Source organism: Aplidium turbinatum, chromosome 5, assembly GCF_918807975.1.
Source record: "Aplidium turbinatum chromosome 5, kaAplTurb1.1, whole genome shotgun sequence".
Taxonomy (NCBI): domain Eukaryota; kingdom Metazoa; phylum Chordata; class Ascidiacea; order Aplousobranchia; family Polyclinidae; genus Aplidium; species Aplidium turbinatum.
In genome coordinates this window covers 17,780,507-17,924,685 of record NC_137476.1, presented here as the reverse complement: position 1 = coordinate 17,924,685, position 144,179 = coordinate 17,780,507, and the positions used below count along the sequence as shown (strand labels likewise).

Below are 144,179 nucleotides of genomic sequence, written 5' to 3'. Positions count from 1 at the left end.
TTCGAAATTTACTCCAATAACTCTAGAATTAAAACAGTCAAAGTATTTAATGACCTCACAATTGCTTCTAAATAGGCTAATATCTTTCAATGATATTTCAACATAAAAAATGTTCGGTATTGAGTTGTGGCTAAAAATCGCACTTTCGCCTTTTTCCTGTTTAAATAAATTCCTTTAAATTTTCGAAATTTGCTCCAATAACTGTAGAATTAAAACAATTAAAATATTTAATGACCTCACAATTGCTTCTAAACAATATCTTTCAATGATATTTCAACATAAAAAAATGTTCGGTATTGAGTTGTGGCTAAAAATCGCACTTCCGCCTTTTTCCTGTTTAAATAAATTCCTTTAAATTTTCGAAATTTACTCAAATAACTGTGGAATTAAAACAATTAAAATATTTAATAACCTCACAATTGCTTCTAAACAATATCTTTCAATGATATTTCAACATAAGAAAATGTTTGGTATTGAGTTATAGCTAAAAATAGCATTTCCGCCTTTTTCGTGTTTCAATGAATTCTCTTTTAACTTTCGAAATTTACTCCAATAACTCTAGAATTAAAACAGTCAAAGTATTTAATGACCTCACAATTGCTTCTAAATAATATCTTTCAATGATATTTCAACATAAAAAAATGTTCGGTATTGAGTTGTGGCTAAAAATCGCACTTCCGCCTTTTTCCTGTTTAAATAAATTTCTTTAAATTTTCGAAATTTGCTCCAATAACTGTGGAATTAAAACAATTAAAATATTTAATGACCTCACAATTGCTTCTAAACAATATCTTTCAATGATATTTCAACAAACTAAAATGTTCGGTATTGAGTTGTGGCTAAAAATCGCACTTCCGCCTTTTTCCTGTTTCAATGAATTCCTTTGAATTTGTAAAATTTACTCAAATAACCGTGGAATTAAAACAGTCAAAGTATTCAATGACCTCACAATTGCTTCTAAACAATTTTTTTCAATGATATTTCAACATAAAAGTAGGTTCAGTGGTGAGTTGTTGTTAAAAATCGCATTTCCGCCTTTTTCCGGTTTAAACAAATTCCTTTAAATTTTCGAAATTTACTCCAACAACCGTGGAATTAAAACAGTCAAAGTATTTAATGACCTGTCTGCCCTGTCTAAGTACCAAAGGATCAGCCAACAGTCTCAATATTATATTAGAAATCGATTTCATGAGAGGCCGCAGCCCTCACATCGTCAGTCTATAGCAGTGGTTCCCAACCTTTTAGATCTTGCGGCACCCTATCAAAGAGATAAATAGTCGGCGGCACCCTGGCACAACTGGATCAATTATATGAGGTTTCTGTATTTCAAATAACTGTATAAAATAACACAGAAGTGATTACCGATACAGTATTTTCTATGTCGGCAAGCCCGGCGGCAAACATATCACAAATTCTTCTACAAATGGTATTATTTGACAAGGGAATCTTTTTTTATTTCTTCCTCGGCCTTATTTCCGAGCATTGTTTTCACAATTGCACTGCATGCAGGAAGGATAATGCTCTCCGCTTCGGTGTGAGGCTTTGAGTTTTTAGCAATAGTTTCTGCTACTAAATAACTGGCCTCGAACTTTGGTAGATATATACTGTAGGCCTACTTCGAAAATTTGCGTAAACGCCTGGCTTTGCTGTTTTCTCTCAAGACTCTCTCAAAATGTATTCGAGGTTTATAAGAAAGATGTCCATGTTTTTTTAGTGAAGTGTCTGTTCAATTTTCTTGGCACCATGGCTTCGTTTGACAATTTTTGTTTACATGTAAGACACTCTGGTAGAGGTTGTGCTTATGGTCACCATATCAAGTAAAGCCTATAATCAAATAACTGTCACAGAAGACCAAAGACCAGTCTTTTTTGCTTTCTTTTTGCTTGTACTTCCTACTCCTACATCATGATCGACATCAATCAATCAATCAATCAATCAATCAATCAATGTTTTATTTGTCAGTAACAGGAACATAGGTACATGTTTGAAATATGCAATATACACAGTACAAAAGTTACACAGGTTCCCATACCGACAGGGAGACAACGAGACGACCATACGGTCTACTAGTCAATTGCCACCCTACGGAAATTACGATTTTGCCATTTAAAATAAGCTTACAAGAGAAAAATAATAATTGAAACGTTCCCGCGCTTCAATAACAGCATATGCACAAAAAAAAACAAAACATATTGATGATAACGTAGGCCAAAACACAAAATTCCATGAAGCAAGCAGAGAATAATAAAGTTTTCGAAGCAACTGACAAGTTGGTTTCCATAACATATCACTTACGATGCACTGTAGCTTTGTAAAATTAACGTTTTGATCTCTTTTTTGAAACAATGAAATGATAAGTTTTTTAGCCTACTTGGAACCTCTGACCAGAGCATTGGTCCCAATACCTGCATGGACTTCTTGCCAAATTCTGTGTTTGATCTGTTTATAAAATAATTGTTGCCTGTTTGATATCTTGTGTTATGCTGATGAATAGATGAAGCATTTGTAAATAAATCACAATACGTAGACATCAACATGATCGACTTTCTTTTCTGTGTAATAAATTTCTCCATCATAAGTAAGTTATAAAGAACAAATTAATTATAACTTAGCCTTTTCTCGATTAGCTATGTATCGTGCTTGCATTTGCAGGTATCCCCATGCAAAAGTTTTCAATTTTATTTCGCAAACAATCCTGTTCTTAGGTTCGCAAACAATCTTGCTATTTTATAATCCTGCTGGGTCACACAATCCGATAATCCATCACTGCAATTTGATTTTGTGCGCCTTGAAACGTAAAATAAAATCATGAAACAGGGCAATAATGATGCGTTTCAAACGTTTTAATGGAAAGAACAGCAACGAGTCAAAATCTCTTTCAAGTTGTTTTTCCTGGGCGAGAAAACAAAGGCTTACCGCGGATTAGACTTTAAATAAATTGCGCACTTAGCGAGTTAAAGTTAAAATAAAGAATGGGCCCCAGTATTGCAATATCTCGCGGCACCCTTGAGTATTGCAATTGGCACCCCAGGGTGCCGCGGCACCCCGGTTGGGAACCACTGGTCTATAGTATGAAACAAGTTACGGTTCGTGCAAAGATAACAAAAATATACGCACTATGACGTAATAAGAATAAAACAAAGGCGTGAATGCCACGGGAATGCATAGTAGTGGAGTCAACACTATAGGTCAAAAGTAAATAAATAATTGGTAGAAAATAGACGAATTATTTCACTGCAGGTAAAATCATGGATTGAATATTGATGGTGGCTTTGATCTTGTGAAGCCATTTGTCCTCACAAGCATCAAGCCGGTCTAAACTAGGTTGTTCAAGAAAAGTAACACTGAAACAGTTGGACAGAGGCGGCTTATTGCTCAGATCATGGAAATTGGCGAAATGCTTAAGTAAAGCTGCACTGTCATTATTTTTAGAGAGGTCAAATTTATTCCAGATATTACGATGGCCTGTCCAACGAACAGAAAATTTATTCACAGTTTGGCCGACGTACTGTTCCTTACATACGTTACAAGTTGCTACATAAATACCATAGTTACTACAATCTAATTGTTGCTTGAGTTTAAAAACTTTATGGGGGGTGTTCAAAACATTAGTAGCCTATGTTGGATCATTGAAATATTGTGTGAGCCGAAATTCCCACAAAAGGGCGCAGTGTCGGCAGGGTCTAGAAGACCCGCATAGTTCCGACTGTACTGTATCTTTCGACAACTTTTTATAATTGGTCAGCTTATTACCAATGGTTTTAGGTCTGGCATACGTAACCATGGCATTCGGTTTTAATTGTTTTTCTTTTTCTGTAAGTTTCAACAATTTGGGGAATGCTGTAGCTAATGCAATGCGGTTCTTTTTATTATTTTCAAGTTTTTTGGTGTTGAATCTATCTTTCCAGTTCGAAGCAAGTGCAATTACATCGGATGTCATGTCTTCAGGGAAGTCGGATCTGAGTGCTCTATCTTTTAGACGCTGAAGGCTAGATAGGAAGTCCTCGTCGCATTCGTTCAGATGGCGTAGCCGCAAGGCTTCGCTGCAAACGATTGACTTGAAAGTCGTCAATGGATGATGCGAGGTGCCATTGATGAAGCAGCGATCTAGCGCAGTACTTTTGACAAAATCTTTTGTCACAAACTTGAACTTTGTATTATGACTGATGCAATGGTTGACATCCAGAAATTCCACTGTGTCTGAGTCTTGCGTAGTGTCGGTTTGCCGGAATGTAAGATCTAAATCAAATTTTGCGAAGCTTTCTCTCAGTGCGGATTTGATTGAGTTTGTAGTAGTTGTACCAATTGATATCCAAATAATGTCATCGATGAATCTTTTAAATACACAAGCTTCTTGCAGGATAGTTTTTGAAGCTTGAAGGATGTAATGTACGGTGATGTTCGCCAGGGAAACGCAATGATTGTCACCTGTGACAATCCCATCAATTTGGGTGAAGAAGTTTTCCCCATACTGGGTTACAACATTATTCATGCAAAATTCATTTAACTGAATAATTGTTTTTCTAGCTTCTGCAGGATAGGTAGTCTGCGTTGCAAGTGCGTTTTTCAAGGCTTCATTGACTACACTGCGTTTAAGTGACGGGTACAGCGCTTTGACATCTGCTGCGACAATGTAGAGTGTTGACGTTTTTAAACAATCTTCAATGGTGCCTACTGTTTTGGTTTGCCAAGCCATCAGTTCTTTTATGTAGTGTTTACTGTCTCGGCAGTATTCGTTCGGTTGTGTTTGACAAAATGTTTTACTGATTGGTCCTAAAAGTTCTTCCAGAAAGGCGGTGGCACGTGACGTTGTAATCATACCTGCGGATTGGAGTAACCGGACAGGGATATCTTGGATGGAGATAGTGGATAGTTTATTCGGTTCAATTTTGTGTGTCTTGAAAAGTAGATAACAATAGGCAGTAGGCTACAATTGTTTCGGAAATGTTTGGCTTGTAGTCCAGTGGCTCTGTGGTAGAAAGACCCTCTCAGTTTGAGACCAGTCGTGTGGAATAATACCTTATCATCAATTACACCAGTCTTATGCAAAGAGGTAAGAGCTTCCTCGCAGTAGCGCCGAATGCTGTCCATGTGTTTATCAATGGTATTCGAATTGAAAGGGAGGTTTTCGAACTGTTGCAGTTGGTTTTGCAAAATTTGGTCGTAATTCTTGTAACCTATTATTATCACTTTTCCATCTTTGTCTGACTTGCAAATAACGATTTTTTTTGTCATTTGTGAGTTCCCTTAATCTAGCGAGGCTTTTGCGAAGATCAGCGGGTAGGTTGTTGCTCTTCAGGTATGATTTTCTAACTTCAGAACCAAGGTTTCGAATTTTGCTGAATGTCATGTTTACGTATGCTTTCGTTTCAGGGTCGAGTTGATTGTTGTCTGGTCTTGACGATTTAGGAATTTTGAGTTTTTTTGGGAGATAAGGTGCGCTTTCCTCCGATTCATCCTGCTGGAATACTGCCTTCCTTTCTATTCTCCTAACGTGTTGATAAGCGTTATGCCATTCTGAATTTTCAACTGACTCTGTCCAGTTGGGCGTTGGGGCAAAATTTAATCCTTTCATTAATAGGCCTAACAACTTATCGCTTTTCTCCAGGGAAATAGAGGATTTGTTCAAAATCATAGCTTCCGCTCTTTCCAGTTTTTTCTGTAGGGCTCTCTGTTTGTGGCGTTTTTTGTATCTTTTCTTGTCCTTGTTATTCTTAACAGCTTTTTTGTGATTATGATCTAGGTTAGGCCTGTTCAAGGATATCCTAGTATCCTTCTGTTTTTGAAACAACCAGTTGAACTTGTTTATGAAGTTATGTTTGATTTTACGACGTTTTTGAAAAATTTGGTCTCTCTGAAGGTTGGTTAATGAATTCCACATACTTTTGTTACCTATTGCTTGCTTTTTTAGCTTCGAAATATCAGTGCTTAATCTGCGACTCTGCTGGTCTAACAAAAGATCGAAATCCATTCCTTTGTGGTGGTTGGATGGTAGAAGTACTTTGAATTTTAAACAACGATTAAGGAAGACTAATTTTTCTCTTACCTTAGCGCACAGGACGCAACTTGTAAAGCTCTGCTGAGTATAGCCAGGGAACCCCTTTCCTTTGCTAGAATGTCTTTGAAGTTCTCTAGTAGTAAACTGATGGAGGAGATCTGCCTGACTATCTGAGCTGCTATTATGCTGCGACGATCCTTTGTCCATTACTACTTGGTCTGTCTGCACTGTCTAAGTACCAAAGGATCAGCCAACAGTCTCAATATTATATTAGAAATCGATTTCATGAGAGGCCGCAGCCCTCACATCGTAAGTCTATAGTATGAAACAAGTTTACGGTTCGTGCAAAGAAAACAAAAATATACGCACTATGACGTAATAAGAATAAAAGAACTTTTAGGACCAATCAGTAAAACATTTTGTCAAACACAACCGAACGAATACTGCCGAGACAGTAAACACCACATAAAAGAACTGATGGCTTGGCAAACCAAAACAGTAGGCACTATTGAAGATTGTTTAAAAACGTCAACACTCTACATTGTCGCAGCAGATGTCAAAGCGCTGTATCCGTCACTTAAACGCAGTGTATTCAATGAAGCCTTGAAAAACGCACTTGCAACGCAGACTACCTATCCTGCAGAAGCTAGAAAAACAATTATTCAGTTAAATGAATTTTGCATGAATAATGTTGTAACCCAGTATGGGGAAAACTTCTTCACCCAAATTGATGGGATTGTCACAGTGACAATCATTGCGTTTCCCTGGCGAACATCACCGTACATTACATCCTTCAAGCTTCAAAAACTATCCTGCAAGAAGCTTGTGTATTTAAAAGATTCATCGATGACATTATTTGGATATCAATTGGTACAACTACTACAAACTCAATCAAATCCGCACTGAGAGAAAGCTTCGCAAAATTTGATTTAGATCTTACATTCCGGCAAACCGACACTACGCAAGACTCAGACACAGTGGAATTTCTGGATGTCAACCATTGCATCAGTCATAATACAAAGTTCAAGTTTGTGACAAAAGATTTTGTCAAAAGTACTGCGCTAGATCGCTGCTTCATCAATGGCACCTCGCATCATCCATTGACGACTTTCAAGTCAATCGTTTGCAGCGAAGCCTTGCGGCTACGCCATCTGAACGAATGCGACGAGGACTTCCTATCTAGCCTTCAGCGTCTAAAAGATAGAGCACTCAGATCCGACTTCCCTGAAGACATGACATCCGATGTAATTGCACTTGCTTCGAACTGGAAAGATAGATTCAACACCAAAAAACTTGAAAATAATAAAAAGAACCGCATTGCATTAGCTACAGCATTCCCCAAATTGTTGAAACTTACAGAAAAAGAAAAACAATTAAAACCGAATGCCATGGTTACGTATGCCAGACCTAAAACCATTGGTAATAAGCTGACCAATTATAAAAAGTTGTCGAAAGATACAGTACAGTCGGAACTATGCGGGTCTTCTAGACCCTGCCGACACTGCGCCCTTTTGTGGGAATTTCGGCTCACACAATATTTCAATGATCCAACATAGGCTACTAATGTTTTGAACACCCCCCATAAAGTTTTTAAACTCAAGCAACAATTAGATTGTAGTAACTATGGTATTTATGTAGCAACTTGTAACGTATGTAAGGAACAGTACGTCGGCCAAACTGTGAATAAATTTTCTGTTCGTTGGACAGGCCATCGTAATATCTGGAATAAATTTGACCTCTCTAAAAATAATGACAGTGCAGCTTTACTTAAGCATTTCGCCAATTTCCATGATCTGAGCAATAAGCCGCCTCTGTCCAACTGTTTCAGTGTTACTTTTCTTGAACAACCTAGTTTAGACCGGCTTGATGCTTGTGAGGACAAATGGCTTCACAAGATCAAAGCCACCATCAATATTCAATCCATGATTTTACCTGCAGTGAAATAATTCGTCTATTTTCTACCAATTATTTATTTACTTTTGACCTATAGTGTTGACTCCACTACTATGCATTCCCGTGGCATTCACGCCTTTGTTTTATTCTTATTACGTCATAGTGCGTATATTTTTGTTATCTTTGCACGAACCGTAACTTGTTTCATACTATAGACCAGTGGTTCCCAACCTTTTTTGGTGTCGGGGCCGAATTTCAAACTTCAGAGTGCGTATGGAGCCGCATGAAAACACTCAAGTAATTATAACGAAAATTTTAAAGCATGAAAGCATGTACCAACGAATAGCGACACTAACAAGAAAAATATCACAAATCAATTTAATGTCCAATTTGGCATTGGCTTTGAGCCAAGTTTGTCAAAGCGAGGCGCAATTGCAGAGGATGCAGTAGCTGCTTGAGGTGCTCATCGGTCAACCGATTGCGATATTTATTTTTGATTCTGATCATTTTGCTAAAAAGTGCTTCATATGCGTAAGTTGATCCAAATACAGAGGCATTTTTCTGGGCATTGGTTTTCAAGTTGGGATACTTTCCCTCTGGAACTCGACTCCAAAATTCAAGTAGCAACTCCAATTGTAAATTATCAGGAGCAGTGGCCACATTAACTGCAATAGGATTTGATTTATAATTTCACATGTCGTATCCCCTGCTTTGGTACTTCGTACCCCCAAACGGTACACGTACCCCTGGTTAAGAACCCCTGGTGTAAGATGTAAAATGAAAAGTTCACTGACAGTCCAACCTCTACGACACAACGACAATGCACAGTTTGTAAACAATTTTGACTTCGTAAACTACTTTGACAAGTCAAAAAATAATCGCCTTAATTATTATAAATAGATTTTTTATATGTTTTGTGGGATTTTCAGGGGTCAATGAGAGCCGCAAGAAGGCTAGCTTGGAGCCGCATGCGGCTCTAAGAGCCGCGGTTGGGAATCACTGCTATAGACTGACGATGCTCGGAGGGCTGCGGCCTCTCATGAAATCGATTTCTAATATAATATTGAGACTGTTGGCTGATCCTTTGGTACTTAGACAGGGCAGACAGGTCATTAATTACTTTGACTGTTTTAATTCCACGGTTGTTGGAGTAAATTTCGAAAATTTAAAGGAATTTGTTTAAACCGGAAAAAGGCGGAAATGCGATTTTTAACAACAACTCACCACTGAACCTACTTTTATGTTGAAATATCATTGAAAAATATTGTTTAGAAGCAATTGTGAGGTTATTCAATACTTTGACTGTTTTAATTCCACGGTTATTTGAGTAAATTTTACAAATTCAAAGCAATTCATTGAAACAGGAAAAAGGCGGAAGTGCGATTTTTAGCCACAACTCAATACCGAACATTTTATTTTGTTGAAATATCATTGAAAGATATTGTTTAGAAGCAATTGTGAGGTCATTAAATATTTTAATTGTTTTAATTCCACAGTTATTGGAGCAAATTTCGAAAATTTAAAGAAATTTATTTAAACAGGAAAAAGGCGGAAGTGCGATTTTTAGCCACAACTCAATACCGAACATTTTTTTATGTTGAAATATCATTGAAAGATATTATTTAAAAGCAATTGTGAGGTCATTAAATACTTTGACTGTTTTAATTCTAGAGTTATTGGAGTGAATTTCGAAAGTTAAAAGAGAATTCATTGAAACACGAAAAAGGCGGAAATGCTATTTTTAGCTATAACGCAATACCAAACATTTTCTTATGTTGAAATATCATTGAAAGATATTGTTTAGAAGCAATTGTGAGGTTATTAAATATTTTAATTGTTTTAATTCCACAGTTATTGGAGTAAATTTCGAAAATTTAAAGGAATTTATTTAAACAGGAAAAAGGCGGAAGTGCGATTTTTAGCCACAACTCAATACCGAACATTTTTTTATGTTGAAATATCATTGAAAGATATTGTTTAGAAGCAATTGTGAGGTCATTAAATATTTTAATTGTTTTAATTCTACAGTTATTGGAGCAAATTTCGAAAATTTAAAGGAATTTATTTAAACAGGAAAAAGGCGAAAGTGCGATTTTTAGCCACAACTCAATACCGAACATTTTTTATGTTGAAATATCATTGAAAGATATTAGCCTATTTAGAAGCAATTGTGAGGTCATTAAATACTTTGACTGTTTTAATTCTAGAGTTATTGGAGTAAATTTCGAAAGTTAAAAGAGAATTCATTGAAACAGGAAAAAGGCGGAAATGCGATTTTTAGCTATAACTCAATACCAAACATTTTCTTATGTTGAAATATCATTGAAAGATATTGTTTAGAAGCAATTGTGAGGTTATTAAATATTTTAATTGTTTTAATTCTACAGTTATTGGAGTAAATTTCGAAAATTTAAAGGAATTTATTTAAACAGGAAAAAGGCGGAAGTGCGATTTTTAGCCACAACGCAATACCGAACATTTTTTTATGTTGAAATATCATTGAAAGATATTGTTTAGAAGCAATTGTGAGGTTATTAAATATTTTAATTGTTTTAATTCCACAGTTATTGGAGTAAATTTCGAAAATTTAAAGAAATTTATTTACACAGGAAAAAGGCGGAAGTGCGATTTTTAGCCACAACTCAATACCGAACATTTCTTTATGTTGAAATATCATTGAAAGATATTATTTAGAAGCAATTGTGAGGTCATTAAATACTTTGATTGTTTTAATTCAACGGTTATTTGAGTAAATTTTAGAAATTCAAAGCAATTCATTGAAACAGGAAAAAGGCGGAAGTGCGATTTTTAGCCACAACGCAATACCGAACATTTTTTTATGTTGAAATATCATTGAAAGATATTGTTTAGAAGCAATTGTGAGGTTATTAAATATTTTAATTGTTTTAATTCCACAGTTATTGGAGTGAATTTCGAAAATTTAAAGAAATTTATTTACACAGGAAAAAGGCGGAAGTGCGATTTTTAGCCACAACGCAATACCGAACATTTTTTTATGTTGAAATATCATTGAAAGATATTATTTAGAAGCAATTGTGAGGTCATTAAATACTTTGATTGTTTTATTTCTAGAGTTATTGGAGTAAATTTCGAAAGTTTAAAGAGAATTCATTAAAACAGGAAAAAGGCGGAAATGCGATTTTTAGCCACAACTCAATACCGAACATTTTCTTATGTTAAAATATCATTGAAAGATATTGTTTAGAAGCAATTGTGAGGTCATTAAATACTTTGACTGTTTTAATTCAACGGTTATTTGAGTAAATTTTAGAAATTCAAAGCAATTCATTGAAACAGGAAAAAGGCGGAAGTGCGATTTTTAGCCACAACTCAATACCGAACATTTTCTTTTGTTGAAATATCATTGAAAGATATTGTTTAGAAGCAATTGTGAGGTTATTAAATATTTTAATTGTTTTAATTCCACAGTTATTGGAGTAAATTTTACAAATTGAAAGGAATTTATTTAAACAGGAAAAAGGCGGAAGTGCGATTTTTAGCCACAACTCAATACCGAACATTTTTTTATGTTGAAATATCGTTGAAAGATATTATTTAGAGCAATTGTGAGGTCATTAAATACTTTGACTGTTTTAATTCTAGAGTTATTGGAGTAAATTTCGAAAGTTTAAAGAGAATTCATTGAAACAGGAAAAAGGCGGAAGTGCGATTTTTAGCCACAACTCAATACCGAACATTTTCTTATGTTGAAATATCATTGAAAGATATTGTTTAGAAGCAATTGTGAGGTCATTAAATACTTTGACTGTTTTAATTCCACAGTTATTTGAGTAAATTTTAGAAATTCAAAGGAATCCATTGAAATAGGAAAAAGGCGGAAATGCGATTTTTAGCCACAACTCAATACCGAACATTTTCTTACGTTGAATTATCATTGAAAATATTATTTAGAAGCAATTGTGATGCTATTAAATATTTTAATTGTTTTAATTCCACAGTTATTGGAGTAAATTTCGAATATTTGAAGGAATTCTTTAATAGGCCTATAGGAAAGATGCGAAATTGCGAATTTTAGCCACAAGTCAACAGTGAAGTATTTCTTATGTTGAAATATCATTGAAAGATATTGTTTGAAAGCAATTGTGAGGTGATTAAATTGTTTGATTCTGGTAATACCATAATTATTATTAAAAGTATGATTTGGAAGCAATTGTGACGTCAATGATAGCTTTGGTTGTTTTAATTGTATTTTATTTAAAGTGCGGTATTGTTTCCAAATTTGAGCGGAGAGAAAATGCATAATTACATTTCTTTTCTTTGTGGCAGTTCGATTCAATTTTTTTTTATACTGTTGACGCAAGCATGCACTAAATGCAATGGTGAAAAGACAAATTTGGCATGTGCAGTGTTACAGTGTACAGTACAAAAGAATGGTTGTCATAGCCAGAGAGAAGATATTTTATAAAGTTGAAACGATAGTAAAGTACAAGTAGAGTTAAACAACGATTTTAATTTATTATGACAAAACAACACTTCCAAATGCGTCACATTAGGCAAGTTTTTGAGTAAGCAATAAACTCAACCAAATAAAAATATGTATACAATTATGAAATCTCATATATTTGCTTTTTGTCATAAAGTATATTCACAAAATTGTCATTGAGGACTGCATTTGAAATATTGCACCATCCTTTTTATTTTTTAGAAGCAAAATGCAATTGTTGCAACATTTCATTCTTTCATGATAAAGTTGTCGCTATGTTAAACAATATGGACGCCAAGATCGTACTTCCGCCTTTTCTACATCGGCATTAAATCGCTACTTCTGCGGACAATACGCCATTCCACGCCCGGCTTATTTCCGCCTTCCGCATTTCCGCCTTTTAGTGTTGTCCGACCAAAACTTTTGGAAAAACCGGTTTCGTTTACAAAATATTCCTTACATTCTAAACACACACAAAAACTTGTCATTAGGAACTTCTTCCTTTTGTGTCACACTGCGTAGCCCAGGAACTACGGTCACCTGCAAAAGTTAAGTTTTATTTATCGTCTGCAGCCCGGTTTTTAGAGAACCACTGATTAGTGAACTCACCTAACCATGGTTTAAGGGATTAAGTACTGATTCTCGAATGTCTGACTACCAAATATAAATTGCGTTAATATTACCTTTCAAGTTTCAACATCTCACAAATGTTGATCGCAAAGGCATTGCTTTAAACGTATTTATATCAAAACTAACCATAACCAACAAAGCAGAGTTTTTGATATCTTTTTACTGATAAAAATAAGACATCAACACTAAACAAATAACATATATAATCAAAAAGGTTTTAAAAAAAATGCACTCGATAAATAAAACGCCAAGAAATAAAAAAAAAAAAATTAAAAAAAATACCATCTGGCAATCTTGTGGTTTGCGAGGTTTGCTACGTTTGCTACGGTAGGTTTGCGAGGTTTGCTACGTTTGCTAGGTTTGCGAGGTTTGCTAGGTTTGCTACATTTAAAGACAGCCGTCTGGTTGACAGTCACTATACTGATCTGATATTCCTGCGCTCAATCGCTCATGGTTCGCTTCTTGCTCATGTCACACTAGTGGTAGAGTGAAAGAAAACCTATTGTTACATTAAGACCTTAGCTGATACAAAGCGACATTTAATATAATATAACTTATCAAACAGTTTTTTGTCAATTGTGAAATGGTATTGACACTAAAAACTTCACCTGTCCCAGATGGCAATTTAGATATTGATAGAAGCTACGTTTCTCCTTGATATGAAGCTAATACAGCAAGGCAGTCGACACTTTTTTTCGAAGTGTCTTACTGTCTATGAACAAGCGCCACTCTTGAGCTCTATATTGTGGTACCGGTACTTCCATTTTCAGCAGAAGCTCTTTGATGTCTTTGCAGTAAACAAATTCATCTTGTTGGCAAAAATATGGAAGCAATTCTTTTTCTCTAGCACGGTAAAATGTTATGGAAGCTCCGATTCCAAATATAAAATATATAAATGTTTTTTTGCGTTTATATCAGTTTGATGATTTTGAACATAACACCATTTGGTTTTACGTCAACGATATGTTCGAGTGGCAGCTGTCTTTGCTGACCTTTTGATCTTTTGCTGCCATCCTTGTTGCGTAAATTATTCTTTTTTTATTGTGTTGTGTATATACATTTTTGTTTATTTGCCAGCAGAAAAAATAATTAAGCTGAACTTACTCAGCCTTGTGTTTTATGTCATGTTAGACCTGTCCAAAATTGTAAAGTTTTCAAATTTTTTGCCTCTCACATTGTTTTACCACCGTCATTCTGGCAGAATAGTTTTTCCGCTTTCCGCCTAAAAAAGTTATCCGTGAATAAGTGCGAGGCATAAAATGCGACCAGACATACATTCGAAATATCTTAAATAAAACTATGATCCGCAACACGTGCCACTTAAATTTTACATGCATCGGATTCAGTATTAAATTACCTTTCCAGGGATGTGCACCAATAGGTGCGCATATGGAAGGAACTCCTAGCAGAACGCTTCAAAGATGGAGGACATAATTACAATAAACATTAAAAAATACGATTTTTGCATAATAGACACCTCTTCAAACATCTTGGAATAAAACTATAATCCGCAACACGTGCCACTTAAATTTTACATGCATCGGATTCAGTATTAAATTAACTTTCCAGGGATGTGCACCAATAGGTGCGCATATGGAAGGAACTCCTAGCAGAACGCTTCAAAGATGGAAAATATATTTACGATAAACATTAAAATAATACGATTTTTGCATAATTGACACCACTCAAACATCTTGGAATAAAACTATAATCCGCAACACGTGCCACTTAAATTTTACATGCATCGGATTCAGTATTAAATTACCTTTCCAGGGATGTGCACCAATAGGTGCGCATATGGAAGGAACTCCTAGCAGAACGCTTCAAAGATGGAAAATATATTTACGATAAACATTAAAATAATACGATTTTTGCATAACTGACACCTCTTCAAACATCTTGGAATAAAACTATAATCCGCAACACGTGCCACTTAAATTTTACATGCATCGGATTCAGTATTAAATTACCTTTCCAGGGATGTGCACCAATAGGTGCGCATATGGAAGGAACTCCTAGCAGAACGCTTCAAAGATGGAGGATATATTTACGATAAACATTAAAATAATACGATTTTTGCATAATTGACACCAGCACTCAAACATCTTGGAATAAAACTATAATCCGCAACACGTGCCACTTAAATTTTACATGCATCGGATTCAGTATTAAATTACCTTTCCAGGGATGTGCACCAATAGGTGCGCATATGGAAGGAACTCCTAGCAGAACGCTTCAAAGATGGAAAATATATTTACGATAAACATTAAAATAATACGATTTTTGCATAATTGACACCACTCAAACATCTTGGAATAAAACTATAATCCGCAACACGTGCCACTTAAATTTTACATGCATCGGATTCAGTATTAAATTACCTTTCCAGGGATGTGCACCAATAGGTGCGCATATGGAAGGAACTCCTAGCAGAACGCTTCAAAGATGGAGGATATATTTACGATAAACATTAAAATAATACGATTTTTGCATAACTGACACCTCTTCAAACATCTTGGAATAAAACTATAATCCGCAACACGTGCCACTTAAATTTTACATGCATCGGATTCAGTATTAAATTACCTTTCCAGGGATGTGCACCAATAGGTGCGCATATGGAAGGAACTCCTAGCAGAACGCTTCAAAGATGGAGGATATATTTACGATAAACATTAAAATAATACGATTTTTGCATAATTGACACCACTCAAACATCTTGGAATAAAACTATAATCCGCAACACGTGCCACTTAAATTTTACATGCATCGGATTCAGTATTAAATTACCTTTCCAGGGATGTGCACCAATAGGTGCGCATATGGAAGGAACTCCTAGCAGAACGCTTCAAAGATGGAGGATATATTTACGATAAACATTAAAATAATACGATTTTTGCATAATTGACACCTCTTCAAACATCTTGAAATAAAACTATAATCCGCAACACGTGCCACTTAAATTTTACATGCATCGGATTCAGTATTAAATTACCTTTCCAGGGATGTGCACCAATAGGTGCGCATATGGAAGGAACTCCTAGCAGAACGCTTCAAAGATGGAGGATATATTTACGATAAACATTAAAATAATACGATTTTTGCATAATTGACACCTCTTCAAACATCTTGGAATAAAACTATAATCCGCAACACGTGCCACTTAAATTTTACATGCATCAGATTCAGTATTAAATTACCTTTCCAGGGATGTGCACCAATAGGTGCGCATATGGAAGGAACTCCTAGCAGAACGCTTCAAAGATGGAGGATATATTTACGATAAACATTAAAATAATACGATTTTTGCATAATTGACACCACTCAAATATCTTGGAATAAAACTATAATCCGCAACACGTGCCACTTAAATTTTACATGCATCGGATTCAGTATTAAATTACCTTTCCAGGGATGTGCACCAATAGGTGCGCATATGGAAGGAACTCCTAGCAGAACGCTTCAAAGATGGAGGATATATTTACGATAAACATTAAAATAATACGATTTTTGCATAATTGACACCTCTTCAAACATCTTGAAATAAAACTATAATCCGCAACACGTGCCACTTAAATTTTACATGCATCGGATTCAGTATTAAATTACCTTTCCAGGGATGTGCACCAATAGGTGCGCATATGGAAGGAACTCCTAGCAGAACGCTTCAAAGATGGAGGATATAGGCTATTTACGATAAACATTAAAATAATACGATTTTTGCATAATAGACACCTCTTCAAACATCTTGGAATAAAACTATAATCCGCAACACGTGCCACTTAAATTTTACATGCATCGGATTCAGTATTAAATTACCTTTCCAGGGATGTGCACCAATAGGTGCGCATATGGAAGGAACTCCTAGCAGAACGCTTCAAAATGGAAAATATATTTACGATAAACATTAAAATAATACGATTTTTGCATAATTGACACCACTCAAACATCTTGGAATAAAACTATAATCCGCAACACGTGCCACTTAAATTTTACATGCATCGGATTCAGTATTAAATTACCTTTCCAGGGATGTGCACCAATAGGTGCGCATATGGAAGGAACTCCTAGCAGAACGCTTCAAAGATGGAGAATATATTTACGATAAACATTAAAATAATACGATTTTTGCATAACTGACACCTCTTCAAACATCTTGGAATAAAACTATAATCCGCAACACGTGCCACTTAAATTTTACATGCATCGGATTCAGTATTAAATTACCTTTCCAGGGATGTGCACCAATAGGTGCGCATATGGAAGGAACTCCTAGCAGAACGCTTCAAAGATGGAGGATATATTTACGATAAACATTAAAATAATACGATTTTTGCATAATTGACACCACTCAAACATCTTGGAATAAAACTATAATCCGCAACACGTGCCACTTAAATTTTACATGCATCGGATTCAGTATTAAATTACCTTTCCAGGGATGTGCACCAATAGGTGCGCATATGGAAGGAACTCCTAGCAGAACGCTTCAAAGATGGAGGATATATTTACGATAAACATTAAAATAATACGATTTTTGCATAATTGACACCTCTTCAAACATCTTGAAATAAAACTATAATCCGCAACACGTGCCACTTAAATTTTACATGCATCGGATTCAGTATTAAATTACCTTTCCAGGGATGTGCACCAATAGGTGCGCATATGGAAGGAACTCCTAGCAGAACGCTTCAAAGATGGAGGATATATTTACGATAAACATTAAAATAATACGATTTTTGCATAATTGACACCTCTTCAAACATCTTGGAATAAAACTATAATCCGCAACACGTGCCACTTAAATTTTACATGCATCAGATTCAGTATTAAATTACCTTTCCAGGGATGTGCACCAATAGGTGCGCATATGGAAGGAACTCCTAGCAGAACGCTTCAAAGATGGAGGATATATTTACGATAAACATTAAAATAATACGATTTTTGCATAATTGACACCTCTTCAAACATCTTGGAATAAAACTATAATCCGCAACACGTGCCACTTAAATTTTACATGCATCAGATTCAGTATTAAATTACCTTTCCAGGGATGTGCACCAATAGGTGCGCATATGGAAGGAACTCCTAGCAGAACGCTTCAAAGATGGAGGATATATTTACGATAAACATTAAAATAATACGATTTTTGCATAATTGACACCACTCAAACATCTTGGAATAAAACTATAATCCGCAACACGTGCCACTTAAATTTTACATGCATCGGATTCAGTATTAAATTACCTTTCCAGGGATGTGCACCAATAGGTGCGCATATGGAAGGAACTCCTAGCAGAACGCTTCAAAGATGGAAAATATATTTACGATAAACATTAAAATAATACGATTTTTGCATAATTGACACCACTCAAACATCTTGGAATAAAACTATAATCCGCAACACGTGCCACTTAAATTTTACATGCATCGGATTCAGTATTAAATTACCTTTCCAGGGATGTGCACCAATAGGTGCGCATATGGAAGGAACTCCTAGCAGAACGCTTCAAAGATGGAGGATATATTTACGATAAACATTAAAATAATACGATTTTTGCATAACTGACACCTCTTCAAACATCTTGGAATAAAACTATAATCCGCAACACGTGCCACTTAAATTTTACATGCATCGGATTCAGTATTAAATTACCTTTCCAGGGATGTGCACCAATAGGTGCGCATATGAAAGGAACTCCTAGCAGAACGCTTCAAAGATGGAGGATATATTTACGATAAACATTAAAATAATACGATTTTTGCATAATTGACACCACTCAAACATCTTGGAATAAAACTATAATCCGCAACACGTGCCACTTAAATTTTACATGCATCGGATTCAGTATTAAATTACCTTTCCAGGGATGTGCACCAATAGGTGCGCATATGGAAGGAACTCCTAGAAGAACGCTTCAAAGATGGAGGATATATTTACGATAAACATTAAAATAATACGATTTTTGCATAATTGACACCTCTTCAAACATCTTGGAATAAAACTATAATCCGCAACACGTGCCACTTAAATTTTACATGCATCGGATTCAGTATTAAATTACCTTTCCAGGGATGTGCACCAATAGGTGCGCATATGGAAGGAACTCCTAGCAGAACGCTTCAAAAATGGAGGATATATTTACGATAAACATTAAAATAATACGATTTTTGCATAATAGACACCTCTTCAAACATCTTAGAATAAAACTATAATCCGCAGCACGTGCCACTTAAATTTTACATGCATCGGATTCAGTATTAAATTACCTTTCCAGGGATGTGCACCAATAGGTGCGCATATGGAAGGAACTCCTAGCAGAACGCTTCAAAGATGGAGGATATATTTACGATAAACATTAAAATAATACGATTTTTGCATAATTGACACCACTCAAACATCTTGGAATAAAACTATAATCCGCAACACGTGCCACTTAAATTTTACATGCATCGGATTCAGTATTAAATTACCTTTCCAGGGATGTGCACCAATAGGTGCGCATATGGAAGGAACTCCTAGCAGAACGCTTCAAAGATGGAAAATATATTTACGATAAACATTAAAATAATACGATTTTTGCATAATTGACACCACTCAAACATCTTGGAATAAAACTATAATCCGCAACACGTGCCACTTAAATTTTACATGCATCGGATTCAGTATTAAATTACCTTTCCAGGGATGTGCACCAATAGGTGCGCATATGGAAGGAACTCCTAGCAGAACGCTTCAAAGATGGAGGATATATTTACGATAAACATTAAAATAATACGATTTTTGCATAACTGACACCTCTTCAAACATCTTGGAATAAAACTATAATCCGCAACACGTGCCACTTAAATTTTACATGCATCAGATTCAGTATTAAATTACCTTTCCAGGGATGTGCACCAATAGGTGCGCATATGGAAGGAACTCCTAGCAGAACGCTTCAAAGATGGAGGATATATTTACGATAAACATTAAAATAATACGATTTTTGCATAATTGACACCACTCAAACATCTTGGAATAAAACTATAATCCGCAACACGTGCCACTTAAATTTTACATGCATCGGATTCAGTATTAAATTGCCTTTCCAGGGATGTGCACCAATAGGTGCGCATATGGAAGGAACTCCTAGAAGAACGCTTCAAAGATGGAGGATATATTTACGATAAACATTAAAATAATACGATTTTTGCATAATTGACACCTCTTCAAACATCTTGGAATAAAACTATAATCCGCAACACGTGCCACTTAAATTTTACATGCATCGGATTCAGTATTAAATTACCTTTCCAGGGATGTGCACCAATAGGTGCGCATATGGAAGGAACTCCTAGCAGAACGCTTCAAAGATGGAGGATATATTTACGATAAACATTAAAATAATACGATTTTTGCATAATAGACACCTCTTCAAACATCTTAGAATAAAACTATAATCCGCAACACGTGCCACTTAAATTTTACATGCATCGGATTCAGTATTAAATTACCTTTCCAGGGATGTGCACCAATAGGTGCGCATATGGAAGGAACTCCTAGCAGAACGCTTCAAAGATGGAGGATATATTTACGATAAACATTAAAATAATACGATTTTTGCATAATTGACACCACTCAAACATCTTGGAATAAAACTATAATCCGCAGCACGTGCCACTTAAATTTTACATGCATCGGATTCAGTATTAAATTACCTTTCCAGGGATGTGCACCAATAGGTGCGCATATGGAAGGAACTCCTAGCAGAACGCTTCAAAGATGGAGGATATATTTACGATAAACATTAAAATAATACGATTTTTGCATAATTGACACCTCTTCAAACATCTTGAAATAAAACTATAATCCGCAACACGTGCCACTTAAATTTTACATGCATCGGATTCAGTATTAAATTACCTTTCCAGGGATGTGCACCAATAGGTGCGCATATGGAAGGAACTCCTAGCAGAACGCTTCAAAGATGGAGGATATATTTACGATAAACATTAAAATAATACGATTTTTGCATAATAGACACTTCTTCAAACATCTTGGAATAAAACTATAATCCGCAACACGTGCCACTTAAATTTTACATGCATCGGATTCAGTATTAAATTACCTTTCCAGGGATGTGCACCAATAGGTGCGCATATGGAAGGAACTCCTAGCAGAACGCTTCAAAGATGGAGGATATATTTACGATAAACATTAAAATAATACGATTTTTGCATAACTGACACCTCTTCAAACATCTTGGAATAAAACTATAATCCGCAACACGTGCCACTTAAATTTTACATGCATCGGATTCAGTATTAAATTACCTTTCCAGGGATGTGCACCAATAGGTGCGCATATGGAAGGAACTCCTAGCAGAACGCTTCAAAGATGGAAGATATATTTACGATAAACATTAAAATAATACGATTTTTGCATAATTGACACCAGCACTCAAACATCTTGGAATAAAACTATAATCCGCAACACGTGCCACTTAAATTTTACATGCATCGGATTCAGTATTAAATTACCTTTCCAGGGATGTGCACCAATAGGTGCGCATATGGAAGGAACTCCTAGCAGAACGCTTCAAAGATGGAGGATATATTTACGATAAACATTAAAATAATACGATTTTTGCATAACTGACACCTCTTCAAACATCTTGGAATAAAACTATAATCCGCAACACGTGCCACTTAAATTTTACATGCATCGGATTCAGTATTAAATTACCTTTCCAGGGATGTGCACCAATAGGTGCGCATATGGAAGGAACTCCTAGCAGAACGCTTCAAAGATGGAGGATATATTTACGATAAACATTAAAATAATACGATTTTTGCATAATAGACACCTCTTCAAACATCTTGGAATAAAACTATAATCCGCAACACGTGCCACTTAAATTTTACATGCATCGGATTCAGTATTAAATTACCTTTCCAGGGATGTGCACCAATAGGTGCGCATATGGAAGGAACTCCTAGCAGAACGCTTCAAAGATGGAGAATATATTTACGATAAACATTAAAATAATACGATTTTTGCATAATTGACACCACTCAAACATCTTGGAATAAAACTATAATCCGCAACACGTGCCACTTAAATTTTACATGCATCGGATTCAGTATTAAATTACCTTTCCAGGGGTGTGCACCAATAGGTGGGCATTTGGTAGGAACTCCCAGCAGAACGCTTCAAAGTTGGAGGATATTTTTGCGATATTCAAGAAAATAATACGACTTTTGCATAATTGACACTTTTCTAAACATTTTCGAATAGAACTATTATCGGTGTAACATACAAGGTTTTCCTACCGCGCCATTGAGGCAACCTCTTGCGGTCGCTAGGTTTTTTGTTGAGGCAGGACCTATCGCCAGTAGCCCTATTCTACCTGCCTGGAGTGAATCTGACAGAACAATGACGACATCCATAGATATGTGACAACTAATTGTGTCAGGATTTACATTAAACTAGATGTTGTCGAGGTTGTATGCAAGTGTACTTTCTACCAATGATCCCACATCGCTCTCATTTGCACAGCATTCACCTGCTAAACTACAATCGACAATTAGCGCAACTTGTACAAACATTGCATGTGACATCACAAAGCCACAACAATACCAGGGAGCCACAGATTTGTGACCACGACAACAATACAAGATTTGTGACCACGAAACATCATACAGAGTATGATGAAAAATTGCCCTTGATTAATGATGTAACAAAAGCAAACGTGGTTCCAAATTCTTATTAGCAACAATGATTTTAGCTAATTAATTATGTGAAAACAGATAAAAATGAATATGAGAAATAGCTCGCGGCATCCCAGAGTAGGCTGTTGTAAATGGCACTCAGGTTGAGAACCACTAAATTAGACAATGGAGAATTAGTTGGAGCGAAGTTTTTTGGTAGATCTGTAGGCTATTCATAACAGTGGGTTAAGTTTGGTGCAAAAATAGTAATTCTCGAAATAAGTTAGTTAATCAGCACAATTGCTAAATTGGTGAATAATAACATATTTCGAGAATTACTATTTTTACACCAAACTTAACTCGCTGTTGTTACATGGAACCCTTATTGTTTAAAAGTTGAGTACATAGGCTAGGCCTACCTCTTAAAAGTTTCAATTTGCATAGCCTAACAACCAAAGGCTACTAAAACGTGTAAATGTTGATAAACAAGTTTGCCGATCTAAAATGCAGAACTAAGTCTGTGACGCGATAAAGACACAAATAATAATGATAACTAGACATGTTGGCGTAACATGGTGACTACAGAAATTGAGAGCACAAGACAACGCTTTCAGATTAGTTTACTGAATTATCATTAACATCAGTTAAATGCAAAAATAGTAAATGTTTTTAACTCATGTGTCACAAATAGTCTCCTCACCACTCTTGTTTGAAATTTCTATAAATGTGTTTGTGTCTATTCACGCTTTGTATCGTTTACGCTTTTAGTTTGTACGTAAAAATACATGTATCCGCAATCTTGTATTGTTTTTACCATATCACTGTATGAAACCGATCGAATTAATTTGTCATCAAATTTCCAAACCGCATTGTATTTTTCGATGCAATAGCAGATATAATGGCCATTCTCCTTTTCCTCACCTAAATGTGCAATGACACTTACGAGTTTATAGTTATATTCAAGCCCGTGTGCATCTTTAAGAGTTAAATTTTTGTCTGCTTTGACTTGTCTTTTGGATTTGCGCAGGCCAGTATTTCTAGCTAAACACAAAACTAGAGCTTTGGGTAAACGTAAAAATTTTGTATTTGTGGTATGAATCACCATTTTGCAATTATTACAAAGTGAGAGTTCTTTACTATTGAGAAACGTTTTAATATAAAGCGATAAAAAATTATCCTCCTGAATAGAATCATACATTGGTAACATCAGTAAGACTTCTTCGCTTCTTTTCTCATCAAGCCTACTTTTTGTGCCACAAGAAATGCACTGATGAAATGTGACGTATTTCGATATCGATGACACGTCACAGTGCTTCAATAGCAATGGTAATGATGACTCGGCAAAAAACTCTGCTGGATCATATTGACGTCCCAACGGAAATGTATTTTTAATATCATTCAAAGCATTTTTAATTTGTTTTTCCTCTACAGTCGCATTACCAACAAGATTACGTAATAACAGAAACATATTTTTGTCCAGTGTTTCAATATGTTCGTCGTTTTCATAATGCAACATTGGCACATCACATGCTGCTATTACACATTTAAGTGCTTGTAATACAGCATTAAACCAGCAAGAGTTTCCTACGTTCATCAAGCCCAGTGGTAAATTGGCATTACATTTGAATGCATTTATTAAATCAGAATGAACATTTATAGCATTTGAAACAATATAATAAATCATCCAATGTCGATAAGATGTGAAAAAATTAAGATCCATTTCTGAATGTTGAGATTTCAGATCCCTGTCGCTGCAAAGAATATCAGCAGTTATGCAAACTGCCACCCCACAAGTATTACTGTCCGGTTGCATCACGATATGTTTAGAACTTACACTGTAATTCCCTGTGTATAACTGATTAGTTACCAAGAAATCTACTAGGAAATCTGCACCATCATGTAGAAACTTTGAAAAGGCTGTACTCATTTCTTTATTCGAAGAATCGTAACAATGTATGAATTCATTTTGGGTGGAAAAGTGTAACAAACGAAAGTGGCCATTGCACAAGAAAGGAAGGAGAACGACCGGTAGCAATTTTTCCTCAGTTTTTGTCATCGCTGTTTTGAAAAATTTCACGGACTTTATTGGGGATTTTTGCAAAATCTTCCCTGTGGAGTCGCAATCTAAAACCCCTATGGCGTTTCGGTTTCTTGGTTCACTGGCTTTTAGTAAAAAGTAGGCGTCTACGAGACGTTTGCTTAACCATCCAACTGCAGACGAATTTTGGTAATGCTTGGCAAGTTCGTTCGTAATTTTACTGCAAGGATTGTTACATGCTGTGAGTAAATCTAGCCAAGATACTTCGTGGTTTTTATCAATTACAACGGCGGTATCCGACAAACAGTTACAATTTATTGCCAAACCGTTCCATACCCAAGTTGAAAATTCAGCCATATATTCAAAATCTTTGGCTGTTGCTGTCCAAAAGTCACGAATCTTTGCATAATTGCATTTCGAGTGGGAAAAAGCAGTCGCATTGCACATAGAAACTGTGGGTGCGGACTCGCTAACAGCATTGACATATCGAATATGTTTTTTAGATTCATTTGTAGTATAAAATCCATCTGAACGTCGTTTTTTTGGCTTTCTAAATTTTGAAACTACCAAGTTAGTGCGATGTTTCGAATGTTTACTTGAAGCTTGATCAGCATACGTTTTGGCCGAAATGTAACTTTTTCCGTAACCCTGGTGAATATAATGAGCAGAAAATATTTTTTCACTCATTCTCATTTGGTTTTCGTACTCTTCTACAAAATGATCGATACCTACAACACGTTTTCCTTTTAAATAAATTTGTTTCAAATCCCAAAAATGCTGCTCGATGATACCTTGTGTTAAATTATCCCGAGAAATATTTTTAAGTTTGGATGAGATGACTTGCTTAAACCAAAAGGAATACTGGGAGTAAGCCTGATAATTTGGCCGTTCATGTGACGAATGCCGGGACAAATTTCCAAGAACTAGCTGCGAAGTGGTACAAATTCTACTCAGAATAATTAGAATAAGTTTTAAACAAAACTTCTTATCCATGTAAACATTTTCGTGCTGTAACTTTGCATGAGAAGGATCATTGAGGTGATCCAAAAAGTCAGAAGAATTTAGAAACGCCATAAGTCGGTTGTGGTAGCGTAAGTAAAATGGAGAATTTAATTCTTGTTTTTGGTCGTCACGCATACTGGTATGAAAATAGTCGTTGAGTTCGTCTTTTTCGTTTTCTTCTATTTCGTTTGTTACGTTTGACAAAAGTTCTGAAAATGTAAAGCCTTGATGCAGTCTGTTAAAATGATAGTCAACTTTGGAAGACGTTCTCTCGCAGTTGGTTACCCAAATAATACTTTCCATTATTTCATCTAATTCAGACAGGGTTGTACATGCAAATAACAAAGAAATCCAATGCATAACTGTTAATGTGTGTTTCTTAGGTTTGTAATCTTTTTTAACCATAATTTTAGCTGCACGCATGGCGTGACTCAAACAATTATGAACGAAAGTTTTTTCCAAGTCGTATTTTGTCGCCTCTCCTGAAACTACACGCCAGCATCTGTTGTAATAACTTAACCTTGTTTCATTACACATCGCACTTAGTACAGCATTCCACATAGCCTTTGATCCGTCAATCATCATTAACGCTGGTTTTTTTACCTTTCCACAAATTTGTACAGTGTCTATTAGAAATTTACCTAAAAAACTCCGTATGCTTTCAGAATCGTGATTCGTTGCAATGTTTGTTGCCACTGGGAGCGCTGGACCTCCTACGTAGGGGCTTCTGACTAAAAGCGAATAAATTTGAAAATCTTTTTCACCTTCCTGCCTTTTAACTATGCTTCCTGTCGCATCAAAATATATTATATCTACAGGGCATAAATCTCGATAAAGTTTCACTTGTGCATTGGAATACAATATAACGCCAGGGGGATATGTAGTTATGCGTCTTATAAAGATTCTTTTTTTTTTCAAACTCATACTTCAAGCGATTGATGTTATACATCCAATTTTTCGAGTATCTGTTGCAAAGCTTACCTTCACTTTTTATATTTCTCAAAACAGACGAGGCAGGAGCAAAATTGTATGCACCGTGATATAGTTCATTTTCAGTTAAGTCATCCACCAACTTTCTGCCAACTTCGCTGGGATGTTTGCATTGTAATTTCTCCATGAGTAATTTACGCTGCTTCCCCGCAACCGGCCTACGTTTTACGCAATGCATTTCATGATTACGTTTCCCCATCACATTTACAACAACTTCAACTTTATCAACATATGAAAAAATACGTACATCCCCTTTTACTGAGCATCCACAACAACCCGAGTGCTTGCAATACACGTTGGCATGACCATTGTAAAATTTTGAATCACCGTTACTTAAGGACTCAACCGCTGCTGGTTCTACCAAATAATTATTTCTAAAACAAAAAACACAACTGTCATAAATTTTTCTAAGTTGTTTGCATATAACATCGCGATACAGACTGGAGGAAAATCGATGCTTGGTGCGATTGAGGGTCATCTCTTTCCATTCATCCAACGTAAGGAAAAACGACTTATTAGTCACATCAACATATTCACAACGTCGTTCACGCTTTTGTGATATAGGTTCGGCAAAGTTTCCTAACTCATTCAATGTTTCATCGGAAATTGAAGGTATCTGGTTGTCATAGCGTCTATGAGCACCATCCGTTTCGTCATTTTTAGTTTCTGCGTCATCATTGTCAGTTTTTGCGTCATCAGTGTCGGTTTTTGCGTCATCGATGTCGTTTTTTGCTCCCTCAATTTCGTTTTTTGCATCATCATTGTCAGTTTTTGCGTCATCAGTGTCGGTTTTTACGTCAATAATGTTGTTTTTTGTCAGTTCAGTTGCATTCTTTGCATTATCAATGTCAGTTTTTCCACCAAGAATTTTGTTTTTTTTATCATCAATTTTGATTTTTAGTTCAGAAACTTTTTTTTTTTGGTCATAAACTTCGGCTTTTGGCTGATACGTTTTGTTTGTTTTCGCCTTGTTCATATCAACTTTTGTGTCGTTGATTTTTGTTTCGAAAAAGGTTATTTCAGCTTTTCCGTTGTGAGTTGCGGCTTTTCCCAAACTTTTGTCACAGCGAGATGTGTTTATATCTAGGCCTATCATATTATCAGACAATGATAAATCATCAACATGAGTCAAAGAAAGATATTTAGCATCTTTATTAATGAAACTTGATTTCTGCTGAAATGGTGATGGTGAAATGTTTAAAGCCTCAATGGACTTTGTGTTTACTTGAAGAGTTTTGTGACAAAATACCGAATTTGACGAATGCATCACTACGTTTACACCCTCACATACAAGGCGACTACCAACGCGGTCCCATTGTTTTTCGGTGAGCGTTGATGCCAGATTGTTTAGGGGGAATATGCAGCGAGGGTGAAACCACTTTAAGCAAGTTTCACAGCAAACGTAGAACGATCCATCGTTAGGTTCATTACACACACAATACATTGAAGTCTCTTCGTGATTTTCTGTTGATAATAACTTTTCACTGTCGCAGTTGAAGACATCATTAGCTTCATTTTCAATATCAGCGTTGTTGTATTGAATAGCCTTGCATGATTTTTCATTTTCTGAAGTTAATGTAGGCCTGCTGGGTTGATATGTCAAGTCACCTTCCATTTTTTGTTGTTTACACGCAAGATATAAACGTTTTACAGTTTTTCTGAAAAAGGAATCAAGACGCCACCTATGCATAATTTTTCTCACTTTAGAACGAACAGAGGACGATAAGCGACGGTTTGACTTTAACATTGCTGTGACGCAAGAATGAGGAAGGTGTTTACCACGAGGAAAGTTTTTCAAATGTTTACTGATGGAATTTGCTAAGTCATAAGCTAATTTTGAAGAAGCAAGTTTTGATGTAGAAACGGAAGTTGTTTTAAAACGATTTATTAAGTCTTTGTTTTTCCAACAGAAAGCCGACAAAGATTTTTTTCGTTTGGAAGCAGTACTTTTTGCAAGAAAAGTGGAGAAAAGCAAAAAATCTATAAGGTTTGATTTGTTTTTCAAAGATGGCAAATTGTGTTTGGCTAAGTACATGCCTATTTCTTTTGCTTTTTTAGTACTGACTCACAATGGCCACCTCCTACTTTCATTGCAAACATGTCACTAGTAACTTTCAACGTGGTGAGCTGATCTTGGCAAATGTCATCACCATCAACAAAATCTTTTAGTGAGGAAAACCGATTTCTTGAAATGCATTGCGTTAACGATTGAGCGTCAGTGGTAGGCTTAAATTTAAAACTCTTTCTAGGGACATGCCAATCATCATTGGTTTTAGTCAAGCTGGTGCAACCTGCACCCACGCTCAAAATACTAAGCGTAGCTGTGGTTGATTTTGATGGATGCTTCACTACGCCACAACTCAATCGACTCGATTTTGCAGCAGGCCTCACCACACCAGAGCTGTCACCGCTCGAACCTCCAAGATGTTTGAAGAGGTGTCTATTATGCAAAAATCGTATTATTTTAATGTTTATCGTAAATATATCCTCCATCTTTGAAGCGTTCTTCTAGGAGTTCCTTCCATATGCGCACCTATTGGTGCACATCCCTGGAAAGGTAATTTAATACTGAATCCGATGCATGTAAAATTTAAGTGGCACGTTTTGCTGATTATAGATTTATTCCAAGATGTTTGAAGAGGTGTCAATTATGCAAAAATCGTATTATTTTAATGTTTATCGTAAATATATCCTCCATCTTTGAAGCGTTCTGCTAGGAGTTCCTTCCATATGCGCACCTATTGGTGCACATTCCTGGAAAGGTAATTTAATACTGAATCCGATGCATGTAAAATTTAAGTGGCACGTGTTGCGGATTATAGTTTTATTCCAAGATGTTTGAGTGGTGTCAATTATGCAAAAATCGTATTATTTTAATGTTTATCGTAAATATATCCTCCATCTTTGAAGCGTTCTGCTAGGAGTTCCTTCCATATGCGTACCTATTGGTGCACATCCCTGGAAAGGTAATTTAATACTGAATCCGATGCATGTAAAATTTAAGTGGCACGTGTTGCGGATTATAGCTTTATTCCAAGATGTTTGAAGAGGTGTCTATTATGCAAAAATCGTATTATTTTAATGTTTATCGTAAATATATCCTCTATCTTTGAAGCGTTCTTCTAGGAGTTCCTTCCATATGCGCACCTATTGGTGCACATCCCTGGAAAGGTAATTTAATACTGAATCCGATGCATGTAAAATTTAAGTGGCACGTGTTGCGGATTATAGTTTTATTCCAAGATGTTTGAAGAGGTGTCTATTATGCAAAAATCGTATTATTTTAATGTTTATTGTAAATATATCCTCCATCTTTGAAGCGTTCTGCTAGGAGTTCCTTCCATATGCGCACCTATTGGTGCACATCCCTGGAAAGGTAATTTAATACTGAATCCGATGCATGTAAAATTTAAGTGGCACGTGTTGCGGATTATAGTTTTATTCCAAGATGTTTGAAGAGGTGTCAGTTATGCAAAAATCGTATTATTTTAATGTTTATCGTAAATATATCCTCCAACTTTGAAGCGTTCTGCTAGGAGTTCCTTCCATATGCGCACCTATTGGTGCACATCCCTGGAAAGGTAATTTAATACTAAATCCGATGCATGTAAAATTTAAGTGGCACGTGTTGCGGATTATAGTTTTATTCCAAGATGTTTGAGTGGTGTCTATTATGCAAAAATCGTATTATTTTAATGTTTATCGTAAATATATCCTCCAACTTTGATGCATTCTGCTAAAAGTTCCTTCCATATGCGCACCTATTGGTGCACATCCCTGGAAAGGTAATTTAATACTGAATCCGATGCATGTAAAATTTAAGTGGCACGTGTTGCTGATTATAGTTTTATTCCAAGATGTTTGAAGAGGTGTCAATTATGCAAAAATCGTATTATTTTAATGTTTATCGTAAATATATCCTCCATCTTTGAAGCGTTCTGCTAGGAGTTCCTTCCATATGCGCACCTATTGGTGCACATCCCTGGAAAGGTAATTTAATACTGAATCCGATGCATGTAAAATTTAAGTGGCACGTGTTGCGGATTATAGTTTTATTCCAAGATGTTTGAAGAGGTGTCAATTATGCAAAAATCGTATTATTTTAATGTTTATCGTAAATATATCCTCCATCTTTGAAGCGTTCTGCTAGGAGTTCCTTCCATATGCGCACCTATTGGTGCACATCCCTGGAAAGGTAATTTAATACTGAATCCGATGCATGTAAAATTTAAGTGGCACGTGTTGCGGATTATAGTTTTATTCCAAGATGTTTGAAGAGGTGTCAATTATGCAAAAATCGTATTATTTTAATGTTTATCGTAAATATATCCTCCATCTTTGAAGCGTTCTGCTAGGAGTTCCTTCCATATGCGCACCTATTGGTGCACATCCCTGGAAAGGTAATTTAATACTGAATCCGATGCATGTAAAATTTAAGTGGCACGTGTTGCGGATTATAGTTTTATTCCAAGATGTTTGAAGAGGTGTCTATTATGCAAAAATCGTATTATTTTAATGTTTATCGTAAATATATCCTCCATCTTTGAAGCGTTCTGCTAGGAGTTCCTTCCATATGCGCACCTATTGGTGCACATCCCTGGAAAGTTAATTTAATACTGAATCCGATGCATGTAAAATTTAAGTGGCACGTGTTGCGGATTATAGCTTTATTCCAAGATGTTTGAAGAGGTGTCTATTATGCAAAAATCGTATTATTTTAATGTTTATCGTAAATATATCCTCTATCTTTGAAGCGTTCTTCTAGGAGTTCCTTCCATATGCGCACCTATTGGTGCACATCCCTGGAAAGGTAAGTTAATACTGAATCCGATGCATGTAAAATTTAAGTGGCACGTGTTGCGGATTATAGTTTTATTCCAAGATGTTTGAAGAGGTGTCAATTATGCAAAAATTGTATTATTTTAATGTTTATCGTAAATATATCCTCCATCTTTGAAGCGTTCTGCTAGGAGTTCCTTCCATATGCGCACCTATTGGTGCACATCCCTGGAAAGGTAAGTTAATACTGAATCCGATGCATGTAAAATTTAAGTGGCACGTGTTGCGGATTATAGTTTTATTTCAAGATGTTTGAGTGGTGTCAATTATGCAAAAATCGTATTATTTTAATGTTTGTCGTAAATATATCCTCCATCTTTGAAGCGTTCTGCTAGGAGTTCCTTCCATATGCGCACCTATTGGTGCACATCCCTGGAAAGGTAATTTAATACTGAATCCGATGCATGTAAAATTTAAGTGGCACGTGTTGCGGATTATAGTTTTATTCCAAGATGTTTGAAGAGGTGTCTATTATGCAAAAATCGTATTATTTTAATGTTTATCGTAAATATATTTTCCATCTTTGAAGCGTTCTGCTAGGAGTTCCTTCCATATGCGCACCTATTGGTGCACATCCCTGGAAAGGTAATTTAATACTGAATCCGATGCATGTAAAATTTAAGTGGCACGTGTTGCGGATTATAGTTTTATTCCAAGATGTTTGAAGAGGTGTCTATTATGCAAAAATCGTATTATTTTAATGTTTATCGTAAATATATCCTCTATCTTTGAAGTGTTCTGCTAGGAGTTCCTTCCATATGCGCACCTATTGGTGCACATCCCTGGAAAGGTAAATTAATACTGAATCCGATGCATGTAAAATTTAAGTGGCACGTGTTGCGGATTATAGTTTTATTCCAAGATGTTTGAAGAAGTGTTAATTATGCAAAAATCGTATTATTTTAATGTTTATCGTAAATATATCCTCCATCTTTGAAGCGTTCTGCTAGGAGTTCCTTCCATATGCGCACCTATTGGTGCACATCCCTGGAAAGGTAATTTAATACTGAATCCGATGCATGTAAAATTTAAGTGGCACGTGTTGCGGATTATAGTTTTATTTCAAGATGTTTGAGTGGTGTCAATTATGCAAAAATCGTATTATTTTAATGTTTGTCGTAAATATATCCTCCATCTTTGAAGCGTTCTGCTAGGAGTTCCTTCCATATGCGCACCTATTGGTGCACATCCCTGGAAAGGTAATTTAATACTGAATCCGATGCATGTAAAATTTAAGTGGCACGTGTTGCGGATTATAGTTTTATTGCAAGATGTTTGAAGAGGTGTCTATTATGCAAAAATCGTATTATTTTAATGTTTATCGTAAATATATTTTCCATCTTTGAAGCGTTCTGCTAGGAGTTCCTTCCATATGCGCACCTATTGGTGCACATCCCTGGAAAGGTAATTTAATACTGAATCCGATGCATGTAAAATTTAAGTGGCACGTGTTGCGGATTATAGTTTTATTCCAAGATGTTTGAAGAGGTGTCTATTATGCAAAAATCGTATTATTTTAATGTTTATCGTAAATATATCCTCTATCTTTGAAGTGTTCTGCTAGGAGTTCCTTCCATATGCGCACCTATTGGTGCACATCCCTGGAAAGGTAAATTAATACTGAATCCGATGCATGTAAAATTTAAGTGGCACGTGTTGCGGATTATAGTTTTATTCCAAGATGTTTGAAGGAGTGTTAATTATGCAAAAATCGTATTATTTTAATGTTTATCGTAAATATATCCTCCATCTTTGAAGCGTTCTGCTAGGAGTTCCTTCCATATGCGCACCTATTGGTGCACATCCCTGGAAAGGTAATTTAATACTGAATCCGATGCATGTAAAATTTAAGTGGCACGTGTTGCGGATTATAGTTTTATTCCAAGATGTTTGAAGAGGTGTCAATTATGCAAAAATCGTATTATTTTAATGTTTATCGTAAATATATCCTCCATCTTTGAAGCGTTCTGCTAGGAGTTCCTTCCATATGCGCACCTATTGGTGCACATCCCTGGAAAGGTAATTTAATACTGAATCCGATGCATGTAAAATTTAAGTGGCACGTGTTGCGGATCATAGTTTTATTTAAGATATTTCGAATGTATGTCTGGTCGCATTTTATGCCTCGCACTTATTCACGGATAACTTTTTTAGGCGGAAAGCGGAAAAACTATTCTGCCAGAATGACGGTGGTATTGTTTTTTATGGTTTACTTTTGATCATGCGAAATCCGAAAATGACCACCATTTTGCTCTCAGATGATGGGATAAGCTTACCCTGCCTCACTACACTTATAATAAGTCAGGTAACAATTCCATTTTATATTGAAAAATGTAAACTTGCAAGGTGTAGTGGTATCCACCTTGAACTCTGATCGTTGCGCAAAATAAAAATAACTAACAAACTGTTATTGAAGAATTTATGTTGTTGTGGTTGTGGAAGTTCTCATGTTTTGGTTTGCAGAGTTAGAGCTACATTTAAAAAAAATCTAGTTTGTCTTGCATGATCAAGAACTTGATGTTATCAAAATTGGAATTGAACATTGAAATCTCGTTGAAGAGGAAGTTGTTTCAAACATGTCTCTATCACCAGTATGCATTCTTAGGTGAGTAGAATTAAGACTTTGCGAACTGTGGTATTCTTGATTCCTTTCATTTTTCTTTTATTTTGAATCAACTTTAATGGAATAGTTAATTAAATCATCCTACAACAGTGACAATGGGTATTACACCTAGTTATTTAGAGGTTTGTAGTACCGTACCATTGTGCACAGACCTAGTAGTGCCCATTACCTCAGAAGCATAGTCATTTCACCATAAAGTTGCTGTTTCTTTTGTTAACTCTTCAACAACAAACAAAAGCTTGGATTAAAAGCCTTGTAACTCATCGCTTTCTTCGTCAACTTGTATAAAAATTATATACTATAGTTTATGTGTGTATTGACAACCATTTTTTTCAATGACCGCTGAAGATCGTATTTGTTAACCTTTTGCGGTCAACAGGCGAGTCTGGCTCGCCTTCGGAAAATTAAAATTGCCGATTTAGTCGTAAGGGGAGTATAGCTCGCCTTTTCCTAAAATTCCACTTTGCACACTCGTCAGGCGACTGTTTCTTGCCAAACATAAATTTTCGGCAAACAAGCATAGTTGCTATGAAAATATGTTGCTATTACTTCTCATAGAGCAGTGCTTCTCAACCTTTATTTGTAGTGACCCAAATATTAGGGTTAAATTAATAGCGAAGTATTGACACGTTACAAGAGGGTGCCCCATTGAATTAAAAAAAAATTCAATTTATGAATCACCCTAATGCGCATCCATTCCAAATCCTTTGCAATTTCAGGAATGATCAAATTTTTGTATCAATGAACCCAAATCCCTTTCTATGACAAGCTGGACATCGTCGAAGCCTTAACTCCGTATGTTCCAGTAACTAATTCAAAACAGTAAATGATGCTATTTCCTGGGACACGATCTTTATGTTTGGTGTGGTTTTTGAAGCAATTAATTGTTACAATTCCCTAATGTAGTGTGTAGGCTGTTGTGTACACTTCATCCAAACTGCGTGTGGCAAAATCGTCTAGTGAAACCTGCGGCGTAGTTTGAATAGTGGAAATTACGAAAACTAAAGTAGTGGTAGGCAGTTTTAACTTTGCTCAAGAGACATTATCTTTTATTACCGGTACCACATCTTACTGCGACCCAGCCAAATGAAACGGCGACCCAATTTTGGGTCGCGACCCAGGGGTTGAGAAGCACTGTCTTAGAGGATCAAAGCATGCAAAATAAAAGTAGTTGCGGTTGGTCAGTCAAGCAAATCTAGCAAATTTATTATATTTTTTGCAATTGACGTATGAATATGGCTAGACACATTTCGACAGAGGATGATGTATTGGACTTATTTTCTTCAAGTACTGATGAAACAGCTTCCAGTGAAGAGGAAGAGATGGAGTTTGAAGCTGATTCAGTAGAAGATTTAGATGAAAGGTCTGATGAATGGCAAAGTTCTGATGAAGACGATATGGACGTTAGTAATGTAACTAACCGTTCTGCAAGTGTTGCTGATGTCAATGTTTCCAGCACTACTAACGGTGTTTGGGAACCATATCCATCGACTGACAGTAACTTTCAAAAGTTTCCGTTCAATGTCAGCAATCCAGGCATCAGGCTTCCTACTAGTGAGCAGTATGAAGACGAGATTAGTTTTTTTCAATTGTTTTTTTCTGATGATATTATCAATGAATTTGTTCAGGAAACAAACAGATATGCAGATGAAAAAATTCAATCTGCTTCACCACTGAGCAAACGTTCTATTTGGAAATCTTGGAAAAACACAACGTTGGAGGAAAAGAAAGCATTTTTAGGAGTTGTGATAAATATGGGTTTGAATGATAGATGTGAGATGAAAGAGTATTTTTCAAAAAAGTGGATAGACAGAATGCCGTTTTTTGTAGATGTATTTTCCCGTCAACGCTTTTTCCAAATTTATTGAGTGCTGCACATACAACACCAGTTGGCCAAGGATTTCACGGGACAAGGTTCAAAATCTGGTCAACCAAATAAACCTCAAATGCTGTGAATACTTTGTGCCAGATGAACATGAAAGCACAATTGGATTCAAGGGGCGAGTCCTATGGAAATGCTTCAACCCCAACAAGCCTACAAAATGGGGACTCAGGGTATACTATACGCCATGTCTGACAGCACTTCTGCTTATATTGTGGCATTTGTTCCTTATTATGGCAAATACACAACAGATGGTTTGGTTAGGCCTGACTTGCCTTTCACCAGTAGAATTGTGTTAGAATTGTGCAACATGCTATCTTCTTCTGCGAGTGGATCAGGATACCACATATTTACAGACCGCTTCTACACAAGTCCAACTTTATGTGAAGAGCTGAGGAAAATGTCTTTTCATCTCACTGGAACTGTCATGGCAAACAGAAAAGGTATGCCTACTGATTTTTCCAAAAAGAAAAGCAAACCAAAACTGCATGAAGTTGTAGCACTGAGAAAAAATCACAACGTAATGGCTCTACAATGGAAGGACAAACGTGTGGTAACAATGTTATCATCTGTATATAATACAGAATGTGAAACGAATCTTGGGCAATGAAAATTCAACAACAATTTCAAAATCGGTGGTAATTTCACAGTACACAAAATATATGGGTGGAGTGGACACTGGACAGAGCCGATCACTACTGTGGCAGTTATGCATTTCTGAGAAAATCAGCGAAGTGGTGGCGTAATATGTTTTTTTTGGTTACTTGAGGTGGGTATTGTCAATAGCTTTTTATTGTACAACATCAACAGGGAACAGCAAGGTTTGAATGCTGCAAGACATAAGACTTTCCGTAAAAACCTTGTTACACAGCTGGTAGGAAGTGTCCGCAACAAAAATTCAAGAAGACACGGAAAGCATTGTGACGAGCAGAAAACTGAACGATTGTCGGGGCGGCATTTTATTGCGAAAATTCCCAATGGAATTGAGCAAAGGATTGTGCAGTGATAGGAAGACGAAACGAATTCAGACCATCTATCACTGCGAGACATGTTCAAGACAACCTGGGTTACATTCAGAAAAATGCTTCAAAAAATATCACACAGAAAAAAATACAAATAAGTAACTTTGAAACCAATAAATGCTATTTGAATAAGAAACTGAAGAAGCTGTTTTTATTGTGGTAAAAACTTGATCAATAAATTACAGAAGTCTCCGAACCTGGCTCATGTCATTTGCTTACAGTTATTATCATTATGTACTTTTGTACTTCAAATATGCAATAATCGAGTTATTTTAATTCTATTTGAATAAGAAACTAAAGAAGCCGTTTTTATTGTGGTGAAAATTTGATCAATAAATTACACAAGTCTCCGAACCTGGCTCATATCATTTGCTTACAATCATTATGTACTTTTGTACCTCAAATTTGCAATAATCGAGTTATTTGAATTCTATTTGAATAAGAAACTGAAGAAGTCGTTTTTATTGTGGTGAAAACTTGATCAATAAATTACACAAGTCTCCGAACCTGGCTCATATCATTTGCTTACAAGCATTATGTACTTTTGTACCTCAAATATACAATAATCGAGTTATTTGAATTCTATTTGAATAAGAAACTGAAGAAGCCGTTTTTATTGTGGTGAAAGCTTGATCAATTAATTACGCAAGTCTCTAAACCTGGCTCATATAATTTGCTTACAATCATTACCGTATGTACTTTTATATATATATATACTTCAAATATTGCAATAATCGAGTTATTTGCTAGTTATTTCGAAAACGACTAACAAACGCACATAGGGAAATTTGCAGACGACCGCAAAGGGTTAACTTAAACAGTCAGCCACTCAGCCTACTCATTTTTTATTATAAAGATATTTTCATATTCTTAAGCATGTAATAATTTGATGGTATTGTTGTGTGAATGAAAATTACAATAGTGATTTTGTGATTGCTGTTTTAATTTCAAAATGCATCCGAACACCACTGTTATTGTGGCAAAATAATGCTGCGCAATCCGCCTAATAATACAATTCATAAAAAACGAGCGGTATGTATATAAATAATGCGATGACAGAAAGAACATGCAGTAATGCAGATCATGATAAAAGCACTCCTCATTAACACATTTATTTTTATGCCATTTGAAAGTTGGGATGCCAAATCAAAAAACAAGTCACATAGTTAGCGTAAAAAGATAAAGCTTGCACAATGCACAAGTTGTGATAACATTATTGATAAAAAAACTGTTAATTTTTTTTCTGTTAAAGTATTTTCATTTGCAAAATTGTGAAGGGGACGCAATTACCTCTATGGTCGCAAATTCGCACATCGACATTATAGTTCATCGGTAGTGACACTATATTCCATATGGCCTTGGTTCGACATAGGTCAGAAACACTTTTTTTTTGTCAAGGTAGATTTAAGTTTACTTAGTGGCTATTCTTACCATATAGGCTATTGTAAATACTGTATAGCCTCTAATTCTTCTGTTCACACAAGCTTGGCACATTCATACAAGCGGCTTTTTTGATCTGTATTTCTGAACGTCCAGTCGGAAACTAGGCTGTTTTCTAGATGTGAAAAACTTTCGTAACAAGTATCCAACAGAATCATTTTAACAGAGCAATATTGTTAATTGGCTCAATGAGCTATAAGCCTGCCGTATGAGCCAGGCTCATACAGCAAAATACAAACTGGCATAAACGTTGACAACTAAAAGTAGCCTAGGTTATTTCATCTAGATAAAAGAAATCCACTGTGTCGAATATCGCGAAATGTGTGTGGCAAAACGTTTGATGCCAGGCGTTTGACCTTCAAAGCATTTTTCCGCAGTGTTCAAAGTGGCGGCGCAGACACCTTGGGAATTTCTCGCGTGAAGTGTTGCTTTTAGGCCTTGCCTTGAAGTACCTGTCGCAAGGAAATTTACATAAGCTGGCACTCTTATAATTGCATCACTTGATGCTCTCCCCGCCAATTGTTCCTCGACCTGACTTGACGTCCTCCATCATTTTTTTTTTCTGTAAGTCACGGCGTTTGTCGAATACTGACAGTGCCTGTCGAGTGTCGAGCAGCATTGCCACAAAAAAGGGTAAAAATCACAGCCCTGACTATGTGTACTGCATGCGTAAAACTAATCATTTCAAGCAGCAGTTCTAATAAATTCAGTTTGCGACCTCGTTGTCAATGTAAACAAGACAGTAAGCTTAATCAAAGACTATTTTAATTGAGTAAAATAGCGTTATGGTTATGACATCATCACCTTTCTCGCCCAAGGTTTTTTGAAAAATCGGCTCCTATGACAGCATCAGTCGCAGCCACCTAATATCGTGTTTGAAAACGATGAAGTATACTTGCAACAGTAGTTAGCCTGACCAGCAACTGCAGAATTTGCAGTTCAGAATTGTGGGATTTTAAAACAACCTCACCCAAAATAATGACGATATGACTTTGCAAATTATCTTTGTTCTTTTATAAAAGCTTGCGGTTCAGGTCTTCCAAATATAAAACTTGAAAATACTTTTTAAAATCCAGAAATCATGAAACTTCTAGTCGGTAGGATCTATAGAGAAAATTAGAAAAAAACGTGAAATTAATAAAATAAATAAAATGTTGAAATGTGCAAGGGGTTCTGTAGTTTCTATGGACGAGTCGCCACTGGCTACTACATGTATTTCAAATGTGTATGCCTATTTTTCTTTTTGTTGAACTAGCTTGTGCTTAGGATGCATGATACCAAGATGTCCAGCATAACCCAATAACTTTTTGCAGTATTATAATGCTTTCGTATTATGATTAATTGATTAAACTTCTTTGCTCATTTTCAGGAAAGTCTACCATGTCATTTCAGACAAAACTGTTTTGACAATGAGTGGTAAAAGTTTGGCATATGGGATGCTTGGTGTTGGATTGTACACTTTTACCATTTCCAGCACACCGATTGTTGCTTTAATGGTTTTCATAGTTTATCTTGCAACTGGGGGCTACAATCCAACTGATATTTTTTTGAGGACTGTAGTTCGAGATTTAAGGTAAATTTTAGGCTAATATTACCATATGTGTGCAATTGTAGGGTTTGCTACCATTGGGAGAATCCGATTCGGAAAAATCCCTATTGGGATACAGCCTTTTTCAGACAAAGCCCTTTTCGAAGAATTGTAAAATCACAGCTCGGCATATGTATATTGATAGGAATTATATAATATAGGTACTAGGTAGCTTACAATAGACAAAATGAATGATCGCCCCATACGCGCCGACTTCCGGGGGGGCCGAGGGCGGCGCCCCCCGTAAATTTATGGTTGAGGGGTAACAAAAATGGCTAATTACAAGTGGTGTTTCAAAAATAAAATACTTAGCTAAAGAGATTTACATCATTTAAACGGACTTAAAGAATGTCAAAGGCGAAAAGCAGCCTACGTTGCTCTTGCCCGCAAAATAGCAGCTGATCGCATGGCTTTCTCTGGAACATGAATTACTACTGAGATGAGCACGCTCACAGTCACACACTGCTTATCTTCCCGCTCATGAGGAGCAACTTCAAAGTCAAAACGCGTGGTACCGAAAAAGCGAATGCGAGGTTGAATGTTTATTCTCATTTCACGAGTTATCCAAACGTCTGTTAGTTTTTTGTGACTTCAAACATGAAATCGGTTTTAACAAACTTATCGAGTTGAACTTGAAACTACGACACAACGAACAATTAAGTGACTAGACCTTAAAGAAAAAATGCATTTTTAAAAACTGTCATCCGTGTTTTGCTTCAATAAGCACTGTATTGATGTATTGTATAAAATTATTAAAATGTACACATTTCATACACTCATCAATATACAGTTATACACTCTTGCACTACCTATTCGATAAAAGGCTATCGATAAAAAACAAAAGAGAAAACACTTCGCCGTTGTTAACGCATTGAAGGTAAGTAATTAGCGAAACGAGGTTAATCAAACTGGTAACCGGTTTCCACTCTGCTTGAGATCATGATTTTTTTTAGTTATATTTCGAAACCTTGAATGTCTTGATCGTTGTTATTCACTCGCACGAAAAGGAAATGAATCGGTTTGTTTTCCAGCTGTTCTAATTACGAGCTAATATCAAAATTTTTAGGACTACAGTAGGTGTACTGCATGCGTAAAACTAATCGTTTCAAGCAGCGGTTCTAATAAATTCGGTTGCGACCTAGGTGTCAATATAAACAAGACAGTAAGCTTAATCAAAGACTATTTTAATTGAGTGAAATAGCGTTATGGTTATGACGTCATCACCTTTCTCGCCCCCCAAGGTTTTTTGAAAAGTCGGCGCCTATGGATCGCCCAATTTAAAAGTTAGTTTTAACAATCTTGCTTTCTGTTGCTTAACATTAAGATTAAGGTGTTTTTATAGCTTACCTGGTAATAATAATTAATCAGTCATAATTTCCAAATGGACGCATCAACTGTTATTTTTTGTTTGTTTTGCTATTTGACATCGATTGAATCATCTCCGTTGTTTTTGATTAAAGGCCTACTCAATAAAAATTTCAAACAGGAACTAAGCATTAAAATGCGTAAACTGAACATTCAAGAATACAATTCAAGAAAAATTACCGAAAAAAAAATGTTTTCAATGGCGCTGGCAAGGCCCAAAGTCCAATGTTTCGTTTATTTTCACTTTTTTCAAAATAGCCAAAAGTGCAAACACTGCTCGAGAATACGTCACAAAAGACAGTGTCAATAACAAAAGCCACATTACCACATCTGATGTTTTGATGTTGAAATCTGATGTTTTGATGCACATACATACATAGCCTACAAGGCAATTCCAAATGTGACTAACGGGACATTTTGACTGCTTTTGGATGTAATTAAGAAATATGATATGATGTAAAAACATGAAACCTATGAGATTAATTATCAGTGACTTGGACCTAAATTTTGCACTATTTGAGAAATTCATGAACTTTTTACTTTTTTCAAAAATCTAAAGTTTGTTGTGAGTAACGGGACAAGGAACAAATCTTAAAAATTGGTGCTGTGAATGCAAATTCAAAAGTCTGCTCATTGACAGCACACTCTATTGAAATGCCAGTATTGTGTAAACAAATTTGTAAAACTGAAATGAGTCTTGCACCCCAGGTGAATCACAGAAACATTTCAATGGGTGCCAGTACTTTGGGGCACCACTGCTAAGCTACTTCAATGAAATAATGTACAATATAAATGATTTCTCTTTTTTTCCCTTAAATACTTTTTCTCCATTAATTACAACATTGATGCAATCTTTCACTCCTGGTGATTGTCTTGAGATGTCATCACACTGATAGAAATTACTTAGCCTATATGATACATATCTATTTTGTCTAATTCTGTTAGTTTTCTCTTCTTTGGGTTGGTTATTTTGAGTGCAAAGGTTTTTTTGGTCATTTCTTCCCAGGCAAGTTTTCGAACAACTGCACGCCTTTTGCTTGGGTTATATGGTAGATTTCTTTTCGCACGTGTTACAGCTTTACCGTAGCTTGATCTGCTCCTGAAGGCAGAGTCTGAGGGAGACACTGTAACAGTTAGGGAGGAAGAAGGAGCAGCTGAGTCAGAAGTCTTCTTCTGTCCTTCTCGGTGTAGAGATTTTCTCCGTCGCTCATACATACATTGTTTTTGCTTCAACAACCTTATTTTTTTCAATGTTTGACATTTTTTGTATAACTTCATGTTGTTTTGCCCTAAACTTTTTCATTTTTTTTTCTGTTGCTTCAAGTAGTTTTCATAGGTTCCCTTATCTTTCATTTTTTGAATCTGTTTTCTTTTTCTTTCAGCAGCAGATTTGGCCATCTTTATTACTGCTCCTGTCTTTTCCATGTTTTTAGATGCCTCTAAAGCTTTTCATAAAATTAATCATCACACTTTGTTTAAAAAAATAATTGAAAGAAGAGTGCCTATGCAATTTGTCCGTTTGTTACAGTATTGGTACAGTCATCAAACTATGCGTGTAAAATGGGGTGGCCACCTCTCTCAGCCTTTTCATGTTTTAAATGGGGTGAGGCAGGGTGGGATTTTGAGTCCACACCTCTTTGCCCTTTATGTTGATGATCTATCCAAAAAGCTTAACATGTCTAAAGTGGGTTGCTATGTAGGGAATGCATTGGTAAATCACATTATGTTTGCTGATGACCTTTGCTGCTTTTGTCCTAGCCTTGTTGGTTTATGTAAATTTATTGAAATCTGCCAAGACTTTGCTAAGCAACATGACATTACATTTAACTGTAGAAAATCCTTTGGGGTGTTATTTAAGCCCAAACATTTCGATCTGTCTGCTTCCCCAAAAATTATTGTTGACCAAGAACCGATCGAGTTTGTTGAAAATATTAGGTATTTAGGTGTGTATATCACGTCCTCATTATCAGATGACAAGGACATACCGGTACTGCGACAAGTTAAATCTCTTTATTGTACTGTAAGCAAATTAAAAAATAAATATAGCAAATGTTCACGAAGAGTAAAAAATGTGTTGCTTTGCTCTTACTGTACATCTCTTTATGCTTGTCAACTTTGGCACAATTATCGCTGTTCTACGATCAATCGGATTAGAAGTGCCTACAATGACTCATTTCGTATTCTACACAATATGCCTCGCTTCACTAGTGCATGTGAATGTAAAGTTAATGCAAATGTTATAAGTTTTGATGCTCTATTGCGGAAAACAGTTTATGCCTTTGTGCAACGTTGTTACAAATCTCTCAATTCTCTTATCATAGCATTAATGTCCTCAGACGCTTTTTATAAAACGACATTTTTTAAGCACTACAATGATTTGTTGCACATGTCATCCAAGTGACTCCTTATGTCTTGTCTTTTTGTGTTTTGGTTTTAATATGGACAACCTTGTCTGATACAAATAAATAATAATTACAAATTATTTATCATTAACAACAGATCAGGCTTTTTGAATAGTTATTAGTGTCAGTGAAAAGACAAAATCTAAAAAACAATTTTTCACCACAACATACCAAACTTTTAGTTTATTGATATAGTGAGGTAGATAACCCTGAAAATACTTCATTTGGTGACACAAGCATGAAAATTGGCACACATGTACTCTGGACCATGCAGACTTCAAAAGTTTAATTAACCAAACGAAAATTCAAAATGGCGGCCCGTGACGTCAAAATTCAAAATGGCCGCCATGCAGTCCTGGACCGACATAGGAAAGTTGGTTTATGAAAGCAATGTAGATGTGTCTCATTTCTTACTACCTTGAAAATGTTACTTTTAAGACAATATGAATGATTTAAGATGGTATTCAACAAAAACAAGTGCGTATAACGTACTATGGACAGAGAAAGGGTTTCACAAATTTGACAGTCAGGTGTGCAGAATAGTCTAAGCTTTGATACTTCCACCCAAACAGACTTAAAATACTTTCTTAAAGACAATTCATGTAGCCTACAGTCAACATTTCTGTTATCAGTTATTACTACTGAGTAGCCTAGGTAAATCATGTTCATGACAATGATTCACATGTAAATAATATCTATTCATAGTCACAAGGACAGGAACATAGTGAAGTGCATGGTAAATTTGCATTTTTACATTTAGAGCTTTTGCATTCTTTTTTACAATTGCATCGTCTTAGTTTTTTACATGCTTCGGCTACGGGGTCTTTACTTGTCCACATAATGTCCCATGTTCCCCCATCTCCAGATTTCCACCCCCAGTTTCTACTTGGAGATGGCAATTCTGGACTCCTTTCAAGAGCTCGTCCCCAAATGTGTCCGGCCTGATATGCTGCCCGAAGTGCATCCAATTTCAGCGCATCTTCTGTTGGTGGAATATTATTAGCCTATATTGTTTATTTTTTAGTGTAAACAAAGTCATTCTTGCACTGTCTACCTTATCATCAGTGCTACTTTTATCATAAAGATATATCGTGAATTTTTGAAGGATCGCAAAATCTTCTGCATTTATTTCCTCTGGACACTGACTGAGCTTCTGAAATGTTGGCGTCACATCTGGATACACTGACCACGTTGCAAAGAACGACTTCTCCCCTTTCCTTTCATGCCTGAACAAGTCACAGCCACTAATGGCATGAAAGAACAACAGCCCTTTGCATTTCTGTGGACCCAGGACAGAAAATATCTGATGAATAGGAATCCATCTTCTTTTGTTTTCTCTCCCGAAAGATATCCAGAGTTCGTGAAGTCCATCCTTGCTCAAGTTTTCAAACAAGCCAATTCCAATAACGACCACATCAATGTCATTAGCCAGGATGGCTGCTTTTTGTATAGTTTCAGTTTCATACTTGAGACCATGATGAAGATGAACAAACATTTTGGTATCGGCTTCTTCTTGGTTTGAGCTCAAATTGACTAAAGCGGAATTGTCATTATTAGTAACAGCTTTTTCAGTCTTGGAAGCGTAAACGATATCATCCTGTGGCATGAATTCTTGGATGGAATCAGCTAAGAATGGATAAAGTTTTTTTTTTTGTCTGTATTTTTCAAAAAGTTTGGCCAGTTCTTTGGGACTCTCCCATCTCGAGTAACTCTCCGCCTGCTACCATTACCCCTCTTTATGCGAGCATGAGATTTGATGCTTCCGTCCTTGTACAAACACAACATCCGTTCGTTTGTGCTTTCTGGCATATGGCTTAATTTTCTCCACGAAGTCCATCTGGGCATAATCTCCAAACGTATGATGTTTTGGTGTAGTAGAGTGCACTAAACATGCTCCATCTATCACCATCATGTCTACATCGTCCAGTAAAGCAGACTGTGCAGGTACCACTTTCTCTAGGCAACCCATTAAATCTGATTTCTGTGTTTGGTAAAGATCACCTCCTAAACTTAAAGCTGCTGGGAATCGTTGGTTTTCATGGCTAAAAAATTCAGGCAGATCAACTTGTCGGATCTGGCATGAAATAAAGAGCTTTGAAAAAAGGCTGCAGTCACCCTTCAATGTGCTCTGATTCCCTTTTCGTGTTGTCTTTTTTGAGTTAAACAGTGTGAATTTGTTCCGAGCAATTGGTGAGTAGAATTTGTCTAATTCTGATGTGAAGTTTTCCAATTGATTTTTACCTTTTGTATCATAGTCTTAAGCATAACTGTTACCTTTTGCTCCATGACATTTTTCGTATTAAGAATATGCAGATCTGAAGTTGACTCCTCAAGATAGGGATTGCCCATCTCTTCAATGGTTCGGGTGAGAGAAATGACGTCTTTGAGAAATGCTTTCTGTGCTGATGGTGTTGCTTCATGATGATTTAGGGATACTTTCTCTAGACTTTTAGAAACACATTCATATTCCTGTATAATTCTACAGACTTCAGGGCCTGCTACCGTCCATCGTAGCAAGGCTGATTCGTGTTCTGTGATTTCAATTATCCCTCCATCTCCTTTCATAATAGTATTATTCTGTTTATGGGCTTGGTCAATAGCAATCGCAGAATATTCTCTGTTAGTCTTCTGAACCACAAACTTCCCTTTCATGAACTGCTCATAAACATCAGGAAATTTATCTTTCAATGACAACATGTCAAGTAGGTGTATGGTCAGCCACCTTGAGTAGTAAGTTCTGTCACCACTAAAGAATTTTGGAAGGAGGATTGCCAGAGCCTCCTTGTATCCTGGACAATTTCTTTCCCGGAGAGTGCCCACAAAACCCAGCAATGAGAGTTCCAGATTGAATGCAGTGTACCAGTAGTTGAACATTGGAAAATCATCCGCTTTCCTGGAGCACCATTCTTTGAATTCCACCTCATTGTAAATCCAGCCTGGTGTCTCCACTTCTTTCGCAGAACGCATCAATGCATACAAACTACACGCTGTGAATTGGTGGATACGTCTAGTATTTGCTACATTGGATGCAGAAATGAAAGATTCTGCTGTACCTGATGATGCTACCTTGGCTTCTTCAAGAGCAGTTGTCCAGCCACTACCTTTCAGAAATGTACCTAATAGTTTTAATGCAGCCATTTCAATGTGAAGACCACCCATGGTGATGACCAAGTTGCCGTATTCATCAGGCCAATACCATTGCACTTGTTTAGATAGTGCAAAAAAGAGGTTGGTCAGCTGTAATGACTGGTGTTTGAGACGGATTAAGATTAGTTTGCTGGACTTGATCCATAACATGCTTTATTGTAGACACACTGTCTGCTTTATCTCTCAAAAGTGGTGAAATGCACAAAAAGCTGACGTCGAATTTGTGATTTTTTATCTGTGAGGCATTGAATGCGGACCACGTTGCTTGCACCTTGTCATCATATTCTTCAGTGAGAAGTACGTGGTCTAGCCAGTTGAACTGTCTGTCAATCAGGAATAGAGATGGGCTAGGTATTTTCTGTATGTCATACGCAGGTGGAAGTGGCTGTTCAGCAAAAAATGCAGGTTTGGCAACCGTGTACGAGTCAGGCAAATCTGGTATCTTCTTTACACTTCGGAAAACTTCCAGTTTGTTCTGTGGTATTCCACCAATCTGGCTTTGAAAATGTGAAATGCTTGTTCCGTGGAATGAGCTTGTTGCTGTTGTCGCCGAAGGATTATGGTCAATGTTGTCAACTGCCGACACAGTAAAAGTATCAAACTTAAGCTTTGGAGGGCAAACAACACTTATCTTTACAAATCTGTTGACTGTTGCTTCTCCGAGTTGGGTTGAGATCTCTAAACGTCTGTCATAGCTGATACTGAGTTCATTCTTAAAGAGTGTATCAATAAGTTATCTCTTTCGTGTTTTAGAATACACTGACAATCCGAGGAAAACAGGAAAGGCAGGCTCTCTGTTCTTTGTATGTCTGTGGCACATTCCATCTGCATTGTAAGTTGAAAAACAGTTGAATTGTATGAGCTGTACTATTGCAACATCGGCTTTTGAAGTCCCATTTTCCATATGTGACTTGATGCCTGCTCCATGTGAAATACTGGATACAAATTGTGCAACCTCAGGCGGTAGCCGCGGTACACATGATTCCATGTACTCAGCATCAAAATTTCCATTAAAGCTGGAATTACAGTCTAACATTGATCTACGCAATATCAGATTATATATTTTACTACAATCAGATTTTACTACAAATACCACCTCTGTTTGCTCGAAAAATTTACTCTGGTGACTTTCGAGTTGGACCCCTACTTCTGTCTCTTTTTAAATACACTGAATTTGAGGGTAAACAGTAACGAGGGATTTAGCTGAGGCTATCATTTTTTAAGTAACATATGACCACCCTTTTTTCGCTAAAAACACTAAAAAACGTTTTTTTCCCCGTTTTTGTGAAGATTTTTAATTAGAGGTACAATCTGAAATCATAAACACTGGCTAAAAATGTCACAAAAAACATTTTCAAGATAGTAAGAGATGAAAAACACCTAAATTGCTCTCATAAAACAACTTTCCTACGTCGGTCCAAGACCGGAATGGCTGCCATTTTGAATTTTGACGTCACGGGCCGCCGCTTTGAATTTTCGTTTGGTTAAACTTTTGAAATCTACATGGTCTAAGGTACATATGTGCCAATTTTCATGCTTGTGTCACCAAATGAAGTATTTTACGAGAAATCTAAAGTTATCTGCTTAATCTATCTGCACTGTCTAAGTATCAAAGGATCGGTCAACAGTCTGAATATTTTAATAGAAATCGATTTCATGAGAGGCCGCAGCCCTCACATCGTCAGTCTAGAATGAAACAAGTTACGGTTCGTGCAAAGAAAACAAAAATATACGCACTATGACGTAATAAGAATAAAACAAAGGCGTGAATGCCACGGGAATGTGCATAGTAGTGGAGTCAACACTAGGTCAAAAGTGAATAAATAATTGGTAGAAAATAGACAAATTATTTCACTGCAGGTAAAATCATGGATTGAATGTTAATGGTGGCTTTGATCTTGTGAAGCCATTTGTCTTCACAAGCGTCAAGGCGGTCTAAACTAGGTTGTTCAAGAAAAGTAACACTGAAACAGTTGGACAGAAGCGGTTTATTGCTCAGATCATGGAAATTGGCGAAATGCTTAAGTAAAGCTGCACTGTCATTATTTTTAGAGAGGTCAAATTTATTCCAGATATTACGGTGGCCTGTCCAACGAACGGAAAATTTATTCACAGTTTGGCCGACGTACTGTTCTTTACATACGTTACAGGTTGCTACGTAAATACCATAGTTACTACAATCTAATTGTTGCTTGAGTTTAAAAACTTTATGGGGGGTGTTCAAAACATTAGTGTGTTGGATCATAGAAATGTTATGTGTGCCGAAATTCCCACAAAGGGCGCAGTGTCGGCAGGGTCTAGAAGACCCGCATAGTTCCGACTGTACTGTATCCTTCGACAACTTTTTATAATTGGTCAGCTGATTTCCAATGGTTTTAGGTCTGGTATACGTAACCATGGCATTCGGTTTTAATTGTTTTTCTTTTTCTGTAAGCTTCAACAATTTGGGGAATGCTGTAGCTAATGCAATGCGGTATATCTGCTTAACTAATAATAATCATACAAAAGATGGTTGTGGTTGTCTATTTTCAAGCTCTACCAGTGCATGATTAATTATCTAGCACACTCCCCAAGCTCTTAAAAGGTGTATTTTTATGAGCAATCTTTATGAGCATGTGGTAGACTTGAGGAAGCATTAGAGGATGAAATAGTGTGTCTGTTTGCCACTTGGACAGCCAGAGCAATTATAATTCAATATGTATACATTATACAAGTAATTTATTATTATCTGTATAAACAAGCTATGTATACATTCGTTTTTGTTTTGTTAAAGGACTAGCATGAACAATAACTTGCATTTCATATTACAAAGCTTCCTTAAATCAAAAAAAGAATTGGTATTACCAATTTGGTACCATTGGACCAGCACCCGCTAAATTCCATATACAGTAGGTAAGCAGCCCTATGTTTCATAACCATACAGAAAATGAGATAAAACATCAACATTGTCATGAAATAAAAGTGTCTTTCAACATCATATAAATATATACCCAAATTGTATTAACCACTTCCCATCGGCATTCGCGCGCGTTAGGGTGGCCAAAAAAAATTGAAATTTTTTATTTTTGTTTGCACACCCTCTCATTTGAGGAGGATTCATGAAAAAATGACAGTGTGAAAATTTGAAGTGAATCCGACAAGAGGAAGTGCTCTCCTACCGACCTCAAAGTTTGGTTTTATTGGCATAATCCGTCAAAATTCCTTGAATATGTGACGTAATTCTTTTTTGATTTATCTACATTGCAGTTGCAGCATTTTTGTTTTAACCATTGTTTTACTCTGAATTTATGATACAATAAGTGTTTCCACATGCAGAAAAACATAAATAATGCACAAAATAGATCACATTAACAAGCGTTTGGTATGAAATTAAATGCACTAAACTTTAGCGAAAACCGCATAAAAGTACGTTCACTAGTCACGATCGCAACGCTTTAGGTGACAACACATTGCCCAGAAATTGCAAGAGAAATGTTTGTAAAGAGTCAAGCCATTGGTTGACTTTATTGCACTTGTTGGAAGCAGCTTTCTGTGGTGTTCAACCACTTGATAGAGAAGCTGGCGCTGTTATTCATTTTTTGTAAGAACTTCATTGAAGTCAGTAGCTAATTTGACTGCCCAGTGCCCGCTCTGCACAATAGGCTTTGAGATGACGCCAAACTTTGCAGGCTTCTTTATAATCATCACAATCACGCCATGTGTCGACAGAAGCAGTGACTCGAAAAGGTTAAGGGAATGCTGTGTTACAAACTGTGCCAAAGAGAGACGTTGAAACTTGACAATTTTGTTTGGGGCAACACGATGATCGACGAACATCTTCGGGAAATGGGTCTTTCTTAAGAGCATTAACGATTGCTTTCTTTTCATCATCTGTGTTATTATCATTGAATAAAGGTAGTGCAGCAAGATCCTTACTGATGTACCACAAGCGCAACCTCAACTTTTTTCTGCCACTTGAGAAATTGCATTGTCAAACTCTTTATAATCCTCTGTGAGCTGTAACATTGCTAGGTCATTTGTAGGGGCAGATATTGATGAAGGTGCTGCAAACCAAAAAGTGGCATAGATGGTAGTAGTTAATATTACTTCATCTGCAACTGTACTGCACGCAAGTGGCAGTGTAATCTTATTGATCTTCATCTCGTAGTAGAGACGGCGAAGAACCACACCCCATACAGGCAGCTGACATGGCCCCTCAAGACAGTCAACAAATGGACACCCACTCTCTAGTGTTGACTCTCTTGAGGGGCCATGTCAGCTGCCTGTATGGGGTGTGGTTTTTCACCACCTCTACTACGAGATGAAGATCAATAAGGTTACACTGCCACTTGCTTGCAGTGCAGTTCTTGTGGGTGAAAGCTAATATCGCTACCACTGCAAGAACTCACGTTGTTACCAAACTAAAACATATCCATCAAGAGCATATAGGAAAATCAAAGCACAAAGGGAGGCGAAATTCAGCTTCCTAGCTGACCTCAGAAGCTGACTTCACCCAGAGCTTAAGTGCATTATTTGATATTGCATATGCTAACTGGGAATGCCGCACAACAATACCAGAAGACTGCCAGTTTTTGATAGACCAATGTGGTGCATGACAGATACTGATGACAACAGAGGACCCAATGCATTGCAAAGCTGCTGCAAAGTATAAAAAGCGCAAAGATGATGAACAGAGACGCAACAGAAATCGCATTGATCCAGTACCATCAAGTGCTGCTTCTTTCTCATCTGAAAATGATCAGCAGATGATGAACATTCTTCCAGTGACCCACTATTTGCACCACAAATCCAAATAACAGCAAAACAAAAAAAAACTCAGTAGGAGCAGCCATTACCAAAACACTGCATTATTGATAATCCACTGTTTAATGCAGCACTGAACAGAACTATAACATCAAGTCGTCAAGCAATGATGATCATCACTCCTGATCTTGCTGCAGCTGGAATTGATATAAATGAATTGACAATGTCACATTCCTCTGTCATGAATGCTCAAAACACCTCACGTGAAAGCCTGGCAGCTGCAGTGCGGAAAAAGTTTAAACCAACAGTTCCACTTGTTGCTCATTTTCATGGTACCATTTGACTAATGCCACTGGCACAAAGCGCGACTCTTTGGCCATTGTAGTTTCTGGTATGCATGTTGAAATACTGCTTGGCATTCCAAAGCTGCCTATTGGAACGGGATCACTAATGGGCCAAAAAGTAGTGGAATTCATACACGAGTTGTAGCAGAGCATTTAGCTGCACTTTGTTTTGACACAACATCAAGCAATATGAGAATCCACACTGGAGCTATCACTGTCGTGCAGCAGGCATTTAATTGAAGGCTGCTACTTCTTGCATGCCGTCGTCTCAAAGCCGTCAATGATTGTGCAGAGCGGGCACTGGGCAGTCAAATTAGCTACTCACTTCAATGAAGTCCTTACGGAAAATAAACAGCAGCGCCAGCTCCTCTGTCAGGTGGTCGAGCACCACAGAAAGCTGCTTCCAACAAGTGCAAGTAAAAGCCAACATGCCAACAGCTCCATTAAATAAAATCAATGGCTTGACTTTTTACAAACGTTTCGTTTGCTTTTTCTGGGCAATGTGTTGTCACCTGAAGCATTGCGATCGTGACTGGTGAACGTACTTTTATGCGGTTTTCGCTAAAGTTTAGTGCATTTAATTTCATACCAAACGCTTGTTAATGTGATCTATTTTGTGCATTATTTATGTTTTTCTGCATGTGGAAACACTTATTGTATCATAAATTCAGAGTAAAACAATGGTTAAAACAAAAATGCTGCAACTGCAATGTATATAAGTCAAAAAAGAATTACGTCACATATTCAAGGAATTTTGACGAATTATGCCAATAAAACCAAACTTTGAGGTCGGTGGGAGAGCACTTCCTCTTGTCGGATTCACTTCAAATTTTCACAGTGTGATTTTTTCATGAATCCTCTTCAAATGAGAGGGTGTGCAAACAAAAATAAAAAATTTCAATTTTTTTTGGCCACCCTAGCGCGCGTGATCGTGACGCGGTAAACGGCATTTTTTTCTTTATTTTCTCGCGTTTCTGCATTTTGACTGTCTTGTACAAGAAGTAGTGTCTTGTATAAAAGCAAACCTTGTCAGTGATTGACATTTAATTTTGCATCAAAATAAAAAAAAAACTTTGTAAAATGAATGCAGCAGTGGTGTCTGGTATAAAAGCAAACATTTTCAGTGATTGACATTTGATTTTACATCGAAATAAACGAACACTTTCAAAAATAAAAACAGCAGTGTTGTCTTGTATAAAGGCGAACATTGACAGTGATTGACATTTGATTTTACATCGAAATAAACGAACACTTGGAAAAATAAAAGCCAAAAATGTCCGTCTTCAACTCTGAGGCGGTCAGGGGTGGGAAAAGATCTTTTTCGGCCAGGGTTTAGGTGCTCTGGAATTTCTGCTGATTCCAACATCTCAAGGGCTAGCATGACTTTGAAGTTTGGCAAAGTCAATCGTCCGTGCTCTTGATGGAGCATTTTGAATAGCAGAAATGAATTCACCAATGCTATGTCCACTACATAAAAAAACAACTTTTTGTACCACCTTGTGTGCTTTCTTACAGAGCGGCAGGTTGCTGAAAGCTGATCTGAACGATCAACTCCCCCCTTCCTTTGATTGTACGAAATCACACAAGTGGGTTTTTTGATGGGATTTCCATTGAGGTTGGTTTTACTTGTTGGACATAGTTCTGATGAATGCCATGTAGAGCATCTTTACGTCCTTCCACACCTAGGGCCGGATTTAGCTGATGGGGGGCCCGGAGCACTTTTAGATCGGCGGGCCCCATACAAAATTTTTTTTTGCACCAACGCAGCGAAAAACCACCTCTACCTCTGCAGTAGCATTAATCTAGCACTGCACAGCATTTTGCACAAACTTCAAAGACTGAAAGGAAAACAAGAACAACACAAAACCACATTTTTTCCTCGTCGAAGAGCCCTTCAAAAGAGGGGCCCGGGGCACCTGTACCCTCTGCCCCCCCTAAATCCGCACCTGTCCACACCATTGCCATCACACCATTTGCTGTCTTGAACATGTGCAGGTGCCATCCAGGTGCAGGTGCCCCGGGCTCCCCTTTTAAAAGGCCCCCAGACGTGAAAAAATGTGATTTTGTGGTATATTTTTTTCTTTCAGCCTTTGAAGTTTCTGCAAAATGCTGTGTAGTGCAGTGCAGTGCTGGATTAATGCTACTGTAGACGTAGAGATAGTTTTTAATATTTTTTGCAAGGGGGGGCCCCCCCGATCTAAAAGTGCCCCGGGCCCTCTATCAGACTAAACCCGCCCCTGTGGAAAAATACTTTGGTTTACAACAAAAGATTTGCGTTGCCACCTCTACAGCTAACCAAACCACTGGAATACCTTCAAGTCGCTCATGCGAACAGCAAATCTGCTGAGTCTGCTGAAACAGTAGGCTACAGTAGCTCAGAAAGCTTACGTCACAGGCAAATTTCTCACAAACAAAATTCCGCTATAACATTGATTTATTACAGCTGAATCATTGCCTCAAGATAACAGAACCATTAGGTGATTCCCCTTTCAACTGCTAGCAAAGGACGGCAAAAACAGACTACCGCTGTCAAACCAAGAAAAATCTGTCGGCAGTTGCCGACGTCCGATGAATTGGCACGGAAAAAACTGTCGGCTGTAGCCGACCGCCGAGCGGAAGTGGTTAAAATAGATACTTTCTTATGGCATGAGATTTTGTTACTAACCGGACATATTGTGACTAACGGGACAGCGTGATTAACGGGACAAAACGTTTTTTTACTAAAATATAGATACACAGTTAATTTTCTTTAAATTGTAAAAGATGTCTGTACAGTACTGTTGGAGTCTTTAATTAACCTGGAGTATGGCATTTGAGGGATTAGACAATTTGGTAAGAAAAAATGTTTTGTGAAAATATGTGACCAACGAGACATTGTCCTCCGGTCTGCTTTAAATTGTCAAAAACAAACCATAAAACTATTTTTACATAACTTCACATAATGTTAATCTTTAGAAAAACAGTAATTTTGTTCAGAAAACTAATCGGATCACAAATATATGTTGTTCTATGCCAATTGAGGGTTATTTGAAATTTTACTTAAAATATAAACTTTTTTTGTTTCTTCAAGGTACCTCAGTAGATGCACCAAAAACACATATTTTCCAAGGTTAAAACTTGTAAAAACTTTTTTCATGGAAGTTCAAGGTGTCCATTACAAGTTAAAACCTTTCAGTGTTCTATTTTTTTATTTTATTACTGGTTTATTATTTTATATTTATTATTACCACTGGAGTACATTTAACGTGGAATTGCCCTACAGTCAAATCGCCTGTAGTAACAATTATTGTGAGATCAGCTGATTGCTAGTCTCTAGTGACGCAGACTGTACAGTCGCATACTTCGCTGCTCAAGCCCAATCTCGTTTTGAAAGCTCTGACAAAAGCACGTGCGCAATGGTGGTCAGACTGCAATGGGGCAAAATTTTATGGAAAATCGTTTTATGGTAGCATGTTAAACAGAAAGAACGTGGAAAATCGCCAAGTCAGGTTTTTTCTTTAGTATCCCTTTAACTTGTTAACCTAGGGATTGGAATTTTCTAATAGTTGAGGTTTCGAATATATTCTAAGTTTGCATACATACGGCGACGCAGGATACATGTCAATTTTATGTGAGCAAATATTTTAATTCAATACAGACGAAATCGGTTAATAGTATACCGCTTAAACATATCAATCGTTTATTTGAATCAAAACCTGAAATCCCAAACCAAATCCAATCTAATGTTAAGTAAAAACATCGGTTAAGCGTATACCACTTAAAAGTCGTATAAAAGCATCAGGATTTGCTTCACGTTTGCATACTTCATTTATTTAATCGTATAATTGTACCCGTTAGCGAAAAGACAATGTCTCTTTTTTGCTTCGCATAATTGTCTGCAATGTTCAAACGCGAAATGAAGCAAAGGTGAGACAGACGCAAGCGATCAAAACAAAGACAAGTGTCTGTAATCCCAGGCCATAATCTTATGTGTTAGACAGCGCACTGCAAACAACCAATTTTCGCACAGCTGGGCTTCATTAAAACAGAAGAGCAGAAAAAAGGATTAATCACACTTCCCAATAATGAAATGCTTTTGATGTCATTCGTTGGCGACTGGCCTTCCAAGGAATGGACGCCGACAAGTTATTTCAGCTTGAGAGGGAAGCATGTCCAAAAGTTTAAACCAGAAAACTTTGGAGAATTTTTTTAAAATTGCTGAATAAAAGTAGCCTACTGTTGTGAAATGCAGTGCGTAATTTCATTTGTGCGGTTTCGTTCAGTTGAAGAACATTGCAAATTAATTATTTTACCAGACAGCGCAAAAGACTTTAAAAAAAACCTACGTGATTTCAAAACAAACAATAAATGTGAGCCGTGTTTTTCTACCATACCTCTATTTTTGTAGGCCACATTCCTTTTTCAAAACCACACAACTGTTAGGCTAAAAATAGCACGCTTGAATCAAAAACTTCAACGGTCAAAGTTTGCGTTGTGACGTCACAGAGATCGATGAGATGAAAACAAGTCCAATTTGATCGTACAAGCTCTTCCCAGTCAGAAAAGCTGGTCTTTTTTAAATTGATTCAACATCTGCAGACGATAAATCAATGTAAAAAGAACCAGTTTAGCTGGCTGGAACATAGGCATAGTGTTATGTAACAGAAAACTAGTAAACTCTTTAAAGTTTAACCAGAAATGTAAACAGTTGTAGGAAGTAGCAGTTGTAATGTGTGTTGCAGCCTAGACACCACAGACGTCTGCTCAACAATAACGTCGTTCACGACCAAGGCTGCGATTTTTTCTTTCTTGTCGAAAAACCAAAAAGTCTGCGTTTGTTTGTCGAATAGTAATATGACGTCACAATAGTCAGATTATAAGCGTTTGGCCGCGAATTACCGCACAAGTTGTGTGGTATCAGAGTCACAAACTTAAGTTTTTAATCGCACGCTGGTTGAGCTGTTGTAAACACGAAACTGAGGATCGCAAAAGAAAAAATCCCTTAGACTGTACCCCTAGCATAACCTACTGCGAGAATTTTTCCTTTAGCATCTCTTCAGTCTCGTTTAGTACGTAAATGGTTAGGCACGTACCAGCACGCAAACACAGTTAGGAGCTAAATGTGCAAGTTACGAAGAAACACAGCGAAGATATAATACCGTAGAGAAAAATGAACTGCAGATAAAAGAAAACGAAACAATACTACAATAATACGAAACAACGGCGCAAGCCTCAAAGCAGCCGTCGGCCATCGCTGCTAAGTAGTGCTTGAATGACCGCCAGTGCTACCTTTGTTTGTTTGTTATCTTTATCCTGCATTGCGAGAAAGCGGACTTGAGCGGTATGCATCGGTATACGCCTGACCCACGCTGCAGCCGACGGCAATGTCTGTTTCCGGTCGTCTACTCTACTTATGACTTATGTTTGGTACTACCCATTACTAGAAATCGATCACTGGGTAGAGGCAATTATCGTAAAGTTTCTTGCCCAGAGAAACAACAGCAAGTGCGGGAGGCTGGAGTCGAACATGCAGGCTTTCGACTGCGAGCCTACCGCGCTAACCACTCGGCCACTGCTGCCGCCGGCCACTGCTACCTCCTCAGTCGGCCAACTTGGCCGCCGATTTCTTCTAGCTAATTATTTAACTTTGCAATAGAATAATCGTGGATTAACTGTCAAAAATATCTAGTATCAAAGAGTGACGTAAAATTAGGTCAGAGCGTCATAATCACCACTATTGTATTCAGCGATATCTAGAGAAGGGGATATGAAGGCTCGCAGCGATTGCCTTATTCTCATGACACTACCAGGGCGGTAGTTTGTAGTGCTTTAAACATGTGGTTCTTTTTAAAATCGTAGAAAGTTTTGTAGTGCAGCTGGTACAATGAGCTACAGAGGACAGTTAGCAAATGTTACGTAGAGCATAGTTAAAGAATACTTGTTTACAAACACAGTTGAAAAGTTACCAGTAAGCTGTTTTTTTTTAACAAAGCCTTTGCAGCAGGCTGGATGTAACGGAAGTATATGGGTAGTTGAATTAACAAGCAACCATGAGCATGCTGTGAATATCCAGGCCTGATTCTAATAGCGCAATTCAAGTTATCATAACAAGATTTATTAAACTACTATCGGTGCCAATTGTCATTTTACGATAAACGCAGATTAATTACGATAAACAAAAGCCCTTCTATTGTCAGGCGTAATAAAAGCCTTCGTATCCCCTAGTTTAGATATCCCTGATTGTATTGTGCGGAAATATTTGCTATTGTATAGAAAATATCCAGCTGCGACTGTAATTCCCGGCGTTTACTTTAACAAAGTGTTTATCTGAAGTGCTAATTTTCATCGGCTGGCAATATTGTCGTTTTTATGTAGATTCAGTGTTGTCGGACATAGAATCGTTGAGGAGAACTGTTTCTGCTGTGTGTTAGTGACTTCACACCCTAAATGGTGGCATCATAACGGTATAAATGCCATGATCAGGTTTTATGAAAGGCGGTATGCAGTTGAAATAATTTAGTGTCATTAGATAGTCCGGCCGGCAATACCGGATTACAATTTCGATAATTTATTGCGTGGTACAACGATTTTATAGCAGGACGTCGTTCAGACTTCAACAACGCTAAGTGATCATTTTAGCATTGTAGCAAGTTTAATTCTATTTACTTGTGCTATTGTTATTTGTATTTTGGCCTCCAAGCACACAGATTTGGCCGCCGAGAAGAAGCTCCCTGTAGGTCACGATTAGGGTGGATCAAAAAAAACGAATTTTTAGGTTCAGCTTAGTGCATCTGCCAAAAGATGCAGTTTGGGCTATCTTTTACATTGGTACTTGAAAAAACATTTTTTGACCCCGTTTGACCCCTATCCAAGAGCTCTCTAGTGACCGCCGAGGCAAAATTCCTTAAATTTGCTATAATTTTTTTTCTAGTGGGTGCAGGCTTGTGGTTTTGGTGTCTAACCCCACTAAATCAAGTCTTGGGAAGTCATTTCTGCAGTCTAAATTCATCTATGGGCTAGCAAAATGACATCAGAGCCTTTATTCAGCAAAAATGCTTGAAAAAGTTGGAAATTTAGTGTGTTTTTTTAAAAAGGGCAAAGAAAAACAAATTCATAAATAATGCTTCCAAAGGTATAGCTATTTATACACTGAAGCAAACATATAAAAGCAAACAATTATCGTATGAAGTTAATTGCAAAAATGCTGCCTTTAATTTGTGCATTCAATTATCCATAGCATTACAGTAATGGACACAAAATGCATGACAACGGGTTCAGGCGAAGTCAGTAGCCGTATATGTTAGTGTTTTGTTGAGGAGCTTATATCAAATCCTGCAGACATATCTTTCTTAAAAGGAATGATGACAGACAGGACAGCCACAATAGCCGGATTTGACTCTATTTCATTCGAACGAGTCAGAAGAAAAGAAAGTAGGCTTTTTACCGTAGTGCAGAAAAACGACAACAGTACTCTAAAAAAGAAACGCAAAAACTGCTTCTACTGTAGCTCTTAAGATAAGGAACTTCTCTGGTCAGGTTGTTTATATCACATCGGTGAAATCGTTGTGTCACATATCTTTGAAGATTTAAAGCTAGAGGTTTCAAAATAACCAGAAAGGAGCATCTTCATGAGACTCCGCAAGAACTGGGATCCTATTCCACAGTGGCCAACTGTTAAGTACACTGGATATCAACAGCTTTTTAATAACAACACATGATATCATTCAGAACCTCAAAGATGACGTTGCTCAACTTGCAAGTGCAAAATACGCAAATACAAGTTCATTTGAGGCAACTATAAATAACTTATGAACTTGTGCATTGCTTATATCAGTCCTGGTCTACAAAATGTGAAATTCTACCGTTCTGGGGCCACACACAAGGCCAGATGGATGGCCAAATTGATTCATTCCTATCAATTGGTGCTACTGGAAAATCAAATAGCTAAGTTACCTAAGGGAACTATCACATCAGTTTCACAAGTGGCTAAACTGAAAGATCTCATGAATTTTATTTCACTCGTCTACTGTATATATTGGTTTCGTTGTAGTGTTGCTGTAGATGCTCTTTGGAACTGTTTGACTATGTACAAGAACATTCTCAGATATGGAGCAGTGCATAAGTTGATATCAGATGCTGCTGAACGTAGCTTCAAACGTCAATTTTGGTACCTCTCTGCTGAGATGGTACCACTGGACTGGCACTGCTCAGCTCTGAAGTTCAGGAAGAGGAAAACATCAGATGGCTGATGAACTTATACATGTAAAACCTAGAGATCCTGTTTTTACACCAGCAGATCGGTTTGGCATTGGCTAGCTACAGGAAACCACGTTTTCCATCAGAAATCAATCTGGAATCAAAACTGACAGATTTTATCACAAAGGACTCTCGGTTCTTTTTCTCTGTTTTAGAGATAAATGATGATTTTCTTCCTTTATCAGTAGAGAAATGGTCTGAATCAGAGTCGTACCAGAAAGCTGTTTACAATGTGGCTGAACATGGAGTTAAACTGAGCACCGATTATTATCTACATAGTGCCAGAAACGAGGAACACTATCAAAACACTTTACAAATAGCCTAGTGGAAGCTAACTGAAAAGACACACCTAATTTGAGAAAGAGAAAAAACTAATATCCTCTTGCACAGATTAGACTAGTCGATCACATTGCCTTCTGTGACAAAATGTGTTAGGGTTATTGTATACATACAGATTCAATACCAGGCTTTCATGTAGCAAACTTACTAGCCTATTGGTAACTTTCTATGTGTATTTGATCTATTTCCAGTGCGAAGTTAGAATTTTAGACCACTTCCGCTCACTGGAGTTGTATTTTTAGCTATTCCAACGCGTAAAAAATGTGAATTCACAGACAACTCGTATAGACAAGCATATTCTTTTAATTCTCTGTACGATAGTTAGTGGAACAGGCAAAAGTTTTATGCATATTATTTTGTTGAAACATACAAATTCTGCTGAGAAGCGTGAAAATACTGGTAATTCAATATTTACATAATGGCAAACCTAAAATTTTGAATGGGATGGTGGCCCACATAAACGTGCCCCAATTCTACTGATTTTTGGACCAGCAAAGATTCTTGATTAGTGGAACAACCTCACAAATCTACAAGTCAACAGTACAAAAAAAGTAAAAAACAAGGGGGGTTGTGTGCACAGTTGCACACTACCCAGGATATGTTCAATGGGATGCTTATTCAGAAGCCAAATGCAAGTTTTGCCTCTATTAAACATCATATAAACTCGATTAAGTTAAGTGTGATTAGATATTTACAAACATTGAAATAAACAATATCTAAAGCTGTAATAAATGCAATAGTTAAGTTTACACTATCAAATAAATATATATGCAACATGCAGCTGCACTAACATATGCTTCTGTAGTCTATTGAACCTCATATCACCTCAACCACCTTGTTGTACTAGAGGCCAGTTTGCACACAAATGGTCACATCCTAGTGTGTTTTACCTAGGTTACACTTTTTTTAGTAATTCATCCATAAAACTGCCCGAAATATCTAAAAATGCTGGTTTCTTTCCCATAAAATGCCTTTTTTAGAGCAAAAATGTCATTATGCAATTTTGGCTGCCCATGCATCATTTTAGACTGCAGAAGTGACTTCCTAAGACTTGATTTAGTGGGGTTAGACACCAAAATCATTAGCCTACACCCACTAGAAAAAAAATTATAGCCAATTTAAGGAATTTTGGCTCGGCGGCCACTAGAGCGCTCTTGGATAGGGGTCAAACGGGGTCAAAAAATGTTTTTTCAAGTACCAATGTAAAAGATAGCCCAAACTGCATCTTTTGGCAGATGCACTAAGCTAAACTCAAAAATTCGTTTTTTTTGATCCACCCTAGTCACGATGCCTGCCGGAAAAGAAGACGAGTTTTAAGACCTGCAGCGAGTGCAGCGTAATGTTACAGCGTTTAAGGTGTGCCGAGATGGCAAACAAGCCCCTTCGTACAACATTGCAACTTCAGACACAGGTCTTTCGATTGTTGGTGGTACTTCAACATGAGAGGTCGTTTCAACTTCCTGATGAGCTTAATCATCTAGTGAAGCCGTGCTATCGCCAGGCCCTGACCTTATATTTGCAGGCATAGGCGCCTAGGGCGTGGGGGCCAGGCCCCCACGCATATTTCTGTGTGGGGGCAACTTTTTATGCTGCATTGATACATAAAACAATAGATGAACTAGCGATCGTCAGCAGGAAAACATTTTTAAATGCAAACCGCAACAGCTTTGCGATAAATAATCACTAGAGCGAGTAGCGATGCTACAATCCCACCCCAGACAAAAAAATCTGTCATTTTTACATTGATTTAACGTCTGCAGACGTTGAATCAATGTAAAAATAACTGATTTTGTGCCTGAGACATAGCAAAAATCTACCATTTTGCGTCGATTCAATGTCATCAAATGTTGAATGCACCCAAAAACAACATAATTTGCTAAGTTGACGCAGCGTGCGTTCAGCTTAATGCGCTTGCAAACAGACTCGATGTCGCTTACGAAAGTCGAGACCTCTGCAGAGAATTGTCGCGGCAGTGAATCGCTTGCTGTGAAAATGAACTTGAAGTCTCGGCCCGAGGTAACCACTAACCACGGCGAGCTATAAAAGAGGGCGCCATGCCACTAACCAACGTAACAAGGGCTGGTACAAACGCATTGCGCACACGCGGCATAATCAACACAACAACGGACTCGCGCAAACTGCATGGCGGCTGGCGCACACATGACCGTTGCCATAGAAACCCGATCAAAGGCAGGGAATATGCGCATTTTTTGTTTCATCTGCAACACGAAAACGGGCGTTATTACAACATATTGAAACTTGAAAGCAGGTCAGCAGCTGGTCAGCGATAAGTTGCGATATTGTAGTGAAAAGGGAGCAATGTCAAGTCGAAAACTTAATCAAACGTCTCTCCGTAACTATTTTTCAAGGGCTGTTTACGGATGTCAGAAACTTTTAAATTTATTCAAGGTGACGTGCTGTTGAATTGATGTAAACATGAATGATTTTACTTTCAACAAGTATATTTTCAAGCGTATCATCAAGTTAGTATTTTCATTCCATTTACAGTACACCTTTTAGTAAACCTTTTCGTCTTTTGTTTCATGCTAATAAATCTAGGTCGTTGCTAAACTTTATGCTGTGCTTAGCTTAAAGAGTCGCAGTCCATCAACCGCTAGCCAACGCAGACGCATAGCATGTGTTTTAGTCGAGTTTTGTTTATAATAATTAACGGTAGGTCCAACGTAGCAAAAACTCCGAGTGTGGCAATAAAAGCAATCCTAGTGTGACGACATACTGTAATTACGTCATCCATCTGCGTGACATTTCGCTGAATTTACGTTGCTGCTGATGAAACACGCTTTCGCCCCCCACGGCCAAAAAAATAGTTAGGCGCCTATGTTTGCAGGTAGTAGCTCATCGACCGAACCGCTTGTGCAAACTCACAAACGTTATCACTGTCTCGTCGAGAAAAGAATGTATTGATGCGTTGTTCCTTATGTATGTAGGGATTTGCTAACTCTACAGCCCCAGTGTAGGGTTCTGCCTAACTTAGTCCCCAGCGTAGGGTTTGGCTGTCTAATTGTCGTAAATTTTGTTAATAAAAATAAAAAGGATAATTTAAAAGAATATAGAGAGACTCTAAGTCTCTAATTAAAAAATGATAATTTAGGCTTCTGGCTGTCTAGACTAGGGGTATGACTTCCTACAAAAAACAAACGAATTAAATAGGATTAAACATTTTTTATTAATCAGTGTTAGAAATTTGCTATTTGGGAATTGAAAAATATCTCTAATCAATATAATTTATTGCGACCGGTGTCAGAAGAGCGACATTCCCCAGTCATGAATTTAACCTTCTTGTTCTAAAGTTCAGTCCGTTCTCTTTGCAAGTCTATTTTCGAATGTCTGTCTTTTTCAATTCCCCGCTTACTTCAAAATATACCGGTAGACCCTTTTCATCAATAATAGCTATCGTAAGAATCAAGGGAAAAGCTATACCGGTTTCATAGTTATGTCGCATTAGAAATACAGATGTGTTGAGCTAAATTCTGTGTGAGTGGCGTTTGTTAACAGGAAGCTTGACTTATGTTCTGTGAGAACGTTAGGTTTTGAATTTGCAGCATTGAAATGCATTTTGCAATAATGATAAATTTCGGTCAAATGATAAAATATAAATTTGTTAGTTAAAAACATGGTACATGTTACATGTACTTAAACGGGCTTATCTATAAAATTTTATTGTTGAAAAGTGAAAACGTTGTAGGCGCATTTTATCAAGCATGCTTTTGCTTACCACTATTAAATTGAACATGTTAAAAATTGAGAATGCTTTGCGACGTTAGGCTACGAAACGCTATGAGCCTGAAGTTTACCTGCTTTATTGTGTGCTTCTGCGATTATTGTCTCCTGTATCAATCACCTGCTTTAAGTTATATAATGGAAAGAAAATCTTAAATTTGTTTTCGTCATCATGCACTGGCTGCATGTTAAATCCATCATTGTTAAATCTTTCAAAGGATGGCATCTCGCCTGGTGCGAGACAAATTTCCTGCAGATGTCCAGACTTCCCAGCCAGCAAACTTGTTTATACATACATGTCATGCATTGTGATTCAACGTCTGCAGACGTTGAATCAATGTAAAAATGACGGGTTTTGCTAGCTGGGTTGTGTGTATTTGTGAATGTGCAAAATCGCCCATTACGTAATCACAGAAACTCTTTTAGTGTATTGAAGGAAGTCGAGTTGCAAGTTGGTTGCAACCGTGTTTATCTGTCTACTATTCTTTATTCATATTGCAAAACATTTCTGCAATCTTGGAACAACAAGTGCATAAGTCAGACATAAATACAAACTTGCAAACACGTTGACAACTAAAAGTAGCCTTCTTCGGTTATTTTATCTATAAAAGAAACTCGTGTCAAATAGCATGAAACGTGTGTGGCGAAATGTGTGATGGCAGGCGTTAGAACTTCGACCAAAGTATTTTCCCGCAGTGTTCAAAACGTTCTGGAATAGAACTCCTTTCCATAAATATAGTGGTTTTTTCATCTGTATTTCTGAACCGTGACGTGACAATTTATCGAACGACAGTTCATCGAACGACAGTTCATCGAACGACAGTTCATCGAAAGACAGTTCATCGAACGACAATTCATCGAACGACCATTCATCGAAACGACAGTTCATCGAAACGACTGTTCATCGAAAGACGAAGCACATATGCAATGGGGTTGTGGTTGTGGTTAGGGGTTGTGGTTAGTGGTTAGTGGTTAGGGTTAGGGTTAGGGGTTAAGGTTTAGGTTAGGGGTTAGGTTTTCGATTAACTGTCGATCGATAAATTGTCTTTCCCGTTTGATTAACTGTCGTTTTGATAAACTGTCGTTTGATTAATTGTCGTTCGATAAACTGTCGTTTTGATAAACTGTCGTTCGATAAACTGTCGTTCGATAAACTGTCGTTCGATAAACTGTTGTTCGGTAAACTGTCGTAGTACCTTTCTGAACATCTGGTCGGAAACTAGGCTGTTTTCTACATGTGAAAAACTTTCATACTTCTACACTAATCGGAGCAACTCTGTTCAAGTTTTACGTCAAAATGTCTGGCTTTGATCTCCGTAATTATTGATAAGGCAAGGTTGGTTACAAAATTAGATTAAAATACGAGTAGGCTATTACAGCAAGATGCATCAAAATTTGTTTAGTTTTGGTATTACAGTAAGAAAGAAAAGGCCCAGGGAAAATTCACTTTCGCTCACACGACACGCAAAAATAATTAAATAAAGTTAAAGAAAAAAGCCTAGTGAAACTTTGCACAGCAGAAAATAGTAGCGTTGCCGTTAGTGTAGAAGTTTTCCGACTTGTGCCCAGAGCATTGTGACGTAAGAAGTCACACGACCTCGTTCGGTGGAAGTTAATTAGTTATGCGGCGTATTGAGCAGCTACACGGCGTTTTGACTTTTCAAGCGCACGTCGTTGGTCTGATGAAAGCCTTTTAAAGTGACTTCGCTGAAATTTTAAAAAGCCTTCTAAACCGTAGCTATACTTCTCAAATGGCGAAGAATTTAATTATCAAGACAAAGTGATTAAACATGACAATCGACGTTAAAACTGGTTTCAGATTCAGCACCCCAAAATTACTCATAGAAATCAGTTTTCAAAGTTCATGGCGCAAAAATCGTGTAGACCAGTGTTATTCAAGTCAAGTAACAACTACACTAAACAAGGTGTAAAAAATATACCGTAGCTCAGGGCTTCCCAAATTTTTTTTTGCTCGCTACCCCTTTTAATCTCCTAAAATGTTTCGCAGCCCCTTACGATTAAAACGACGAACAGTGTGAAATATACATTTGTCATATTTATTGCAAAGCTTAGAATTTAGATGAAACGAAAACGAAAAGCTATTTACCGGCATCACAACGAAGCGTATGGGTAGCCTACTGGAAACAAAACAAAAACGCAAACACATTTATTCAGTGTGATGGGTGTGACTGCCGTCTGCTACGAAGCAAGTCCACCCGTGGCTCAATATTAGTTAAAGGTGGTCTCAAGACGGTTTCAATTTTGTTTAGCTTAGAATATTGAAGTGAGAACATTTCAGATAAATCATTTTGAAATTTTGGTTTTCAGATGTTCAACTTTTTGATGAACGCATCAATTTTAGATTTCAATGCAAAATATTGATGGTTTCTCCTAGGAAGGACAAATTAAATTCGTTTAGTTTTTCAAGCAAATCTGACATTTGACATAATTTCAAAATCTAGATGTTATTGAGAAAATGGTGGACCAAGAATGAATTTTATTCTGTTGGAAAAGTCACGATTTTAGTTTTCAACGTTAGTTGGCTAGCCATTTTAAAGCTTTGACTTTTGAAAGCCACCTCACTTCACGATGCAGTAAAAAGGGCTTTTAACTTAGATTGGGCGACTATTAATAAAGTTAATAACGGTCACAGCATTTTGCATAGAAGTGTTAATATTCAGTACCTTATGCAATTGGTATACTTTCTGCGACTCCTTTAGGGATTGCAACCCCCAGTTTGAAAAGCCCTGCCATAGCCTATATTTAAGCGGGTGATAAAAATTTTGGTTTGTACTGTGTAGTGTCTGACTATGCAAGTACAGCAAAGAACCCACTTAACAAGCTCTTTTGTTTGAAAAGGTATAGTCAAACAGGCAAATGCACGGAGGTTTAAAAACTTTATTCTAGATCATTTAATAAGTGGAAAATTTGTCTTGTCTTTGTTCAGTAATGTTCGTCTAATGCTGCTCTATGATCATGCAAAAAATCGCAAACCTGCGACTTGTGGTTTCGCGTCACGGTAATTATCGCTATTACTCGCGCAGACGCGCATTCTTGCACTTTTTATTAATGCGCGTTGGCCTAATGCGCGCACGCATTTTCAAATGCGCGGGCCATTATAAAACTAGTGAATTACGTCTTTAAACGACAGCGAATAAATCTGCCACTTATTGCCACACGCGTTTTAACTCTAGATCTGACATTTACTAGTTTTGCAAAAAAGTATGTTTCTTTAACACAGAAGTTTTATTACCGTTATCTCATTATGATTGGATTATTTCGTTGTAGGTACAAACAGTAAACAAAAATACAGCAGTAATAGTAAGAATACCCAGCAACGGGGATCTGCGAAGAGACCATGAGTCTTCGAGTCAAGCAGATACCCTTATTTCTAATAAAAATCTTTATTTGCGATAGCAGTTAATTAACCAAAAAGTACAGTACAATTGAGCAATAAACTTTACCAGCCACTAAAGACAATTATAATACATTGAAATCAAGAAATAACACTATGAATATTTCAAAAACAAAATGGAGTCAGAGTGTTAGTTGCTAAACTTCTACAAGAATATAAACAAAAATAGAAAATAACACAAAAGTAAATCAAAATTAGAAGTATTAGGAAAACTGCATTTTTCAAGAAACTGGGTTTTTTTTCGGTCATTGACCGATTTTTTAGCAAAATGTTCGATAAAAATATATAGTCAATTCGATGAAAATGTCCGAAAAAATAAATAGTTAATTCAGTCAAAATGTCAAAAAAAATATGTAGCCTATGCACGCCAATCGATTTCAGTCATTGCAAAGAAGCTTCTTGCTCCACTCGACTATTTTCTGTCAATCGGAAATACAAGACGTAGACTTAGTATTTGAACGTTGATCCAATGTTTTATTATATGTGATAACGCAAATACAGAAGTAACTCATTCTGACCTTTTAAAAAGAAAATCACATTCTTTTTAGTGTTTTCGCTTATTCAACTGAGCCATGTGATAAAGCCTTCGGTTGCATCATAAGAGAAGAAGTTCTTTTATTTTGCATCACCAGCATATGCGAAAAAAACAAAACAAAAAACAATGCAAGATTACAAAGTGAGCTAGGTTGTTTGCTGATGATGATAGGAGTGGCAGAAGGACCGAACTGGTCATCAAGTTTGCCACACCCGTGTGGTGTCATAGCTTATTTAACATGAAACTGTGTCGGAGTTGAACGCAAATATGTATTATATATATACAACATAAAAAACAATACACATGCGAAATTAAACAGTACAATATAAAAACAGGAATACAAGAAATGATGCAGAAATACAAAATGGCATATACATACAACACACAACACAGCACACTGGTAAGACAAAAGCGAATATACAGTAATTAGTGAGATACAGTGAGAATAAGTAGAAACAGTTTGATGGCACTATACCAATTACTTACACTCAGACATTAAATGCAGTTTTAATTTTTTAGAAAACATGCTAATTGTTTGAACTTTTCTTAGCTGTTTTGGTAATTTGTTCCAAGAAATTTAATTGAGCTTTGGCCAAGCTTTGTATGCATTCTTGGTTTAAAAAGCATACCTTTCTTAGCACCTCTGGTAGCCTATTATAGTTATGAGTTTCATTACTAGGACGAAAGTACTCAAACAAAATTGCTGGTAGATGTCCTTTATTGCTTTTATAAACAAACTTACATGCTTCTATTAAAAACATGTCTTCGATTTGTAGCAAGTTGCTTTTATTGAAAAGAGATTTGGTGGGAATTTTGTCCTTAATCTTGGTGAAGTTTAAACAGCGAATGATGCTATTGTGTATCAGATTTAAAGGATACAGTTCCGTTTTAGACGCACGACCCCAACAGATAATACCATACATTAGGTGGGAGTGAACTAGAGCATAGTAAACTGCTCTTAATGTCTGGGAATTACGTACTTTCTTAATCGATGTAGAGCACCACAGCAATCGATATAGAGCACCACACCACATAATGAATTACATAATTCCAACTCCTCAATCGAGGAGTAAGATACGCGCGCCGGTATTTAAAAGAGAATAGCGGAGAAAAAAGTAGGAACCGAGGTAAAGTTGTTTACCGCAGAAACCCCCGTCACCGCGCAATAACGAAATTCTGGAAAACCTTTTTGAATGCGCTGATTTTAATTGGGAATGAAAGCCAGAAAGTAGAAATTTTTTCATTTAGGTTAAAGTGAAACCACTCTACGTTGGACTAAAGTGCAAAGTAACTCTAACACGTTGCCTTGCAAAGCGGAAGATCAAAGTTCGCCAAACCGGTCGGAAAGTTGATTTTGCGCGAAAATTAGGTGGTTGAAATCAATGCTTGATTACTCTTAACTTGCAAGTGATATAGGTATTATTTTTTTTGTAGTCAGAGTGTAAAGATAGAGGTTTGATGTTATCGAATTGAATCGTCAGTTGATAGTTTTTTTTATGCTTTAAATTAATGGACGCGCATTATCGTAAAAACTGTCCGACCGCGCATTTGCCAGTTTGACTGTACACAATGTTTAAAGATGAAGATTTTCATTTAAACGATTAATAATTATGGAAAATGCGCAATTAAACACTGAAAATAATAACATAACTTGTGACCTAAAAAACACAATAAACATACAAAAGGGAATTTGAAAAGTTAAGATCCCATGTGGAAGTTGTGGCTTAGCCTACTCTTCAAAACTCCCACATTGTTTGACTGGAGCCGCCACTTCTCCTGATGAAGCGATTCACCAAAGTTAACAGCCTTTCGTCTGCATCTCTGTACTTCCTATGCTTTGTTGGCGGTGCATATCCACTATCCAGCAATCATTTGCTCGTATTCCAGATCGAGATTTTTGCACTTTGTTTAGTGTAGTTACTATTTGACTTATCTAAAAGTGAACTCAGTCATGTTCGAAAACTTGAATAATTTGGTGGATATCAAAACATTATACTGCAGTCAATGAAAGAAAGTCAGATTTTGTGTCTGCTTTCGGCAAGACCCTACGCGAAGCAATTTTTGCCCGAATGAAACCATCCCGTCGTTGATGGCCAGCAACACTTCTAAAGGCATTAGTGACTTCCCGAATGAGGCGATCCACAGCCTGAGTTTGGGCAGGAAAATGAGGGCATTCAAACTTTGTGTTTTTCAAACCCTTTAGTTCATCCATGGTCAAGTGTGAAGTAAGGATAGACTCAGTAAGCGTGGCATTGTCCCAATCAATTAAAGAGCACAGTGAGTTGGCATCAAAATTTAATTTTGGTCGGGTAAAAGTGCAGGCAGAAACATCACCAGAGTTACTGTCTTTGCAAATATTTTCTTACATGTTCACAGCAAAAGATCGCAGAGCAGGATACCGGGATACTGGATACCAGGGCGTTGTCACATTCAGATGTACCAGGTGCAGCTGGTTCGAAAGGAGAGTCATTTTCTTCATCAATTGCTGCAGAAAACTGCTGTTTTTTTCCAGTTCTCTTCCTCTATCACTTGTGACTTCTTTGCTGCAGCGAAATCATCTACTCACAGTTGTTTGAGGTTCTTGAAAAACAAGTTTTTTGTGTGAATGATAAATGTAAATAACACAAAATAATCCATGTAAATCAGTTCAGTTTGTTTTTATTTCTGACTGTCACAACGAAAAACAACATATGCCAAACATATTACTCTTTCGGACAAATGGCAGCAAAAATCAGTGATAGTCAAGAAAAATCTTCTCGACATAGCACGACTAGCTTTAGTGAAAGCACGAGCCCGCCTTTACAGACATAGAAATCAGAACATCTGAATTGAATCACTTTCCTACGAGGAAATGCTTTAGGAAAAGGAAAAATCCTTAACCCACCTACTATTTAGAGTTGGTTGCACTACATCTGCAATGGTGAAGTGGGGTTGTAGAATTGGCAGTAACCCAATTCTCTTTTTCATAATGGCTCCAATCAACAAATGTTGTTAGAAGAGCCAAGTCAATGACAACAACTGACCAACCCCAGTACACAACATGGGACCTGTGCCTGCATGACCCTGTTATCAAAGAATATTCTTATACAAGCCTGTGATCGAACAAAAGTTTGATACATTTCATAGAAAATTACTAGACAAAACCTTTTGAAAAGATATGTAAGAACTCACCTTTTTGTAAACTCTCTTTTGAAGCGTTTTTTTGATGTACTTTTGTCAAGAGGCCCAATTTGGTATAATGATGCTTCTACTCCACGATAACGTTGGGAGAGGAGAAACTTCAATTCTGTTTTAGGAATGCGATCTTCATTAGAAAAGAGAATAGTTAGCTTTTTTTCCAGCTTCCTAAAAAAGTAATTCCTTGTGAGTGTTCTATCTCTGTAATTGTGCAATTAATTATTGCAACACATTAAGGTTTTGAAAAGTGTCTGCTAGTTGGTTATTGTACGGTGTACTGTTCATTCATGCAAGCTATATATTAGTATTTTTAACAACTACCCTTCATCTATATGAAAATATACGAGCTGGTCTATGTTTTATGCCACTACCAAGCTTCATCAAAACCTGTCAGAGAAAAAGTTACAGTAGTAAAGTACTTCAGTATCACCTTCAACAAAGCACAGAATGCAAGAACATCTCGTAGTGTTGGTAAATCAGCAGTAAAATTGAAATCACAGTTAAAAGAGTACGGTAATTAACTCTACAAGTTACCACTATTATGGTGCATGGCCTACAACAGGGGTGTGCAACGTGCGGCCCGCGGGCCAAATGTGGCCCGCGAAGAAAAATTGTGAGGCCCGCAAAGATGTGTCAATTTTGAATTGTGTGCGGCCCGCGAAACGTGTTTATAATTTAGTTTAGTCTGGTACGTGTGAACTATTTATTAGGGTGATTCAAAAAAAACTTTTTTCTAAATTTGATCAGTTTGGTTGTTTAGACCTGTGCATTTTGGACACGAAAAACACCTCGTCAAGTCTCAGGTCAATCGGTCGACATTTGACGCCCTAGAAGTGGACCCCTTTTTTGCCCGGGGCTCGAAAAGGGTATTTTTGCTGTATCTCGGTAGCCAATTGAGGTAGAAGGCTGGGACTAGGTTTAAAATGACCGGAATACATAACTTCCTATCTAACTTCAAGAGGAACATAGGGTCTATCTAGCTCATTTTCTTCATAAATCCCCTAAAACCGTTTTTTAGGTCCTTCGAAGGGGCAAAAATGGTCAAAATTCATGAAACCAGCGCACTTAGAGAGAACTTTGGTGATGTTTGGAATTTTGGTTGAAAGCCAAATAGAAATTCATTGCTAAAAGGAATGTTTTGATAGCATATGTTCCCTCTCACATGTATAGAAAAAGGGCATTGATAACACACAAATTATACAACTGTTAGGTACTGGTAAAACGTATTTAAATAAGAGATATGAGAAAATGAAACGTTTAAAAAAAATCAAGATTAGCAGTTTCATGTGTTCAGTTTATCAAGATGGTGTTTGCTCAGTATAAGGACGTTCACCATTTAAAGTCTTTCAAGAACTTTTTACTAGTAGTGTTAGCTTTTTTTGATGTCAAGGACTGTTTAGCTGCTTTTCTGACTTGACAACGATAAGCATACGTAAGTTTGATAGCTTCGTTGATACCAGCTTCGCTTTTAGGGGCAGATTGTCTCAGTTCAATGTCAGTCACCATACCAAGAACTCTTTCAACAACATCATTTGTGCAGGGTATGTTCTGGAGAAGGCTTTGGAATAAAGCAAACTCTTCCATTTCACTCCACAATCTTGGATTGCTCCATGTCAAGCACTCAAATTGTGGCAAAACTTTGAATAATTCAAAAGAGTCACTTCCAATGAGATCAGGGAGTCGAGTAGACTTTTTTAACACAGGCATCTGCACCAAACCTTTCCCAATGACAGCACGTTTAGAACTTGACCTGTATGATTGTAATTTTTTCCACATTTGTACTTTAGTTGTCAATGGAACTCGATCACTCGCAAATGCTAAAACAACATGACGCTCTGTAAGGTACCATAAATGTGAGTTTAGCTTGTTCTGTGCAGCAACAGACATATCATAGAAGAGATTAGGATAGGTGGATATTTCTCCTTTGGATGCATGTATAACTTCATTAATACCATTCCACATTTCCAAATCGTTGACTGCTGCATCAAAGGTATTTGGTGATTTAAACCAGTACTTGACATAAAAGATGGTCAAAAATGAAGCAAGTGAATATATATTGTCAAGGTAACTGCAATGTGTAAAGCCTGTTACCTGAGATAATTGACATCTAAAAAGAGCAATTTGTATGGTGTAGATGACCTTGGCCATCCAACGTGCATGGTGGAATGCACCAGGAGCTTTGAAAGTGAAGTTGTACTCCTGAGGAAAAGCACCACCTAGGAACAGAACAGATAACTCAGCCAGTTTTCTGTAGTCCTCACGAATATTATTGCTATCTTCAAGCCATTTGTAAAGAAAATCGAGCACTGTCTCTTTGATACCATACAGTTTTCTGCTTTTTGAAGTAAATATATCATAATTTGCTGTAACAATTTCGTTCCAGACTTCTGCAAAGTTTTTGAATACTGCTTCGTAGGGAGATTCAGTATCACCATAAACAACAGTAGCTGCTCCACCGCATACCAACTCCATTACATGGTGTCGACATGCCATTTGTAAAATACTATGTCCTATATGATTTTGAAGTTGAACAGTAATTCCAGTTTTATATCCAGTGTTCACTGCAGTAGTGTCAAACACGACACCCAGAATGCGCTCTTTACAAAAACCAACTGTTTTCAATGACTCAATCACTTGTTCAGTTTCTTTTGTTGATCCACCATGGCCTGTAACGTTGATAACATCCACCAGCACTTCTTCATCATCATTCAAGCAATGTAGTACTACAGCAAGAACTGGCTTGTTTTTCCCAGTGTGAGTCTTCTTCTTGATTGTTTTGCCATCCCAGTGGAGCATCCAAACAGCTTTTTCATTTTGCAACAATTCAGTATTATCGTCATTTATATGCAATACTTTTTCTTTTCGAGCATGTTTTTTGTATCGAAGAATAGTTGATTGTGACAATGCAACATCATCAATATCTCCACCTGAAGCTTGAACTAAACATGCTGTGTATTTCAGTTGTTGTCGAGTACTGATACCATCAATTTCAGCTTGTAAACTTGCCCTTTTCAATGCTTCTTTACCAAAAGTCACTGTTGCAGTCTTCTTTTTTGCTACTGGAACATAATCATCAGATTTATCACATGATGAGATAGATGCTTCATATTCAGAGGAAAAGATAGCATTGAAAACTTCTGGTGGGCTAGATGAAGTTGAAGCAACATCAGTTTGGCTATTGACAAATCTTAGTCTTTTAGAGTTTCTTTCATCTCGTTGTTTCTTAGCAGATGCAAGAGCCTTATCTTGAGGTCCAATACCTCCATACCTATCATTGCCCACAAGTACATGCATATCCATCAAGTATTTCAAGTCAGTTTGAAACTTTTGTTTAGCAGACAAGTCTTGGGTTTGCACAGCAGATTCACTGAGATACTTCTCATATGTGATCGGTACAACACGAAAAGTCATTTCACAATCTTTGATGAAATCATTCTGCTTCTTATTGATAGAGTCTGTCATCTTCTTAGTTCTATTAACAATTTTATTGTGATCTTGGGTGAGTTGTTTCCACCTTTTATCAATATTCAAAATGTCAAGGACCAGTTCATGCTCTCTCTTACATTTGTACCCTGCTCGAATCCACCATTTTTGTACTTCCACCACAGTTTCCTTTGCTGAATCCTTTAAAGAAGACTGCCTGCTTGTCTCAAGTTGGTGATGTTTGTGACGAGAGCGGCAGTTAAACAAGACATCTTCAACTGTTGGAGGTAGTGATCCAACATATGAAAAATCAGTGGCATTTAGACATCGATCGAATGGCCATAAGCGGGTTTCTGTTCTTGTTTTCATTGCCATCAGATTTTCAGGTTTTAGAAATCAAACACTTCAAGTTAATTACTACTTTCAAATTAATATACAGCCTGAGCAAATGAAAACAAATATATTTAAAGTTTATTGAAGTTATAATTAAGTATAAACATGGCAATAGGGGGTTGGTTTGTATCACGTCGTAGTGAATTTGGCTAAAAAATCAGTTTATTAAGGTTTATGAGGAAAATAAGCTAGATAGACCCTATGTTCCTCTTAAAGTTAAATAGGAACTCATGTATTCTGGTCATTTTAAGCCTAGTCCCAGCCTTCTACCTCAATTGGCTACCGAGATACAGCAAAAATACCCTTTTCGAGCCCCGGGCAAAAAAGGGGTCCACTTCTAGGGCGTCAAATGTCGACCGATTGACCTGAGACTTGACGAGGTGTTTTTCGTGTCCAAAATGCACAGGTCTAAACAACCAAACTGATCAAATTTAGAAAAAAGTTTTTTTTGAATCACCCTACTATTTATTGTGGAGTGGATTATTGTAGATTTTGCACCTTCTGTTAATCATTTTAAAACTCCCACCGGCCACCACCAATCCATTGTATTTAATTATTTGGAACGTAAAATGTATGGTCATAAAAGGCATTATGAACAAATTACGACTTTGGAAAGCTCACGTACAGACAGGAAATCTTTTCCACTTTCCAACTTTACGAGACTATGGAATGCATCCAGAGAAGAAAACTGAAGTTGCTGACCAACTTGAAAAATTGTTGTATGAATTTTTGGCTCCTTTCAAGGACTTTAAATCTCATGAACATTTATTTAATTATTTGGAACGTAAAATGTATGGTCATAAAAGGCATTATGAACAAATTACGACTTTGGAAAGCTCACGTACAGACAGGAAATCTTTTCCACTTTCCAACTTTACGAGACTATAGAATGCATCCAGAGAAGAAAACTGAAGTTGCTGACCAACTTGAAAAATTGTTGTATGAATTTTTGGCTCCTTTCAAGGACTTTAAATCTCATGAACATTTGTTTGGTATATTCGCTTCGCCCTTCAACACAGACATTGACAAAGCACCAGCTTATATCTAACTTGAACTGATTGATCTTCAAGAGAAAACGGATTTGAAAGTAAAGTATTTAAAAATGAATCTTGGCGATTTTTATCGAAAACATCTCAACTAAGATGACTTTCCACATTTCAAAAAATCCATGGTTTCAAAAATGGCTTTTTTTGGCTCATAGTATTTGTGCGAATAATTTATTTCTAAAATGAGCGTCATGAAATCTCCATATCGATCGGTTCTGACAGACAAACACTTGGAAAATGGACTTCAAATTGCGAACACTGCCATTAAAGCAAATGTGGAAAAAGACGTCGGGAAAAAAAACCAGCTGCAAATTTCGCACTGAACTCGTTTAAAGATAGTGTGACGATAAGTTTGAACAGCAGTTTTCTTCAGAAATTTATGCGTCTTAACTTATTATTTCTGCAAGGAGATAACCCTTAATAATGCCATAAAAATAACATGAATAACAAAAAAACTACTTTTTGTGCCTGCAACTACTAGAAATCATATGTTAAATAAACGTGCGGCCCGCGGTTTCACCCAGTTGTTAATATCTGGCCCTCCTGTAATAAAGGTTGCACACCCCTGGCCTACAACACTATACCTAAGTGCATTGGGTCTGCTACTATTCGGTGAGTCCGATCCGGTGAGAGCCTTTTCGGTGAGAGCCTTTTTCGGTGAGAGCCCTATTCGGTGATTTTTTTGAAATTTTTTTTGAAAATTATTGGGTACCGTAGCATAATTATCATTGCCGCTTTTACATCGTTTTAACGTCGCTAAACGTTGAAATAAGACCTTAACCCGTAACCCCAAACCCGTTATCCCAAACCCGTTATCCCAAACCCGTAACCCCAAACCCGTAACCCCGAACCTGTAACCCATAACCCCAAACCCGTAACCCCAAACCCGTAGCCGTAACCCCAAACCCGTAACCCCAAACCCGTAACCCCAAACTTGTAACCCGTAACCCCAAACCCGTAACCCCAAACCCGTAACCCCAAACTTGTAACCCGTAACCCCAAACCCGTAACTCGAAACCCCTAATCCCTAACCTTTAACCCTAACCCTTCATCCTTAACCCTATAACGGCAATGATAATTAGGCTGCGGTACCCAATAATTTAAAAAAAAATCACCGAATAAAGCTCTCACCGAATAAGGCTTTCACCGAAAAAGGCTTTCACCGAAAAAGGCTCTCACCGAATAGGGAACTCACCGTTCAATCGGACTCACTGAAACGGGCCATTCCGAAGTGCATTACATACCGGTATTCAATTCATTCATGAGCTACATAACAATTGTTATGACAAACAATATGTAAATTGTGATGTCATCAGCAAGCGATAATGTGAATTGTGATGTCATAGACAAAAATCTTGAACAATGAGTGTAAGAAAGTACAAAATTTGCAAGTCAGGAAATTTAGCTTTTATCATAGTAGTTATCAAATTTAATTCATATTTTTATTTGACATGAAAGAGTATTGATATAAGTATAAAATATGTGAATTTCAGTTCTTAATTTTTATACCCATTTTTTTATAGGCCCCCAAAGTTTGGCCTCCGAAAAATGCATGTATCAAATTGAAACCTCTATAATCATATCAAGCATGTCTCTGACGAGTTTTCAATATATATTTTTGGATTCCTTGGGTCTTAAAATGTCTGTCTAGCAATTTTCAGCCATATTGTATGATCGTAGGTTAAGAAGTTGGACAAAATCACTGAAGCGGAACAGGCAAAAATAGTGATTTTTCTAATGACCATAACTCCACCAATGTTTAAAAATTTTCAAACATTTTTTTGCATTCTTCATATTTCTTTGACATCTACAAGTATGCCAAATTTCAATAAAATCTATGACATGTGGTATAATTTTTTCAAAAAATTTTCTCATTTGGCATGGAATGACCCAACCACAAACAGCAATTTGACCAGAATAAGCAGTTCTTATTCCAAAACACCTGATAATTGCAGACATTGCCTCCTACTTTACACAATTTGGAAAACCTAGCCTAACCTAACTTTGAACCGAAGCCTGAATGATTATTAACAACCAAGCACAAAATCGATCAATTTATTTTTCGTCATTAACGCGTCCGGGACGAAAAAGATACTAACTACAAAAATCGATATAAACCTACCAGCACGTTAACGAACGGGAAAAGCTGGCAAAACCTTGAAAGGTTTAAAACGTGCCTGAATGAAAAATTATGTTGTAGGCTATATATCAGTGGTTAGCACGGCCACAAAACCCAAAAAACAAATAGCAAAAAATAAGACAAAAACAGAGAGAAGCACACATGTAGTAATGAATGACAGCCTAATGAAAAGTGTTGTGGGTTGAATTTGCCAGTTCCAATATTGACATGGATGAGCAGTCATAATAATAATAATAATAATAGAATTTAGAAAGAAAACCGAACATAAAAGAAACCCATCCTCAGGCAAAAGCCCGTTTCAATGTGGCCCAGGAGAGCAGGTGTTGAGCTCTTTCTATGGTTAGACTGCACAATCACACAGTAGCCTAAGACGATTGAGGTTTGATATCCAGTTTATGTTATTGTTTCTTGTCCTGGTGGGTGATGGAATGGATGAGCTGGTAGATGATGATGTCCTAATGGTGTTGATGAAGCTCTCATCCCCTTTTGCAACGTGTCGTCACAGTGTGTACATTTTGACTAAAAAATTTGTCACTGGCAATAGATACATGTTTCCTGGTCAAATCGACAATGCTGCACGCGAATTTCACCATTAAAATGAGCTCCTGTGTACCATTTTTGATTAAGAGATTTTAAAATATTTGATAAGTTGTATTATTCTATATAATATATAACCAGAGTTAGGGTGCACTGTGTTAAATAAACGTGGTAAAGTCAGAGATATTAGCGCCTGTGACTAAATCCAGTTGAGGCAAGAATCGGAAGTGTTGTTCTGAAGGTTTGCGCTTGTATTCACCAATAAAGTCTTTCTTCCTCGACCAGCAGAATTCGGCTATCTTGGCCCTTGTATCTCCTCTCTATATTATAGGCCACATTGTGCTCTCCAGGGTTGAATGATGTCCTAGCCGGCCATTCTTGTTGAATGTATTGGTATTGTCCGGACCGACTGTCCCATAGACATGAGAAACCACAGTATTTTGTGTACGATACCCCAATTGCATTTCCATCAGCATGTTCAGCACTTTGAAGTCTCCACACTGGTACCATTGGAATGTATCCTATTTGATGGCTTCCAAGATCGCTTTCATACCTTCTCTTGACTCATTCATTGTTGTAGGATATGCAACAGGGACTGATGGCTTTCTATTCCTATTATGCAGTGGTACTGCTTTGAGACTTTCCTTTGAAGAGTCCCCAGTCCTCTGGATCATGATGACCTTCCAGATCACCCATCAGTCCCAGACTCCCAGTACATCATTGCAAAATGTCAGCTGGACCCATCATCAATCACCTTGTTAGAAAAAAGTCAATGAACTCCTTTCCTCGTTCACGAACACCCCTAACAGTGACAGCTTTACCTGTAAGTTTCCACTGTTGCAACCGTGAAGCAAGTAACTCTGTATGTCTCATTGACAACTCCAGTGCTCTGATCAAATCGTTGAACTCTGGTAATAAGATTTCGTGGTGGTTGCATCGTGGTCTGGGTTCATAGTCAGTCAGATGAGGAAGCATGAGAAGCTGATACAGTGCTTGAGTCACTATCACTTTGTTCAGTCGTATTGCAGTGGGAACATGAGGATACTCAATGGTAGCCCGATTTGCGTTATTCAATACTTGGGGCAGTTTCGTGAGGCAAAAAATGTATCAGTCAGATGCATGATTAAAGGGTTCACGCCACACCATGGAGACGGCAAACAAACTTCTCTTCTGTCCTGCTTTCCACGCAGCTAGCTCTGATGAACAATCTGCACAAACGATGTGAGGAGCCCAGCTTCTGTCTTGGTCTCAAAATATTTCGCATACAATTCGGAAATGTGTGGCGTCACTGGTCGTCTATTGCCCACTACAATGTATAAGCCGCATATGCGCATATGTAACAGAATTTATCTGGATGGTTAACACAGGATCACTTTCGAGAGTCAGATGTAGAGGATTTCATGGTAAATTTGTAACATGATGTAGGCCTAATAGACATGCACAATACACATATATATATTTAGGTACCGGTACATGTCCAATACAATAGGGTGGTTTGATATTTTTTTTTTTGCAATTTCAACATGGGGGGGTTCTGCAAACCTTTAAAATATAACATTTACACAACTTTTTTTTGGTAGGCCCCAAAACTTAGCCACCTACCCCCCAATAAAGGTCTCAAAAAGTCAAATTTATTAAAAAAATCCTCTAACTCTGTAACTACTCATAGTAGAAAGTCAGTTTTGGTGGTAAAAGATGCAGAATATCCATGTTTCTATATGTCATAAAAGGAACCTTTTCTCTAAATGCATTATTTTTTGAGATAATTCAAAAAATGCATTTTTTGGGATATTTGGGTCATTCCATGCCAAACGAACTGAAAATCATAAAGTTCTCTGTTTGACCCGCATCGATTTTGCTCAAACTAGGTCAATGTGTTATTTAACATGATATAGGCATGCATTACAAATTTTAGTTCAATATCTATTATAGTTTCGGAAAAATGATGCTTTAAAGTTTTAGGTACCCCCTAAACTTTTCCGCATTTGCAGTGCAAACGAAAATTCAATTTTTCGAAAAAACTGTACACAGGAGCATCTTTTAATGGCCATATTCGTGATCAGCGACCCCAAATTAGCTAGAAACAGTGCTTCTCTCCCCAGTGACATTTTGGTGTACACACTGTGTTATGGAGTACTGCGTTTGCTGTTAATATCTACAAACATAAAAGTACAGCACAAGCAATCGATATTATTGTTAGATAAGCCCAATCTTTTGTAAATAATTTCGGATTTCCACTAAAATCTTCACAAGAATGCAAGAAAGCCTTTCTACATTGTCTTTCTATTGCGTGTCCGTTTTGCTTAAATGTTGTTTTAGTTTGTGAATAAAAAGTGACTTTGTATCAGTCTTTCTAATTGAAGAAGGAAATTCGTTCCATGTTTTCGCACCTGTGAATTCTATTGAATGTTGAGTAAACGTTTTTGAGATGGTTTCTTGTAGACAGGCTGTGAACCTCTTTGACATATTTAAAAAGGTTGGTGAAGCAATCTGGTAGTAAATTGGTGTGAAATTTAAACACGAAAACACCAATTTCCAGTTTGAACGATTTGAACAAGAACAAATTTCCTGTTTGAACAAGAACAAAATTATAGCAAACAGTTCGGCTGAACACAGCTTCTTATCTGAATTTTACAGCCTTATCTTCAGTAATCAGCATCACAAGTCACAACTCACAAGCTATAAAATATAAATTTCTTCAGTCTCAGCAGCAGACAGCAATCCCTCCGCGCGTATGTGCGGCACACAACGCGTTTTCCCTAACTAGCCATTCAGAGCGCACTATCTGGATCACGTGGATTGATGCATTGTGATAGTATTTTTTGTGGAATCACTTTGCAAGAATTAGAAAATACTAACCTAAAAATGCTTACATGTTTAAAGTTACTGGATTTTATTGCATAAAACTTCACAAAAATACTCTACACAACAGTAGTAGTCACCCTGTGTGATAATTCGATTTTGTCCATTCAAATTTCACATCGCCTTAATAGTCAGTTAGTCACAACTTCGGTGAAATACTGTTCATTCAACTCACCAGTAAGCCTATGCATGCCTACGCGCTAACCGGTAGGTGGTTCGCCTTGGTCGACAGTAGCCTAATTTGTCTTTTATTACACAGCCTCACTAGGCTAAAAAACATCAAAAGTATAGCTTAAAGCAGGCAAAGAAATTAGATACCGTAGTTCTATATCAGCCTCACATTTTTTTTTACTGTTATGTTCTGTCACAGAAAACTTTTTGGTTATTACTTTTGATATCAGGACAAAATTTATGTTTTCCTTGACCTCAATGTTAAAAATTATTAATTTGGTTTCTAAAGTTTGTAACTTTAAGCTGATGTCTAAGATAGTTGTACAGGCCCATTTAAAACATTGCCGAAACCGAGCAGTTGTGTACTATTTTCACCATGCGCTCTAAAAGGTGCCTCATGGTAATGGTCAGGGTCCTTCAAAACGATCCATTCAGAAGTAAACTTTTAGGTAGATTTCGAATTTAGCAATGTTTTCTATCCCTTGATAGACTAGGCTACAGTATTTAGTCTGGGAGCCAACTGCCATTTGTCGGGGTCAAGCTATCCATTAGAACTAAGTAGTATTATGTTAATATCGTATTACATAATGGTAATTTCCAAGATGGCCGCTGTAACACTGAATTAGTCCCGATTCTAAACCAGTCACGATTGTGACAGCATTGTGGACATTTACTATAGTTGAACCAATCTGGCTGCTAACTACGTTGACTATACCACTGGGTGGGGTGTGCCACAGAATCTAAAGGATTAATGCAAGTGTCGAGTTTTTGTCTGATTCCATCTCGGTCTTTCTTGTCTTTGTCAATCCTGGCTTTTGCCTCTTCTTCGTATGTTGTCACCACCTTACTTTGAGTGTCCTCATCCGTCATGTCATCCAGATCAGATTCCAACCTGCTGCATGCATGCAAACTAAGGGCCCATACCTTCAGCGTTTCTGACTCAAGTGAAATGCCAATTATCCCCCCATGAGCATGCCCATACCGCATGAAGGTCATCTCAATCATCATATCGCTCCAGATGCCATTCCATAAGCCAGCAGAATGGTGCATAACATGTTCACCTATCATAAAGTGTGACAACACCTCTTGTGGTAGCCGTTCCTTCCATCTCACCAAGGTAGCACAACCTATATCTCGCACAGGCCTCGAAATTCGTTTTTGTTGACGGCGAACAAACGTGTCCGGTCTGAGCAGCCATCTCGGCGGACAAATTAAGTCTCACGGCGGACACACGAGTTTTAGCGTCGATCGTCATGCTTAATCACTTTATCTTGATAATTTTTCGCCATTTGAGAAGACCAACGGCGTGCGCTTGAAGAGTCAAAGCGCCGTGTAGCTGCTTAATAATATGCCGCATATCTGATTAACTTCCACCAAACGAAGCCATGTTGCTTCTTGCGTCACAATCCTGGTGGGCACGCGTCGGAAAACTTCTACACTAACGGCAACGCTACTATTTTCTGCTGTGCAAAGTTTCATTAGGATTATTTCTTTAGGTTTATTTTTGCGTGTCATGTGAGCGAAAGTGAATTTTTCCTGGACCTTTTCTTTCTTACTGTAATACCAAAACTAAACAAATTTTGATGCATCTTGCTGTAATAGCTTACTCATATTTTAATCTAATTTTGTAACCAACCTTGCCTTATCAATAATTACGGAGATCAAAGCCAGACATTGTGACGTAAGACATGAACTAAGTTACGCGCGATTGCTGTAGAAAAACCGTACTCCCATCGATTCTTAGCGAAGAATTCACCTTTGTTACGCTGATTCGATGTCATCAATCGGTAAAGCAACGTTAAAATCGAAAGTTTTCCTGCTTGAATGGAAGCTAAGGATATCATACAGTATTTTCATTTTCTAGATGCGCGCTAGAATGCGCTGGAAATTATATTCTTGCAACAATTGTTCGTGCTATGCAATGACGATTTGTATCGCTAGTTCCTGTATTGTATTATTTCTCGGCGGACAAATATGACCGATCTAGATGGTACTTCCCGCGGACATCACATGCTGTGACGGCGGACATGACCGCCGTGTCCGCCGTGAATTTCGAGGCCTGTCGCATAGTTCACATGCCCTGCAGCAAAAAAGTATGGTAGCATAAATTTGCTTGTAGGTTGCCAGATGAATTGGCCAGTCACCTTTTCACTCAGCCCGTACAAACATCATGGTAAGCCTCACTCAAAAGGGTTTTGCCCTGATGGTCTCGCCCAAATGTCGTGTACCGTCTGCCTCTAGCTATCGGAGCCACTATCACTTTCGGACTGGAATTTGGCGGAACCAGAGCCGGAGGTCGTTCCATCACTGATATCAACCAAAATTGTGAAATGTTAACTTTGAATGTGTTGCTTTGATGTTGGTTAGGTAGTTGGATACGAATGCCATATACAGGTTAACTTGCTACAATTGTTTTAGCTTGTAAAGATTGCAATTCTGTGACATGCACAATAAAAATGTTTGTGTTAAATTTTTTAGAGCTTTGAAAGCCTTACTGCAATTTCGATATTTACAGTCCAAAAACATCAAACGTAAGCAAACTATTCCTTTCATATTTGAGAAAGTAATGAGAAAAAATCCTGAAAAGTGTGCTGTTCTATGGGAAACTACCAGATGGACATACAAAGATTTACATGATTACTCTAACGCTGTTGGAAATTATTTCAAGTCAGTATTTGAAGTTTTCTCAAAATTCAAATGTGTTATTTCTGAGCTGTTTCAATTATTACAAAATGTGATCTAGGGACATAAAGGTATATAAAACTAATTACTGACATAAGAGCATTTGCATCAGTACTTCCCAATCGGTGGGTCGCAACCCATTGGTGGGTTGCGAAGCTATTTCAGGTGAGTCGCAAAGCATTTCTAAATGTTGCTGTTTGTTAAAATTTTCTAAAAGATACCGACATTACTATGAATCTCACAAATCGCAGTTTGGTCTTGAACAGTACTGTGCCTTCGCCATCGCTACTCTTATCTTCACTTCATTTGTTGACTTTCCATTTTCATGAATTATGCACCCCTTTTTCTATTAGATCGAGAAATTATTGCATTATCATTACGTAACAGTTATGCAACAATGTACCAAATATGTAACAATTTGATGTGTTGTGTCGCATTAACTATTTCAGTACGTACGCCAGTAGTAGAGATGCCATAACAAAGATGTCATATCTCATTGTGGGTCGCACAATAAAACTTGCATTAAAAGTGGGTTGCGAACTGAAAAAGGTTGGGAAGCACTGATTTAGATGATGTTTATGCAATTCTTGAATATAATTTTTCTTAATTTAATTTGATCTGTCTGTAGGTTGATTTATTAATATAAAAGTGTTTTTTATAAACCACTTATGATGTTAATTTCTGAATTTATATGTGAATCAGTATAACTGACAATGTTTTGCGATCTACATTACTGTACTTGAAAACTCCATTTTGCATTAATCCTGACATTATAAAATATGTTTTTGCTTCAAAGCAAAAAAAACAACTTTGAATGAAAAGAACAAACATTGAAACCAACTTTTGCATCAAAGCAAGAAACCAACGTCACTCCAAATACTTCACTGGTTAACTTAAAACCGTCTTTATATGAAGACGAGTATGCTGGTTTGTATAGTGCAAAGGTCCCCAAATACCAAGTCGCTACATTGTACCAGTTCGCTTAAAGCAGTGGTTTCCAACATTTCACGATCTCGTACCACTTGGACTCTCTGTACTGCCAAGCGTACCACTTCTTGCAGAACAACTAATTTGATCAAATCATATTTTATTCAGAATAATAATATTGGCGTACTAAAATAATATTAAAGCACCACAACTAAATTTAATGAGATTTTTGTTTACTGTCCACCAGTTGGTCGATGCCCGGTGTAAATTTGCCAACAGCGTGTCCAAAGTCATTTCCGGTCGCACCTAGTCGGTTTCAATTTCTTGACTTGATGTTCATCATGACTGAAAATCCCTGCTCGCATTCCCACGAGGAAGGGAAAATCAGTAGCTGCAGAACAGCATGGGAAGCTAGCGTTGAATGTGAATATGAAAATTTATTGGAGAACATTCCTTGTAACCGTTATTGAACATTTTATTCCGATCTATTTTTAGCTTACAACTAGCGTTAATCAACGCTATTTGTAGCTTAAAGCTATAAAACAGTAGATGATATCTTTCAAGAGCAATCATTTGACATAATTAACGCCCACTGTCCCGCAGCGTTGTACGGCTTTTCAAAGCAACTGTGCTCTTTGTTGACAATTGACATGACCTGTATTTTGAAGATCGTTATGATACGAAATAACAGGAATAGTTACGTAACAATAAGAATAATTTCCTAGAATCAGGGTAGGACGGGTCTGGTAGGGTAGGACAAGGTAGGTAGGGTAGGATAGGACATTGGGACAAGGTAGGTCAAGAACGTAAACGTTTTTCTTGGTTACAATTGTTTACGGTTGGCTTTAAAACGTCTTTCAATATGACAATTGTGGTCTTTTCTATGAATGTAATTATCAGATATTGTTGATTAAACGACTCGCTTATGGCAAAAGAAAAAAGGTGGCTCGCTCGACTTTTCCAGGTCAACTTCGCCTTCTGCTCCTTTACCCCTTCCCCTGCAGCGATGACTACCACTAGAGCTGAAGCTAAGGACTCCTTTAGCTTATCCAAGCTGCCGCTCTAACAGACTTCTCTCCTACCAGATCATCTCAGACCGCCTTCTCGTGCTCCTCTCATTTTTCTGATGCTAGTGTCATCTATCCCACGCAGCGTCGAAGATCGGCGCTATCTGCCGAGGCCCAACCTTCCAATGCCTTGTTGAACCTGTCAGAGAAAGTAAGACGAAGAGTCGAAGAACTACAGGTGGGCCCTTCACAGTTTAGTGAACCTTTCCTTTGCGGGTGGGCTAAATTTTGATAGGTTCAGCTAACTTCAGCAGTGAATTGGAAGAGTGGAACGCTGGCGCTTCGCCACCCAAGAGGACTCGTCCTTGCAAACCACACTTCAATCGTGGCACGTCGTCGTTCGAATGGGGTTTCTCGTCAGTCTGGTGGCGAGAGTTCGGGGCGAGAGTTCCGGAACAGATATCGGGAATGGTTATCGATATCATAGGGGCGTTGAGTTGTGAGCCTCCTTCTTGCAGGACCCGAAGGGCGACATCATTGAAGGAAGAAGTGCGAACATCACTGCGAAATGCCGCCTCAAGAAATTGAGGAGAGATTTGACAAAACCGCTCCTAAACCTGGGAGTTGCTCGCAGATGCCTGAGTGGATGAACGCTCACCTTTACGAGCAATCGAGCATGGCAATGTAAACCTCTCCCTTGTCGATGATGGTGGGGGGCGGTACAGACCAGGAAGTGGAGGCGGTTCTCCAGTCGCTTGATGGTTTTGCCCCTGGTTCAGACGGATTGTCCCACCGATCAACCGCCACGTACTGGACCAGTGGAGAATCAGCAGAATCACACTCATATGCAAAGACCCTGACGATGATCTGCATGACATCAGCAGCTGACTGCCCATCTCCATCTGCCGCAATACTTATAAAATTTGTGCCACCGTGTTGGCTCGGCACCTGCAGCGATGGGGGGTGGAGATTAGAGGAGAATGTTGTCAGCCAAGAACAAAAGGGATTCATGCCCACAGAAGGCGTCTATGAACATGTGTTTGCAACATAAAATGCGCAACATAATTATGTTATTTCTCTCAAATGCACAGTCGCGCAAAAGCTGGGTTTTTTTGCTGAGACTTTTCGTTCATTTGTCCGAAATGACTTGAAAAGATTCGGTCATTTTTTATTTATTTCGGTCATTTTTTTCTGATGAAATTATTTCCTTTCAACTAGCTGATACAAACCAAAATTTGCACTTCCTGACTAGCTACAACATTAAGTTTCGCTGAGAAACGCTGTTTTTTTGGACATTTTGACCGGATTGACTATATGTTTTTTCAGACATTTTGACCGAATTGACAATATTTTCACAATTGGCAGTGTCCGGTATGAATGCATAGCCGAAAAACCAAGTCATTTCGACACCCCTACAGATCTTATTAAGTGCATCTCTGATATATACGTTGACAACACCTGCCGGGTATCGTATCCCTGTGGGGCGGTGAGTCCATCAGGGCTGCCCGTTGTCTGGGATGCTATTCAATGTGGTCATCGATGTGCTCCTCAGAGGCATCCGTGACAAAACGGATGGCGGCTACAATCTTCCTGCCAAAGGAGTGCGTTGTATCGCCTATGCGGACGACATCTGTCTCGTTTCTTCCAATCGTGAGCAGATGATCTCCCTCTTGTGTACTACTGATCCTTTATCTTCCTGGGCCAGGCTATGGTTCAACCCACGCAAGTGTGGCACCCTATCCTATGGGAAAGCGTCACATTCAGTCTGATGGTCGACCCGGAACCTTTCTCTGCAGCCGGGGAGGAAATCCGAGTCATCCCCAAAGGCGAAATCATTCATCATCATTTTTCCGTCTGCATCATACCATCTGCCAGTGCTGCACTTCAGACAGTAGCCTATGAGTTTTTGAAGCTCAATCGACTGGTATTGCAGTGTTTGAAGGTGGCGTTGAGTCTTACCAAGTGGGTGTGCAGCGCATTCTTTTACTGTAAGCCTACATTGGGGGGCTTTGTTGTGTTGAATCTGTGTCGTGAAAGCGACATGCTTTTGATAGCCCAGGCCAAGATGGTGACGTCTCCTGACGACCGTGCCTCTGCTGTAGTTCTCGGGCATCTTAGGCATCATTCCAGCCTGAGACTCCGCTCTCCAGATCCTATGCCTAGCCATCTGACCAGCTACTTGAATAAGGACCTCCCTCCTGAAGGTGCTCGTTCTCGACTGTGCCCAACAGTCAAAAACTTATGGGCCCGCATGACTAAGGCAAGACGATCAGTGCCCACCACCTGTCCGGATTTTTAAATTCTTGGACTTGGCGCACGAAGCTCCTCGATCATGTGAACTGTGCATTTGCCTACTAAGCCCGCATATATTGAACCACTGCCACACCGTGATGCCTGTTGTCACGGAATGACACGATTTGGAATTGCCTGTTTCGGCGAGTCCGATTCGGCGAGTTCCCTATTCAGCAAGAGCCTTTTTCGGCGAATTTTTGAAATTTTTATTTTTTAAAGGAAGTTATCGGGCGATTTTTTGAAATTTTTGAAAGGTTATCGTTGCCGTTTTTACATCGTTTTAATCGTGCAGAAAAAATAAAATGTTTGAACTATTAAATTAAAATTCGTCATGTGTATGTCTATAACAGAGGTTCTCGACCGGTGGTATGCGTACCACTAGTGGTACGCGGGAGCTTTTCTGGTGGTACGCGAGCAGCTCTCCGTTGCATGCGTTATGTAGTGGGTCTGCTACTATTCGGTGAGTCCGATTCGGTGAGTTCTTAACCTCTAACTCCTAACCCCAAAACGGCAATGATAATTAGGCTACGGTACCCGATAATTTAAAAAAAAATTGAAAAAATCCCCCATTAAGGGACTGCACTCACCGAATCGGACTCACAGAAACGGGCCATTCCGTTATGTAGTAGTATTGTCAAATAAAGTAGGCCTTTGCAACAATTATTTTTATTTTGAGTTTCCAAAATATGCGAACAACACTTTTATTTCTTTCCGTACTAAATTCCCTGCACTCAGTAAGCTACCGTACTTTTGTCATTGTTATTAATACAATGCTGCTGTGCAAACTTAATGGTGTCTGTGACGAAACTATTATGTGTGCAATGTGAATGGTGTCTGTGACGAAACTATTACGTGTGCAATGTGGTCTACGTGCAATTGCAGAATTGCGTTTATTCTGATGTTGGTTTTCCGACGTGTAGTGGCTGAATCCTGAACACCATTACATTTTTGTCTAAATATTTGAAAATGTCAAAGTGAAAGTATAGCGCAGATTATATTAAGTATGGCTTCATTGCTATTCAACATCGTGGAGATAGCTTACCTCAGTGCGTGATCTGTATGAAAACCCTTTCAAATGCAGCTTTGAAACCAAGTTTGCTTAAGCGGCATCTTGAGTCCAATCATGCAGATAAGATGAATCGAGATAAGAGTTATTTTGAGCGACTTGGGGAGAATGTGAAGCGATAGCGCATGGATCACACAGGCCAGTTTAACCGAAATAATGCGGGAATTGTGAAGGTATCCTATGAAATATCACTTCTGGTGGCCCAAAACAAAAAAAACTCATGTCATTGCGTAGTCACTTGTATTGCCAGCAGCAAAGATATTAGTCAAAAATTTGATTGGAGAAGATTCAGTGGCAAAGTTGGATAGTGTATCGCTTTCTAACAGTAGCCTACTGTGAAACGACGCATCGAGGAAATGTCAGTTGATATCACTGACCAAGTGATTGCAGGAGTAAGAGATTCGAAGTTTGGATTTGCCTTACAACTTGATATTGATAAATCCACAGATGTCACAAACTGCTGCCAACTGCTTGTCTACATTCGCTTTACACAGAAAGATGCTGTAAAAACTGAATTATTGTTGAATCATGAGATGTCCACTACATCAAAAGGAATTTAAGATATTTTCAACTCTTTGGATAATTTTTTCAAAGAAAATAAACTGGATTGGGGAAATCTTGTCGGAGGATGTACGACAGATGGGGCTCCCTCTATGCTCGGTACAAAGTCTGGATTTCAAGCCCATGTCAAAGCTGTGTCACCTCGCGTCACAAGTGTTCACTGTTTCATACACAGGTTTGCTCTTTGCACAAAGGTTCTTCCTGCAAAGTTGTTAATTTGCTTGAACACTCAGGGTAGTCAAAATTAGAGCTCGACCGATATCACTTTTTCAGGCCGATACCGATATTTATGAAATTTTTAGGCCGATACCGATAGTTATGTAATGCTCTTGGTTCGCCAATTGAGCACTTTGCTAGCAGACATCTTGCTGTTGCATTGTGCAAAGCTCACTGCTTCGGCAGTTTGAGCACTCTAGCAAGATGGGTGAAAGTATCCAAATGTGCTTCCTTGCGTACCACAAATGGAAAATCCCACGCTGCATTACTTATATAGTAATAAGGCGTTCATGTCTAGTGTACGATTTACTGCACTGAGGAGACCTTAAGGTCGAAACAGTGACGTCCTGTCTGCAGTTATATCGGCCGATATATATCAGCTACGAAAAATTTGTTACCAACAAAGTTATTAAGCAACAAACCAGTCCAAGAAAGTTTATGTATTAGTTGCTGTAATGGAAAAATCATTCTTAACACTAATCAAAAAAAAATATAAAAACAAAAAAGAAACAACCCAGGCCTCGAAACTCGTTTTTGCTGATGGCGGACAAACGTGTCCGGTTTGAATTCTTCGCCATTTAAGAGCTATGGCTACGGTTTGGAAGGCTTTTTAATATTTTAGCAAAGGCTTTCATCAGACCAACGAGGTGCGCTTGGAGAGTCAAAGCGCCGTGTAGCTGCAATACGCCGCATAACTGATTAACTTCCACCGAACGAGGTCGTGTGGATTTTGCGTCACTATGCTCTGGACACGAGTCGGAAAACTTCTACGCTACCGCTACTATTTTCTGCTGTGCAAAGTTTCACTTGGTATTTGTCACGATTTCTTTCTATCTCTTACCAGGAAAAAGACTTGGAAAGGTTCAATGACGTAGTTTAATGGGTCAAACCGAAAAGCAGTCAATTAAATGTCGAATAATTCTACCAGTGAAATGATAATCTGACTTCTTGAAGAACTTTAACGAACGGCTTCTCAAATAACTCTAATATCTGCATCAACTACCAATCCACAACTCATAGCACAACTCTCATAATCAACTCATAATAATCACCATAATAATCACCATAATAATAATCTCAGAATAATCATTACACAAACTACACCACTATTTATAGTTGGCTGTTCAGTCCAGTAACTTCGAGAAGGTTACATCATAAAGAACCATCGTTCGGTCACGTAGCATTTAAATGTAAACAACAGAAGTCTCTAGAAGGTCAGGTAGGGAAAATGATTCCAGAAAACACGTTACATAATACCAGGGATATCTAGAGAAGGGGATATGAAGGCTCGCAGCGATTGCCTTATTCTCATGACACTACCAGGGCGGTAGTTTGTAGTGCTTTAAACATGTGGTTCTTTTTTAAATCGTAGAAAGTTTTGTAGTGCAGCTGGTACAATGAGCTACAGAGGACAGTTAGCAAATGTTACGTAGAGCATAGTTAAAGAATACTTGTTTACAAACACAGTTGAAAAGTTACCGGTAAGCTGTTTTTTTTAACAAAGCCTTTGCAGCAGGCTGGATGTAACGCAAGTATATGGGTAGTTGAATTAACAAGCAACCATGAGCATGCTGTGAATATCCAGGCCTGATTCTAATAGCGCAATTCAAGTTATCATAACAAGATTTATTAAACTACTATCGGTGCCAATTGTCATTTTACGATAAACGCAGATTAATTACGATAAACAAAATCCCTTCTATTGTCAGGCGTAATAAAAGCCTTCGTATCCCCTACTTTAGATATCCCTGCATAATACAGATTTCGTCATCAGAGGTTACTTCAGGTCATAACCGATAATAACACATCGCACCAGAATTCTACAATCAAAACAGCACATCGTTGAAGATACAAAGCAAGCCATCGCGAGGCATTGCACCTTGATTGTGACATACGCCCCCCCTTAGAATATTGTTGCAAACAATATAACAACACAATCAATACAAAACACACCACAAAACAATTGATTACTCAATCATCAATTCTCATAAGTCCATCGTTGCATGATCTACCAACGATAGCTTTCTCAAAACAATAGTTACGTTTTCTGCGAAAGTTTCCAACGTCCGCAATGTTTTCAATGCACCGGCGAGCAAGATGACCCATCTTCCTACATCGGAAACACCTCCTCTCCGGACAGTCCTTGGCGAGATGACCTTCTTTATGACAATTGTAGCAAGCCTTTTCATCAAAAGGGCAGCTCCTGGCTATGTGTCCAATCTCTCCACATCGGTAGCAATGGTTGTCACGGCAACGTCTGTTTTCCGAATGTCCGCCGTCAGCAACGCACTCCCTGGCGAAGTGTTCGCGTCTACCGCATCTATAGCAAACTCCAAATGGTCGTCGCCTGCCTCTTCTCGGTTCTTCGCGCTCATTGTATCCGTCATCGTGAGATCGTTGCTGATTATCTGCAGAACAATCTCGAGCAAAGTGACCATTCTTGCCACAAGAATAACAAGTAACTTCAGAATTTTTCTCTATAACATTTCCGATTATAAGATCAACTAAAGGGTTTTGTAAACATAACGCTTTCACAGTCCCACTACAATACGGAGTTTCGATATATATCATCGCTAACGGTCCTTGGATTGAAGTGGTATCTATCTTTGTCACATGGCCAGTTTTTCCCGTTAACTGATTGTCATTTACTAAATCTCTCCTCACCATTATACCCGTAGAACCAGAATCACGTAAAACTTTTACCTTTTTGTTTCCAACTGTTCCATCCACTACTGGTAGGTAATCTTCAGGTTTTATTTCTTCGTAAGCATCTTCTTTTGTCTTCTTTCCCGTTTTCTTCTCCAACTGATCATCTTCATCCGATCTCTCATTTTCAAGCGTGGGTTTAGGAATCATTAACGCACAACCACCTCGATAAACGTCCGTGTCTTTATCTTTTCCAGACTGATTGGATAAGGAAAACGACTTGTCCTTGCATTCCTTCGCTTCGTGTCCTTGCCTATTGCAACGATTGCACCACTTCCTCGACTCCTGATGATTTCTGTTAGTCTTCCTCCGGCAATTAACAGACTTATGACCTAAACCATTACAATTAAAACAACGTACTTCTCTTGGAACAGCACCTCCTCCAGAATCATTTGTTTGCTCCTCGTCATTATCGCATGACAGCGTTTCTTCAGTCGACAACTTCTCATCATGAGCAACCAAGTACTGTTCTGCCACACTGGCTATTTCTTCTAGAGTCTTTGGACTTCTCTCCATTAAATAAACAGACAGATCTTTTGAACATGAATCTGTGAATTGTTCCTTAACTATAAGGTTTGCCAATCCGTCCAATGATTGGTCAGCCCCCGAAAGTTCAAACCATTTTAACAAAAGGTTTCTTAAACGTTCAATAAATTGACCTGGGCTTTCGTGCCGTTCAGGCTTTGCCTCACGGAATCTTTGACGGTATCCATGCTCGGTAAAATTGTATCGCTTTAACAGAGCTAACTTCAATCTGTCGTAGTTCATGGCCTCTTCTTGCGAAAGTCTTGAATATACATCAAGAGCTTGTCCCGATAATAACATGCTTAGCTGGGTAGCCCACGTCGACTTCTCTAATTTGGCTATTGTAGCATATCTTTCAAATCTTAACAAATAACTATCCAACTCATCTTTTTCTTCAACAAATGATGGCAAATCTGGACGTCTAACTTGCGCCACAATAACATCTCGAGCATTATCATTAGTAGAATTAGATCGCTCACCAATGTCCAGCTTTTGTCTTTCTAATTCAAGTTTTAACTTTTCCAATTCATATTGCGCTCTTCTTTCTTCAGCTTCGCGCTGCGCTTGTTTCTCTTCAGCTTCTCGTTGAGCTTGTTTTTCTTCAGCTTCGCGCTGCGCTTGTTTCTCTTCAGCTTCTCGTTGAGCTTGTTTTTCTTCAGCTTCAGCTTCGCGCTGCGCCCGCTTCTCCTCTGCTTCAAGTTGTGCAGCTTCAGCTTCACGCTAAGCTCGTTTTTCTTCAGCTTCAAGTTCTGCTTTCCTTATTTCACGAGCAGCTCTTCTATCTTCTCTTTCGTCAGCTTCTCGCTGAGCTTTTTGGTCCATTATCTTGTGATACTCTTCCATCACAAACTGAGACTTCTCATTACCAGTCAGCCCCATTCGTTCAGCCATGCTCCCTAAGTCTTCAATCATCTCATGTTTGACAGTATCCGCCATCTTGACATTAATTTATTATTCTTTCAATAAATCTTCGGTATTCTTCGGTTTTTCGGTTATATTCTTTTTCGGTTTTTCCCGGACGAGCCCCCAGAATGTCACGATTTCTTTCTATCTCTTACCAGGAAAAAGACTTGGAAAGGTTCAATGACGTAGTTTAATGGGTCAAACCGAAAAGCAGTCAATTAAATGTCGAATAATTCTACCAGTGAAATGATAATCTGACTTCTTGAAGAACTTTAACGAACGGCTTCTCAAATAACTCTAATTTCTGCATCAACTACCAATCCACAACTCATAGCACAACTCTCATAATCAACTCATAATAATCACCATAATAATCACCATAATAATAATCTCAGAATAATCATTACACAAACTACACCACTATTTATAGTTGGCTGTTCAGTCCAGTAACTTCGAGAAGGTTACATCATAAAGAACCATCGTTCGGTCACGTAGCATTTAAATGTAAACAACAGAAGTCTCTAGAAGGTCAGGTAGGGAAAATGATTCCAGAAAACACGTTACATAATACCAGGGATATCTAGAGAAGGGGATATGAAGGCTCGCAGCGATTGCCTTATTCTCATGACACTACCAGGGCGGTAGTTTGTAGTGCTTTAAACATGTGGTTCTTTTTTAAATCGTAGAAAGTTTTGTAGTGCAGCTGGTACAATGAGCTACAGAGGACAGTTAGCAAATGTTACGTAGAGCATAGTTAAAGAATACTTGTTTACAAACACAGTTGAAAAGTTACCGGTAAGCTGTTTTTTTTAACAAAGCCTTTGCAGCAGGCTGGATGTAACGCAAGTATATGGGTAGTTGAATTAACAAGCAACCATGAGCATGCTGTGAATATCCAGGCCTGATTCTAATAGCGCAATTCAAGTTATCATAACAAGATTTATTAAACTACTATCGGTGCCAATTGTCATTTTACGATAAACGCAGATTAATTACGATAAACAAAATCCCTTCTATTGTCAGGCGTAATAAAAGCCTTCGTATCCCCTACTTTAGATATCCCTGCATAATACAGATTTCGTCATCAGAGGTTACTTCAGGTCATAACCGATAATAACACATCGCACCAGAATTCTACAATCAAAACAGCACATCGTTGAAGATACAAAGCAAGCCATCGCGAGGCATTGCACCTTGATTGTGACATACGCCCCCCCTTAGAATATTGTTGCAAACAATATAACAACACAATCAATACAAAACACACCACAAAACAATTGATTACTCAATCATCAATTCTCATAAGTCCATCGTTGCATGATCTACCAACGATAGCTTTCTCAAAACAATAGTTACGTTTTCTGCGAAAGTTTCCAACGTCCGCAATGTTTTCAATGCACCGGCGAGCAAGATGACCCATCTTCCTACATCGGAAACACCTCCTCTCCGGACAGTCCTTGGCGAGATGACCTTCTTTATGACAATTGTAGCAAGCCTTTTCATCAAAAGGGCAGCTCCTGGCTATGTGTCCAATCTCTCCACATCGGTAGCAATGGTTGTTGGCTGTTCAGTCCAGTAACTTCGAGAAGGTTACATCATAAAGAACCATCGTTCGGTCACGTAGCATTTAAATGTAAACAACAGAAGTCTCTAGAAGGTCAGGTAGGGAAAATGATTCCAGAAAACACGTTACATAATACAGATTTCGTCATCAGAGGTTACTTCAGGTCATAACCGATAATAACACATCGCACCAGAATTCTACAATCAAAACAGCACATCGTTGAAGATACAAAGCAAGCCATCGCGAGGCATTGCACCTTGATTGTGACAGTATTTTTCTTTAGGTATATTTTTGCGTGTTATGTGAGCGAAAGTAAATTTTCCATGGGCCTTTTTCTTTCTTACTGTAATACCAAAACTTAACAAATTTTGCTTCATCTTGTTGTAATAGCCTACTCGTATAATCTAATTTTGTAATCAACCTTGCCTTATCAAGATCAAAGACAGACATTGTGACGTAAGACTTGAACTAAGTTGCGTGTGCTCCCATCGATTCTTAGCGAAAAATTCACCTTTGTTACGTTGATTCAATGTCATCAATCGTTAAGGCAATGTAAAAATCGAACGTTTTTCTGCTTGAATGGAATGTAAGAGATACAGTATTAACATTTTCTAGATGCGTGCACTAGAATGGGCGGGAAATTATATTCTCGCAACAATTGTTCGTGCTATGTAAGCACGTTTGAGCAACTTGTGTTTCTTCTAAAGGCATGAATGGCTGGTTTTGAGTGTGCTTTTGCTGGCCGATGTTTATCGGCAAAAAATAGCCGATACAATATATCGGCTACACCTGATATCGGCCGATACATATCGGCTGACCAATATATTGGTCGAGCTCTAGTCAAAATCTTAAATTTTGTTAAAACATCAGCTTTAAATACTCGATTGTTTAAGGTTCTTTGTGAAGATCTCGGTTCAGACCACACTTGTCTGCTCTATCACACAGAAGTGCGCTGGCTCTCTTGAGGAAATACAACTAAGCATCTTTTTGAAATGAGGAATGAATTACTTTTATTTTTCCAACAGAAAGACCATGAATTTCAAAATGATCTGGAGGACGAGGAATTCATTGCAAGGTTGGCTTATTTGTCATATATATGTAAAGCTTTCAATTATAATGCGCCATTTCAAGGGCAAAACTGCACTGTCGTAGACTTTGTTTCAAAACTGGGAGCTTTTATCCGAAAGGTGGAATTATGGAGGAAAAATGTGGAAAACAAGCGCTATGGTATGTTTAAATTTCTGTCAGCCCTTGAAATGGAAATCAGTGATGACTTTTCTAGAGAAATTACCCAGCACCTCTCGCTGCTAATTGCTGAATTGCAGCATTACTTTCCAGATACCACAAGCTGCCAATACATCACAGATCCTTTCTCAGTGGACCCAGCCGACCCACCTGTCGGTACAGGGAAACAAGGGGAACTGATGGACATGCAAGAGGATCAGACAGAAAAAAAACAATGCAAAGAATGTTCTGCAATAAACTTCTGGCTTATTATGGCTTTTTCATACCCAACGCTAGCTTCCCACGGTGTTTCACAACTACTGATTTTTCCTTCTACTTGGGAATGCGAGCAGGGATTTTCTATTCTTATAAACATCGAATCAAACAATCGAAACCGACTAAGTGCCCCTGGACATGACTTCAGATGTGCTATTAGCAAAGTTATGCCGTGCATCGATCAACTGGTGAAAGATAAACAAAAACAAAAATCTCGCTCAATTCAGTTGTATTGTGTTTGTGTTTAGCTGTGTCTTTTTCTTTGTTATTCTGATGTGTTCTGTGCTGTGTGGTTTAATGGACTCTGTGATGTTTTGTTGGTAATTTTTCTACTTTCGCTGACTTTACATCCAGACTCATCATCTTGCAAATAATTTAATATTGGATCAAATTAGTTGTTTTGAAAATAGTGGTATGTGTTGACAATCCGTGGTGGCTAAGTGGTACGAGAACATAAAAAGGTTTGGAACCCCTGGTCTATAAGTTAGTTTTTTTCAATAGTTAAAATGGTTACTTTGGATCAACAAATGTGTGGACAGCTTAGCTTGGATTGAATGGAAATTAACAGGTACTATAGCCTAGTTATCCCCGGAATGGCCCGTTTCGGTGAGTCCGATTCGGTGAGTCCGATTCGGTTAGTCCGATTCGGTGAGTCCGATCCCTTAACGGGGGATTTTTTCAATTTTTTTTTTAAATTATCGGGTACCGTAGCCTAATTATCATTGCCGTTTTAGGGTTAGGGGTTTGGGGTTAAGGTTAGTGGTTAGAAGTTAGGAATCGGACTCACCGAATCGGACTCACCGAATAGTAGCAGACCCAGTTATCCCAACCAGCAAAAATATGTTCCAAGAATCCAGTTAGCCTAACAGTTCATTTTTACATTGTAGTAATAGAAAGAAAGTTAGCCTAACCGTTCATTTTTACATTGTTGTAACAGAATGAAAGTTAGCCTAACAGTTCATTTTTACATTGTAGTAACAAAATAAGAAGGCTAACCAAATGTGTGGCCTACAGCTTGGATTGAAAGGAAATTATCGGGTACTGTAGCCTAGTTATACCGACCAGCAGAAATTGCCGTTTTTACATCGTTTTAACATCGCTAAACGTTGAAATCGTATAGAAAAGAGAACTTTTGCTGACTAGGATACGTTGAAACTGGGAAACATTCACAAAAGCCCTTCGATTTGTTCCAAGAACCCAGTTAGCCTAACAGTTCGTATTTACATTGATTCAATGTCTGAATATTCAATCGTTGGATTTGCAGAAGGCTTTGTTGGATTTTCAAAAACTTGCCGAACAGGGTACTCGCCGAAAAAGGCTCTCGTCGAATAGTAGCAGACTTGATGCGATATTGCGGGAGATTGTGAAGCATATACATGCCGAATGGCAACCCTTGGTTACCATAGGTAGAACAGTTTCACAACACGTGGAAGCTAGTGGTGCTGATTTGCGCCCTGACATAGTCCTGCAACGCCCTGACGGTATCATGGGTTGTATGTGACGGTTGTATGTTCCCTTCCAAAAACCGCCGACAGGAAACATGACAAGTACGACGAGTTTGTGTAAACAGAAGTGAAGACAGAAAGTGCCCTTGCATGGATGTCCTGTCACTTCCGTTCGTCGTAGACTCCCTCAGGAGCTATGCTCTGTTGAGCACTCTGGCTCTGACGGCCTTAGACTCATGTAGTATCATCTATCAGTATTGGTTCTGTATTCTCATCTTTCAAATCGCGCCGCGCGGGCTGGCAGGCTGGTTCTTTAAAGTCTCTGACCTGGCTATGTTTATTGAGTTCTTCTCGTCGTGTCAATTATTTCGTGCGCTATTGATCAAAATAAAACAGTTCATCACCAAGTGCCTGGCAAAAAAGTAGCAGTAACTTTCTAGTTAGTTTGCTGCTTGCATTAAAAGTAGAAGGCTAGTTAATAGTTATTTTTGCAAGTGTAGTTATGTGCATTAATTGCAGCCTAACCTTAGCCTTTGAATCTATACTACTAAATTAACTGAAACATGAATATACTACTCAGTGCTGATCAGAGGTGGGTAGTAGCTTTCTACTTCATTTTTGCTGTAGTGGTACTGGTAGCCGATAGGCGCTACATTTATTTCAGTCGCATTCCCGTTACTTTCCAGTTCAAAGTGAAAACAATTACTCGTTTTTGGAGATTTTTTGTGGAAACAATGTGTAAAAAAATCAAAGAAAAAATCAGCTATTGCGGAAAACATCAAGCCACATAGATACCAACTAGAATGACACCAACACCAGTCATGACTCCGAGGATAAATGTTTTGGTGTGTTGGTGCCATCGCATAAAATTTTGGTACAGAAAGAAAGTCAAAATTTGTAAAAAAAATTTTTCAGACAGAAGCAAGTCCTTGAGTTATATAAAACTTTTTATTAAATACAACACCCCCATTCCTTCCATTGCTGCGTTGGAAAGTCTTTCTTGATTGGAAAGACGTGCTGAAGCCAAAGTGGGCAGGACTCAGCAACTCGCATTTTGAGATGCTCATGTTTTTGAAGGATGCGCATTTGTGCAACAATAAATTCCACCTAAAAATTGTTTTCTACAACGACATTAAAATGGCAGTGTGACGAATGATATCATTTGTTTCCAATGTTATTTTGACATCACAAAAGTGCTTTTTGTGTAAGTTTAAGACAAAAGTAGTGGTAGTGCGTACTGCTTTTAAAGTGACATAAGCCTACCTCTTGTGCTGCTGATGTGTAAATGCGTGATAAATATACATCCATTTGCACTAGCCTAAACACTGTCACAGGAAAAAAGTTACTTGTTGACTTCATTACCGACCTGTTGATCGCTAGTAATTAAAAAACTATCTAGTCAATCATAATTGATGAGAAGTTGGCCAATGGCCATCCTAGTTTCGTAACGTGTTATTGAACTAAATGCCTGGAAAACAGCCTCATTTATATATAATAATTAATTAGTGTAACGTTTTCTTAAAAAAAAATCTCTTTTTGCAGAGATCAAGGTTATCAGCATGGAGATGTTGTATCATTATTTGTTGAAAATCGACCGGAGTATGTAGCTTTATGGTTGGGATTAGCAAAAATAGGTGTTGTATGTGCGTTGATTAATTACAATTTAAGAGAAGATTCACTCATTCACTGCATAAACGTGTCAATGTGTAAAGGTATTGTTTTCAGTGGAAGACTTTCTGCGGGTAAGTATTGCTTTTTCAATATGGTCCCATTTTACATACTATAATAATGTAGTTATTAAAATTAAATTAAAATGTAGTTATCAAATGAAAAAGATATTTCACATCAGAACTCCTGTTGGAGATTAAATAAATGTGAGTAAACTGTGTGATCTGGTAAAGCTGCACTTATGTATATTGTTTGACTATACAGGACGAAATCGGTTAAGAGCATACCGCTTAAATGTCTCAATCGTATATTTGGATTAAAATCCCAAACCATCCCATCTAATGTTAAGTAAAACGATTGGTTAAGTGTATCTTACTTAAGGGAATAAGTCGGATAATAAAAGCAGGATTTGCTTCTTATTTACATGTTTCATTCATTTAATCGTATGATTCTACCAAAAAGCAAAAAGAGAATATCTCTTTTTATTTCGCATAATTGTTTGCAACGTTCAAAGGCGAAATGAAGCAAAGGGGAGACAGACACGTGCGGTCAAAACAAATACAATTGTCTGTAATTCCATGCCATAATCTTATGTGCAAGATCACTGCAAAAATACAATTTTCACACAGCTGGGCTTAGTTTAGAGCAGGAGTCGGCAACCTTTTTTAATCGTGGGCCAAAACCAAAATTTGCAAAGTCTTGGCGGGTCGTAGTCCACAAATTTTCCATTAACAAATCTGTTTAGTTTTTTTATAATGTCACAACCTTCGAATATATAGAATTTAATCTGATTAAGTCCTGATTTTGTTAACAAAAGCACAAAATACAATATACATATTTTGTTGATAGTATTATACAACATTAATGTGAGATTTGCAGTTGTTTTGGTTTCAAACTTTGCAAAGTTCAAGCGATAAGTTGGATGAGGAAAGAAGCACGACATCTTGTAGGTGGTATCATTAAGTTTTGTTTTCAACTTGTTCTTGTTGCGTTTCATTGACGAAAATAGATGTGCACATGCAAAAGTGCTGCCAAATCATGATGCTCTTTTTTGGCATGATTAATGAAGTTGGGATATTGTTTTTACTGAATAAGACATTTTATAGAAGGCAAGCAGTGATACACTTTCGGTATGAAATTTTAATCTTAGCTCGTTACTGCACTGTAGCCCAATTCCATTTGATAACCTACTTCTCTTGCACTCTATCCACCTGTACATCAAATGGAGTAGAACTGAATAGTTTAGTGTCATTTTCAAGGGAACGAATGTCACCAAAGTGGGATGAAAATTGATTTCTTAACTGTTGTATTGTAGAGACAAATAACTTAGGCTATTGCTTGTAGATTCAAAAAATGAAGGGGTGTACCAGCAAACATCTATAGGATTGGCCCATGATACAAGAGAAGCATCCACAGAGTATACAAACTGATATGCATAAATCAACAAGGGAATAAAAAAATAACAGTTAACCTCTCAAGTACATGTAGCTCCACACAAAGGGAAATTTACATGACTTTTGACTCTTTTTTTATTTGTTTAAAAATAATGTCTAAAAAGACATTCTTCTGAAACTAAAACTAAATAACTAAAACTAAAAATTTCTTCTAACACTAAACTTCTGAAATCAAAAATTAAATCAATTCTCATTGGCTTATTAAGCTTACATCACTCTCAGAAACCATCTTCTCAAGACAACTTTTCACTTTCATTTTACTACACTGAAGAGATCGGAAGATCGAAACACTGGCCGCTGTCCGTAGTTATCTTTTAATAATGTCTTTTTAGACATTATTTTTAAACAAATAAAAAAAGAGTCAAAAGTCATGTAAATTTCACTTTGTGTGGAGCAAACATGTACTTGAGAGGTTAACTGTTATTTCTTTATTCACTTATTGCTTGTAGGTTTGTTCTTCTGCAGTGTAGCAAAGTGAACACAATTTTTATTTTCCTGCTGACCTTTCTCAGAGCCATAGTTTTGTTTCGAATGTGCGTAGGCTAGGTCAATATGCATCCACATCTTGTGTATCAATTGAAGCTTTCCCTGAAGCTGCATATTCAAGTTGTTCAGATGTGATGTTAAATCGATCGGAAATATCAAATTAGAACCCATTCTTGTTCATAAAATGCTGCAGCAATGATGGTCTTATTTTCAAGGAAGGTTGCTATTTTTTCTTCAACGTGACACTGTACACTCTTTTAACATATCGTCTCGACTGAGCCAGCAGACGATTGAGTCAAAAGGAATGTTCAAAGGTTTGTCGGATGTTGTTGTTTGTTGGTTTGTGTTCAAAGGTTTAAAGGTCACCAAAGAAGCGGAGAAAATGAGGCATAGCCTATGTTACAATCACATTAAATCGAAAATTAAGGGTTCGATTATAAAATAATATATCACTAGGTGGGCTATATAATAGTAGAATTTGTGAAGCGGCTGCGGGCCGGATGATTTTCCTTAGAGGGCCGGATTTGAGCGGTAGGTTGCCAACCCCTGGTTTAGAGCAAAAGCAAAAGAGCAGACAAAAGGAATAATCACACTTACCAGCAAATACAATAAAGCGTGAAAGAAATCGATCAACTACCTCCTCCAACAATAAAGAAGTTTTAAATGCTTTTGATGTCATCCGTGGGTTGCTGACCTTCCAAGTAACGGGTATCGGACAAATTATTTTGGCTTGAGATAGAAGTGTTGGAAAGCATGTCCAAAAGTTTAAACCAAAAAACTTGGAAATTTTTTTTATAATTAACTGAGTGAAATTACTGTTGTGAAATGTAGTGTGTGATTTCATTGGTGCAGTTTCGTTAAGTCAAAGAACATTGCAAATTTATAGTTTTACCAGACTGCTCAAAAAAGTTGAGGAAGAAAACCTTTGCGATTTCAAAACAAACACGTGAGCGGCCTTTTTCTTCCACAACTCAATTTTCGTTAGCCATGTTTACTTTTATACGCATAACTCCAGCAGCTGTGAAGCTGAATATGGCATGATTAAAACAGAAACATCAGAGGTTAAAGTTCGCATTGTGACGTCACAGAGATTGGTAAGAGAAAATAAATCCGATTGCCGCCTTTTGCAGAAAAATGCTTTGAACGTACATGATCTGGGACGATCGCTGACAATCTTGTTTTGTGTAACACAGATCTAATAAACTCTTTCAAGTTTAATCAGCATTTAAACTTTAAACAGTTGGTAGGATTGTATTAGGTGCAATGTACATTGCAGCCTATAGTTAGCACATGCGCAAATTGCACATCCCCAGCAGTACTGCTCGTTTACAATAAACCTTTTTTTGAACAAATTGGTTAACCGTATCAATTGGATAATCGTATCAAAACGTCTGACAAATAGCTGATACGCTTAGCCGATTTCGTGTATATTACAGCTTTTGCTTTCTAGCAAAATTTTAAAGTCTTATTCTGTGTGCAGCTATTCAAGATGTCAGTGAAGAATTAAAAGGAAAACCAAACTACTATTTAGTTTGTGGCAATTCTGAAGCTTATACCAACATCCCTAATAGGACCATAGACATTGATGGTATTTTTCAAAATGGTCTTTACACAACACCTTCTGCTCCTGAGAATGCGAATTATTTCGACAAGTTGTTATATATTTATACTTCAGGAACGACTGGTTATCCTAAAGCTGCTATCATTACTCATTGCAGGTAATTAATCAATGAACATCACAAAGTCAATCAAATATGATCACCCAGCTTCGTCATGTCTAGTTTGACTCTTCTCTACTTTTTTCAAATGCTGCATAATAGTTACAAGCTGAAAAGCTATCCTAACAGTGGTGTTAGCTCCATAAATTATAGAAGTTACTTAGCCTGGCTGATTTTATGTAATTTATGTTCTATCTACTGTTCAGTGGTGTTCTTGTATACTTTATCATGCTTTGCATCAGACAAACAGACAGAACAGAAGTTAGAAAACATTAGCTTATACTTGCTGAATCACAAATTAAATCGCATATAATTTTTTTTATATGATGCAATCTTTCATCTTCTGTAAATAGAACCGTTTCTTTTAGTCCAATAGATAAATTAATTTTTATTACAAGCATTGTAAATGAGATATAAAACTGTGCTGATTTAAAAAAATGTGAATACTAACATGTGATTGTTTTATAGATTTATTGTTTTTGCATCTAGGTATTTCTATATGTGCACCATGCAGAATCTTACTTTGCAATATAAAAGCAATGATAATATATACTGTGTCTTGCCGCTGTATCATTCTAATGGAGGGATTGTAGGTTTAGGGCAGATGTTGTGCCATGGATTGACCCTTACGATAAGGACCAAGTTTTCTGCCAGTGCTTTTTGGACAGATTGTAAAAAGTATCACTGCACGGTAAGCAAGGTTCCTTAAATCTTATGAAAGTTGTTGTCCCTTTTATGCATCGCTCTTATTGTGTGTTGTTATACAGTGTACTCACAGAACATTAATGCCATATAGCGAGCCGTTTGTCACAGATTAAAGTGGTGGCTTGTTGCATGTGACATTTTAGCTGCACTATGCACACCAAATTTCAGGCTAGTGGACGTAGGTTGTGTCTGCCCACTTATGGACTAAAAATTGACACTTAACACCATAGGCGCCTAACTATTTTTTTGGCCGTGGGGGCGAAAGCGTGTTTCATCAGCAGCAACGTAAATTCAGCGAAATCCCACGCAGATGGATGACGTAATTACAGTATTTCATCACACTAGGATTGCTTTTATTGCCACACTCGGAGTTATCGCTACGTTCGACCTACCGTTAATTAATTATTATAAACAAAACTCGACCAAAACACATGCTATGATTGCTATGCGTCTGCGTTTAGCAACGAACTAGATTTATTAGCATGAAACAAAAGACGAAAAGGTTTACTAAAAGGTATACTGTAAATGGAATGAAAATACTAACTTGATCATATGCTTGAAAATATACCTGTTGAAAGCAAAATCATTCATGTTTACATCAATACAACAGCACGTCACCTTGAATAAATTTAAAAGTTGCTGACATCCGTAAACAGCCCTTGAAAAATAGTTACGGAGAGACGTTTGATTAAGTTTTCGACTTGACATTGCTCCCTTTTCACTACAATATTGCTGACCAGCTTTCAAGTTTCAATTCGCTGTAATACGCCCGTTTTCGTGTTGCAGATAAAACAAAAGATGCGCAATGCGCATATTCCCCGCCTTTGATCAGGTTTCTATGGCAACGGTTGTATGTGCGCCATGCAGTTTGTGCGAGTCCGTTGTTGTGTTGATTGTGCCGCGTGTGCGCAATGCGGTTTGTACCAGCCCTTGTTACGTTGGTTAGTGGTTACCTCGGGCCGAGACTTCAAGTTCATTTTCACAGCAAGCGATTCACTGCTGCGACAATTCTCTGCAGAGGTTTCGACTGTCGAAAGCGACATCGAGTCTGTTTGCAAGCGCAGCTAAACGCACGCCGCGTCAACGTAGCAAATTATGTTGTTTTTGGGTGCATTCAACATCTGATGACATTGAATCGACTCAAAATGGTAGATTTTTGCTATCTCAGGCAGCAAAATCAGTCATTTTTACATTGATTCAACGTCTGCAGACATTAAATCAATGTACAAATGACAGATTTTTTGTCTGGGGTGGGATTGTAGCATCGCTACTCGTTCTAGTGATTATTTATAAGACTACAACGATACTGCATCTTCCAACTCTTGACTCAATGCAGCACTGTCAGTTTCGTGCATACTTTTACTACGGTAGTCAGTATAATTAATTGTAATGTAGGTTTGATACTTCTGAATTAAAATATAACCGTATGTCCGTATTTTACGGACCATGAAGCGCACCCGATTATAAGGCGCACTGTCAATAAATTGCTTCGATTAGTTTTTGTTCATACATAAGGCACACCGGGCTATAGAACACAACGTATTTTATTACTTGTTGCGTAATAAATGTAAGCAAGTCACAATAGTACAATGAACAAAAGAAAAAATGGGTCACAGTTTACTTGTTGCGTAATAAATGTAAGCAAGCCACAATAGTACAATGGGCAAAAGAAAAAATGGGCCTAGTGAATATCACTGTTGCTAGTTGCTTTTACCGTAGTTTATTGTGTAAGACGGTGGTTTATTTATATAATAATAGTATCGGTACTGGTTTTGAGTGTAGGCAATAAAGCACTACTTGATACATACTGTCACGATTTCTTTCTATCTCTTACCAGAAAAGAGACTTGGAAAGGTTCAATGACGTAGTTTAATGGGTTATAACCATGACGTACTCAACAGAGGCCATGTCATCGTGCGTGCTGGAGTCTAAACTGGAGGCGAACATGTTTTCATGACTTTGACATACCATATTGAAAAGATATGTATAAAAAGTTGAAGTGAACGTTTTTCACCTTAAATATTTATCTTATATGAAAAAGTTTGCTAGAAAATCAATTTTTAATTGTATATTCATTCGCCATTTGCGCAAGCATACTAAAACGATGAAGAGTTGCCAGGTGTGAAAACCCCAACAGATATCTGTGTGCTTTAATCGGTAGCCTACTGTCCCGTTGTTCTGTTATTAAATTTGCGCAATTGTTTTAACATACCCTTTTTTGAACAGGAAAAATCTACAAGAACTATCTTTACTTTTCAAAAACGCAGAAAAGTCTTAGTTTTTAAAATACTTTTTTTTTCTTTCAATTTTAATATAATTCCTATGTGATGAAACTTTACTAAACGTTTCATTTAGCAGCTTTATCTGCGGTTTTTATAATTTATATATTGAACAAATTTTTAATTTTACTCAGCTTTGTTTTGAAAATTGCACTCTTTTTCATGGCATTTCCTTTAAAAAGTTAATTGTTTTAAACTGCTGGCAACACTGATATTGTGTTCAATAATTGAATTAGGTTTTGCGGTAGTTTTTAAGGTGCTTGCTGTTGAAATGTTATTTAGGGTAGGATATTTGGATAAATGAAATGTTGATTTATTGAAATACTGGCCATGCAAACAAATATTGAGTACCGAGGCTGAAGGCTAGCTAGCGAATGCCGATAGCCGCGTCGGTTTTGGTAAAATAATGTTAGGCTACTTGAGGGCACACCCAGAAGTGTTATGAAATTGTGTGAAAAGTAACTTACTGTACGGTACCTTTGAGAATGATGGGAATTGTTGAGGCTAGCTTTGTTCTTTTTTTTCCAAATTGGTGTAGCTGTTTTTATTTTTAGTAGAGGTGTAGTATATTAAACGCATGATTGCAGGGTCAGCCTTCAGCTCTTGAGCCTAAAATTGCTTGCATGGTCAGTATTTTAAGGTCGCCATGGCTCAGACAAATCTAGAAATCCTATGCAGCATTTTGAAATTCTACTTTAGAAAAATAATTGCTTAGTCTGGCTAGACTTGTGCAGGCTAATACTTTGCTACACTGTAGAACAGTACAGCAAAAATGTGGCATGAAGGCACCCAGGAATTAAGAGACACTCTCATTTTCGAACCTGGTTTTAAAATTTTGTTGCAGTCTAAAATACCCGATTGTTCTATACTGTGCATGTAGTATAAATAGGAATAGTCTAATGTGGTATAAGAAGGAATAGTCTAACAAACGCTTTTAAGTTTGTGTGCATTAATAAAAATTTAGTCTCCAATTTTGAGACCAGTAAAGTTTTAAAAAAAAAAGCAAAACGTTAACATGTTTAGATTGTTCTTAAAAAAACTGTGCATTTAAATTGTGCTGCTTAAAGTTTGATAAGTTGAATTTGGTCAGTTCATGCGGTCTCAAAGCATCATTTGTGACCTTAATTTTGTCAAACTTGTGCCATTGCAAAGTGTAGCCTATAGTTAGTGCAGGCATAGTTTTCATTACATCTTCATTTTCATGTATATTTCAAAGTATGTTAAGAGGTTATTTGATATTTAATTAAGATGGGTAGAAAATGTTGTGTGACTAATTGCCATGGAAATTATGATGAGGCAAACAAAGAAACAACTTTTCGTTTACCTCGAAATCCTGAAGAGAAATATACCATATATATGCATAATTGCATATACCAGGTGACACAGTTTGCCAATGGGTACTTTATGGTTATGTCACATGGACACCTTAAATAGAAGGACTCGTAACTCGCAATCTCGGGTTTTTAAACTTGGGTCCCAAATCCAAACTTGGGTCCATCTAAAATGTGGTATAAATTATTCATAAAACTTTGCTTTTGATGTCTTTTACAGGGTTTTGGGGGGCAAGGATTCCATTTTTCACACTTGTTTTGTTCTAAAATATCAATGAAAGGTCTTTTGAAGCTTATTAGTCGCAAAAACATTACAATTTTGGCCAAAATGGGTGTTTGTTTTTACTTAAGTCAATGGAACAAAAATTAAATTAAATTAAATTTTACACACCTTTTCACTATCTTATATGATGAACACCTGCAAAATTTGAGTGAAATTTATTGAGAAACACGAGAGTTATAAAACATTTAGTTTGGGGGGTCTGCCGAGGGGGCACAATTTTTTTTACTTTTGGCCATGTTTGAGATTCTGAAATTTTCTCAGTTCATAGAGAATCCTGTAAACAACATTTCTACTAAATGTCAGCCAAAACCAATCAAAAATAGGGTCTTGGCAAGGTTGAGTTTGGAAAATTTTAACCGAGAGCTGGAAACGGCCACATTTGGATGTCTATGACCTTTGACCTTTTAGAGTGACAATGTGAGCGATGTTATTTTTTCAATATTTGGCAGAAGTGCTATCACCTGTAAAAAAATTAGGTTCTTACCTTATTTACTTAAGCAGTAATAGGACCTCAAACATGGCCAAAAGTAAAAAATTGTGCCCCCTCGGCAGACCCCCCCAAACTAAATGCTTTATAACTCTCGTGTTTCTCAATAAACTTCACTCAAATTTTGCAGGTGTTCATCATATAAGATAGTGAATAGGTGTGTAAAATTTAATTTAATTTAATTCTTGTTCCATTGACTTAAGTAAAAAAAACACCCATTTTTGCTAAAATTGTGATATTTTTGCAACAAATAAACTTCAGAAGACCTTTCATTGACATTTTAGAGAAAAACAAGTGCGAAAAATGGAATCCTTGCCCCTCAAAACCTTATAACAGACACCGAAAACAAAGTTTTATGAATAATTTGTACCACATTTTGGATACACCCAAGTTTGGATTTAACACCCAAGTTCCAAATACCGAGCATAGCAGATACTAGTCCTTCTATTTAAGGTGTCTATGTTATATCATGTTTCATGAAGTTGTTAACCACTGTTGCAGAACTTCGTTATGTCGTGTTTTTCACTCAGATCAGATCAATAGGCTACCAGTTATCTGTGAACAAAAAGTATGCAGCTACATTGGCCAATATTATGTTTAAAAATTATTGTTGTCTATTTTCACCTGCATCAGAAAAGGAAGTAAAACAAAAAATTTTAAAACTTATATATGCATTAAAAACTTGTTTTTTGTTTGTTTTTCTTTGTTGTTGAGACTTCTGTAAGGACTGTTATAGAACTTCTTTAAATGTCCATTTTCATTCCTGAGAAGTCCTTGCACTGATATTATTTAAAGTTGTCGTAACAGATAATTTTTTCGTTCAATATCTGAACTAAAGTAGCACCACATTAGTTGCGCAACCAGGGGGGCTTGGTTTAGGCCCCCCCCACTTTACTAAAATCCTGGTTGCGCTACTGGCCACAGTCCTTTCATGTAGTAGTTTTGACCATGTAGGTACATTGTATTTTTGTGAATCAGCTCTATAGAAAATAATAACTTCAAAGTTAAAACCTTACACATCTACTGTAATTGTTTTTATTATTGTAACACGCACGGGAACAACTATTCATTGGAATAGACTATGTCAAGCATATGAAATGCCATGGATGAAAATGTATTTTACATTTTGAAATTTGAAAGCAAAATTTTCATTTATAATCGTTTTAGGTTTAAATATACTGTGTTTGCAATGCAATATGTCAATGAAAATGTTCGCCTCCAGTTTAGACTCCAGCACGCACGTTGGTTTGGCCTCTGTTAAGTACGCCATGGTTATAACCGAAAAGCAGTCAATTAAAGTCACGGGTAGTTCTACTAGTGAAATGATATATGAACACTAGGGTGGTCCTCAAAATGGATAATTTTGAAAAGTTAAGGTGCTTCTTTTTTAAATGGTGCTTTTTGGTGAAAAAATAACTTGTGTAAATTTGTTTTGAAAAATATTAACGTTTAGAGGTGTCACAGCAGCCCCAAAGTTTGCACCCCTTTTCAAGCTTTTTATACCAAACCGCTAGATGGCGCTTATAGGCGAAAATTTTAGTTTGTCCCAGAGAAACAAACTTGAGGTCTAATTCACCATTTGGGGGGGTGGGGATTTCAATAAACACATTTATATTGACGTAGCTATAACACAAGTAGCAATTTGGACAGTCTTGAACTTTATTTTAAAGCAAAAAAAATGAGTTAGTAGGCTAGCCTACAGCAGGCCTAGGCTGTTCGAATAGATAGTTTATCAAATCAGTCTAAATCTTTTAGGAGTTCCAAAGCTTTCATCTGGAACTGGTCAAGCTGTTGCAACTGCGGTGAAAGCATGTACGGACGATTGGGAAGTTACAGACCAGATTATTGGCATAAGTTTCGATACCACTAGCAGCAATACTGGTGTTAGACTTGGAGCCTGTAGGCTACTCTTTTACAAAATGAACTAGAAAGAGAACTTTTACATTTTGCATGCCGACACCATATCTTTGAGATTGTTGCAGAAGCAGCTTTTTTTGTATGCTTTGGACCATCAACAGCACCGGATATTGCAATTTTCAAACAGTTTCAAAAACAGTGGCCTTTGATTGAACAATCGACGCACGAGCCCATGATACCAAGTGATTTAACTGCAGAGGTTTCTAAAGTATTTGACGATAAGAGACAAGAGGTTGTTGATTTTTGCCTAAATAAATTGCTATCCAAGCAACCTCGTGATGACTATCGTGAGCTGCTAGAGCTTACCATTATCTTGCTGGGTGTTATTCCTCCCAGAGGTGTCAGGTTTTATCAACCTGAGGCTCTTCATCGAGCTCGATGGATGGCTCGTCTCATTTATGGCACATATGGCATGAAAATGTATCTTTTTGGGACCAATTTTTCACAGCTGCTGAATGTAAGAGCCAGGCAACAACAAGATTTGTTGCTTTCATGTGCTTGGTTTATGTAAAGCATTGGTTTACTGCAATCACTGCCCCAGCGAATGATTTACAGTTTCTACAATCTTTGATCTCGTATCCTGATCAAGAAATTGCAAAAGCTACTAGCAAGAAATTTGCAAATCATCTGTGGTACGGTACTTGAGTGAAAGCTTGGTGTCATTGTCGTTTTTTGATCCTGATGTAAGTGTAAATGATAAAAGAAAAATGGTGGAAGCTCTTCAAAACCCAGCATCAGAAAAATCGTCTCCAAGACCAAAAGTGAACCTTTGTGCGAAAGATGTTATCACTAACCACATCCTAGCTGATTTTGTTTCATCGAAATCCTTAAATTTCTTTCACATTTTATCTCTGTCAACACAATTTTTGGCCCAAGATCCAGTAGAGTGGCAAGTACTGAACGATTATAAAGCTGCTGTTGCAATTGTGTCAAATATCTCCCTAGTCAATGACTTTGCTGAAAAGGGAGTGGCCCTGATCCAAGATTACAGGCAAGTTCTCTCAAAAGATGAGGAACAGCAACAGTTTTTGTTACAAGTGGTAGAATGGCACCGTCAAAATTACCCTCAATAAACACTAAAACTATTGATGACTATTAAATTGAATGTGATTGAAGTTAATTTTTATGCTGTAATGATGATTATACGCCGTACAGTGATTTGATACCAGTAGGCTATTGGTATAGCCTATTGGTTTCTTTTAAAGACTTAAAATTACCATAACTGGTACTTGTGTTGTACCTACATCAATATAAATGTGTTTATTAAAATCCTCACCGTCAGAATTGTTGGGATAGACATCAATTTTGTTTCTCTGGGACAAACTAAAATTTTCGCCTATAATCGCCATCTAGCGGTTTGGTATAAAAAGCTTGAAAAGGGTGCAAACTTTGGGGCTGCTGTGACACCTCTAAACGTTAATATTTTTCAAAAATATTTTACACAAGTTATTTTTTCACCAAAAGGCACCATTTAAAGAAGAAGCACCTTAGCTTTTCAAAATTTTCCATTTTGAGGACCACCCTAATGAACACGCTTGAAGGACTCCAACGAATGGTTCACCACTTCCAGCAATTAATCAAAGTAACAGATACAGTAAACAGCAATAGACTCCAATACTTGCGACTATTGATCGAGTTTAATGTATTCCACTCACAGCTTCTCATACAATTCTAAATTCAATCAGAAATTATATTAGCATCAACTTTGCTTTACTCGTAATTAATAACTTCAACTCTCCATCAACAATAATCTTTGCATCTACTACAACTGCCACCACTACAACAATGATCTCTCACAATCAACTCATACTAATTCATAATAATCATTACGCAAATTACACCACTATTTATAGAAGGTTGTTTCGGTCCAGTAACATCGAGAAGGTTACGTAATGTCACATTGTTCTGTCAAGTTGCAATAAATGTCAACAAGCAGAAGCTTAAAGAAGTCTAAAGAATGTCACGTAGGGTAGAAGATTCTTACATAATAACGATTTCACAATGAGAGGTTACTACTGGTCATTGACCGATAATAACATACCGCTCAAGAGTTCCATAATTAAAACAACACGCTCGTTGAAGACACAAAGCAGTCCATCGCGAGGCCTTGCACATTGATTGTGACACATACATTAGGCGCACCGGCTTATAGGGCGCACGATCAATTTATGAGGAAAAAAAGGATATAAATTGCGCCTTATGGTCCGTAAAATATGGTAAGATTTGATATTTTAGAGTTGCAATTAGGCTATTTGCTATATTGTAGCAGTAACTAATGACCAAAAGAAAGAGAATCATTAGGAAAGAAGCAGAGCATGCTGTGTTTGGGCAGGCAGTTCCTCTTCCTGCACACGAACTACCAGTAAATGGTGAAGTGTTAAGAAATTATAAAGCTTTGGTAGAGAGTTTGCTTTGTTGAACCATAGAGAAATAAAGCAGAGTAACCTTAGCGGGTTTAACATACTTTTTACACACAAAAATTATAACATAATTAAAGTAAACTCAAACTGTTTTGACACAGTCATACGTGTGTCTTCATCAGGAATTAAATCTGCAATAGACATAAAATAAAAAATTGTAAGATAAATTTGACTTTGCACTACAACTGTAACGACACTCTGGGTTGAAAAGCACAAACTGAACAAATGATACAGGAATGATTACAAGTAAATTATGCGGTAGGAAACAGATCACATGAGGTGTAAACTACAAGAATTGGACAAACAATTAGAACACACACAAAAGGAACGATGAGCCACAGGAGAATAAGTGTTAAGAAATTGTTGGAGGTACAAATGCGAGGCTGAAAGCTTTGCAGATGTGAATGAGACTGTGAAGAAAGCTGCCTCAGAAGTTCCTGCAATATACAGGCTCAAACTATCAAATAAGGCAGTTGACGTTGCTGGTGAAATACAAAAAGTTTACTGTGAGCTGAAGTCAAGTAGGATCAAGTGCAGTTGTATTTTACAGTTGTAATTACTGCCACAACATTGACACTGCCATAAACAGCGCCCTGCGCATAGTGACCAGATGTATGCGTCTCACACCATTGGGCAATCTGCCCATTCTAGCTCGCATCCAACCTGTTGAGCTTTGCTGTAAAGAAGCCACTTTGTCTCTCGGTCAACGGGCATTGGAGCCTAACCATCTTCTTCACTCCAAAGTCTTTCCACCTTCAAACGAGCACTTCCGTCGACTGAAATCAGACACACATTTGTGCCAACAGCTCAACTTTTGGTCAACAAAGCTGATGGTCAAGACATCTCTGCAGCTAATTGGGCTGACTATAAATGGAATTCTGAATGGAAGTTAAGTACCATCACCAGACTGCATTCATTCATCGCCGACAGCCGCCCCATCGGCTTGACGCTGCAAAGGCAGATGTGTAACTGTGTGTGCGCCTCAACCGTCATTGGACTTTTCCATTCAACCATGCACCAATGTCTTCTTTTCCATTTTGTGAATGTGGTGCCGAGAAAAAGACTGCAGACTACATCATCACTGTACCATCTTTAAGCCACCTTAGAACAGAGTGGAAGGTCTGCGTGTCTTGGATGACGAAACCAAAGACTGGCTGCTTTCCACTAGCCTTCCTGTGTACTCCGAGAACTTCTTGAGTCTGGGGTAGTGAAAAGATAGACCCTCGGCCTCAGAGACTCACACGACAACATTGGATTGCGCACCTATTTAGTTGCATTTGGGCGACAAATATAAAAAGTATCTGTCAAGTTTGCCACAAAAACTTTGTGAGAACATAGCACAATGCTCAATACCAACTCTTAATGTGTAATCTCGCCAAACTAAACACATGTAAAAAAAACGTTAACCACAAAATCTATTTTTAGTGGTAGGATGGTCTGTTTAAGTGAGGCTGACTGTACCTCCCTTCATTCCTACTTCATGTCGCTTTTGGCCGACCTAAAACGCTATCAACACATATACTTGGGTAAAAATTTCTAATTTTATTTTTTTGGAAAATCTGGATTGCTTCAATAAAAGGTTAAATTAAAAACCAATGGCTTAAGATATCAGTACCTATCGAAAACTGAAGATGAAGCTTTCTCAAGGTTGAAGAGAATGGTGAGAGGTCCCACATTTGGGTCGCTGCGAAAAATAGTTGGAAACCACTGGTTTAATGTATCAGTACTTGCAGAAACTGAAGATGAAGCTTCGTTAAAGTTAAACAGGATGATGAAAGGTCCCACATTTATGAAGATCTTTTATCATCACATGATAAAACGGAGGAAGATACGGAGGTGATAAAAAAGACATTTGACATGCTTTCCCAGTATCAAGAAACTAAGTAACCCTTCCAAAGCTGAACTTTTACGCAACGGATTACTATCATATGATTGACTGGTACACTAAACTGAAAACTGAGCTTTCATTCATTGACATCCCTTAGTGATGAGGAAGTATTAGTTAGGCTACAGGGTTGTTGGGTCTTTTATAAAAAATAAAATTTTGATGACCCACCAAATATCCATGTATCAAAAAATGTTATTTTTTATTGTTTAATTGTGTAGTATAATTTATAATGAACTAGCACAGCAATTTTTATTCTTCTATCACATATACAATAGAAGTTATAGGACTTTGCCAAAAGGCGACACCCAGCGGCAGGGGGTCTGGGGGGCCTTCCCCAAAAAATTTAAAAAAATTACTTTGAATTTGGAAAAACTTTTCGGCTAATCTCACAAGTTCTGTTGCCTCAGGAAGATAGCAATCTCCTCCCACAAATTACAAACTCGCTTCAGGACACGACCTCGTGACAACCATCGCACTTCTGTGTGCAGCAGCAATGCTTGGTAAGCTAATAATTAATCAGAATCCATGTCAGTGCACAAAGACAAAACAAACGCCGATTTAGTGGACTTGCTTTGATAAAGTTTACACACTTCGCAACATCATTCAACACTTCGTGCCGCTCTTGAGACAGCTTTTTTGCAGCAAAGGCCTCTCTGTGAAGAAAGCAATGAGTCCATGCAGCACTTGGGGCTTTATCTTTGATGCATTTTACCACATCAGACTATGTGTGGCCCAACGTATGGAAAAATTTGTCATGGTTTGTCCTACATAGTGTTCGTTACATAATAGTGCATGTTACAATGTATATCCCGTAATTTTGGCAAGTTAATTTATGTTTGAGACTGAAAGTTTTGTTGGGTTTACATTTAATAATAATAATAACAATAATAAAAACGAAAACTCTTAAAACTTCTTGCACTACGATCATGTTACAAAGCTTTCCGATGTCTCGACATGAAATACTTCATGATTTGTGGTTATATTTTCCAGTTTTGTGATCGATCTCATCACGTTTTAAAATTTTTTTATTGTTATTTTTCGCCCAAGATACAATAGCCTATGCCTGAAAAACAAGCAACCCAAAAAAATAATCAGGTGACCCAACTTTGGGTCGCGACTCATGTGTTGGGAACCACTGCCTTAAGCTACCAAACGAAACAATCCAAAATTTTAGATCAATATCTCAAAGGATTTGTGTATAGCGGCCATTTGAATTTCGAGTATCATCCTCGCTTTTGCCTTGATGGGGATAGCGTATAACAACTTTTGGTTTGCCATTTTTAGAGTCCTATAACTTCTATTGTAAATGTGATGGAAGAACAAAAATTGCTGTGCTAGTTCATTATAAATTATACTACACAATTAAACAATAAAAAATAACATTTTTTGATGCATGGATGTTTGGTGGGTCATCAAAATTTTATTTCTTATAAAAGACCTAACAACCCTGTAACTAATACTTCCTCATCACTAAGTGATGTCAATGAATGGAAGCTCAGTTTTCAGTTTAGTGTACCAGTCAATCATATGATAGTAATTCGTTGCGTGAAAGTTCAGCTTTGGAAGGGTTACTTAGTTTCTTGATACTGGGAAAGCATGTCAAATATCTTTATTATCACCTCCGTATCTTCCTCCGTTTTATCATGTGTTGATAAAAGATCTTCATAAATGTGGGACCTTTCATCATCCTGTTTAACTTTAAGGAAGCTTCATCTTCAGTTTCTGCAAGTACTGATACATTAAACCAGTGGTTTCCAACTATTTTTCGCAGCGACCCAAATGTGGGACCTCTCACCATTCTCTTCAACCTTGAGGAAGCTTCATCTTCAGTTTTCGGTAGGTACTGATATCTTAAGCCATTGGTTTTTAATTTAACCTTTTATTGAAGCAATCCAGATTTTCCAAAAAATTAAAATTAGAAATTTTTACCCAAGTATATGTGTTAATAGCTAAGTCATACACAAACACGCAAGGGTTTTCACTACGTGTCTTCCAGGACATTCTATTCAGTCAGCCTTGCGCAATTGCAGCCAAACTAAACAGTGCGCTAGTTGTTGCACGACAATCGCAACAGTCTGACATGTGGCTCCACAAGTGGTGCATTATATTGTTTTGTCAAACCTGCGGCATCGCTCACAGAAGTAGTGGGGAATTCTCGCTCCCGCCCCCGAAATTTTAATGCAAATTGTGCCGTGGATGTTTATTTTGCCCAAAGCAACAAGCGACCACACCAGAATTCAAACATATGTATTTTTTCATTGTCCCCTAATGCTGTATGTACAGACTGAAGCATCTGATTAAATCATATTTTTTTGTGTTTTTATTCAGGTAATATTGTACATTGGCGAAATTTGTCGCTATCTCCTGGCACAACAAGCTAAATCAAGTGATTGTGAGCATGATGTCAGGGTGATGACCGGAAATGGATTAAGACCAGAAATCTGGACGCAGTTTGTTACCAGGTGCTGGCAAAGAAAACGTAAAAAGTCATACATATTTTAATATCTATTTAATAACGTAATATCCACGTAACATTGCAGGTTTAATATCCAGCAGGTGGCAGAATTCTATGGGGCAACAGAAGGCAACGCCAGTATGATTAACATTGACAACACAGTCGGATCGTGTGGTTTCAAGTCTATGATCATGCCTAGTAAGTTTAGTGACGTGTAGTGAAGTTCACGCAACATCAAGTTAAAATTGCAGTTGTTTATCGAACGTTTTTGATGCACTGTTCTGTCCTCGTCAGGAATAACCAGAAAAAAACTATTTGTCAAAACAGAACATTTCTGTTTCGAATCGCTTATGATGATTATTCATTATTCTAAATCAAGGCCTGACTTTGTTTTATTCAAAAATGATACAGTTTAAAAACTAGTAATAAACATATAAAATTACTCCAGAACAGAGATAGTTAAAAAGGTTTTTTGTTTAGTATCGTTTTTTAATCGTTTTTTAATCCGTTTTATTTATTTATTTTTTATATTATTTCCAATCGTTTCATATTTTTTTTCTAGTAGCAACTGTTTTCGTTTATCATAACAAGGAACTGCAAAAGAAACTGTTAAATTATAGCTATGGAATAACTTAGTCAAAACTGCAGCAAACTAATTTATAATAAGTTCTGTAAGTCAGAAGTGTGGTTGCATGCTCATTGCTCACTGCTCAGCAAATGGTACCAATGAACCAACCAACTTCAAGTGCTACCTATGATGAGGGTGAGGACTGTTTGGTCGCGGTGGTGATCATGCTAACAGTCAACCTCGCTCTTTACTTGTATTAATTTCTTTCATTAGTTTGTTTATTTCTTTTATTCCTGTCATTTCTTTCATGGCATATATAGCCTATTATGATGCTCATTAAAGTCTGTTGGGTGAATATACAGTCTAGTCGACTGATACTGATTAATGTATCGATAAAAAAAGTAGAAGGTGCCACTATCACACTAAATTGATGAATTCAAGTTCTTTTAATTTATTAGCGCCCAGCATCATTTTAAAATGATGCTGTTTGATGCGTGATATAAAACAGAATATCTGTAAATTTACTGGTCCCTTGTAAAATGCTTATTTTATTGATATCCTCGTGTATTAAAAAAATAAATTGCTCAAATTTGACAAAGTGTGGTTACTTTAGCCAACAGTTAAAGGAAAAGTATGTACTAAACTACTAAAGGATCAAGGCATGTTTGATTTTACCTTGACATTTCATATCATTTGGAAGAAAAAATATTTTTAGCTTCTACAGAAAAGGTGGGACTATTGTTTTTTTGTAAGATGCTTCATTTTCACAAAATTGTTAACAAAAAAAAAAGTTAAAAAAATACACATTTTGAAAATACTTGATCTTCAAATATGTTGTATTAGGAAAATAGGTCCTAACATTTATAGTCAGAACTTGAAATTATCTTTCCAATGAGATATTCCATGTCAAAATACACAATCAGTGTCACCAGGGTTTTTTTAAGGTTTGGTTTGGGTGACTGCTAAGTAGTTTTAAGAGACCGCAAGTGTTTCATTTAAATACCAAAAACTAGCTATATTTGCTTAAGACATAGCGAGAAACAACCATTACTTTTTTACTGTAGTTGCAAGTCCAAATTTTGGGAAACCGCTGGAGAAATTTTGAGGACCGTTTCGGTCCCCCAAAACACCTTTAAAAAAACACTGGGTGTTACGCGTGTCAACTCGTTAAAGTTAGAGAAAAAATTTCAAAAATGCCTGGGTTTTGTAGTCAAACCGTGCAAAATCGCTGGGCGCAAAAGAGTTAATTTAAATTTAATAAAGTTGAATTTGTCAATTTTAGTGCGATACGCTATACTTTTCTTGATTATTTTATCACACTACGCATGCTTTTGGATCATTGGTGAAGTCAAAAGAAGATTTTAATGAACGGTTTAGTGACGAAGTTTTATTTTACTAACTTATCGATGTTTTGAATAGTTCAGAATAAATATTTCAGAGAAACAAAAGTACAAATTTTGCTCCAACATGTAAGTTTTAGATAACTCCTGGTGCAAAAAATGCTTGTTGTTTTGTTTTTTTTGAAAAAAACACAAATTTTTAAAAAAACATTTAATAAAACAACACAAAAAAAACCAACTTACATTTCTATGCAAGATCATACACTTTTTCATTATTTTTGTTCTGATATAAAAGTAATTAATAGAAACCAATATCTGGAACAGCTTTTGAGGAGGTTAATGGAAGTCAAAAATATTCGAAATTGTTTCTTCAGTTATTGTTTGTCTTTGGCCCTGTATAAAAATAGTGTTAAATCTTTCTTTGTTGCTTTAACGTGATACTTTCTTTACATTTAGGTGTTTACCCAATCATGCTTCTTAGGATTGATGAAGACAAAAAAATAATCAGAGGTCGTGATGGGTTGTGCATTTTGTGCGAACCAGGTAAGCACTTCGTGCTGCTCTCGTGTTATGCAAGGTTGCACAATAATGTAAAGTCAGTACGGTTTTCCACCTGATCTAATGTGTTAAAGATCTGGTTGATGAATTGCAATATCTGATGAAATTTCTGACAGTTACAATGACATTCAACAGTGGACACAAAAATCCAAAGTTGTGCGAGTGATAACAATTTTAGAACTACTTGCTGATGCACATGGGCAATGTTAAAAAAGCTTTTGACTAAACCATGTAGGTATATCAAAGTGGTTGATTTGAAGACCGTTTGTCAAGATCATTGTCATTTATTGTCAATGCTTCTATTCCTTATCAATTTATTATTATTTCATTGATAATTATGTATTGCCTGTAGTGATGGATGCAAACTGTTCATTCAATTGTGAAAATAAGTGTTACCTTACATTGCACCTCTGTAATGTGAGGCGTTGTGTCAGAAAAATAGGTTTTGGGATTTTTTTGTGTCAAAAGCAATGTTTTTATTTAAATGGCTTCAAAATGACATTGAGAGACAAAAAAATTAGAGTTTCAGATGTTTAGCCCCTATTCGCGGAGTACCCCATTTTACTGATAAAAGTATTATTACACCTTTTGACAATGACAGAAAAGATTATTATGCAGGCTATACGTTTAATACATTGCAGTTCCTTTAACTCATTTTTCTTAGCAGATAAGTTGCATCATGGCCACCTAAAGATACGGCCTGATTTGTCACATTTTGCAGAAATTTTCAGGTTTTTCTAACTTTGAGCAAACGTTTAAATAATTTTTTCTAAAAATTATATTCTTACGCTTTCTTTATTCTTTTCCCCAGATGACACAATAGGTTTTAACATTCTCACATGTTGAAAAACAAAGAAAATTTGATTTCGAAGATTTTAGTCAGACTGTTCATTTTCAATCACAGTCTGATTTTGCGTTTTTCAACTTACTTTTTCTCATTTGCTACTGCTTCCCCAAGGCAACAAAAAAGTTTTATGTCATTAGGAAACCGCAAAAAGTAAAAACATCTCAAAAAAATGTCAGTCAAACACTAGCAGTAGCTGTAATCAAAATCTGCAAAATGTGACAAATCAGGCCGCATCTCCAGGTGGCCATGGTTGCATTAAAGGTTAAATATAATAAACAAAGAATTTCTCATGTGTATATTTAACTATCTCATCACTTTCGAAAGCAAACAAGTATAAAGAGTAAAAGCTTCTTTAAAAAGTAGTTTTCGTAGATACGCTTAAAATTCTTTTTTCTCATAAATGCATTTTAACTTTAAAAAAATTATTAAAAGGTTACATTTGTTAGAATTATTCACCACTAAACTAACCACACTATCAAACAAAATTAAGTCCATCAAACCGTCCAAAAGAGCTGTATTTCGTTTTCTTGTAACAAAAAGTTACTAAAGATAATGATAAGAGATACTATACATCAAGTTTTCTTTTTTTTTATCATTATTGGAGTGTTAGTCCTCACATAAAACTGGCGTCATAATTGAAGCCCGCACTTTGATGACGTCACAATGAAGACTTACACTGCACTATTAAATACCATTATAAAAAGTTTTTTGTTTTATCCAAAATTACTTGAGGCTTGAATTTTTCATGAACCCGACTATAGTTGGCAAGGTCCTTTGAAATTGAGATCAGCAGCAAAACTAGTCAAGAGTCTGCATAGTATAGAATAATCTAATGTAGACTATGACTTTACTAAGAATTCATGAAATCCGCTGATAGTTTAAACAATTTTATGTAGAGATGATGATGGATGATAGGTTGTCTGCAGTTTGAGACAATCATATACAGCAGGTTTGGGCAAACTTTTTTTTTATCTCGAGGGCCACATTAAGGGTCTGAATTTTTTCGAGGGCCACACTATACTGTAGTATAATTAAGATTATATGCCAAAGCATAAAATCTAAAATAGTTAAAATGTAAACTTTTTTTAATGTGACCAAAGAAATGGCGGTTTTACATATTACAGTAGAATTCGCCTATAACGGCTTCGTTTATATTACGTCAATTCGCCTATTACGTCACAATTCGCTCGGTCCCGGCAGAATTCCTATCTTTTACGTAGCCTACATTGTAGTTCGGCTACAACAGCATCGCCTATAACGTCAATTCGCATGTAACAACACCCTTTCTTGGTCCCCAGACGTCTTTTGTTCGTTTATAACGTCACTTTAAGCCATCACCTTCACCACGAACAGTCAGTCTTTTAATCCAGTTAGCGCTGCTGCTTGCAAAATGTCTTCTCTTTATTTTGCTACGTCGTTTGCAGCAGGGACTTTAATTAACTGAATTAACTTTTTTCCCGTGTGAAAAACTATCACGTGTAAAAACTTCTCTACTACTGTATGTAACGAGCTGTATTGCGCAAATTTCCTGTAGGCTACCTTTCGCTGTAGGTTATTTTTTTTTTTAAACAATTTTTTTGTTTACGGTACTGTATTTTCTGCGTGAATTTTGTCAGTTTGGTGGTACACAGTAAACCTGACTGGATTATACACCTCTTTCTTTAATCAAAAGACAGTTTTGGAATAGTTTGCGGTAGTTCGTCTATAACGTCAATTCGGCTAGTATAATGCCAGTTTTTGCAATCCCCTAGAGGTGCCATTATAGGCGAATTCTACTGTATATAAAAGATATACAAAACGTTTGTCTCAATTATTTATTTAAATACAACTCACATGTATCAGAAACATTAATGAGATGTGTGCAGTTGGCCATTAACCTACTTGTAGAAAGACTATAATTTATCTTTATCAATATGAAATATATGCAGAAAAAATTTCAATTAAGTCCTTGTAGTAATTAGGCTTTTCAAGCAATTTTATTCTTATTTTTTGTATAATTGCTTCAGGTTTTCGTGGGCCTCACAGAACATTGTCTCGGTCCACATGCGGCCCGTGGGCCGTAGTTTGCCCACCTCTGATATACATGGTCATTGGTCATCAATAATAATTAACGTTGCAACTTCAAACAACTGTATATAACATCAATATTTAGCGTTACAATGTTAATAAATTGAATATTTCTCGATTCTATATTTTTTAGGCCTAAACTTTATAGGCCATGAATGAAAATTTGAATAAAAGAATAGCTATTGTAGAGCTCTTCAAATCGGGGAAGTCAAGAAGTGATATTTGCAAGCACTTAAAAATTAAGAAAATGTTGATCTGGAGAACTCTCAAGCAACAAAGGAACTGGTAATGTCAAAAATCGACCTGGCCTAGGTCGCCCTCGAAGCGCCAGAACTTCAAAATTGATAAAAGCAACGAGAGAAAAGGTGCGAAGAAATCCCAAGAGATCCATTTAAAAACTGGCAAAGGAGGCGAACGTGGCCTATGGAACCATGTTGACAGTTCTCAAGAAGGATTTGAAGAAGACCCCACACATGAAAAAACATTTGCTAAATGCCAATATGAGAAGAAATTTGATGTCCAGCAAAATTTTAACAGTCAAAATGATCGTATTTGATCAAGAGATGGTGACGTGGAACCCCGGGTAGTCACTCGGAGACAAGGGGTGTCATCAGTGATAATGTGGACCGCAGTCAACGAATCAGGAAGGAGTCCATTGATTTTTGTGGACCAAGGAATGAAATTGAACCAAGAAAACTACCGAAATGATATTTTTGAGGGTCCGTTGTTGCCTTGGGCAAAGAAACACTTTATAAAACGTAGTTGGTCATTCCAACAAGATTCTGCCCCGTCACATGGAGCAAAGAAAACGCAAAACTGGCTTTCAGCCGTAGTGCCGTTCTTCATTTTCAAGGAAGAATGGCCTGCTTCATCCCCAGACCTGAACCCCCTCCTACACTTTGGCATCTGGTCTTACCTGGAGAGCAAGATTTCGACTAAACACCACCAAAGTTTGGAAACGCTAAAAGCTAATCTGAAACAAGAATGGACCAAAATACTTCAGAGTTATTCATGACTCTTGCTGGTCCTTTTGAAGCGTCTCCGACTTGTTATAGACGCAAATGGCGGACACATTGAGTAAAACTTCTTTTTTTCTAAATTTTTATTTATTGACAATAAGATTTTATATTTATTACTCAAAAATCTACCATTTGTTAAATACAGTTGTTTGGAGTTGTAACGTTAATTATTGATGACCCTGTAAGCAGAGATGGGCGTGATCTTGATCTTCAAGATCACTTTTTTTTGGTGATCTTGATCTAAGATCACTTTTTTTTGTGTGATCTTGATCTTGAAGAACAATAAGATCACTTTAAAATTGAAGTTGACTTACTGGAAAGAGGCATTTTTTTAGAACTCGTACTGTACAAAGTAGTTAGTGGCAACTACTAACATTAAGCCACTGTTTTATATGATATGTGTCCAACAAAAGACGATTCTGGTCAGTGTTGCCATTTCAAATTGAAAAAAGTTTTCTGTGTTGATCATAATAAAGAACTCAACTTCCGTGTACTTTATGTTGACTTATAATAAAAATGATTTAACTTTGTTCGCAATTTCCATGTGTGAATTTTAAAGAAATGTTTGCTTTCTTTGGCTCAATTTTAGATGTTTCAAAAGTCTAGAATGGCAGTATTAAAAAATCTGGACTCTAGCCGACTTTGGTCTTGTAAAGTGGTTTATTGCAGCAAATCAACCAGACCAAGACTTGTTTAGGGTCTGAGTATGGAGCGGTTTGTCTGACTGCAAACCTCTGAACTTTTTTGATAACAGACAACAGTATCAAGGTTGCCAGATCGGTCAATGGTGCAATGAACATTGACATAATACAATGAAAGTTAAGACTACTTAGTAACACGAATAAAAACTCCCACATGAACCAGACAAAAATTTGGTAAAAAATGATGCAGTTCAAAGTTTATTTTTATTTATTTATTATAAATAAAAAGCATAACACTAGTTTTGTGACTTTTTCAATACTAGTGTAAGTAACCTCGGCCTTGGGTGTGACGTTGCGATTTTACGCTAACTACGTCGTCAACAATTGATAGGCCTACATAGCAACATTCACTAACTTATTACAATTCTTAGGCCAGCGATCGAGTAGTTAAAAGTAAAAGTTAGCAATACCAACTATATACCTTTACCCAGGTTGCTTATAGTAATTATTTTATGCAACATCATTGATCAAAAACTTGATTTTTTTTCAAGTAGCCTACACAAAAAGTGATCTTGAAAGTGATCTTGATCTTCAAGATCACGATCTTGATCTTCAAGATTACATAGTTTGGTGATCTTGACCTAAATCTTCAAGATCACCTATTCTTGGTGATCTTGATCGTGATCTTCAAGATCACCAATACTGGTGATCTTGCCCATCTCTGCCTGTAAGTCTTATAGACGAGCAAATTTTAATTCTTTACTTTGAGATATAGCGCCATTGGTGAGGTTTAAACTTTGATGACGTCATGTTGGAGAGTAACTTTAGACTAAGGCCTACCGCTAACTGAGTTGCTTGCATTTTAGAAATGATTGCAGAAAACATTCCGACAGAGCATAGCCTACTTCTGAAGTTGTCTGTTGGTCTGGATAACATTTTGTTTGATGAAGATAAACAAACATACAACATTTTGTTAAAATGCACAAGCGTATCCTCAAAGTATGACGTCACAAGGATCATTGAAAGACAATACAATGAATGATGTGACATTATCCTATATCACTAGGCTCGACCACAAAGGCAATCCGACTATTTTCAAATATAGATTATAGATGGAAATGGTTTATTGAATTGGAGCGAAATTACAATGATACTTGACGTTTTTGTTAAAGGGGCAGACAAGTCCATTTTCAAATGCAAATTCAATCAATCAATCAATCAATGTTTTATTTGTCAGTAACAGGAACATAGGTACATGTTTGAAATATGCAATATACACAGTACAAAAGTTACACAAGTTCCCATACCGACAGGGAGACAACGAGACGACCATACGGTCTACTAGTCAATTGCCACCCTACGGAAATTACGATTTTGCCATTTAAAATAAGCTTACAAGAGAAAAATAATAATTGAAACGTTCCCGCGCTTCAACAACAGCATACGCACAAAAAAAACAAAAAAAACATATTGATGATAACGTAGGCCAAAACACAAAATTCCATGAAGCAAGCAGAGAATAATAAAGTTTCCGAAGCAACTGACAAGTTGGTTTCCATAACATATCACTTACGATGCACTGTAGCTTTGTAAAATTAACGTTTTGATCTCTTTTTTGAAACAATGAAATGATAAGTTTTTTAGCCTGCTTGGAACTTCTGACCAGAGCATTGGTCCCAATACCTGCATGGACTTCTTGCCAAATTCTGTGTTTGATCTGTTTATAAAATAATTGTTGCTTGTTTGATATCTTGTGTTATGCTGATGAATAGATGAAGCATTTGTAAATAAATCACAATACGTAGATGGATACTCATTCATATGAACTTTGTACATATGTTTTTTTATTTCAATGTTATGTATGTCTTTTAGTTTCAAGATGTTCATTTTGAAAAATAAAAAATTAGTGTGAGCATAGTAATTTTGTTTCGTAATTATTCTTATAACCTTTTTTTGTAATTTTATTAATGGATCCAATGCACTGTCACAGGCCTTTCCCCAGCTTGAAATACAATATTGCAAATGACAGTAAATCAAAGCGTGATACACATCTTTTAAAGTGTCTGTGTTGACATAATTTCTGAGTTTAAGCAACGCCCATGAACCTTTTGCTACTTTTCCGCTAATTTTATCTATGTGATATTTCCATGTTAATTTGTTATCTATGTAAACGCCAAGGTATTTTATTTGATCTTTTTGTTGAATGCTTGTGTTACCAATGTTAATGTTAAAATTTTTTATGTGTTTTTTATTTGTTATTAGCATGTATTCAGTTTTTGAGAAATTTAATGATAATCTATTAAGCTTCAACCAGTTGTAAACTTTTTGCATTTCGGCATTCACATTGTTCTGCAAATTTATTTCACATTTGTCGCTCATCGTAAGATTGGTGTCGTCAGCAAATAGTTTAACATTCATGTTTGTTGAATTTGGTAAGTCATTTATATACAGTAAGAAAAGAAGGGGTCCCAATGTCGATCCTTGGGGCACACCGCAGGTAACCTGTCTTGAGTTTGAAGAGATTCCATTGACGACCGTGTGCTGTAGACGATTGCTGATATAGCTTTTTAACAATTGTAATGGAAGGCCCCGAAAACCGTATGTTTGCAGTTTCTGTATGAGAATAGTGTGATCAACTGTGTCGAAGGCTTTAGCTAAATCAAGAAATACAGAGCAAGTTGTATCTTTATTATCTAGGTTAGTTAAGATGTTATCACAAACGTTTGACACAGCTAACGAAGTGGAATATTGTGGTTTAAATCCATACTGATGTGGTGTGATCAGGTCTTTTTTTGTTAGATAATTGTACATTTGTTCATACAGGCATTTTTCGAATATTTTGGTGAAGGGGGACAATAGTGATATGGGCCTATAGTTGGAACAATTTTTCCTGGAGCCACATTTGAAGATTGGGGTAACTTGAGCGACCTTTAGTACATCAGGATATACACCTTTATCGATACACTCATTGAATAAGTTGGTGAGGAAAGGGGCGATTATTGGTGAGGATAGTTTGACAAATCTTATAGGTATTCCATCATGTCCTGTACTTTTAGAGACAGAAAGATTATTAAGATGTTTTAATACTTCTTCTTGATTGACAGGTTTTAGGAAAAAGGAGAATGGGACACTTTGCAATTTCAATAATGAGCCAGGGGACGGTAGAGGGATTTTAGATGCCATGGAAGGACCAATTTCTGTGAAATAATCATTAAAACAGTTACTTATTTGTGCAGGGTCAGATATTTTTTCATTGTCAGTGCTAATTATTTCTTCTGGTATGTGAGCTGTGTGCTTATGTTTGTACTTGATGATGTCATTTATGGTTTTCCATATTTTTCCAGTGTTGTGCTTGCTTTGCGTAATAAGAAAACTGTAATGCATTTTTTTTGCTTGCTCTTTGGTATGAGTAAGTACATTTCTGTACTTTTTGTATGTTGCTTGTGCAGAAGTGTTTGTTGGGTCTTTTATTTTTAAGTGATATAGTCTGTTTTTAGTTTTGATGGAGTTCAAAATTCCTTTTGTTAGCCATGGTTTGGTCTTGAGTTTTCTTTCTCTTCGAGACAACAATCGTAAAGGTGCATGCTTGTTTAAAGTGTCATTAAAAGTGTCGATGAAATGATTAAATTTGCTATGAACTGAATCATTCCTTTCTGTGTATTGGTTGGTCAAGCTATTTTCCAGATCACAAACGAATTCATCAGCAACAAAGTTTTTCATGTTCCTTACTTTTTGTGTATATTTTTCTTGTTTTGGTTTTACAGAGTTTATCACAACTACAATAGGAAAGTGGTCAGAAACATCGTGAATAAGAACATGGCATTGAATTTTATTTGATTGGTCGTTGCTGAAAGCCACACAAATTGAGAGTTGAAATACAGAAAGGGGATATTCAAAAACACGTTGCACTTGTTTCTATGAAAAAATACTCATTTGTTTACACGCAATCTTAAAACAAAGTTTTGGTTTTTCAATTCGGACACACACCGCATCAACTGTTGTCGAAATAAAATATTTGCTTACGTGACGTCATAACCAGAGTTTGGCAAAAACATTTTGCTGGTTTAAAGTGTGGTATGCAGCTGTAGATAAGGTTTGAGGCGTTTGCAGCAGTAGATAAGATTATCACAAGTAACAATTTTAGCTCAGATTTAGTTTATTGTAGCCTTGATACTAGCTTACATCATTTTTTGCACATTTACACTAGGCCTTGCACATCAGGAAACAAGCAAATGCCAGTATTTTCCTTCAGTGCTACATGTTTGTGTGCACTACAAGAGTATGGCCAGGAGCAACAGAGACCAGCATAATAATGCCGACTCCATTTCAAGGAGAGAGATTTTCAAAATCTTCTTCAATTTAACATGGGACTTGCCACACAGCTTAAATTAAACCGCAATGCATGCCCTTCAATTTTTTTCAAAAAAAACCATTTTAACAACTCTGCAACCTTTGGAGTCAAGGTCCAGTGGGGAGACAACTCTAGAACAAACTTCCAATCCATCCATACGACCGGCTGTCAGGAAACGTCAAGTTCTTGAAGTAATTTTGAGTTAACAATTATGTTATTACATGTTTGTTATAAAGTACCGTACATAAATTGGGGAATGGGGAGTACTGTACCATCCTTGAGAAATTGTTTTTGATATAATTTAGAATATCTTCCGGCTAAGCCTATTACATTTTAGTTGCTGCTTGGTGGTATAGCGATTCCTATCCTAGCTACATGTAATTTTAAAATGACCCATCTGGCATCTATAACTCACCAAGTGTAAAACAAAAACAAGTCCTTGACAAACTGGTGTTCATTTCATTTACTGGCTAGCACTATATGCAACGATAATGTAACAGTGCATAAATGTGAGTTTTCTTTATTACTGTCTTGTAATGTTGTGTTGTATTGTGCTGTTTTGTAATGTGCTTCTTGTGTTCATAGTTGTCCTGGTATTCTGATGGGTCATGCCAAACAAAAATCGTTATTTGTAATGCCGCAACACAATACGACATATCGGATTTTCGTGTGTGTTTGTCAAAAGGATGCCATGAAGCCAAGGAGTGTGGCGAAAGGGAAGAAATTTAACTCTATGATAAACTAACATATGAAATAACGGGTGAAGACGATGTCGTCCCCTCATACATTGCTTGCTGCTTTTGAGAATCATGCTACCAAAATGAGTTTCATTTGTAAAACTGCTTGTGTCTTGGTTGGTTGGTTTTGAATCTTTATCCTCGCACTGGCAAAGCCTTGATTGGTTACTCCTGGTAGTTTCGCATACTTGTGGAGGCTCTTGACACAGGGCCGGTTACCGAGATTGGCAAAGTTGAAGTTTTCCGATGTTGAAGTGTTGTTGCCGGGGAATTATTCTATTCACTAGGTGCCGCTGAATGGGGAGCAGTCCTGAAAGTGCGTTGCTCAAGCGCACATCCCGAGAGTCGAACTTGCGCCGTGTGATCTTGAGCCGAGCGCGTAACCACTGAGCTAACGGGGCGGAGTGGGAAGGCCTATTATTTGTAAACATTTTTGTTACGGATTTGTTATAATGGATGTAGTAAACACACCTACAGATAAGTTTTTATTGGCTTGTGAGTGCAAACTTCACTTTGATCTGCATTTCTTTATAGACAACTTGTAACTGCTATTCATTCCAACGAGAATAGCAGCAGGTCTACCGCTAGGTTTCGGATTAGCTATCCGAAAGCATAAGGAAGGAGGCTATTCTCTAAAAACGATCAAAGAAAACCCCACTTACCATAAGTTATCTATACACCATAATTTTGTGAAATTAACAATATTCCAAAACTGCTACTTTATAATATGTGTAGTTGTAGTATGTGATTACCCAGTCAGCAAAATCAGTCATTTTTACATTGATTCAACGTTTTGCAGACGTTAAATTACTGTAAAAATGACGGATTTGACGCAAATTTTGTCATTTTTATTATTCATTTATTTGACGCAAAATCCGTCATTTTTACATTGATTCAACGTCTGCAAAACGTTGAATCAATGTAAAAAAAAAAGTTTGTTGACTGGATAAGCATGTGCGGTAAAGTGAAATGTGTGCAGCAATCATTGTGACTACCATGCATTTTTATTGATTTACAATGCATTATCTTTTTTAAAGATCGTGTCAAGAGCCTCTTGAAGATTGCATTGTGTGAAAGGGAAACATTGGCAGAACACTGAGAAGAATGGGAGAGCACACCTCTTTCCATGCATTTATGCTCAAACGTTTGCATCCAGATGTTTCTGATGTAATTGCATCTTATTTTTCACGGTTTTCTAACCAAAACCCGTCTTAAATGATGTAGCAATGCCTAAAAGTGGGCAATCATGTTGTATTATATTCATGTAACCAAAAGTTGTTTTTAAATACGCTATAGGCACATTGTCTACAGACAGTTTGTTCCGTGGATCTGAGGTTACCTTGGTCATTCAATCCGTGTGCCTCTGCCGTCATGCGTTGTTTCTGCCATTGGGTCGAAATTTTCAAGTGAAGATAGAAAATATGTTGGATTTAAATATCCTGATTTGAAATAAAAAGAAGTCACAATTCAAAGTCTACTTCAAGAAAAGCTTTGCCGTGTGCATGGAGAGAGTGATTTTTGTACTTGTACAGTAAAGTATACGTATCAGAGTTCTTGAGAAAATGTTTCTAGTTCTTTATAAACTAATATGGTGCTTGCTTGAAGCTAGTTGCTTTCGGTGTTCATTTTATCAACTACTAAGCTGCTTAAAATCGACATAAATAGTTCATTGCATTTGCTGGAAACGACACCATAAGCGATTTCTTACTCTGCATTTCAAATGCATCTTGCGTGAACATACGAGCAGCTTGTACCGTTATGACGTCACGTCCGGTTATCGATTATCACGATTATCGCACGGTTCAGTGAGCACGCGTCGCTCTGAAACTAAGAGCTAACAACAACCGCCCTACAAAGGAAACGCAGTGAAATTAAGAGAAAATTTCAATGACAACCACTTATTATACATGCCTAGAGCACTTACAAACAAAAAAATCGAAAAGTATGGTTTGGGGTTTACTGCCCCTTTAACAATCTCTCAAACCACAATTCCGAGTGACCAGAACAGGAACAGTGGCAAGAAAAGTCGTTTTCTGAAATAACATAAAAGCACAAATCACGCATTTACCTAAAACTACAAGGCAATATTGATTAATGTGAGTTTTTACATCGCTACATCCATCGTGAATATGCGTCGATTTTAGCGCTTTATGAAGCAGATACTGTGTACTGTGAACAACATTAAATCAGCAATAAAATTCACATAATTAAAATGTCCATACCAAGTTTTGCCAAGTAAGCCGGGAATTTCGACAACAGCTACAGTCTGAAATTCTTTACGCAGGATTCCAATGCGGTTACAATTCAGCTATAACAAACGAAAATAATACGTTACGATACGTCGAAAATACGTAGATCATGCGCAATAAAACTGCCATTAAGTAAGCCTTTTCCCAAGTCGACACAACGTGTACAAAGCTGATATGTAAGACGTTTAACACAAAACACAGCCAAATTAGCAATCAATTTATACTCGCATGAACCAATCCTTTTAAAGCTTCTTGTCTGAATTCTACAAATCTTGACTTACTAAATAAGTCCGAACTGGTTGGCAAAATCACGAACCAAGTTCACAAGCAAACATAAATCTTGCCCACATATGGCTACAAATTTGTCTGATAATATTTCAGGTACAAGTGCGCTTATTTAAGATAAATTTTTGCATGTTTTGAAATTCCCAAGTTACAATAAAAAAGCAACAAATCGAAAACAATATTTCCGATGAAATCATGGAATGTTGTTTCTGCAGGAAATAAACTAAATCTGAAGGGGCGATGATTTCAGTAAATTGTAACGTCACAAAAACTTGGAGCCGCCATGGTTTGCAAGGGCGTATGAAATCACCAAAATGTTTTTCAAAAAAAATTGTTTTTTCTATATTGTTTTTAACTAAGAAACATTCCAGTTAATCAATTGCAGTTGATGAATCGTCAGGAGAAAGCTGCTATGCCGTCAAAGAGGGCATTTATCAATATATTGCCACTCGTAAACACGTGAACTTCAAGGAACTTAGGCAGAGCGGAGAAAATATCTTACAATGACATTCAGACAAGGTGATGTCGCAAAAATCGAAGCTTTCATGTAATATTTTTTTGCTCATGATCATCTCAACTAATAAAGGTTACTAGACATTTCTACAATGCAAAATATAGAAAACGAACACTTTGGAAAACTGATGCAAGGAAATTTTTGTGTCACCACAGATATTGCTGGATTTACATCAATTGCTTCAGACCATGGAATTGAGCAAGAAATCCGTGACCTCAAAGTAAATGGAAGAGTTGTGCCAAATGTACCAATAAACTGATTTTGGACCAAATTAAACTGGACATATCCCAAGAAGCTTAAATAGTCAAGCAGATAGTTTCATATTTTGGCCACATGAGAAGTGAATGAGTAGAAAAAAGACATCGTGCTTGGTTTAGCCAGCAAAGAAAGAGGAAAGGGCCGTCTCAAAACGAGATAGCTCCATACAGTGATGAATGACAGTCGGATAGGCATGGAAGAGCTGTAGGAGGTGTGCAAGGAATCATGGGCCGTAGAGGGAGAAGATAGGGACCGACAGTCTAAATTGACTGAACGGATGATGATGACCTTTGCAGTGTTTTTTTTTTTTCAGGCGAGTTTGGGATGCTTGTAGGGAAGATCATAAACGACAGCCCAACCCAGAAATATGACGGCTATGTGGACAAGCCATCGACAAACAAGAAGATTGCTTATGACGTGTTACAAAAGGGAGATTTTGCATTCTTAACTGGTAACTACGTTTGCAAGTACAAAAGAACTTAAACTGTAACATGTTTTTAGATCAAGTAACCTTTACCCTATGCAAAGAAACGCACAACTATTTAAACGTTGCTGAAACATGGGTTTTTATGTAAAATGCAACAAATAGCCTGTCCTACCTCAGCCATAAAAGTAAATACAAACGTACAAGCTTGAAATCAATCAAACCAGGAGTCTCTTAACATTATTGAAAGATGGACCATTAGAACACACTGCTTTTTTTGGAAAAATTACAAGAAATCGAGCACGTGAAAGCCTCACTTTTCTCAAAGCAGCGCCTCCTTTTCTTAATGACCTCAAATATGCTACAACTAAACTAGTTTAACGGATAAATGGAAAGAACTATGCATAATGATTGACCATCTAAGCCTGGAACAGGCATGACACACGAGGAGAACATTTCTGAGTTTATTGTACTAAGTCAGCTTGGTCCAAATATGGGGCCACTGGCTTAGCGGAGGAAGTGTTTGTGCAGCCCGCTTATGCCAGTTGACAATCGTATGTTTAAAACTCACAATTAGCGCTACACTGTGGAAACGGAAGTACTGAAACAGCTCTCTATCATTTCATTATTTCGAACATCAATCGATGGTGCAGCTACTCGTATTATTTATGCAACGTATTTAACCTAGCCGTATGTAACTAATCTTTAACCTGTATATGGATTGTTAACTGTTTATTAAATCTTGTAATTTAACTTTAAAGCCACGAACGATCAGTAGTGACTTCACAACACGTAGTATCAGTTTTTAAAACTTTAAACTTTAACTTGTTTAGATAGCTTCATAATGTGATAAAAGAAGTAGAAAAAAAACACAGAAAACAATTTAAGGAATTGTTTGTAGAAGAAAATATGTTGATTGTTGGACGCTACTACAGTTGCATGAAATAAAAATATTCTTTTGCGAAAAAAGTCGACAATGTTTTAATGACTTATTTATCTGATTATTTTATTCAGCACGTCACTCCATTTAATAATTATCTTTTCCGTGTTTCAGGAGATATTTTTACAATGAACAAATACGGCTACATGTTCTTCAAGGATCGTACTGGGGATACTTTCAGGTGGAAAGGAGAGAATGTTTCAACTGCGGAATGTGAAGCTGAGATTGCTAAAGTTCTTGGTAACAAACACACTGTTGGTGTGTATGGTGTTGAAATACCTGGTGAGAAGTTCTAGGATAGATACTAGATAGCCTAAAGAAAAATGGAGAGTTGTATCTTGAAATATTGTTTTGATCATCCTGATTCTGTTTTGTCCCTACTGATCGAGGTATCTGATTCGTTTGTGCAGCTATTGTCTTTACCCCTTCGTCTCATGCTGTCGGTGTCCTATGTCAGCATTAGGATGAAATGGACCGATATTTGAAACAGAAATAGCCTACTTTGATTTGTTTTGGCATTTAACAATATGTTTTTTTAATTGTTTCAAAATCCAAGCAATGCATTTGGCTGTGCAGTCGAAACGAAAGTGAAAAATTGGACAATCTCAGAACGTAATGAGCTGCTCGACTAAGTTTGACCCAACACATCTGACGCTTGTATAAGTGAAATCACCATTTATCAACTGAGCGTATGAGACTGCCATTCAAAATTACTAGGATAGGCTACAAATAGGCTAATAAATCAGTTTCTGTAAGATAGAAAACGAAAAATTTTCTTTTGTCTTTCACGGCGTATTTCACGGTTATCTTTCAGTCATAGTAAATGAGTCAGGATGGATGCACCGTAAATAGAGTAATGAATATTGCAGAAAGCGGAAATTCAAAGCCAGTAAATTAACATGGTGGGTCGCAAAAAGTTTTAGGCCCATAGATATAGGCCTAAAATAGATAGGAAAGACAAGGGAAGGTTGTTACAGTCCTTTTAACTTTTTAATTAGTTTACATCAACCGCTGGAGTTAAGTATAATTTTGGCTTCCATGTGCAAACGAAGCTTCAGCCATTTTGAAAACTGCAGTAGAAAATTATTGGTAAAAAACAGTTTTAGGGTTTGAAAAGTAAATTTTGACCTTGTCAATGAAAACGTTATTGCTACAAAACTATGAGTGATACGTAACTAGCTTCAAAGTTATTTCAAATTTGAAGTGCAGTACCTTAGATTCATTAAAAATATATTAAAGCTTAGTGGCACATGTTTGACATACCGTATGTTAATCTTATTCTGCCAACTAGTATTGGGGTGAGCTGTTACACAGTGTAATGCTATCTCATCTCAACTGGAAAATGTACTTATATTAACGTGGTACTCAGATAACAAATTTTGTATTACTTAGACTAGTTAATTACATTTTTAAGTTCTACTAGTATCTGTTGTTGCTGTATCTGTGCCTAAAGGTGCCAAAAACTAATAAAGGTGTTCTTTACTGAGGCCAAGTATCATGAGTAATTAGATGGAGATCATTTGTTTACAATCCTGGTCATAATGCATTGTTATTGATGGTGTTAGTAGTCTTCTATTTAGGGTGTCGGTCAGACCCGAAGATTGACATAGAGGTCTGTTTTAGTTTAGAAATCCAAACACAGTTTATGATTCTTTCTGTCGGTGTTATTCTGTCAACGCGCTTTGCACTCGGCAGCAGTGGCCGAGTGGTTAGCGCGTTGGGTTCGCAGTCGAGAGCCTGCATGTTCGACTCCAGCCACCCGCACTTGCTGTTGTTTCTCTGGGCAAGAAACTTTACGATAATTGCCTCTACCCAGTGATCGATTTCGAGTAATGGGTAGTACCAAATTTAAGTCATAAGTAGAGTAGACAACCGGAAACAGACATTGCAGTCGGCTGCAGCGTGGGTCAGGTGTATGTCGGAAGGCGTACACCGATGCACAGCGCTCAAGTCCGCTTTCCCGCAATGTAGGATAAAGATAAACAAACAAACACTCGGTTGCTGTGGCTATAATGATTGTATTAAACACAGAGAACAGATCCAAATGCTAGCGGTTAAACTAGTTTTTTAACCGACACAATTATTTAGTAACTTTAGCTTAATTTAGATTTTCTGCATAACAAACAGTTAGAAACGGCAATTCACTACAAACCTAAAACACAATATTTCAACTGCCAAATACTATGTTCACTACTTATCTGAGTTACAGCCACCTAGTTGCTGGTAAGCGATGAACTCAGAAACCATTCGAGTAATGGGTAGTACCAAATTTAAGTCATAAGTAGAGTAGACAACCGGAAACAGACATTGCCGTCGGCTGCAGCGTGGGTCAGGTGTATGTCGGAAGGCGTACACCGATGCATAGCGCTCAAGTCCGCTTTCCAGCAATGCAGGATAAAGATAAACAAACAAACATCAAAACAATTAATTGTGACGTCATAAGAAAACGTAATTGTGACGTCAAGAGAAAATTATGAACAAAACAAAAAGGGGCGACGCGGTCGCTTTATGGATATTACATTGTTATTTGTTTGTTCATAAGTTTTTCTATTAAATTTGGATGTTCAATTAATCCAAGAACACTGTGTCAAAGTATTCCATCAGTTTTAGGTATTTTACTAAGAAAAGAAACAATAATAAAATAAGATAAGAAAAGAAACATTTATAACACTGAAGATGAAGACAGTATAGTTTTCGAAACGTTTGTTTGCTGAACATGAGTTTGGTATCTACATTTTGGGCTCTTTATTTTTTGATTAGATTAACCAGGCGTTCCAACCATTTTGCTCTTAATAAGAAAAGTTATTCAAAAGAACAGCCTGATTAAAATTATAACATTTCACCCCATACTGTGTAAACAAGTCATCCCGATACTGGGCTGACTTGTTACTACTGACTTATTGATATATAAATGCAAATATTTTCCTTTAAACATAACTTTGTTTAAGTTGTAATTATAACAACTGGTCATAGGCCTATAGTAAACTTACGTAAAATCTTCAGCAACTTTGTGCAAATATTGAAAGAAGAATCTTAGATTTACTGAAAATTGTAACAACCCTCCCCGGTCTCCCCTACTTAAACACGATTGCCTAATGACTTTGAAAAGTTTATAAATAACAAACAGAAGAAAAAGAAACGAATGCAAACTTCAGCTCAGTCCCGTCTAATAACAACTTACAATAAGAAGGAGGGTTATTTGGCAAAAATATTCAAATTCAACTTTAGCTCTGATTTTAGGATACAATAGGATATTCTAAGACCTGTGGTAAAAAGAATTCGGAATTTCCGTTTGACCACGTAGATTCGCTTGCCTTTGCTATGCTACTGGTGCAACAACAACCTGAAACCTCATGTTGAAAACCTCAAGCTGACATGGTGCTTGATGCTTTTCGTAAAGATTATTGAGTGTGAAGTTATTATAGTGGATGGTAGTCGACGTGCGTTGTTTGGTAAAAAAAGCTATATCACTACCAGACGGATACAGGACTGTGATGTAAACTTTCAGAAGCTTTTTCCTCAAATAGCCTCACAGTGCCTACGGTATTACACGCCAGGCAAGAAAAGGCAGCATTAGTCTACTTTAAAGCACGTGAAGGATTGCTCTCCATTCAGCGGCATCTAATGGATGGAATAATTCCTTGGCAACAAAACTTCAACAATCGGAAACTTCACTCTGTCAATCTCGGTGATCGGGCCTGCGTCAGTGATTCAAAGCCTCTACAAGTATGCGAAACTGCCAGGATTAAGCTCTGCAAGAAGCTTTCCCAGTCCGAGGATAAACATTCAATCAATCAACTGTTTTGTCTTAAAAATATTTCCGGATTGTGACCTGTAAGTCTAATTATAAATAGCATTGATGTTTGGCTTCAGGGCTTTTGGTGGATCAGAAAGGTTTGATATATGACCAAGTCACAGTTGTGATTTATCGCTTTGAATGTTTTTTTTTTTTTGGTGCAGAAATAATTTTCAATTGAACAGTCTAGTAGTAGTGTAGAGACTGTAGCCTGTTAAAATTAATTGTAATGTAGGCCTACGTAAATGCGATTCCACTGTCTACCTCAAACTATAGTTCTGTAATCTAGAAAAACCTAGTAAGTCTGTTGAACACAAATTTGAGAAATCAAAGGTTTTTCTAGAGCATTATACATCACTCACATGACTTGCTAAGTTCTTCCAGTTGAAAATCTGCCAACAGAGAAGCGTTTCTTACATTTTAACTGGATCAATAGATGGGAAAGACCTAGTAAATCCAAATAAGGGCCTAACTGAATTTTTTCAAAGGATAGTTGAGAGGAAAACTGCAAGTGTGTGTTTGCTCAATGTCTATTTTTTTTTATTGGACAGTTCTCTGTCAACTAAATGCTTTGTTGGTTTCACAAAATGACAAAATCTTAAGCTGTAACTAGTGTTTCCAGATGCTCTTCAGATTTCTAGCAGAACTGTCACCACGAACTTAATTTTTCTATATTAAATATTGCTTCACAGCAAAGTTAGATGGCTTAAACCACCAATAAACTTATCTTCTTCAACATTTTCATCAATGTTAATACTGCTACTGAAAATGTTGCCGGATTGATTTTCGCACCCTCCGCCCGTGGTTTATCGCTTGATGATGTATTTATCGTAGGAGTTGAAGGCAAAGCGGGGATGGCATGCATTATGGATCCAGACAGAACAGTCGACTTGAAACAATTTTTCGATGGAATCATGAAAATGTTAGCGTCCTATGCCCGACCTTTGTTCGTTCGTATCTGTGATCATATTGAAGTGACTGGTGAGGCATTTGATTTCCGTTTTGCCATGTCTTGCAGCGGAAAAATGTTTTTTTACTGTGCTATCTTAAAATATTCATGGTTCAAATTTTATAAAATAGTAACTAATTTGTCTAATCATAAACGTTACACAATTTTACTTGTGAAACAGCATCGATGGCACATGGCATTAATGCGAAAATATTCATGATTAGGCTACAAAACTTGTTTATAGTCCTAAGTTAGGTGATTTTAACTATCTCTCTTTACCAAAGTGAAGGAACAGCAAAACTGTTGCCTACTGAATGAAGGTAAAATTATACAATGTTAAGTTTTTGTTGTGTAAGATATTTGTTGCTGTACAAAAAAGTTTTAATGTCAAAGTTCCTTTTCAGGTACCTACAAAGTAAAAAAGGTAATTCTACGCGAAGAAGGATACGATTTAAGCATTGTAAAAGACCCGATCTATTTTCTCCATGTAGCGAAGAAAGAATATGTCCCATTTGACGTCGGATTGTACCGTAAAATCCAAAACCGTTCAATTCGTTTGTAAATTTATTGCGCTATTGATTAATAATTAATTTGTTTCACGTGGTCTCAACTTGTTGTGGTATTCGTAGTCTACATGCATGAATAAGAAGTATGCTTGCAATTTTTATTTCATAACATTGTCAATAAATGGGGCCCGAAAATAAATTGGTAGGCTACTGGGCCCGAGAAATCTTGTCAACAAGGAAATTACTAATAAGTTAAACGTCTAATTACAATACAGTCTCAAGACTAAATATCTGCTCTTTATTTATAGCTATTGTTAGCCTAAACTTGGTAAGGTGAAATACTTCCATTTTGTGAGACCCTGGCTAAATCAGCGCAGACGCCGTCAATTTCTTTAAGAGCTGACGCAGTAGGCTATTTTACGCCGTGAAGTTTTTAGGCAATTCGCGCTAACGCTGTAGCCTAAATTTATTTCATTGCGTTTTTGAGCCAGCGTTTTTATATTCATTGAAGTAGTGTGCCTGCCTCTGCATACTAGTGTGTATGAATGTGTAGTTAGATTTACTGTGATGGAGTGGTGGCTGACTAGATGACTGGTTATGCTCTTTCGCTAACATCCTGATTGCGCCATAATCTAACCAACAGTTGTACAATGCATTGTTTTGACAATTACATTTACTCTGCTTGTTCGTTAATATGTGGCGCTGTTAAAACAAAATAAATTTACTTGACATTGACGCGTAGGCTACGCTACAACACTGGTTGCAAGTGATAGCCTATATCCATTTTGCCTCAAACAAGCTACCTAAGAATGTCTATAATTATAAGCAAAACTAAAATATTATGTGGTAAGGCCATTGTTTGGAGGATATTCCATTGTCCATGAATTTTAGCACATATAGCCTAATGCGATAAAGTGGTGTAGTTCTTTTGAGAGTGAACAGTTTTATTTGACATACGGTAGCCTATGCCTTTTAAACAAACGCTTCTTTCTTCGTAATAGATGTAGGCCAGTAGTTTATTATCAAACCAAGAATTCATGTTTTTTGTAAGGAAAGTAGGCTATATCAGTCAATAGAAGCATTTCCCCTATCGATGACTCATATAGACCGGGAGCCCGCGACGTCCACCCTAGGTGAAAAAGTTACCAATTTCTATTCATACAGCGATGTCCGGTGGTATGTGAGTACTCATAACTTAATCTGAAAGTCTGCAGGGCCGCCGGTGGTGGGTATGGGAATGGGGGGCATTTTTCATGGCCCAAAAAATGCGCTAGGTCAGCTGAAATAGTTACCGCTTGAAACTTAGTTGGTTGTAAAGTAAATTGTTTCTAGATGATTGTCTGGTATGTGACAGACATTTTTTGTGGTGGGGGAGCTCTGACAGACAAGTTTTATACCCCCCAAAATTTGCGCTAGGTCAGCTGAAAAAGTTACCGGATAAAACCAACTGATTATTAATCTGTGAGTGTTAAGCTTGACAGACAAATTTGGTGGTGGGTGTCCCCTGACAGACGACCTAAAGTAGGTGACCCCCCCTAACTGAGCTAGGTCAGCTGAAATAGTTACCGGATAAAATCAATTGAAAATTAATGTGTGAGTGTTAAGCTTCACAAAAAATATATGTGACAGACAAATGTGGTGGTGGGTGTCCCCTGACAGACGACCTAAAGTAGGTGACCCCCCTAACTTGAGCTAGGTCAGCTGAAATAGTTACCGGATAAAACCAATTGAAAATTAATGTGTGAGTGTTAAGCTTCACAAAAATATATGTGACAGACAAATTTGGTGGTGGGTGTCCCCTGACAGACGACCTGAAATAGGTCTAGGTAGCCTAACCCCTTCCCTTTTTGCACTAAATCAATGACAGGAGTTGCCGCTAAAAAAAAAACTTGAAGAAGTGTTTTGTTTTATGTGTGCACAACAGAAAATAAGTATTACGTATAACAGGTCATTTAACTTCTAATGGAATACCAGAATAAAAATGATGCAAATTGAGCAATCACCCAATTTGGGTTAAGGCTAGTTAGGTCTATAATAACAATCACTGTTAAGGATAGCCTATTAATATTTGAAAAGTTTTTGTCTGAATTTTTCGTCAACACTGAACAGTCTAGCCAAAATAAGAAAAAATGTTTGGCAATGGTGGTGAGTCATTGACTAAAAAAATAATTCCAAGTCAGATTCATCTTCCGAGTCAGAATCTTCGCTCTACTGTTCATCACAACTCTCAATGTCATCCTCATCACTTCTTTCCTCCGATTTACTAAATAGCTCAGATGGTATAGCTGCGCCTTCAGACCAGTTGAATAATAACTTCATTTGTTTTCGACCAGCCATAATAGTGACATTTGCTCGTTTTCTTTAACAATTCTGTGATTGCGTAATTGTTTCGCGGCATGCCGGCATCTTCGACTTGTTCTAAACCTGCAAGATATCTTAACTCTGTTACAGAAGCAGGTCTCTGTGTAACTGTGACACAACATCTTTTTATGGCACTTTTTGAGTTTCGAAAGCCAATTATTCCTTTTACTTGCGACGCAGCGTCCCTATTCGCAGTTTGCTCTAAAGACAGATGGACTGCCGTCCTAGAGTAATCCTTTTTGGTACGCCTAACTGAGAAAGCACCATTATCCAGTATAGCCTTCAGTTTCGGATCCGCGTTTTTTAGTTTGTTGTAGAACAACGATCCCCATCTTGCATAATTTAGACAATTCGGAGCGAAATATATTATTTTCTAGAAGTATTGGTACAATAACCATGTAGCCTAACCACTTACGTCGTTCATCCTGACGCATCTCTGCTCTTCTCGATAGAGTCGGTTTATTAAGAACACGTAGGACCTATCACGTAGAACGTATAGTGTCCAGAACTGATAGGTTTCACCAAACACTTCATTCATGGACCTGTTAAAGCATTCTTCATACTTTTCCCTATGTTTGGTGACGACTGGATTGGCCAAGCATACTTCTACTTTATCAGGGTCAGTTGGAATAGTGGACATGACTTGCTGGAAGTTGTCAATTTCATCTGCATCTAAAGTTGTTAGGAATCGATCGTATAGCTTTTTTTCCATGACGTTGGCTGTAATTTCGTGCACACGAGTACAGTAGCCTACACCTGTTGTAAAATTTCTTATAATGAACCCTTGTAATGATCCCTCAGCAAGGATCTTTGACTCCGACAATATGGACTCTATTCCGCAATCATTTATGAAGGTTCCTTCTGCTTCGAAAAATGCAAGATCCATGTGGAAATTACCAAGCATAATGAGGAGATTGTCAAAAAGAGGGGCTTCAATGGCTTGAAAGGAGTAGGCTTTTTGTGTAACCAGGGGTGTGCATTGTGCAAGAGCTACGTCATACGTCACCACGGCATATTGTTGGTGAGTTTCAGTTGCAACCTTCATGGTTCTAACCAGTAACCAGTGTTTCTTTAACAACGTTATTGTTGGTTGGTAATCTTGTTATTGGGTCCATGTAACATATTCGCTGTAGCGGTAGACAATCCACTCTATTATTGCTCAT

At 37.2% G+C, this 144,179-nt stretch overlaps 2 protein-coding genes across 4 annotated transcripts; one reads left to right on the top strand and one right to left on the bottom strand.

Annotated features, from left to right (window-relative positions):
• The first annotated feature begins 34,015 nt into the window (after window positions 1-34,015).
• On the top strand, window positions 34,016-140,759 carry LOC145770852 (long-chain fatty acid transport protein 4-like). 3 transcript variants are annotated; one of them, XM_082582592.1, is made up of 13 exons: window positions 34,016-34,156; window positions 39,888-40,091; window positions 84,600-84,788; window positions 101,241-101,257; window positions 104,604-104,841; window positions 105,310-105,532; window positions 118,480-118,613; window positions 118,692-118,804; window positions 120,971-121,057; window positions 134,354-134,491; window positions 135,519-135,686; window positions 140,035-140,181; window positions 140,554-140,759. In XM_082582592.1, the coding sequence occupies exons 1-13, from the start codon at window positions 34,128-34,130 to the stop codon at window positions 140,709-140,711; spliced, it is 1,845 nt and encodes a 614-aa protein (XP_082438718.1). In that variant the 5' UTR covers window positions 34,016-34,127; the 3' UTR covers window positions 140,712-140,759. The 3 variants fall into 3 exon arrangements, with proteins under 3 accessions (XP_082438718.1, XP_082438717.1, XP_082438716.1); XM_082582591.1 differs by having other exon boundaries at window positions 101,058-101,257; window positions 105,331-105,532; XM_082582590.1 differs by having other exon boundaries at window positions 101,058-101,257.
• On the bottom strand, window positions 48,867-70,584 carry LOC145770110 (uncharacterized). The gene is made up of 2 exons (XM_082581695.1): window positions 70,422-70,584; window positions 48,867-49,507 (listed from the first exon to the last, which is right to left on the bottom strand). Exons 1-2 carry the CDS (start codon window positions 70,582-70,584, stop codon window positions 48,867-48,869), a joined length of 804 nt encoding a protein of 267 aa, XP_082437821.1.
• Window positions 140,760-144,179: the final 3,420 nt, after the last annotated feature.

Bases quoted from the DNA above. Each gene is read 5' to 3' on its own strand.
- LOC145770852 (XM_082582590.1), top strand. From the start codon at position 34,128: ATGTCTCTATCACCAGTATGCATTCTTAG. The intron at 121,058-134,353 runs GTAAGCACTTCG...TTTTTTTTTCAG, and splicing joins GTGCATTTTGTGCGAACCAG to GCGAGTTTGGGATGCTTGTA. The intron at 140,182-140,553 runs GTGAGGCATTTG...GTTCCTTTTCAG, and splicing joins TGATCATATTGAAGTGACTG to GTACCTACAAAGTAAAAAAG.
- LOC145770110 (XM_082581695.1), bottom strand. From the start codon at position 70,584: ATGGATGAACTAAAGGGTTTGAAAAACACAAAGTTTGAATGCCCTCAT. The intron at 49,508-70,421 runs GTAGGGTCTTGC...GATTATTATTAG, and splicing joins TCGGGCAAAAATTGCTTCGC to TTAAGCAGATATACCGCATT.